At 45.6% G+C, this 143,109-nt stretch overlaps 5 protein-coding genes, 5 long non-coding RNA genes and 5 other non-coding genes across 17 annotated transcripts in view; 9 read left to right on the forward strand and 6 right to left on the reverse strand.

Moving 5' to 3' along the window:
- The window catches only part of LOC126544699 (uncharacterized), a 12,241-nt gene extending 7,382 nt beyond the window's left edge, over positions 1-4,859 (forward strand). Inside the window, exon 3 of the long non-coding RNA XR_011890636.1 lies at positions 2,011-4,859. This is a non-coding gene — a long non-coding RNA (uncharacterized lncRNA). The remainder of the gene's footprint in view (positions 1-2,010) is intronic.
- A 4,275-nt stretch (positions 4,860-9,134) lies between these two features.
- Positions 9,135-18,152, forward strand: LOC126543641 (uncharacterized). Its single transcript, XM_055077813.1, has 3 exons — positions 9,135-9,259; positions 14,673-14,997; positions 16,053-18,152. Exons 1-3 carry the CDS (start codon positions 9,190-9,192, stop codon positions 17,848-17,850), a joined length of 2,193 nt encoding a protein of 730 aa, XP_054933788.1. The 5' UTR covers positions 9,135-9,189; the 3' UTR covers positions 17,851-18,152.
- A 19,987-nt stretch (positions 18,153-38,139) lies between these two features.
- Positions 38,140-45,868, forward strand: LOC126544703 (uncharacterized). The gene is made up of 3 exons (XM_050192158.3): positions 38,140-38,508; positions 39,805-40,132; positions 44,593-45,868. Exons 1-3 carry the CDS (start codon positions 38,439-38,441, stop codon positions 45,569-45,571), a joined length of 1,377 nt encoding a protein of 458 aa, XP_050048115.1. The 5' UTR covers positions 38,140-38,438; the 3' UTR covers positions 45,572-45,868.
- A 4,134-nt stretch (positions 45,869-50,002) lies between these two features.
- LOC126544698 (uncharacterized) lies at positions 50,003-59,485 on the forward strand. The gene is made up of 3 exons (XR_011890635.1): positions 50,003-50,086; positions 56,022-56,349; positions 57,224-59,485. It is a non-coding gene; the product is annotated as an uncharacterized lncRNA (long non-coding RNA).
- Positions 59,486-64,007: 4,522 nt separating this feature from the next.
- On the forward strand, positions 64,008-65,489 carry LOC126544722 (uncharacterized). Its single transcript, XR_007602214.3, has 2 exons — positions 64,008-64,164; positions 65,357-65,489. It is a non-coding gene; the product is annotated as an uncharacterized lncRNA (long non-coding RNA).
- Positions 65,490-66,786: 1,297 nt separating this feature from the next.
- LOC126544696 (uncharacterized) lies at positions 66,787-76,196 on the forward strand. Its single transcript, XM_050192149.3, has 3 exons — positions 66,787-66,894; positions 69,335-69,650; positions 73,129-76,196. Exons 1-3 carry the CDS (start codon positions 66,825-66,827, stop codon positions 75,845-75,847), a joined length of 3,105 nt encoding a protein of 1,034 aa, XP_050048106.1. The 5' UTR covers positions 66,787-66,824; the 3' UTR covers positions 75,848-76,196.
- A 3,627-nt stretch (positions 76,197-79,823) lies between these two features.
- LOC129387949 (uncharacterized) lies at positions 79,824-80,258 on the reverse strand. The gene is made up of 2 exons (XR_008615093.1): positions 80,090-80,258; positions 79,824-79,992 (listed from the first exon to the last, which is right to left on the reverse strand). It is a non-coding gene; the product is annotated as an uncharacterized lncRNA (long non-coding RNA).
- A 239-nt stretch (positions 80,259-80,497) lies between these two features.
- LOC129388087 (uncharacterized) lies at positions 80,498-86,283 on the forward strand. The gene is made up of 4 exons (XR_011890637.1): positions 80,498-80,594; positions 81,309-81,375; positions 85,176-85,485; positions 86,046-86,283. It is a non-coding gene; the product is annotated as an uncharacterized lncRNA (long non-coding RNA).
- A 14,937-nt stretch (positions 86,284-101,220) lies between these two features.
- On the reverse strand, positions 101,221-101,294 carry TRNAT-AGU (transfer RNA threonine (anticodon AGU)). The gene has a single exon. It is a non-coding gene; the product is annotated as a tRNA-Thr (tRNA).
- Positions 101,295-102,993: 1,699 nt separating this feature from the next.
- On the reverse strand, positions 102,994-103,067 carry TRNAT-AGU (transfer RNA threonine (anticodon AGU)). Its single transcript has one exon. It is a non-coding gene; the product is annotated as a tRNA-Thr (tRNA).
- Positions 103,068-107,018: 3,951 nt separating this feature from the next.
- On the forward strand, positions 107,019-113,351 carry LOC140212817 (uncharacterized). The gene is made up of 3 exons (XM_072284996.1): positions 107,019-107,100; positions 111,901-112,213; positions 113,046-113,351. The coding sequence occupies exons 1-3, from the start codon at positions 107,037-107,039 to the stop codon at positions 113,287-113,289; spliced, it is 621 nt and encodes a 206-aa protein (XP_072141097.1). The 5' UTR covers positions 107,019-107,036; the 3' UTR covers positions 113,290-113,351.
- Positions 113,352-117,172: 3,821 nt separating this feature from the next.
- LOC129387950 (uncharacterized) lies at positions 117,173-136,247 on the forward strand. 3 transcript variants are annotated; one of them, XM_055077816.2, is made up of 6 exons: positions 117,173-117,284; positions 119,435-119,747; positions 122,156-122,360; positions 130,191-130,259; positions 130,358-130,447; positions 136,068-136,247. In XM_055077816.2, the coding sequence occupies exons 1-6, from the start codon at positions 117,221-117,223 to the stop codon at positions 136,134-136,136; spliced, it is 810 nt and encodes a 269-aa protein (XP_054933791.1). In that variant the 5' UTR covers positions 117,173-117,220; the 3' UTR covers positions 136,137-136,247. The 3 variants fall into 3 exon arrangements, with proteins under 3 accessions (XP_054933791.1, XP_054933790.1, XP_054933792.1); XM_055077815.2 differs by lacking the exon at positions 136,068-136,247 and adding an exon at positions 131,527-131,696; XM_055077817.2 differs by lacking the exons at positions 130,191-130,259; positions 136,068-136,247 and adding an exon at positions 131,527-131,695 and having other exon boundaries at positions 117,174-117,284.
- On the reverse strand, positions 133,430-133,503 carry TRNAT-AGU (transfer RNA threonine (anticodon AGU)). Its single transcript has one exon. It is a non-coding gene; the product is annotated as a tRNA-Thr (tRNA).
- Positions 136,248-137,976: 1,729 nt separating the features above from the next.
- On the reverse strand, positions 137,977-138,050 carry TRNAT-AGU (transfer RNA threonine (anticodon AGU)). Its single transcript has one exon. It is a non-coding gene; the product is annotated as a tRNA-Thr (tRNA).
- Positions 138,051-139,159: 1,109 nt separating this feature from the next.
- On the reverse strand, positions 139,160-139,233 carry TRNAT-AGU (transfer RNA threonine (anticodon AGU)). The gene has a single exon. It is a non-coding gene; the product is annotated as a tRNA-Thr (tRNA).
- Positions 139,234-143,109: the final 3,876 nt, after the last annotated feature.

The following is a 143,109-nucleotide window of genomic DNA, read 5'->3' on the forward strand; positions in this document are numbered from 1 at the left end:
AAAGACAACCTTCACGCAGGGCTCCTCTGATATCTTTAGATGCGACATTCTCTGCGTCAAGAAAGCAGGCGCTTAACGAATGCGCACATGCAGGAGACGGGAGTGCGCGGAGAATCACGACGTGGCCAGTATAGAATCAAATTAGACCTTTGCTCTTCCTAAATCTCTGAATATGCAGACAGCTGGAATCACCTCATGGCACAGATGTGCACAAGCAGTTCGAAGTACGGAACAAATGTAGTGTTCTGATTCTACGGAGCCATACCTTTTCCTAATGTCGAACACAAAAAAAGACAGCAAACTTTTCCAAGCTGTCAGAATGACAGCTCTATTTCCCGAACTGTTTCCTCCGCGCAGTAAATTACTCATTTCTGCTGCCTGTAATTATTCCACACAGTTGAAAACACGCACGTCGTATAATAATTTCTAATGTATTAGTTGAATATCTTTACAAAAGCCCTTAATTCAACCGTGTATTTGACATTGTGCTCAACCATATGTTGCCTTCACTTTCCAAACTTCGACCTAAGAGGCTCTTCCGGTTCTGCGGCTCTTATTTAGTTCATTGGGGACCCCGGGGAAGCCTACTACAAATCTCGTGCAACGCATGAAATTAGAATTAAGATTAGCGTTCAGTAAATATTTACAGCGCCCGCAGCTAGGCCAGAAACATTAAACTTTCTCTTGGCATTCCACATCAGGTCACCCCCATTTCTGTCACACTCGAACTGGATGCCATGTGCAGTTCACAAAAGGCAGGTGGCGTGAAACGGACAACATGGCCGATAACGACCACGCAGACTTTTCAATCTTAAGGAGCGTTTGCAAAGACCACAATAAACTGATTGTCTTGAAACTTCGCACAAGTATCACTCATAATTCTCCCCTTCTATAACTAACTGTCAACATTATGGCCGTTTTCTTCATTCATGACATCTGGCAATTTTCTACCTTGTTCGCTAAATACGCTTGTAAAGCATTGGAACGAATCAATAGATGTTTTATGCAAAAGGAGCCCCCCCCACCCCCCACTTCACCTACACAGTTTAAAAATTTATTGAACACCAGGTGCAACGTGCTTCCCATTATGACAAAATATATAGTCTTGCTTAGTTCACAGGGAAGACCCTCACCAAAAAAAAAAAAAAAACACAAATACGCGCCTCGTATAACCCCTAAAAAAAGCTGGGAAAGGAGTGCTCAGAAAACGTTTCCAGTGGAAGTGGTAACCCTCTGACTTTGAGGTTGTGGTTCCCGTCATGCATAACGTGGTCCCACTTCTTTCCAGCTATAATTTTGCCAGCTGTGGGTCTTTTAGGAGAGCAGCAAAACTTAGTCACCATTTCATATAACAAGTGTAATCAGGCAGAAAACGAGCTTTGCCAATTATCCTTTGACCAATAGTTAACCCTCGCATCTGAAAATTTGCGTGCACAACACCCTCAGGATACCCTCCATTTCATGTAAATATAAACTAGGTGACTGATCTGTTTTGCCACAACACCATGAATATATGCATCTAACATTTTAGAGCATCTTTAATTGCACTAAAGCTTTCTCTAGTAAATATGACGCGACACCCGGTGGAGTAGACAAGACACAGTTTTCATAAATCCAATAAGAAAGTGTGCACACTCGCTAAGCTTCACTGCGCACTCCGCGAAGAATGCACTCTGCCTGCTTCGCTGTTAGTACCTTCTAATGGCAATATTCGTCAATGTTTCATTTCAAGAGTAACTTTGTTGTTAGGCATGGCACAAGTGGACACATGCCTGAAAACATCATGCATTAAATTCTTGTCTTGAAAATAATCCAGTTTGTGTGATCTTGTCACGTCTGATCTTCAAATTTTTTCCAACACACCAGTCGAACGGCTGAGTTATCATGACAAGGCATTTCTTAGCTTCCTGTTTCTTTCTTGCTCAAATTACCTAAAAAGCCCTTTATTGTCCATTGGAGATTGCAAACGGATGCTTTAGTTTGCAATGCATTTGTGTCAATTGTACGCAGGCACCCGAAGAGGTCAACGATGTGCATTAAGGCCTACAAATGCCTTCCGAAATGCCCGGCAAACTCAAGCTTCCATGCATGCGTGCCCAGTTGCCTCCCTAAGTGCGGCGAAAATCGACCAAAGAAGTGTGCCGTCACCTGCGACGCTGGGGCCTGCGTCTGTAATGAGGGTTACGTAGAACTGCAACAAGGTGGAAAAAAGACGTGCGTGCCCCAATCCAAGTGTTCCTGGTATGCTCCCACGACTCCTTCATTTAGGCCTAACGCTACGCAATATACCGGCAGCAGGGAGGGGTCACACAGCGCTATAAGTTCACTCGGTGGCGTCGTACGAATCCCAACGAATATGAACTTACCCACTACGATGGACCAGCCAAATGATGCACGAAGATACCGGGTGGGCGCGCCATCGAACGGTGTTGCAGGGCATAGGGAGGGCACTTTGACGGTAGGTACGGAATCAGGAGTGCCAAGTGTTACAGAGGAAACAGGCGGTGTGGGATTCGGCACCAATGTTCCACACTCGCATGGCGCCGGAAGAGATATCTCCAGTGGTAGCTCAAGAAATACTGCGGGTACACTATCAACTGGTAGCTCAGGAATTGTTAATCTTACTGTTGGGGTACCCTCAAGCGGAAGCATATCGCGTGTTTCCGCAGTGAAAGAAGAAATGCCCGCTGTATTCGGCATATTAGGAACGCGCTCTCCTGAAACAGAAAAACCTATTTCAGCTGGCGCCATACCAAACTCAGGCGTTACACATTCAGATATTACTCCAAGCGTTCTCGGAATCCCTTCCGGACTTGCAGCCGCAGCAGAAGCGCCACCTGTTGCAACTCTGGTTGAAACGAGTGCTTCCAGTAGTAGCAAACTAGGTAATCGGATATCTATTAGAGGAAGGAAACCTTCGGGCGAGCGAGGTTTAGGCTCAGTATCAAGTGGTACTATAGGAAATGTTGGGGCTGTTGTTGGTCTAGATAAAAAAGGCTCTTTAGCAGGCTTTACCGTTCCTGAAGGCAGCATGGGATTTAGCACTGATGTCACTCACCCATTAGGCACTGGATGGAATATTAATGCAACCACAACAAAGAAAATCAGTGCATTCTCAAGTGTTAGCTCTGTAATAGACAGTGCCACTGCTAGGCTACACTCAGGAGGCCAGCACATGCCTCTTGGAGCATCAACTGGAGTAGCGGTAGTTAAATCCGGCACAGAAGGCTCGCATTCACGCGGTACCACAGAGTCTCTCTCTATTGGAGCAAAAAACTCGAGCAGTGCAGTACGAAGCGGTGTTACTCCAGGCCTCGGAGCAACTGCCGGTGTAGGTGCTCTAAGTTCACCAAAAGCAGTTTCACCAGGTGTTGAAAGTGCCTCAGGTTCATCCACGTCTGTTGCCGTAGTGGCTGGTGGTGGAAGTGCAGTATCCGGCGCAGCAGCTACGTCAGTACCTGTTACCACACGGACTGTTTCTGTGGGCGCTCAAAGCGTGGGAGGTTTCGTCCCACCTGTTGTCGCAAACCGACCCGGGTCCACAGGTGGTAGAAGTGCCATGGGTACAGCCATGCCTGGCAGCGCCGCAACAAATGCAGGCGGTGAAGTGGCCAGCACTGTAGGTAGCCGCATACATAGTGTCGCAGGACCTCCATCTACTGGCACCACAAGCTCGAAAGGAGTTCCCCCAAAAGCTGCTGGAAACATTTCCGACGTTGCAGGCACAGTGCCTACCTTAAGTGCAATTACGTCTGCTGGCGGAGGAACTGGAAGAGAACGCCTTGTATCCGGTACAGAAAGTAATCTCTCGCGTAGTGCCAAACAACCTATTTAGGCTAACACCGGCACAATCCGCTTTTCCGGTTCCGCAGTGGTGAGCTTAACTTAAATGCACACAGTAATTTGCCGTAGGAGCAGGCAGGCGAGGCATTACCACCACCGGAGAAGGTACGAGCGCTTAAAGAGTTCTCCATAACCTCTATCGATTGACGCTGCAACAACAACCATCCGAAAACTCCCTCTAAAGAATAAACACAGGTCACCCCAGCGACACTGGCCGCATACTTACGGGAAGCTTTAACGGAGCTGTTCCAGCTGTCAGGCGTAATTGGTGTTTAAACAAGAAATTCATGCGATGTTGAAAACCCAATAAGCCTTTAAGCACAATAAACTGAAATTGAGTCATTTAGGATGACGCGTCTACTTCCCTGCACTTTTCTAGCTTTTTGGAAAATCGCCCTTTGCATATCGAACCAGTACCACTATTTCTCGTCGCTGTACCGCCAATAGTGTTATCAATAAATTTTCGCACACGTTTGGAGCACTTGGTTTGAAGTTCAGCGCCTACACCCTATCTATTCGAAACACTTTCTGTGCTGCAAAAAAAAGTTGAGTACTCAGCAAGGTCAACAAGGAATCTCGGCTTCCGGTCTACACAATCCTGAGAACGTTATGACAGCCGTCTACAAGTCCCGCAAATTTCATTCTACGGTAACATACGTTAGCCGCAATAAACAAAATTGAGAAAACAACTGACAACTTTTCCGTAAGAGTGCAGCCGACTGCGTGGGTTTGCAACAAATGTTCACCTTTTTTTTTTTTTTGGACGAAGAGAGAATAGGCCACAATGTCTGGAGCAAGCGCGCATAGAGAATTGTGTTAAAGGAAGCCGTTATGGAAGTCGTACATGTAATTTCGGGGGCAGCCATGGTGGCGGATCACAGGTGCAACTGTTCAAGCAGATTCAATAATAGGACATCTTGCAAAGGTTTGCTAACAGGTTCGCCACGGTCCGTGGTGTCATGTCGTGTTCGCAACGAGGGCAATAAAAATTGTCAAAACGGTGGCACAGCTTCGTACCGATGCTACAAGGGCACTTTCTTGGATTTTACGACGAGCGTCACCTGCCGGAGGCGGCTCTCTTCAATCACACTATAAGATGTTTACACATACGATGATTGCTTAGCTTTGGCTGCGTGGGGCAGGTGTAGTAGATAGCTAGAATTGTATAACAGTTAGTCAAGTCTAGAAGTCCTCACGACGGCATATATGTGCCGGCTGTTTTTTTTTTAATTCATACAATTTTCTTTGTGTAAAAAGGGTACAAGCACAGCGAACGTAGCATTTTAGCAGACAAGTTCCTAGGCGAGGAGGGCCTACGTTGCTGCTATTAAAGTGAGCTTCAGATGAATGATTAAGATAAATTTCATAATTAGCTTTCCTATAAGCTACACATTTTTTTGCTCATTTTTTTCCCAAGGAATCTTGAAAATCTCATTTAATTGAAGATATGTCGAGCGCACTTCATACAAGTGCGCTGGGAGCACAGTAAAGACAGCGCGCTATCATATCGCACCGAAACTCCCTGTGCCGACAAGCGCGACAAAGTTTGAAACTGAATGTCGGGCCCACTCGCCGCTGCTATTGACAGGGCACGCTTTGCGCGGCACGCATGCGTGGCTTTGTGCCCAGTCACGATTTGCCTTCGGGTGTGGTTGTGGGTCCCTTTGGGTTGGACCCGTGAGGCGCTAGGCTAACCAGCGCCGCAGTACAGCTTAACGCCAGTACTGAATGTTGCTGACCATACCTCGCAGCCTTTGCATGACTAAATTTAGCGAATTGCCAGATTTCATCACAATGTAGTCTGTTTGCGTATATATCAGAAAAAAAAAAAGCCGGTGCGAAAACCACCATTGCCTGCTAGACAAAGGAAAGCAATAGACGCAAGCGTTTCGAAGACGGTTAAAATTCTGCTTCTAAGGAAGAGAAGAAAAGAATTCAAACCGGCACGTTATTATGTGCGCCGAAGTCCGATTGTGTTATAGAATAGCACCAGGCTTTTGTAGCGTTTCTTCAGCGAATACCAAAGTACACGGGCAAGAACGGGAAAAATAGGGCAGGAAAGTTGCTTAAGCAATGCTGTTCAAAGTGCGCCTAGGCTCCAGTGCTCAGGCATAACAAAATTTTTGAAACACAAACTTAAAAAAAGAAGCATCGCAGTCTCGCGAACGCGAAGCATTGAGCGGGATAAGACAGCTTAGCACTGCACTCCACCACCTGTCGCGGCGTTGTAATATTACACGGAGGCGACTTGGTGGGACTCAGCATGCAAAACAGCTTCTGATGCGCAGCAGGAACAGACCCCTTGTCAGATACCAGGGCATTTCAGAACGCTGGAACAACGACGAATGCCAGGAGGGACGTTGCCGGCATCGCACCTAGACTGTTTACGAGATGAGACCGACACACAACCGCCGGCGTCTGTCAACAGGCACAGAAAGGTTTCAATAGATATACCTTGATCTTTACTGCCCGTTCAGTGCAGACCACTGCTTCCACCATGACGTGGTATGCACACATCGTTTCAGCAGGAACGCTAATCTGTGTGCCCACAATGCTCGCGGCCGCAGCGAAAGCCACAACACTGCGCTGGCACAGGCGCCGCCTGTTCAACGCAGCGGAGGGGGCCGTCCACTTGGCTATGTCGCTTCTGCAGCCACACGAACTCCCCTTCTCTGGCAACCTTTTAAGCCTTCACGTGCTGATGGCGCAGACGGCTCAATACACTGACAGCCCGACGACAGTGGTGCTGCAAACGTAACCTGAGTGCCCGTATTGAGGCGATATCAATAAACGCTCGGGCAAGCAACCGTTATAGCTTTCTAGGTTCACCTGTCATCTACTAGTGGACTAGCGAAGCTAGCAAACAATCTTGACGACGGCTCGTGCAAGAGCGGTATTTGAAATACCCTAATGTTAGCATTCGGCCCATATAGAAACTAAGTTTGTAGAACATAAATGAATCCGACAACGGACATATGCAGGCCCGACAAGATAGAAAGACTGCATTGACAGGGGCGTGTGGGTCTGTTCATCAGCCATGCCACGTGGCCCCGCTAGCCCATTCACATGGCGCACCATTCACTCTCACATCACACTCCCTTTAAAATTTGAGAATCTGAAACAACGCTCTCCTAAATGCTTGGTTTTGTCATGGAAACGCAATGACACTTGGCGCTTGCCTAAGGGGACCAGTTTACTCTTTGCACTGTAGTAATACTTGCCTCTCGCAATAAAGACATTGCACGTTAACGAATAGTTACGCAGATCCTATGCAGATGGTAAAATAATTGTGGAGCGGACCTTTGTGAAGCTTTTACTATAAGTTTGCTACTTTCATTCCTGCGTGTTTGGCGGAAAGCGATATGTTTGGCGGAAAAGAATGTGTTTTCGTGCAACAGCGCTGTGCAACGAGACAACGTTTGTATTTCTTCATTTCTTCTTTTCTATTTTAATTGAACCGACCTCTTCTGGGCTGATCCCCCGTTGTAGGTATGTGCTATAGCATGAAAACCATGATCACCATCAACACACGGCGATCGTTTCGCAAAGCCCGTTGGCGTTGGCATCGTTGGCGAACGAAGGAATAAGAACTGGAGACCAATTACAAAGTGTATTTAGAAAGGATGAGGCAGCGCTAGCCAGTTCAGCCGACAGCTCGAGAGCCAGAGAGCGTTCCTCGTCTCCGTCGGGGCGCCTGGGTGCATCGGCCACAAGAAAGAGGCAATATGCCTGTGTCAACACGCCGGCAAATTTTTCTGGCGATGGCCAGGTTCTCGGTGCGGAAATCACTGTCATATACACGTGGGGATGATATAAAAGAAATAGTTGGTGTGGGCACGTCGTGTGTATTCCGTGTCTTGACATTTCCTTCCTTGTGGCTGTGCGCCACATCATGAAGATCATCATCATGCTCAACACGTAGCGACCATCTGGAAGCGCTAGTTTGCGTGGGCGCCATAGAAGTATACGTGCGATTATGTCCCAATGTTTGGAGCATCTGCCTGCTTTGCTGGCGGGTCGAGGTTCGAGCCCAGCCAAAAAAAGCGTTTTTTTTAACGTGACGAGGCATCTACTCGGCGAGAACCCGACCAGCGACCGACCGACCGACCGACCGACCGACCGACCCAGACGAAGCCACGGAATGGTAGGCAAGGAAAACTTTGCACGCGATGTTGACACATTAGGTTTTGTAAACATTAGTATCAGCTGATTCTGGGCATCTGAGAAATTGCACGATGGAACTCCAGATTTAGCAAATTTTAGTTAATGTGCTCCGCCCTCAGTCTATCCGAAGGTCCTTGTCTAAGCTGGATAGCAGATAATTTTAGAATTTCGAAAACTAAGTGTCATATACTCTATGGGAATAGTTGTATTTGTAGGAGTAATCCAAAATCGATACTTCCCTATTGATCTAGCTGCTTCGCTGAACGCTAGAAAATGCCGCACTCATCATGCTAAACATTAATTTCATCACTTACGTCTTTTGCTATGGTTTGTGTCTGTTCAGGGAAGGTATGTCTCAACATAACATGTCGTGAACACTCCAGTCATGATAACATGGTTTTACACTTTGGTACTTGTCTTGCTTCAGGTTATTCTACAGTAAATCTTTTACTTACGTAGTAAACATGCTAGACAACATAGGTAACAGGTCATCACAGTATTTGAACACTTACGTAATGCGCAAAAGAAGGTAGTCAAAAACCATCAATTCGGTAGGGCAATGGTTACGTTTAGCCTCACTCATAGCACCGCTGAAGTTTATGTACTCTCTTTTTGGGATTTCTTCATTTAACTTGCTAGCTGAACCAATACGTATTTCGTTTTTGAACAACCAGAGCTTTTTCTTAGTTCACGGCGTGTTCAGTTAAACGTGTTTTGTTTCTCGTCACTTGAGCTTTTTTCAGCTTGCACAAGTACAGACGGTAGGAAAATACGTGGTGGTGACTACCCGAATTAGTTTCATCTAGATGAATTTGTATATAGAGGGTCCCTCTGGTTTTCAGGTGTAATCCTCGGCCGCAAATAATTGTGTTACGGGAGAAGACGTGAAAACAGCGACAGAGTCACTAACTATAGGTTTCAAACCGTCTTTTGTGTTTCTGCTAACGTACCCGACTCGTGCGGACCTCACTGCGGCAAAATAAGTAGAATAAGTTTTTTTGGAAAACAACGCTGCAGATCTATGCTTCAGTGCAGCAGACGCCAGTGACACTTTACTGTAGGAACAATGGGCAGGCGCACTACGGCACACCTGCATACAAAATGATAACGGCTGGAAGGTTTCTAGCAAACCCTAGCCACATGTAATCCCGCGCTTTCTCCACGTGCATTCTGAGAAACAAGATGCAGTGCACTGCAGTGGCCTTGGCCATGATTTGTATTGTGGTGGTGAGAGCAGACCGCAAATGTACCAGTAAGTAGAGCTTTTTTTTTGTGTACTGCTTGTGAAACACATGAAATTTTTATGAATCATATAACGAGAAGCCAGCAAACAAAAACACCAAAGAAAACACAGGGGAAATTACTTGTACTTACTAAATGAATGAGGGAAATGATGAATGAATGGCAATAAAAGTAGATGAAAAGACCACTTGCCGATGCCAAGTGGCTCATGCCACAAGGAGATAAAAACGCTCTGCATAGAATACGTTGAGAGTATTAAAAACTAGCATATTTAACAAAACCTATTTAGAGTCATTCCCTGCAAATTAAATCAATGAGTTTAACAGCTGGTAGCCTCACGTTTCTCTATATGTGTGGCGACGGTCTGCGTCAGTATTCATGGTTTTTTTTTTTTTGTTGTTGTTGCCCTACGTTATCGCTACGGCAGTGGCTTCATCTTCGGGCATGTTAACATCGTACATAATACCCTTCGGTTGTGTGCGGCGGTGTGCAAGAACCACGATTCAGGAACCTTGCTGAATGTGTTGAAAAATGTGCTCATGTGCGTACGCGTGAACTCCAGATTGCGCATTGTCAATGCGGGCGCACCAAACATGCGTATAGGTAACTTCTAGAGCATCAAAATGATGCATGTCCTCATCCGCCACGTGGGGATGAAGTCTATAGCTCTGACGCCACCTGCGTTCCGAAACAATTCCATAAAGTGCGCTGGGTAATTAATGCTCTGGAAGCATATATCACCTTTTTTAAAGCTAGTAGGGATCCTCTGTCTAAAGTGCGATTTCACTGTCAACGCGTGACATTTGTGATCTCTCGGGCTGGAAAATGATATACCACGAGGTACCTTTGTCAGGGTATTGGTGTCCTTGCGTAGTATACAATTATTTGCAGTAAATTCGATTTGCGTTTTTAAAGCGAAGATGTTAAGGGCTACTTTTCCCAGGATCGTGTCCATGTCTGGACACAAAACTGTCATCATCAAGGAGGTTTAAAAAATAATAGCACAGCTGGCTCGTTGGCGACGCTCAGTGCTACCGTGCGAACGCGCTCGTGCCACTGCTCCCGCGTTCGTCGTGGTCATTAATTAATGAAAAAACACAAAGACGTAACCAATTTGAAAACGATACAGGTAAGGGCTAGTTCCCTCAGGATAGTGTCCGTGTGTAGACATGAAACTCCCCGTTCGTGGGCCCATCCCGAAGACAATGTAATGCCGGGCCGACCTGCGGCGGAAGTGAAGCAGTGGTTAAGCACTCCCCATACCTCGGCCGATCCCGAAGGTAGTACAATGCCGGGCTGGCCTGCGGCGGAGGTGCAATCAGCCATTAAGGGGCCCGAAAACACACGTTCGATGGTGATCCTTCCGCGCTGTGTGGAAGGGCACTGAGTCTTTTTGTCTAGTCTTTTCCTTCCATAAAATCGATTTTGAGTAACAAGAACTTAATTTTTTGGAATAGTAGTAAGTGTGGTCAGTCGAAATATTCTTTAAAATATAGCGGTGCATGGTTGTTCATGAAACAGACGTTGTCACTCTTATTGAATTCACTTTCAGGTGCAGCATAAGCAAGCTGATTGGAATTACGTCCCAGTAGCTTTAGTTCCCGTTGGGAAAGCGCTTATGTGAAGTTCAGGGTGTCTGTAAAAGCATGTTTTTTCTACTTATTGTAAATATGCCGCGGTGTCTTAGCAGTACAATTATCCCACGATTCTGGCTGTAAAAAAGTAAGTGGAACACTGGTTTGTGCTACAAGTACAGGCCAAAACGAAGTAGCCACTGACGATACCTCGACGTTAGTCAGTTGGTTAAATACGAAGAAAATTCGTTGTGTTCAAACGGCGCGATGAACGTCTGAAAAGCAGGAACATACAGAGAACAACGATCGTTACACAAAACGTATGCAAGCGTGCGCCTGGTTAAGTATGCGTGTTTTTCTGTCTGTCTCAACTACATCCAGAGCTGTACCTCTCACTGGAACGTCGTATTCTTACATGATATCGCCAATGTGAGCATTATCTGAAACTTACAATGTTTTGACACAGAGCTGCAGAAATACAACGCATAATCCATGAAAGACCTAATAAGTTCGAGAAAATACCCATGGTAACATATATACATAAAATGTTTATGGTCGGCGAAGTATAACAGGATGATCCCGTTTCATAGGCTAACGATGTTGTATACTGCTGGAACACAGTACAGAAAATGCAGCTGAGGAACGCTCAGCATGCGAAAACTTGCAGGGTTCGCTCTTGAGTAGGTTCTGTAAAAGCAAACACGCAACAGTAAACTGGTAGCTATTTCTGATTTAGCTGCGTCCTTTTGCAGCAGAACAAGTACTCACGCCTTTCCTAACCTCCACGAAATACATTCGTCCACCAAATGTCTTTACCTCCAATACTGGCAATCAAGACAAAAACGTAATCGGAGCGCCGCTTTACGAAGTGTTCTTATGTCTCTTTTATTCACTTCTATGGGTCCAAAGGGCGTATAATTATTATAATTATAACGATAAGATAAAGCACATCCAACGAGTTGGAATATACAGCGAGTCTTCGTGTGAGTGCATATCTTCACGGATTAGTTGGCGGCTATTCAAGAACTCAAGAAGGTTTACAAGGCGATGGAAATCTGCCAGACGATAAACACTATGAAGGAAAAACAGCTGCTTGCGTCAACATACACTGGATTCAAGGCCATGCTGTGAACCCTCCCAACATTGCTGTTGACCAGTGGTCACACTGCCCTCCCAATCCACACCTTCCGTTTATTCCCCTCCCACCTCCACCTCTTAATTGACTCTGAGCCCTTAAAAATGTTCTCCGGCCGGACACACGCGCTCTTATCGTACCGTGTGACTGCTCATTCCCCCTTCACCTTACTAAGGCGGAGGAAGTTCTGCTTAAGAGGCTTGGAGCCGGGGTGGCCCTTACACCAGCTGTGATATCAACGTGGAACTGTTCGCATTTACCACTGGGTGCTACGTGTCCATACTGATCAGTCCCGGTGATGGAGGCCGACGCGTACCACGCAATATGGCTTACAATCGGAACGCTCGCGTCTCCTGCAGCCCGGCCTCCGCTACAGTGTCATAACCAACTATGACCGCTGGATAAGGGATAACAGATTCCACAAAAACACTGGTGGAATTCATAAATAACAGGCCTCACAGCACATATATAATACACATATACTCATGAAGAATCATGCCTTAAGGGCAAGTCTTTATTGCCCCAAAAAATTAAATAGTCAGAACACGATTCGACACACACACAAACAGGTGCGGCAGCGGGCGCACGCAAGTTATACCGAGCCTTTGGTTAAGCGGAGTTGCTGACTGCTAGTGAGTATGACAGATGCCTTGAATGCATTATGGTTTCAGAGGCAGCATTCATATACGTAGGTAGCGCAATTCGCATCCATCCTATCTGCAAGATGCCTTTACTTCTGCATCACCGTGCAGCCGCGGATGAGCGAGCGCGAGTTTTCTAGCCATTTTTTTTTCCTTTCCTCCGCACGGCCACTGCAGCGGATGAGCGAAGGAGAGCGCCATCTGGGGCTGGTGCAAGCAACCCCATAGCGCGCGTTCTCCGCTGTGATTTGTTGCTCTACGGCGTATTCGGAACAACCACGCTGCAGCCACCATCACGAAACCTGGCGAGGCTTGCAAAGAAAAGATTCACTTGTAATAACATAGTTGTCCAGCTCGATAACTCTCTAGGAAGTTCTATGCAGCCTAAGAAGTACCCACCCACCCTATGTACGGTAGTAAAGCAACCACTCTTCTTGAGTGCTATACCGTAAAGCTAACCCAAAATATTACTATATCATTTCAGCAATCAACGCTCCATGATTGGCCAAACATTTTTCTTAGCACCCACCCTTCACGGTTTTACACGTGACGTCACAAAAACCGCGAATGCTCCGCAAATAAAATGACGCGTGCACACTTATTATACGTGATAAAACCAAGCACACGAAACAGTTATTTCAGATTCTGCGAATTTTGTCCCAGTGGTCCTCCTCTAATGATCAAAATCTTTCGGGCTGCGTCCATTTTGTCTGTCTGGCCCACCAAGAAACCAAACCACGAGAACTCATCACGTCAAAGTTACGTCTGCACATGAAACATACATAACTATGACGAACAAATTTAATTTTTTAGTAATCTGAGACTACCGGATTTGAAAGGAACCAATGATGCCTGTCCGTCGACCACTCTGGCACTGGCTTCTCTGAGCTTCGAAGGAAAATGGATTTATTTACGTTTAATGGAAATTTTTGCAGGTCAGTGTAGCGTTTTGTAGCCCTTTCGGCATGTATACGACATCGCTCTGTGAGCTTTTCTTTGCTGATGATCCGTTTTAGCGCCATTTTGTAACTCCCGTCGCATGCCGTCACGATTTTCGACCAGCTATCGCAAGCTAAGCAAGGGGAAGCGGACCAAATACAGGCGCAGTCAGCACCCCCTTCATCTATTTTTTATACATTCGCTGCGCTAGCTCGACAATACCGAGTGCTTTTCCACTGCCAAGAAGAAAAGAAAAAGCTGTCAAGGTAGGCAGCGCTATTCCCTTGGGAGGTCAACAAGTGTGAAAAAACGGGGCGTTTGAGCGGGTGGTTCATACAACGCTGGAGGTCACCGCCCGGTGCTTGCGTCAGCGTTTACGTAAATTTGACTCAGAAATCGTTTCTATGCATAAGCGCAGATGGCCCGTCTGTAAAGTCGGCGGGATTATGTTTGAAGTCGCGAGAGAATCGAGCACCTGAGGAGGAAGGCGCCTAGAGGTGGAGAAGGGAATTGCTGCGTTCACACCCTCTCTTTTTTTTTTGTTTCGACGCTGCGGTGCTCGCTGTGCATTTTGGCGGCGCCTCTTTGCATGTGACGATGATGATAGTGATCTAAAGAAAGGAATGAAGCTTGATGCATGTGTAACTGTAGGCACGTGGAGCGCTGTGGAGAATCGAAGCATTCGCGGCCTTTCCATGGGTACTTTCACGCCGCAGGGCTCGCTGTGCATGTTTGAGGCGTCTATTCTTTGGATATGTAGCACCCTCGCTTTTGTCGTAGCACACCAGGCGTCGCACCGTCGAGATCAATGTGGCGTCCATGGCGTCGTTCGCGCCCTTTCCGTTCGTGCTTCGACGCCCACGTGATCGCTGTGCATGTTCCCGGCGTTCGTACACTTGCGCGGAACCCGCGTTCACGAAGTGAAACGTCACTCTAACTGATTTTTTGCATCAAGCATGAATTACCTGGTTAGTGTCCATGCATTCTCTCTCTCTCTCTCTCTCTCTCTCTCTATATATATATATATATATATATATATATATATATATATATATATATATATATATATATATTTCTTTTTTTGCTTGCGGACTTGAGCGTTCAATCTACATCTCTGCCGCATTCCATTTCCAGAGTCTGGAAACTGCGGGCCTTCTACGTGCGGACCACTAGAAGTTCCCGTACGGGGCAAGCCTCAGCGGGACAGCTTCTGCAGGCCTCTATTCACTCCCACTTGGGAGCTGCAAAAACTGCGTACCTGCGTTTGCAAGCGAGGCTACCTGCGTAACTCCTGGGGCGAGTGCATCCCACGGAAGAAGTGCATCCCTTGCAAGTTTCGTTGGCAAAGGGATTATCGCACCTGCGCGCCAGGATGTCCTGCCACCTGCAATGTGCCATTCAGCGAGTCATGCAATAAGCCGTGCAGCGAAGGATGTGATTGCCCGCCTGGCTATGTGGTGTAAGTATTCGCTATCGTCTTTAGATTCAACTTAAATTTCCCTTCAGCAATGCTCATCAAGACGTATTATCGACAGAGTAAACTAGTTTTGCTCCAAAATCCACACACACAAAAGGAGGCAACCCGGGCGCTTTGTTGTCTCCTTTCTTGAGTGTGTGGTTTTGGTGCAAAACTTGTTTACTATGTCGGATAACCAACAAGCCCAGCAGTTCACTCTTCTAACGTATTACCAAATTCAATCCCACATTCATGCGTCTGAAAAACTAAAGAAAAGCTATGCTTAGTGAAACGGGATTACAAAGTCGGGTTGAACGTTAAGTGAACGGGAGACCTCAAAGAGGGCCGTTACTGAGTTCGTGGAATGTGCGAAAAGGAGTTGCAGTGTAATAAGGGAGCATTTATAAATGTTCAGAACGAGCACACAAATCACTGTACAAAATAAAATTACGCTTCCTAGTCACTTATTTATAGATGTGGATTGAGCTGAAAGCATTCTTTCACGCCTCAATTACACCTCTCCTCCACGCGATATAAGAGGGGACTCGTGATGGAACCGATGGGTATATCACGCTTGATCTATGAATTCATTGTAAATATGAGGCCTCAAGTTGTTATTCACGTTTTTCTTAAATATGATATAAGAGCCTTACCTATTACTCATTCATATTACTCTCATATTTCCTGTACTCTGCATGTCTTCATTTATTATACTCATAAGGTAAGTTAACATTTACTTTTCTTCTATAAATGCCCTGGTAACTTACACCATATAGACTGATGTTCTTCAGGTTTGAAGAGTTGTGGCGATTCCACAACTCAGCTAATGCTTATGCTTTTTATGATTCTGAGTGTCAAATTTTTAAGCAAGCACCGCAGCTGTCTCCAGTGCACTTGCTTCCTTCCAACATGAACCCATGTGTGGTTTGGGCTTCTCGTAAAGCCTGTGACTCACTGAGCATTAAACAATATATGTTTTTGTCTAAACAACCCGTTGTTTGTATCACCTAATCCACTCTGACTTATGTAATTTATGCAAGTACATTGCTTTTACGCAGGCACCCAAAACTCTCGAAGATGTGCATCAAAGCCGACAAGTGTCTTCCAAAATGTCCGGCCAACTCAAGTTTCCAGGCATGCGTGTCGAGTTGTCGACCTAAGTGCGGTCGAAATCCACCTAAGAATTGCGACACTAACTGCGACACGGGCGCCTGCATCTGTAATAAGGGCTACGCTGAATTGGAGCAAGGCGGCAAGAAGACGTGCGTTCTCCAGGGAATGTGTTCCCGATATTCTCGTACGAAACCTTTATTGCAATCTAATGCGACACGGTATACGGCCGGGGGAGCGCCGTCACCTGTCCCAACAAATCTCACGTCGAACACCTCAAGACGCCCGGAGAACGTTGGTTTACCTGTCCGGCAAGGACAGGCCCCAACAAACGCTGGAACGACTCTCGGGGGCAAACTGCCAAGTGGTTCTGGAGCAATGAGTTCGACAGCCATCACCATAGGTACAGGGGGAACACTATCGCCTGTTGCCACAGGAACGGACGGGAACGTTGTCCACACGGGTAGTGAAGGTACGCGTTCATCCGTTGCTACAGTGGAGCCCTCGACTGCTGCCGGTACGGCCTCAGTAGGCACAGACTCAAGTGGAACCACGGACCTTACCACTGCTGTTAGAGAAAATGCACTGCCAACTGTTTCTCTTGCTTCGGCAGGCAGTGCTGTCGTTCCTATCACGGAAGGTGCTACTTCACAGAAGCCCGGAGGGCATTTGTCCCTTACTAACAAAACAAGCACATTGGTTGCGGGTACGCTTTCACTTGGTACTGCAAGCCTTGTCGGAGCTGCCGCCGGCAGTTTGGCAACAGGTACACACTCGGCTGTGCGCGCAGGTACTGGAGCAGCCGCAGTAGGATTTCCTACAGGAGTACCAGCAGCACCTGCTACCGAAGGTACGCTAAGAGGTGGTCTTGAGACAGCCACAGAAGGTACTAGTTCACGTTATGCTCCTGGGCTTCACACCCAAGTAGCACCAAACACAAGGGGTACAGTCACTGATGGCGCTCCAGGAGGTGCACAGCCATCTGTTCATGCTGGAGGGTCTATTTCTGTCAACGGTGCAGGAAATGAAGCCAATAATTTATCAAGTGGTGCCACAGGCCTGGAAGAGGCAGCAATAACGGAAAATACACACCCAAGTATTACCTTACTTCATCGCGGAGGTGTTGTTGAAGCCGGAATTGTCGGTACGCGCCCAAATTTTACTACGGAACTTCCCGTCGCTGGTACCGCCACTTCACCAGTTCTTGGTCCCGTACCAATTTCCACTGGGAACGGACGAAACAGTTTGGTTATGAATGCACAGGGAGAACCTTTAGGTACTGCTGCGTGGTATGGCTTGACAGGTGTCAGACCATACAGACAGGGCCGACACGCACACGTAAACCCACCTGTTCATGGGACCGGCTTCTGGTTCAACCCATGGCGTACACTCTCTCCGGCAAGAGTAGTGTACCCACCTTTGCAACCGCGGGATTTTGAGTACTACCCATGGCGCGCGCCATTTATTAGTCCTCTTGGACACGAATCAACTAGTTTTAGATTTTACCCTTGGTGTACACCATCGCTTTTTCCTACGGGGTTACGAACGATCGGGTTGAAGTTTTATCCATGGGGTACACCATTGGGTGGTAACGTAGGGCATGGTTTGGCTGGTTTCGAAGTCTATCCATGGGGTTCATCATTAGGGTTCAGCACAGGGCCTCATGAGACTTCCTTTGGATTTGATCCTTGGGGAACTCTCTCGCGTTTTATCGCGCCGAATGTTGCAGCTGTTTCCCGTTTTTAACGCCGAGTTTTATACTCACCTGATGCCACAGGTTACGGCACGCCCTATTTCAACAGACGACCAAAACGTACACACTCAGATGGTGTCACTCCATATAGCAGCGCCCATGTCAGCGCATAACTGCAAACATATACTCTGGTGTGGTGGTGCCGTGCATTGCCTGGGTGTTTTCCTTTCACCTAAGCAACGCGGTGTCCACTACAACGTATCATCGAAGAGTACACAAATGAATGTCAATTAAAAATATTTCTGCCTCTGTGACATTGCACGTGAACATAAAAAACCGGAATTGCTACGTCTCATGGCCTTACCATATTTACCGTACTGGACGAAGAAACAGCGTGTTTAGTTGACATTCAACGAACATATTTTCACAAGTTTCTATCAGGAGGCTTAGACCAAAGCGCAATTCACTACGTTATTTCACAAACTTATGCGTGGGTCACGAAAAGTACACAGTGCGCGGACGAGCCGCACTGACAAATTACAGTTCGATAAATCTTAAAGCATTGTATACAACACCAAGAGGAAGGCATTAGACTTGTTTTCTATGCAGGTTTTGAAACAGTAAACATAGTCACCAGCGTAGTCGTCTCTTCTGCATGCTAATTTCTTGTCTTCAACGATATCTTTGCCAAAATGTAGCGCAAATATGTACAAAAGCATGAGAGAACAAGAGCCTCGTTTTCTGTACTTTTCTGTGCTCAAGAAATATCATAGTGCAACAAACGGGCTTCCTGAAGTATTCTTATGTTATTATTATGAGGGAAACATAGAAGCTAATCTCCGGCACCTTTTCATATATTTTAGGCATCTTCCGCAAGTTAGAATAAGACTGGTTTCTCTCCTTTTCCATCTAGAAGGTACTTTCATTTCCGTTGTTTGTTTCGTTTTATTTGAAGTTGTTTGCACTAATGTTGGCAAAATTTTTTTCTGCATGCAGGAATGCTTCAGAAATTCGATTTATATAATTATAACTATGATATTGTATCCTTCATTGGGGTAGCGTGTTTAGTTTCTTCATGTAGTTCCACCTTAGTCTTGGCGGGGCGGCACATGCACTATGTTACCCTTGCCATGCTTGCACCGCGCGCAAGTCTAGATGAACCATGTAACGATGTGATCGTTAAGGAGGAATAAAAACGATTGTTAGGTAAGATTGTACCGATAAAATATAGTCCTCATGTAAGAAATAACCCTGTTTTTGAGACGCTCAAGCTTAGCGCATCTGCTATATGATGACGATGACTGAAGTTTTGCAGTTTATTTGTAACCTACAGTGATTTATTATGCTTACTGTGTAATAGCACACTCAAAATTTAAAAAAAAATATGCAGCGAAGAAAGTGTGTCCGAAGAGTTCATTTCTCGCAGATAAAGAAGTTACTTCATAGCTACTTGAGCGCTGCTGCTGAATATTACTGCAGGCAAAGATTCTGTCTCGTAGTTCCATTTTTCGAGACAGCAGGTCGTCCTTTTTATCTGTCGGCCATGGATTTTTTAAGAGTAGATGATTATGCATTAGCGTTTATATCATTAGAGTTTGTACTTAGTCTTCTTCTGAGGAATGCTGTTGAAAAGAAATTAAAGCAAAAATTAAAGAACCAGCAAATTCCACCTATTTATGACAGGGTGATGCGTATTCCCATGCTAAGTAGATTTATATTCTTAGATAGCAGACTCGCTAATATACAAACAAGGAATTCATCCTATCGAGGTCTACCTATACAGAATCCTCCAGTAGAACGCTGCAGCATTTATATTCTGTTTCAAAGAACACTAAAGTAGCGTGGCTTTCTGTCGACTTCTATCTATTTCGCTGAGGAATATAAGCCAAATGTGACTTCCACTGCACAAATGTATAGTTCCAGTAGCCGTTGCAGTAGTAGTAGTAGTAGTAGTAGTAGTAGTAGTAGTAGTAGTAGTAGTAGTAGTAGTAGTAGTAGTAATAGGAAAGGAGAGGAGCAGCAGTAGCTCCAGTATTGCTAGTAGGAGTAGTAGTAGTCCCAAGTTTTCATGTAGCGAATAGCCGCCCTGGAAAGGGTTGGTTGGACTAATCTGCTAGCACAATTGCAAGAAATTACGGCATGCGTGAACGTAAGAGCGAAGGAAGTCATGAATGTCTGCAGTAACGTTCCTGATACCGTGTCCGTCGAGAATGAAGTTTCTCTCATGTATTTTTTTCTTTCATCTCCCTTTTTCCTCTATCTTACGCTCATGAAAGAAAGAAGCGCAACATATGCATTCTTCTGTTTTTTATTTTTTTATAACGACGGGTCACTCAGTGTCGCTTTTGTGGCCATCCTCGACGATTCACTAATATGTCTACTAAGGCCTCACTAAAAAGGTTAACATGAAGGTTCTTGAAAGTCCACTACAGTATGGACACCTACGCTCTATGCCACCGTATCGAAACTCTGACTCATTACAATGAAATGTGGGTTTTATCGTCCACAAACTGCTCAGTCGGTCGTGGCTGACACGACAGTAGAGGGCTCCTAATGAATTTCGACCAACTGCGTTTCCTTGACGTGCACCTTATACTAAGTACACAAGCGTTACTGTCATTCAACTCTCCTAAGGTGTGGCCGCCGCGCTGAGAATTAAGTCCATGAATTCGTGCTCAGCAACAGAAAGCTATAGCCATTGAGCCATTGTGACCGGTATCCGATCCACTCGGCAGTCCTTTTGTGGAACAACGGAAGAGCCCCCGCATGCCTATACACATATGTCTGCTTGGTTCTCCTAGGCTAACGGTAAAATTTTCATCAATATCGACTGAGCCTTAAGAAAGAGGGGGATCATAAATAAGAAAATGGCGATATCTTAAAGTTAGATATGGAGGCTGTAGAACTTCTAGACTAAATAAAAAGACACCAGCTTCATGCGGCCAACTCCACATCGAAGCTTCCTTTCCCCCACGGCTTCCACGGCGTCAAAGCAGACTAGATAAAGATAACTTCTATGGAGAGGTGGCATCGCGTTTATACTAAAATTTATTCATCCGAATCTACAGTTTGACAAAACTCGGACAAAATTTTGACAAAACTTGGATGCTGTGTGAAAAATTTCATTGCAAATGGACAGCCTATTTCTGTTAGGATGGTTTGCTGGTTTAGTTGGCGTTCCGTTCTTAAGGTGAGCAGCGCTAAAATAAGGCATGATGCAAAGGCAAGGAAGACGAACACAGTGCTGGCTATGAACTGAAGTTTATTGAAATCATATATATATATATATATATATATATATATACTTTACACATACAAACGGTCGGAGAAAAATGGTACAAGCAAATGTACGAGACAAGGCAACACTGGTAACCCTATAATGCGCATCAAGATATTTTATATATATCACGATAATTAAGCATCAAGATTTAGTTTTCCTATTTTATATTATACCTGTGGCTACATGCCCCTTGTGTAACCTCGGCCTGACCATTCTGAGGGATCGACCAAGAATCGGCACATTGCAGTATAATATACTCAGCGGCCACTGCAGTATAATATACTCAATACCAAATTGCTCTTACCCAGCGACCCAAGGTATTCTCCTAGCGATTGCAAGGGCTTCGAGCGTTACCGGCGGCCTTTCAGCACTACGTTCATACGCGGGAGCTAAGGCGGTCTGACATAGATTTTCAATGTATGCGGTCCGACCTCTACTACGGTCCCTACTGCTCCCCCGGAAACATTTGTGATGTTATTTCCAAGGTACATCGCCGTAAGGAGCGAGAAAGCAATTGTCCGGCCCGACTGACTTAGCCCGAGCGCTGCAGGTGCGAGACACTCTGTCCGACACAATGGTCGCCAAACGGGGAGAGTCAGTGCCCGCCGCTTCACCTGTCTCACCGCGCCAGCAGCAAGCGTCCGAGGGTAAACAAACTCGACCCCACACTGCAATGCCGCCACGCCTAGGGACAAACACCTAGAACGCGCGCTGAGAAACCTCCACCGTAGTGCCTAGGCAGAGTCATATTCCAGGAGCAAAAGCCCCCAGATTTTCTCTCCTGGTGCCCGCTCTTACTCGAGCCGGCGCACAAACGTCGGGCGATCCCTCAAATGAACGTCTCGTATTGATCGTGTCGTCTCTGGAGATTAGGCAGAGGGGAGAGGGTGACAGACCAGCTGTCCTACGGTAAATAGTTTAAGTCAGGTATCCGACAACATAATAGGGCAAGAACGCAATTTACAGACACATCGTTACCGCTTTTTATATCGCTTTCTTTCGCAGTTACCCTAACCTCTGAGCAACATAGCCAGCTATGGGAATGCTATAATACGAAATGCTGTCTATTTTTACGACATTAGTCTTGTTTTCTGACCCAGTCTTTATTAAGCGCTAAGTTTAACCAACACCACATAGATAGCACAAGGCATTTTCACTCGGATCCTTGGCGTGTACCTACTGCCATAGTGGACCAACTGCCATAGAATCTAATGGCGATGCTCCGGGGAAGGCAACAGTGATTTTGGCGTCCCCACTTTCGTCACGCCGGCCTTGGCAATAAAAATTCTGGGCCAGTAGCGTGACGTAGTGCACAGGCCTTGTGTTATCTAGGTGGTTTTGGTTTAACACGCCAACAGTAAAATCGGCACTACATCAGAAAGCTGCAAATAGCATTTTCATGCCTGGACTTCGAGGTTGTAGCACCGCTGCGACATCTGCTGGAAACAGCGTAATACACATCTAAGAAAGGGTGGGCCTCAGAGATATCTATATTGAATAAGGAGGCCATGAGCGATCTGGGCTATTGTTTTAAACACTTGTATCACGCTCTGACGTCATCTTGCAGATGGCTGCCGACGTATTTCTCTACAGCTGCCTGCGTTTTCGCACGCAGCGGTTAGGCGATTTGTGCGAAGCGTATGGAATCGCGAGGGCAGCTCCAAAACGCCCCGTCTCCGACGTCAGCGCCCAGTTAAACTAGTCTTTGTGACTGCATTTTACTATGACGGCAGTCAGAACCCGACAGTGCGTTTTTTTGTTGCCATTACATGGCCGCTATCATGCCGCCGGCTTCAGAAGGCCTTCTCTTCAATGCCGTCCTCACTATAATGAGAACGAAATCGATCCACACTGGCATATTTCACTACCAATGATGGCTGAACTGAAACCTCCGTGAGAATTTGTATTTATGATCTAGTCATGCGAACTAAGCTGCCACCAAGCACTTCGCGAGGAATTTAGTGTGGAGGTTAGAGTGCCACGCAGACCCTGACGGTCGGGATGTCTACAAGTGTTTGAAGATGCAACGCAAGCAAAATACTATCAAGCATGAAAACAGGTGTTGCGCCCGTTTCTCAAGACCAAGTTGTCTTACAGAAGCTAGCACCATTATTTTGACCAATAAGCAAGTTAGCAGGGTGACAGTATCTGCTACGAAAACCTGCTGCTGCCTTAGCAATCCAATTCAGAACTGCATGATGGGGCGCAGCCAAAATGGCGAACGCAATATGTGTACTAGTTACTTTGGCACAAGCACCTGTTTGCAGTAAAACGTCTGTGTGTGCGTGCTTGCGTGTGTGTACGTGTGCGCATGTGTATGTGTGCGTGTGCGTGTGTGCGTGCGTATATGTGTGTGTCTGTAATTAGTAATGGTGCGTTTGTCATGAACCGCCATGAAAGCGTAGTGGCTTTGACGTTGCGCTGCTAAGCACGAAGATGCGCGATCAAATTGCGGCCACCGTGACCATATTTTGATGGGGACAAAATTCAAAAAGACGCCGATGTGCAGTCCATTGGGTGCACGTTCAGGAATCCCAGGTGCTCAGAATTCTTCTGCAGTGCCTCACTACGGCCTGCCTCAGTATATTATAGTGGTTTTGGCACGTGCAACAACAGAATTCAATTTGTCATCAGCATGTCTTGATATTACGCGGCCTCGAATGCCCTTCATGCCTGAGATGCGTGGACAGCATTACGTGATTTATAGCAGCTTCACTATGTTGTATTCGAGAAAGAGCTTTTTAAGTTTTTAGTGAAAGCTTTGTTCTAAAGAAGACAAAATATTTTCTATCTGCCATTATTTTGCGCAATCATTATCCCTTCTTGTTGTAATAGCATTTAGGGGGTAAGCTGATGTGTCGATGTCCTTCAGATTTTTGGCCATAGTCATATGGGATAAATAAGATGTCCCAAAACTTTGATGCACCTCTGTTATACAACAGATGAATAAAATTTGGTTCTAAAACAAAGGTCTGTGTTTTTCAAAAAAATGGATAGGAAGGAGTTCAGTCCTTAATCAAAATTTCCGTATTTCACTCCGACAAATTCATATATTTTCCAAAGATGTGCCACCTAATTACTATATATTTAATGTGGATTCCTTTAAATTCCGTTTAATTTCAATATGACTTAAACGGAAAACATATGGCATGGTAGGAGTACATCCAGAACCATTCAGTAGGGATATACAGCGTGTGTCGGCTAAAACGCACTAAGCTAATTAAGAAGCAATCACTGAGACATGAGGTTTTGGAAGAATAGCCTTTTATGAGCCTTCCGCAAACAGGAACATTTTGGAGATATACTTAAGTAGATGCTTTTCATAATTATTTAGACTTTTCTTACTTTCCAGTGGCGTAACTGCAAAAGAGAACGTTTACTTCGTGTAGAAAAAAAACATCACATACAATAGTTTACAGCCAGCTATATTTTTCTAGAGCGCTACCTTGCGAAAGTGACAACATGTCATTCTAACTGTCGACAGCTGCCAATGGCATCGTGTATCTTATTGCTGCTCTAAAGCCTAAGCCTGTGACCACTGCTCACGCTGTAAATTTCACGTGACTGCATTTCTTAGCCAAAACCTATACCTACTCCTACTTAGGTTTACGGTGGTAACAAGTCAGCCGTGGAGACAAGTCAGTCTATCTCCTATGAGAACGCTGCTGTTGCTTAGGCGAGGAGTCTGGGTGCGCACTTGCTCTTTATTTTAGTTCGTGTTTCTTGCCATGACATTCAAACGTAGGGAATGCAAGCATGAAAAACAAAGCAGGCTGAAACCTTTATTGTATCACATTCTTGCGTAAGGAAAAGATTGGGTCTCTAAACCTGCCCGTTGAGGCCAACATATATAGTTTTCATATGTATAGCTTTTTTGTATTTTATCATGAAAATATATTTTTGAATATCACCCATGACATATAGCACAATTCTACTTCTTTAGCTAGATTACTCCCAGAGGCAGGCACTTGCACAAAATGTGGAAGGGAATACCGTAATCAATAAAGTGTTGCTAATTACCTCACAGACTAGTTACTTTAGCTTAGATATCGCAATTTAGAGATAGCAGCCGTTAAATTTTATAGACATATCCACTTGGAAAAAGCCACAGGCCTCAAACCCTCCGTACGGCCTCAGTCGAGGAAGCATCGGCAAAGCCAGTGGAATACTTAGATATCAAATAAGCTGCACATCATAAAGCCAAATTAGGGAACTCGATAACCGAAACGACACAAAGACACAAGGAAGTGTCCTAAGGTCACCATCTGGAGGCCAAATCCGTGTGCTGCAGTTAATTTAAAAGAAGGCGAGAAGCCTCCTTCCTATCTAACTGGTTCCCGTGCGGGAAAACAATGTCCTGAAGAGAACTGTGGGGAATTCCTGTCTTCTTCTTCAGTGCCCTTAGATAGAAGCAGACAGGAAAAGGAACTTCCCATCCCTCTATTGTGAGCACATACCTCTCCGCCCAGCATTCTTTCACGGCAATGAACCGTTTCTCGATTACAAGAAGGTTTTCTTTTTTTTTTTTTTACGAGAACAGACCCCTTGAAAATTATTTCGCCGGATTATTTGTAGCATTAGCTCCCCCTTGAAGGTTGTAGCTGCAATGTAAGCATACCCGCAGAGCACGTACCTGGCCTCGGGCCTTTTCGTCCAAGGGCTCATTGAGCCACCAGTGCTAATGTATCCCATATGCCTCGTTTAATCACACTTCATTGCACAGATTTTATGATCATGGCAGACATAACTGATCATTGCCAATATTTTAGTACATTTGTACTTTAAACAATTCACAGACCTATTTTAGGCCCCTTTACAGCCATGTTTCATTCTTTGTTACCATTAATTCATCTTGCATTTGGCCCTCTTTGTGCAGATGTGGCCCTCAATTGTGCCATTAAAATCCATTAATCAATCAAATCAATCCACTTGGAGAACATTGTCATGATTACAACAATGTCGAGAAGTACGTTCAGAAAGTTTACTACAAGATGCATTGGTATTCCACTCACTGTTGGGCTTCAGGGCGTTTTGTTGAACATGGTGGCTTATCGGCTGTAGCGTTGTGCTGCTAAGCACGAGGTCGCGGGTTCAAATCCCGGCCGCGACGGCTGCATTTCGATGGGGGCGGAATGCAAGAATGCCCGCGTCCCGTTCAGTGGGGCTACTTTAATGTTCCCCAGGTAGTCAAAAAGAATCCAGAGTCCCTTACTACGGCGTTCCCCATAATCGAACCGTAGTTTTAGCCCGTAAAACTCCAAAATTCGATTGATATTGTGGAAAAAGTAAGTGAAACAACTGTGCATTTTACGGCAAGTTTTACACTGTTTATCTGAAATCAGTGCTGGTTAAAGATTTCTGGAAAGCGGACGTGAATTCTGAAATCATTTCCTTCGCTTCGTCTATTGCAATATATGCGCTAGAGTAAGTAATTGCAATTTTAAGTAGTGAACCTTTTTTTGCAGCTAGCCAAACATGTGTATTATTCACAGTGTAAGCAATATATATATATATATATATATATATATATATATATATAATATATATATATATATATATATATATATATATATATATATATATATATATGTATATATATATATATATGTATTTATTTATTTATTCATTTATTTATTGAACATACCATACAGGCGCCTTGACAGGGCATTGAGTACGACGGTGTAATAAAAAGTGCAAAGTAACTTGACAGTGTACAAACATACGGCTCAAGTTTGCAATTTAACACAACGAAAAGCAGCGAAATCGATGATAATGTGGTATGACGGCAAATATAAGGTTGCACGGGAAAAAGAATAACACGAAAAAGAAAATTATTGGCTGCCATTATACATATGGCAAAACAGCACACAAGAACTATAAAGTATGCCAATCACAATGACAACAGTAAAAAGAAAAGAAACTACAATAAAAGATAGACTGCCAAATATGCGGATTCTAGGCGCAGGAACAGTTGGCAGGGTTTCAAAGACGCACAACGGTAGGGAATAATATAAACGCAGGAACTAATTGCGCGCACAGTAAAAATATTTATCAATATAATATATGCAGTCGAGCACAAAGTGGGATACTGAAAAAAAAACATAAAAACACGTGCAGTGGTACAAAAAATGACGGATTTCTTTGGTCTCAAAGCTGTCAAAATAACAAATAAATAAATAAATGGGTGGTATACAGAACTTGGCACCGGAAGCAAAACAAAATTCGAAGAATAGTGGCAAGTTTTTATTGCGAAAAGAAAGAGGGCGGAAGTTGACGGAAACTATCGTGGTCCGGTTCGGATGCGATGTTGTCTGGAAGACCATTCCACATCGTATGGCGCGAGGAACAGCAGATGAGTTGAAGGCGTGAGTTGACCCATATAATCGCGTGAAACCTAAGTGATTATGTAACTGACATAATGTAATGGAAGGAGCATCAAGGTGAAGTGGGAATGGTCTCTCGCTGTATGCGTATTTGTGAAAAAGGTATAAAAGGGCAATGTCGCGACGAGCACTAAGGGGTTCAAGTGAAGGATTGAGCTTAATTTGCGTTATGCTGTTATGGTTGTCATAATTGCGTGAAATGAAACGTGCGGCCCTATTCTGAACCGCTTCAAGCATGTTAATTAAATTATTGTAGTACTTGAACCAGATAGATGCGGCGAATTCAAGCTATGGGTGAACGAAGGTCTGATAAGCTAGTTGACGAACGTTAGTGGGGCAGTTATGTAAATTTCGACGTAAATATCCTAAAGATTTTGAAGCTTTTGCGCATATCGTGGTAATATGGTGAGAACATATATATGTGTGTGTGTGTGCGTGTGTGCACGCACATGGGTTATCTTATTCCAGTGCTGACAGACTACTGTGTGTTTCTAAATTCCACGTTATTAAGTAATCAGGTTCGTTAAGGCTAACAAAGTCTGCAGTGCCAGTTAATATAGCCAGATAGGTTTCCCAAAATTCAGTCGTGCAATACGCAAATATAGGAATGACAACCTCAGGATTTATTATGCTATTTAACCTAATCATTTCATGTACCCACTTTGTACTACGTCGTTCACTCGTACAAAGTAGCAGTCCTATTCAGGTTGTTCATAGTCATAACGTTTGAGCACAGCTCCTGCTGGTCTTAAATTATTCGCAATAAATATATATATATATAATATGTCTCTTGGTGTGGTATTTTCTTACTACATGGTAAGAGTTGCACATTGTAATCATGTTGCTAACAAAGGTGTTCGTGCATGGTGATTTGTATATCGTCATTTTCACTTATCACTGAGGACAACCAGGCTTCGGGTTCATCGTTGTTGATTTTTTCTTACATTTAATACTGTTTTCTGGTATAACAAATCACCACTTGCACAAACATATAGAAACTTGGATTACACAGAAAACTTAGAAAATGATGAAGTGTTGGCAACATCGCTACTGTTTACATGGCTTTGTGAGTGCTTCAAAATTTGGCTTAATCAATGTAGGTCATCTTTACATACTCCTGGTTAGCTGAGCGGGTAAAGCGACCGCTCCAGAACGGCGTTAGTTAGATTTAATGCCAAGACAATGGCTTATACTTATTCAACAGCAAAGCCACCTTTTGTGAGCAACGCGTTTCCGTTTTCGTGGTGGGGTTAAAGAGTTAATTTCGGAATGGTTAATGTGGCAGTCGCAAATGAATCACCGAAACTGAGCTCCATTTACCATCTCGTGCCTAGCGCTGGTGATGGTCATTTGGACACACTCGTCACCTGCAGTAAAATTATCCCAGGAACGAAGACAGAGCCGTCCTTGGAACCTAGGAGCTTGCAGTGATGAGCGGTTCACATTAGGCCTTCAGATGCTCAATATGGACACTGTCACCGCCAGCGACGCAGAAGCCAAATCGGCGCGGTGGGTTAGATGACGTTCACTAGAGAGGTTGGCTTCACGTAAACACCTTCATACTTGGGTAGAGCTTTCGGAGAGAGGTCAGGTGCGTTCGCGGGGACTGGCAGCCACACAAGAGCGTCGGCATGAAACGTAATGGACGCACTGCTCTCTTCGGCGCGGCTGTAATTTTGGCCCGCGTGGTCTGTTGAAGTGAAGCCGCTTGCAAGTTGGTGGTAGTCCTCGGAAGGCATCGTTACGGCAGAGACGGACGTATGCTCAGATGTATACGGGCTTTAAGCAAGAGTGGCCTCGGTGGTATGCGACAAGTGGTTGCCATACAGCAGGAAATAGTGTGAAAGAAACCGGTGGGTGGTCTGTGTAACGGCGTGGCTGGCGAAATGCTGAATGAGGTCCCAATTTGCGTGACCACAAACTGCATATATTGCCAGCCGGTGTTACGTTTCGCCTACAACGCGCGGTAATGCCGGCGCGGATGCAACGGACGCCGGGGCTTTGTTCAAAGCGGCGGACATTTTGGCCCGTCCGACGCCGCCGCAACGCCTACCCGCCAAGCGTGCCCAGGCGTGTTTCAGTGCCACGTGTCTTCGTGTGTGCGTGTGTGTGTGTGTGCCCTCGCTTGTCAAAGCGCGGCAGCCGGGGAGCGGAGTTCCCCGAATGAGGAGCCTGGAGGTCTCTCGGCTCAACAGTTCGCGCCGTCGTGTGGGCGGTTGGCGATGCGTCACTACACTCGGTTCAGCAGGTCTCTCGGCCCGACAGTTCGCGCCGTCGTGGGCTCTTGCTGCGCCGTCCCGTGACCTTCATCCCGTGACCTTCCCTCCTTCCCTTTTGGACCGCGACGCCGGGAGTATAAGAGCAGCTGCCCCCGGACGCCAAGAGGGAGGCTCCGATTTGTACTGTTGAGTTACGTGCTCTCCCGTCTCTCCACTTCGGTCGACCTGACCGGCCGCTCTTTTGCTATGTTAGAATAAACAAGTTGTTCTGTTACCAGTCTTCTCATGCTTTGCCGGGACCTTCGGATGCTTCCAGTGCCCCAGGCCGCCAGACCAACGCTACCCTTGGGGCTTGCGACCCATTGGCAATAACGGGCGTCAGCACCGAGACCCCATCAACTCGTGCCAGCGGTGCGATTCCAACATCTGGTTGCCAGCGGTGAGATCGCGACAACGGAGGCCAGCAGCGAAGAGATGCGGTTGACTGTATGCTGAGCAGCACAACGACCATCCGGGAGCAGCGCAACGAGCCCTGTGTGACGACTGGTTGCCTGCAGCGGAACGACTGCGCGGAATTCTTGGCTGCGAGGTTTGGTGAGTGCGGGACTTTCTTCTTCTGAGTTTTGCCAGGCTTTTGTTAGTGTTAGAAACAGAGCTGGTAATTGTGGTTGTCGTTGCTACCGGGTTAGTTTGCGGCAAGACAATAGTAGACAGTAGAGAAAGCAGCATTCAGAGCAGCCATGGATTTGAAGTCGTTGCGCAAACCGATATTGCTGGAGCTTGCAAGAGAGTTGGGTCTGGATGTCTCAGACAAACTCAGAAAACCAGAACTGCTAAGGGCTATTCTTGACTTAGAAGCTGAGGATGACGAGCTGTCGGAATGCCTTGAGACCATTGAGGAGAGGGAGCGTGAACTTAAAGAACAGAAAGAGAAAGATGAGCGTGAACTTAAAGAACAGAAAGAGAAAAATGAGCGTGAACGAAAAGAACAGAAAGAAAAAGAAGAGCGCGAACACGCTTTGGAAATGAAGCGTCTCGAGGTAGAGATGGAACGCGCTCGTAATGGAAGTCAGGCACACGGTGCAGGAGAACGAGTATTGTTCAAAATGACTGACCTGATGCGGCCGTTTAAGCTTGGAGAGGACATTGGTTTGTTCCTGGTTAACTTTGAGCGAACGTGCGAGAAGCAGGGGTTCTCTCGGGAAACGTGGCCACAGCGCTTGCTCACTTTGCTACCCGGCGAGGCGGCCGACGTAGTCGCTCGCTTGGAGAGAGAGGAGGCAGAGGATTTCGACAAAGTGAAATCGAGTCTGCTAAAAAAGTACCGGCTGTCAGCGGAGGCGTTCCGTCGGAAGTTTCGGGAAAATGAGAAAGGCAAAAGTGAGTCATATACAGAGTTTGCGTACAGGCTTATGTCAAACATGCAGGAGTGGCTCAAAGAAGAGAAAGCGTTTGGTGACCATGAGAAAGTTCTGCAGTGTTTCGGGCTAGAACAGTTTTATAGTCGGTTACCTGAGAACGTGCGGTACTGGGTCTTGGATAGGCCAGACGTTAGTACGGTGGCTAGAGCCGCTGAGCTAGCCGAGGAGTTTGTGACGCGTCGGGCTCGCGGAGCTAAGGACGGTCAAAAGGGTGAATTTGGCTCCAAGTTGGAGAGGCCGAAGTTCACACCCATGAGAGCAAAGGGGGATACACGTAGTTCGGATGCGAGTGAAAGCAGTCCGACCGAACGTAAGGAGACGGCGGCAACCGAAGCCGAACGCAGAAAGCGGTTCGAGATGAGGCAAGCGCGCGTTTGTTATACGTGCCAGAAGCCGGGTCACTTTTCGGCGCAGTGCCCAGAAACAAAACCAAAAGTCGTGTCTTTTTCATTAGGCAGCACTGACGAGAACATCAAGCTTCTCGAGCCTTACATGCGAGACCTCCTCGTGAACGGGAAAGAGTGCCGAGTGCTTCGCGATACCGCAGCTACGATGGATGTCGTTCACCCCTCTTACGTAGAACCCGATATGTTCACGGGCGAGTGCGCATGGATCAAGCAAGCAGTGGAAGCTCATAGCGTGTGTCTGCCGGTAGCAAAAGTGCTTATTGAAGGACCTTTCGGAGCACTTGAGACGGAGGCCGCAGTGTCATCTATGCTGCCCCCCCAGTACCCGTACCTATTTTCGAACAGGTCCGATCACCTCCTGCGCGAGAAGGGGCTTTTGTTTGGTGAGGCTAGCGTTCAGGCCTTAACCAGATCGAAGGTTCGGGAGCTCGCTGCAAAGGCGGTAGTTGCGGGGCCGACGTTGTTGAACGATGAAAAAGGGTCAGAGGCGCAGCAAGCTAGTATTCAGAGCACGCCCGAACGGGATAAAATTGAGCCTGTAGCGTTAAAGGCACCAGATACTGGAGAGGAAATTCCCGATGCGGGAAAGTTAGAAGAGCTTCCGGTCGAGCTTCCGGGACTAGGCTCAGTGACAAACAGGAAAGACACCGATCAAGTCATTAGTGACTTAATAAGTAAAGCATCGCTGTCGCCTGAGCAGAAAACCGAACTACACCAGCTCTTACAAGAGTTTCAAGGTCTGTTCTCTGAGAGGCCTGGTAGGACTTCTGTCCTTACTCATGACATAGAACTTACCTCCCCAGAGCCAGTACGATCCAAGGCGTACCGGGTGTCACCCCGCCAGAGCGATATTATGGAGGCTGAGGTAAAGAATATGCTACAGCTCGGTGTTATTGAAGCGGGTGAGAGTGATTATACCTCCCCTTTGATTTTAGTTGAGGTACCGGGCAAGGAACCTCGTCCTTGCGTCGACTACCGCAGGCTTAATTCCATCACTAAGGATCAAATTTATCCGATCCCTAACATCGAGGAGCGCCTTGAGAGAGTGAGTAGCGCTCAGTTTATTTCCACCCTAGATCTTGTCAGGGGTTATTGGCAGGTTCCACTTACAGAAGAGGCTAGTAGGTATGCGGCGTTCATTTCACCAATGGGGACATTCCGTCCTAAAGTTTTGAGTTTTGGTTTGAAGAACGCGCCATACTGCTTTTCAAGCCTCATGGATAAAGTGTTGCGGGGACAGCAAGAATTCGCTTTACCGTATCTAGACGACGTAGCGATATTCTCCGCATCCTGGCCTGAGCATATGGCGCACTTGCGGGCAGTGCTAACCCGCCTGCGCGATGCGGGCTTGACAGTCAAGGCTCCCAAGTGCCAGTTAGCACAGGCCGAGGTTGTCTACCTCGGACACGTGATTGGTCGGGGTCGTCGCCGCCCCTCTGAAATAAAGGTGGCCGCTGTGCGAGACTTCCCGCAACCGCGCACGAAGACCGATATTCGGTCGTTCTTAGGTGTCGCCGGCTATTATCAGAGGTACATCCCCAGGTACTCTGATATCGCGGCTCCCTTGACGGATGCTCTAAGAAAGACAGAGCCGCAAACAGTCGTCTGGGATGAGACAAAGGAAAGAGCTTTTAGCGCCCTAAAGAGCACCCTAACAAGCCAGCCTGTGCTACGATCGCCCGACTACACAAAAGGGTTCGTTGTTCAGTGTGATGCTAGTGAGCGAGGCATGGGCGTTGTACTGTGCCAACGGGAAAATGGAGAAGTAGAACACCCCGTCCTGTATGCTAGTCGTAAGCTGACGAGTCGTGAGCAGGCGTATAGCGCCACCGAGAAAGAGTGTGCGTGTATCGTGTGGGCCGTTCAGAAATTGTCATGTTACCTAGCTGGCTCGAGGTTTATCATTGAAACGGATCACTGCCCTCTCCAATGGCTGCAGACCATCTCTCCCAAAAATGGCCGCCTCCTGCGCTGGAGCCTCGCTTTGCAACAATATTCCTTTGAGGTGCGTTACAAAAAGGGGAGTCTCAACGGTAACGCCGATGGCTTAAGTCGAAGCCCCTAACGTGGGAATCAGCCTCAAAATTGCTTGTTACTGATGTTTTTCTTCCTGAGGCAGGATTTTTTTTAACTTATTGCTTTTGTGTAGTGTTTCAAAGTGATGATGTGCTTTTTAGTGCAATTTTTCCGATTTGTGGACGCGTTCTGAGTGCTGCTAAATTACTGTAAGGAACTAGGCAGCAGTATAAAAGGGGAAAGAGCCTGGCAGGGCTTAGTGAGGGTTGTGCCGTGCTTGCTGACTGAGCGGTTGACTTTTGGCGTGGTTCTAACGCTTGCCGGAAACGAGAACAAAAATGTCAACTCTCCCGAAGTCACTTTGCAGTGTCCTGTGTGCACCTGAACGTGAGAACGAGGCCTTCTCTGTGCGCTGCGCTCAAGAAACGCCCAAGGACGCCCAACTTCGGTTATGAGCATCATCGAGCGACATCCCTCCGGACAGCGGATGCAGTCCCCTGACCATCGGGATCTCCTTCCCCCGGCGGGGCGGTCTGTTACGTTTCGCCTACGACGCGCGGTAATGCCGGCGCGGATGCAACGGACGCCGGGGCTTTGTTCAAAGCGGCGGACATTTTGGCCCGTCCGACGCCGCCGCAACGCCTACCCGCCAAGCGTGCCCAGGCGTGTTTCAGTGCCACGTGTCTTCGTGTGTGCGTGTGTGTGTGTGTGCCCTCGCTTGTCAAAGCGCGGCAGCCGGGGAGCGGAGTTCCCCGAATGAGGAGCCTGGAGGTCTCTCGGCTCAACAGTTCGCGCCGTCGTGTGGGCGGTTGGCGATGCGTCACTACACTCGGTTCAGCAGGTCTCTCGGCCCGACAGTTCGCGCCGTCGTGGGCTCTTGCTGCGCCGTCCCGTGACCTTCATCCCGTGACCTTCCCTCCTTCCCTTTTGGACCGCGACGCCGGGAGTATAAGAGCAGCTGCCCCCGGACGCCAAGAGGGAGGCTCCGATTTGTACTGTTGAGTTACGTGCTCTCCCGTCTCTCCACTTCGGTCGACCTGACCGGCCGCTCTTTTGCTATGTTAGAATAAACAAGTTGTTCTGTTACCAGTCTTCTCATGCTTTGCCGGGACCTTCGGATGCTTCCAGTGCCCCAGGCCGCCAGGCCAACGCTACCCTTGGGGCTTGCGACCCATTGGCAATAACGGGCGTCAGCACCGAGACCCCATCAACTCGTGCCAGCGGTGCGATTCCAACACCGGTAACCAACGGAACAGTTTAAACGGTCAGTAAGCTCGTGAGTTCGAAGGTGCTAGGAAGGGGTACAAGGGAAAAGTTTAAACGGTGACTACGCTCATGAGTATCAGGGTGCTACGCAGTGGTACACTGCGTAGCACCCTCGAACTCACGAGCTTACTCACCGTTGAAGCTATTCCCTTGGTGACCGGCTTGCAGTATATGCAGGTTCTGCTCACGCAAATCGGGACCTCATCGATGGGCAACGTCAGACTGAGCGATGATGGCTCAAACTACTTTGCCTAAGTAAAGGCGTCTGCGATCGCTGCGAAATGCCGGAAGCGGGTCATTCCACAGAATGAACCAGTGTAGGAGGAAGTAGGCAACAAGGCATGCGGGGATGCGGGGAGGGTAGCGATTTAGGTGTATCACGTGCTTCGGTCGTCGTGCACAGTCACCTGGCGCTGGACCACGCCTAACAAGCCGGGATGCAGGTTGACGACCCGCCTTCGGCACAGTCACCAGCTATTCATGCGACACCCGTTACTCGCGTTTCCAATTATCCACGTCACCCCTTACCCTCGCCGATGCTACCTCGTTTTGTGGCTCGGGAAGCGTAACACGGACTGTCGCTGTCTACTAGGCAAGGACTGCAGCTCCGTCGTGATGCAAACGATGTCGTTGTCCATTGTCAAATATGATCGATGTTTTTGTTGAGGCTGTTCGCGCATAATCTCTAGTCGACATTGAAGCCGCCGCCTTTGTTATGGAGACAAAGTTTTGTCCCTCACTTCTGACAGTCACGACACCACTTTCTGAACTATCCCCTCCTCCGCATGGCATGCCAACATCACGTTCACCCTTTATGGACGTGTATGACTTGTGTCGTAAGTGAGGACGCTGTATGCACGATTGAGTTTGTTGTCTCTTTCTTATGCTCTCATGACCTTAGCCTCAGTTAGCATTTCTTCTTGAGCCACAATGTCATCGTTCATGATCATGTTACTATCATGTCATCGCACGTGCTGAGCGGAACTCTCGCCGACGTTCGACAAGACCATTAACCACATTACTCCAATTTTCATTAAACTGCGGAAGCGATTGGATGCAGTGGAAACCACTGATGACATGCGAGTGCTACAATCTATGGGAGGATGATTTTCCTTTTCCCGTGTAAGCTAATACACATTAAAACACTGCGGCAGACCACTATTATGCGACGTTCTACTACTACTAGTTTTGCAGAAAAACTACGCATATTTGCCTCATTTATGGGCATGGGAGGCGCTGAGCATAGCAGATAACGGCGGACACAATCTATCCGTTCAGTCGAGAATGTTGCATTACTATTGAGAAGAGATGCCAATCGAACCTTTTAACGATTGTAACCGTCAAGGTAAGGCTGCATGTTGTTGTAAAGTTAGTAAATCCGTCTGTCAGCGAGTACCTGCTAGGATATGGTAAAAAAAAATTTGCTACATAGCTGAGAACTCACAGGGAATAACTGGCCGTTGAAAACGTGTTTGTTGAACGTAATAATATATTCAATAAAGGCATATAACTGGTACATATAATATTGGCTCTTAGTGGTCTGCCCAGAGCACGGATCTGACATTGCAAGAGCGCATGATATTCAACGGCTTCATTGACTGTCCAACAGTTCTTATATTTGGTTTTGCACAAGTTTGTCAATAAAATATTTTCTGCGACTAAATGCAAATACTATAATTTGACCATTTAACTACCTAACAAAATCATCAAGGGCGTACGCTAATGTTTAGTATTTTCCACTGCCACCAAGTTTACCTTTTTGACATCCAGAATCAGCACGAAGCAAGATGATAAGCTTTATTTTGCCTTCACGTTCTTCGTATATCAAACCTATTCAATCTTAAAAGGAACATTTACATGTTAGCACTGGTGATACATTAAAATTTCACCGACCTACCTTTTCTCACCGCCTTCTTGATAATGACGCTTTTCTCAGACATTCATTCATCCAGCGCCTTACGTATTTGGTCGCATAGAGCGCGCAAAAAACATTCAGCCAATATTTGCGTGAACAGATACATAAGCTCGCCTCTAGTAGTTTTGCAACGCTAGTGCAAGGTCGTGTTGTCAGGGATTGTCAATAGTACAAAACCATTCGCCTCATTCTCAGCCCTTCTAACACGACTTCAACATGGTTTTTGTTAAGAGGTGCACATGTTAAACTATCCGCGTTGCTCTTTAACTTTCTTAATTTATTCTATTCGTGTTTCTTAATGCTTTCTATTCCTATTTTGTGGAATCGTAAAATAGTCTTATTATTATATTATTATAACGTATTATTGTCTAAGAATGTATATATTATCTTTGTACTATTCGTCCCATAATACTAGACGCATTGTACGTTTATTTTTTCATTTCTGTGCTTTTTATTTACCACCCTGTTTCTGTCTACACATCTTGATGTGAGTGCTGGTTCCATTAACCTACAATATAGTTGTCCCCCGCATGCTGCTCATGTATTACTCTTGTTCTGTACCTTTGGGTCAAATAAATGAAATAAACTGTAGAAAAATTCTTGCGGGGTGCGTTCGTCACTAGAGAAATACGGAAAGAGAGAAACACGATGGCTTTGCGACCCCTGAAATATTTACATGCTGGCGTCGATCGCTATAGGGAAGGACAGCTTTTCTTTTTTCTCGCGTCACCCTCTCCTCATTTGGCGGATGCGGTAGAACGGCAGCCGCGTTCTATTCCAGCGCTCGCGTCACTGGAGTCAGCACATTTATGACGAATCGGCTTATATGTATAGCCACATATGCTACCGTCAAAGTTGCGCTGCTTACCTGCCCTGTTCTCTACAGAATTACTCAGTGAAACAACACATGCTACCTAAATATTTCCAGTTGAACCGACATTCTATGTTCTAGCGCCTCATCGATTCACTAAAGGAAATAGCTTTCATGAAGTGTTTAATTATTTTAATACAATAGCGATCATCATCGATGATTTCTGCACATTTCTTTATGCGCGCTAAAGACCTTGACGCGCAAATGTGCTGCTCCCAGACATTGTTTAACAGTATTTTCTTATGCTACGTGAGGTGTGACGACTGATCGGCCGTTTACGCCTTCCCATTCCCCCCCCCCCCCCCCTTATGTCGTCTCTATAAATAATTTAGTTGCAGTTTTGCGTCTTTTGCATATATGCGTAATTCTTGATATGCATTCTTCTTTTGTTCACTCTCGATTGTAGAGTTCCCAAATACTTTGTCCTCTCTTAGTGTAAGAGCGGTGGGAACGATAACGCCGACTATTTATTAAATTTCATTGCCGCAATACATGAGGGAATTGAAAATACCTTTGGAGCGTTCCTGTTGCCTTGAACATCCCTTTACAATGTGTCCCCAGCAAACCATCTTAAAGTCAACTGCTGAGCATAGCACACCAAATGACTAACTCATTCTAGCATATGCAAGACTTCTACGTGTACAGGTTGCTCGTACACATTGTGTTAAGGTATTAACGCATCAAGTACAATATAACTTTAAAAGTAAGGATGCCCGCTTCGCACCGAAGGCTCAACTGACAATTGGTAGGTATGACAATGGCTTCTACGGGTTGGAGCACAATGCTTGGTCTTGCAAGCTTTTCCCACAAATTTCTGCAGCAGGTGAACGCAGGTTTTTTTAAGCGACATCGCAAACACGGGCATGCAGTACATTGCAGTGGCTGTAGCCACAGTTTGCGTTGTGGTGGTAAGCGGATATCGTAACTGTACAGGTAAGTACTGCTTTCAATAAGGCATACAAGCTCTTCGTTACGGGTTCCTTGCCGCATCGGAAGATGGAGGTGGTATGCAGGCTGTTCTGAACACACTGTACCAATATAGCTGCAAAGATTACTCGCCGCGTTGGATCTTTATTTTTTTTTTTAAGCAGAGAACAATTTTCAAGCACAGCCGCGTGAAAGCTGTCATGCGCGATATGCTTAGGCGCTCGGTTGATGATTCAAACGTCACGTCCAGGTCACTTAGTTCTCATACTCAGCCGCTGACACAGTTACCATCATATTACCTGTCAGCTTTAAGGACGCAGGAACGCATAGATAATTTTTGACTGCACGCTAAGTTAGACAGCGACGTTCACAGATCAACCCCTGATTGAATTCCGGATTGCCCTAATTGCAAACGCCATATGAGTGAGGGCTGACATTGTATACTTGCGTTGAAATAGTTTTGATGCAATCACTAAGCCGCTGTAAGCCACAATTAGCAGTCAGGAATAACCATCAATGTCGCGTCAGCAAGAAGGCCCTGACCGTCTTCTAAGTGACCCCTTGTGGTAACAATTACAAAGCCGTCACTAGAAAGTGTCCTGATCGTGTCGTAATCTGGTATAAATTTACGTTTGTTTCGTAGTGCTTTGTGCTGGCTGCAGCAAGGATGTCATCCAGTTAGAGTTATTAGCCAAGGTTGACGACTGGGCGTGTTGGTATAGCATATTAGAGGTTGGATTGCGCAACATTTTGACGAGACACACAGAAGAGACAAGCGCTCTGTGGTGTGTTCTGTGTGTCTCGTCAAAATGTTGCGCAATCCAACCTCTAATAGAGTTATTACTTTACAACACTTGGGATTATAGCGAAACAGTTTGCAGCCCGAACCCGCTGTAGCGCCAATTTCAAAAGAGGCAGACCATGACGTCGAGTAATATAAGGGATGACATTACGTTTAATGTCATTATGTAATTCATACGAATGCTCTTCATAAAGAAAGAACACTGAGTGCAGAAGGTGGTACCCAGAAAACTTCATGTGTCTCTTCTTCTCTAGCAGGGACAGGTAGCAGATCCTGCATACAAGGTATGAATGGCACTGCGAAGCGTAACAAAGAGAGGCGAAGCCTAGTTTTGCTTAATCTTTAAGCATAATTTCAATCGCCTGTATTAAGCGCATTTTGTATTATCCGACATCGGTCGAAGAATTGTACGCATTCGCCCTTTTAGCAATTCATACCATGGTGCAGCGACATTTGCCATTTTTGTCTTGGCCTACTGACTCCACGCACCGCCATTTCAGAATCGGGGGGCTGCGACTCTCAGCCAGAATGCAGCGAACTGGAGGAACCCGTGTTCGGAAGCCCTCGGTTAGACTCGTTCTGCCGACCTTTGTTTACTCCCCATTCTGAGCGGGAGAAACTCCGGACCTGCGTTTGCAAGCACGGTTACGTCCGCAACTCCTGGGATGAGTGCGTGCCAAGGAAGGATTGCATGCGCTGCAAATTTCGCTGGCAAACGGACTTTCGAACCTGTGCGTCCGGCTGCCCGGCGACATGCAATAGGGCAGATGACATCGTGTGCCAGATTCCCTGCGCCCCCGGATGTGAGTGCCCACCTGGCTGGAAACAGTAAGTTGAGTCGCAGTAGGATTTGTGATGGTTCATCTTGAAAGAAATAACACAATCGAAGACGACACATATGACTAGACGAGGCAAGGGCTGTTAAAGAGAAAGGTGTCATTGGCGCCTGTCGCGTCGCGTAATCTTATGTGTAGTGTGCTTTTGTGTAAGTTCTCACGGCATGACAACTGGCGATGACAATAATCGGTAGTCACACGAGTCCGGTGATCTAGTCTTATGGGTCTTCTTTTGTACCATTTCTTCCAAGGTAAAGTTGCCTTTGGGTTTACGCTGACCTAGAGTGTTACTATGTGAACTAATAAATTGCGCATTGTTGTCAACTTCTGGTCTGTTGGAGCTATGAGCCAATCACATATAGGCGAAAGCAGCCTCTTGAGCCTACGCCAGCTCGCAACCTTGCCGAAAAGTAACCCATATGTGCCGTAACTCCCGCATTCAATAATCACACATAAAACCTGCTAGATTATACATGAAAAATTGGCCATGCGTCCATTTTTACAGATGATTGCGCAGTTATTTTTTAGCAATCTCGTTTATGTTCGCTTATGCAATTGTTGATAACTTATTCGATATGCAATCTAGGTCATGTTGGTTGTGAAAATGGTGATAATGTGTATTATACGTTACGATGATAATTATGAAGAGCAGCTCAGACCCAGTGACGCATACATACGCGACCCAAGTTGGCGTCAAGAAGGTTCACTGAAGAGAGACACATAAAAAGTGTAACATACTCAGTCATGCAAGTTGGCATAAAAGAGGTTCATTGGAAACCAGCTTATAGCAGCAACACCTCCTTCGTAACTTTTTCAAGGACCCCCAAACACTAATGTGACGTCACTCATTTGAGATTGCGCACGATCCGCGCTTCGCTGGTCGGACTCTGCAAAGAACACATTTCATGGTTTCTTCGCTCGCTCAATTATTTTAAGGCGATAGGGCATTTACAGTTACGTCACGTTGCAGTTAGATCGGCGAAACCGGCAAATTCACGAGAAGATTAAGAGAGAACCAAAGGGACCTCTCGAACAAGAAAAAAGCCTCGAACGCCCTTGCCGAGCACGCCGATAATTGCTATCACCGCATCGATTGTGAAAACGCTGCTATAATAGCTAAGGAAAAGAATCCGATCCCGCGACTCTTGTGAGCATCTTTATTTATTCAATATACGGACAACAGTATCAACAGGACTGATGGAAATCTGCCTGCCAACTACACCCGTTCTCTGCGTCATATTTTGGCATAAAAATGACTTGCGCCTCTTGCACGCTCCTAGTGGGATCAAGGAACCCGTACGGGTCCCGAGACGTCTCTGTTATTTTCACCTTGACTTGGTCAGTTACAAAAGCAGCACATTTTCCGTCACATACCCCAGCGGCCGACCGTTACCTAAGGCCACCAATCCGACGCTCTACCCATTGGACCTTGCCTAACCCAACTTGATGTAAAAGAGATTAGCCGAGGACATACATACATGCAGACAGAGAGACAGAGGTACCACAAACTGGCTGATGTTTCGAAAGAAGACGTAGTCACAAGTTATTACTGTGACCACTGTGGTTTGAAATTGTCAGTCTTGTTGCATGTGATTAGAAATAACGCTAATCACAAAAAAACCATATGTAGTCGCCTATCAATCACATAGGATCAGCGGAATGAAAAATATAGAACATATGTTTTTTAGGCAATCTTCGACAATTCGACAATATGGCGGAATGCTAATAATAATAGAACCAATTTTGTAGACGTGGGTCTACTGATTGACCGGAATATGATTGAGTCATATTGAGCTCGTAATAATTGAATGGATGCATGCGCATCAGCAAAATTAGTGAAGCACAATTTACGCCTAAGCAAAATATTTGCGCGTCGCCCAAACTACATCTATTATGAAGTACTAAAATAGCGATTACCCACTGACTGTCAAAGCATCAGTAATGTTGTATTGATATTTATATTTTTCTGCAAAAAAAACGAAGCAAACAAATGGTTAGGATCTAAAAGAGCTTACCCACAAATTACGGGGGTCATTAAGTAAGTACTATATTTACTCGAAACAGCGTCACCGACATACTGATACAACTGGTTGTTCCTAAGTACACAGGCTTAAGAGACCGTTTATAGGGTGCGTGTGCATCCTCCCACACGCACTCAGTGCTCTCTCTTTCGCTCTTTTCCTTTTACTATTCCCCTTTCCCCTACCCACAGTGTAGGTCTGGTTGACCTCCCTGCCTTTCCTGTTCTTGCTCTCTCTCTCTCTGGTTGGTCCCTGAAGTCCGTGCAGTAATTTAAACAATTTCATTTCCCAAGCTTTCCGATATATCAATGTAATTCCTTTCAAAACAGCCTCCATTAGACAGAATGCACAGCCTCATTATTTTTTTTGTCATTTACGAAAGCACTTTATAAACTGAACTTGTGTTATGTGCCTCTGCACTGATGTCGTTTCCTTTTGAATTGTCATCACACTCCAGTAATTCAATATCCAGAGCACAACTTTGCTTCAGGGTAACAAAAAAAGTAGCAGGGGTCTAAATCTGGTGAGTAGGAAGGGTATTCAAATACAGTGATAAAAATGCGTGCCCAAGGCTCGCGCACTATCAAAGCAGATGGCGTACAGGCATTGACGCCGTGGAGAATACGGTGTCCCCCTTCAGACAAACTTAGTGTACGAGTCACTTCACGATTTACACGTAGGAAGCGGCACAGAGTTTGAAGGTACATACGTAGAGGGCAAAATTCAATGGCAATCAGAAGACACAATTCAGGCGAACTTGTCTCGCCCTATTCTTCCGCTTTCTTCTTTTTTTTTTGCCTCAGCTTTCTTTCTTTAACTCCTTGTTCTGTAACTTAAGCTCGATGTCACATTTGTTTATCCAAGACGACCCCTTCCAGCAAATGTCCGCGGCTGTTTAAAATTTGCCAATTAATGCAACATTATTTTCCTCCCAACTTCTTTCCCAGGAGTCAGCAGTTTCGGCACCATCTTCGCATAACTAACATTTTTTTTTTACTGCGATAGCAATTATTTGAGAAGCCATCACCGCGATGTTCCGCATAAAGTCGAAGGGCGTTAACACCGTCGCCGCGCGACACATGCTGTATGTCCGAGTGAAAGTACGTGAGGGAATCCGAAGATCGCGGCTCAGTCTGGCGCGCACGAGGAAGGAAAGTGGAGAGCAAACGCGCCGTCTTCTGTCGCACGAAACGCCTAGAAGGGATGGGAGGGAAAGAGGGAGCGAGAGGGGGGCGGTGTTGTGCTCCGGCAGCAACTGCGGCAACAACTGCAAGGGAAACTGACGATCGCGGCTCAATATCGCACGCCAGATATATAAGAAAGTGGGAAGGCAGCGCGGGAGCTAGGAGGGCGGCTTTGACTCCGCCAAAAAATTGCGCACTTTGCACGATTATTTATATTTGCATTGTCATTTTCATATTTGAACAATATTGAGGTGCCCAAATACGCAGGACCTACTTGAACACAGGGTTTTTCGTTGTTTTTCTTTGTGACATCCTTTTCATGGGACATAAGCAGCATTTTAATAACCTCTACATCATTCTAGTCCAATGTTAAATAAAATATAATACTGATCTTTTTATTTCGTCTATTCATCTATATCTATGCCGACGAAGACTAAAATTATGTTTCCTGAATAACTGCATTAATAAAATTCTGCCTTGTCATGCAGCCATCTGGTTTCCACAAAGGTCGATGGGTGCTTTTCAGTAAAGACAGAGAGTGGGCGAGCTGCTACACCCACGTTCACTTTTTTGTTGTCTCACTGCAAAACATTTGAGGCAGACGTCATACCTTGTTGTAATAGAGAATGCCGGATGGTATAGTCGAAAGCACTGAAGAAAGCATACTTCTTCATAATTATGCAAATGAATTTGCATAATTATCAAATTATGAATTTGCAGCATTTGCTGCGAAGTCGCCCACGGAAATTGCCCACTGGCAGCCGGGGCGGTGACTTCGGTCTCCAATTCTTTGCCTCAATATATCACGAAACGAAAACACGCATACATGTGCGCTCAAATTTTGGGAGTGGAAGTTACGTAATGGCCGGACCATTTTTATTACTTAACTTGGCCCACCCTGTATACTTATGTGATAAATACTGCAGACGAAGGGACGTGCGTGCCACACTTGGCAAGGAATTGTAAGGCGCTCCTTTTTGAAACAAAACAAATACAAGTTTTATGGTGAACATAGCTTCAAAGCAAATCTATGGCCGAAATAGCATGGAATACCTTGTATTAGAGAGCTCTGGTAACTACCACCATCCTTAACAAGCAAGTCTGTGGAGCACCATAGCAAGCCACGCTGGACTATGGTATCTCTAAGGTTACGCCATTTTATGTCATATCGTGATACATGTTTGCTGCTCTCACCCAACGCTGCCTTTTTGTTTTCTCGTTAAGAGACTTTCATTTTCTCTATGCAGACACCCGGTCTTCGTGAGGATGTGCATCAGGGATGACAAGTGTCCTCGAAAATGTCGACGTCATTCGTCGCTTCAGCAATGCGTATCGAGCTGTGCTCCGCAGTGCGGTAAACCTCGGCCCCTAAAGTGCGTTACCAGCTGCGGCACGCCCTCCTGTGTATGTGATAAAGGGTACGCCGAACTTCTGCGAGCAGGGGTGAAGTCCTGCGTGCGGCAAGAAAGATGTCCCAAGCTCATCAGCTTGACTCGATTGTTTACACCTATGCGGAGAGATCATGCCATAGACCGAGAAACATCATTTGGTACCGGTGGGTATCTGGCAACCAGTGCAGGCGCGCGCAGAGAGCCTTCGCCATGGTTTAGTGCAGCAGGCCTCGTCGGGCCCGGAGAGGCTGTAGGAAGAAGACCTAGATCCTCATCTATTAGCGAACTACCTGGTGAAGGTGCTTACGATACCGGCACACCAGAACTATCACCCCTTTTTGAAGAATCACGTGTTTCAGTATCGTATAATGAGGCACCTGTCGAACACTACCGAAGGGTCCCGCCCAATTCAGGCGCTTTCGCATGGCGTGAGACTGCAAGATATGGTGGAGTTGGTGTAGGCTTTTACCCATGGTCTGCTCTGTTACGGAATCCCACAGGACTTGGTCGGATCGCCATTAGAGTTTACCCATGGACTACTACACCACGTGTGACTGCGGGATATGTATTGAACGGTTACGGAGTTGACCCATTGGTTACACCTTTAGGTTTTGCTGAGGGATATGGTAAGGCCAGTTCTGTTTATTACCCATGGGGTACTCCGTTACGCGGGACTATCGGGTACGGCTGGGCTGGTTACGGAATCTATCCATGGGGAACGCCACTATTGGTTACCCCCATATATGGAGGATCTGCATTGGGATTCCATCCATGGCGTAGACTGTCATCTGGTGTAACTAGGTATGATGGATCCGGTGTTCGACTTCTCGGGTAGTATTCATAGATATGGCGCAGAATACATAAAAGTAGGTTTTAGTAAGCGACCAGAGAGTACAAATAGAATTCGTTCCGATAGGTATAGCATAAGTAAGCACGACGATAATTATATTCCCATAAACGCGTACTTGGAGGCCATATCGCAAGACATCTCCATGTCCATCTCGCATACTGATCAGAGGTCACCACAACGCACTGCGAATACGCAGACATAGGACTAAAACGAAACTGTCATTGAAAGGGCTCGTAGGATCTTTCCTAAGAGAAAGTAATAAAAACCTATTTTTTACAGAAACGCTGCAAGCACTTGTAGTGCATTTCTAAAAAGAATGTCGCACTCTCAAGTTTTACTACAAGACATACATAATAGCAAAGTTCAATATTTACAGATATGCTGCAACATTACAAGCTAGACTCAGGCAACAGGTGCGGCTAGCAAAAACCAGTGAATTTAAGCACTATACATTGCAAAATGTGTTGAGACCAATTATGTCAAACATTTTTGGAAAACATTACAACCATCACCACAGCCGGCAACGTAAATATTAATGGGCGAATTGTGAATAATTTTTGAAGAATAATAGCTTGTTACGAATAGCGACATGGGCGAGGTGGTTTAAGTTCTTGGTGTAACTTCTGCATAGCGAAGCACTAAAGAATGAAGCGCGAAGCACTGACAAACACGCAGACAGTGATCGTGCTTGTCCTTCTTTTTCTATTCGTTCTAACATTTTACCTTTTTCTCGGCACTTTGGTGTTGCGTGCTGCATAAGTTTCACCATGATTTCTTTGTTACATGTTACACCCAAATTCCTGATTAATCATTGTAAAACAAAGCTAGGAACTCAAAGATGTACAATGACCGGTGCAATGTGTCAAATAATATGCGTGCTTGACATCGTTTGTCACTCTTTGCCGAAAACCTACGGCTAACGTATTTTTGAACTCATGCTTCAGTACAACTTCTTAAACAACAAAAATAAAGGGAACCAGCTGCCAAGTCAAGACTTTTCTACAAGCTACAAGGGGAAATCGAGTTGCATATACGTGAAGACGGCATTGGAGGTGGTTGTCAAAACAAGCGGGTAGCTTTAGGAATCCGCTGATTTTATTGTGAAAGTCGTTTGCATACCGCATCGTTTTTTAAAACTTTTCTGCGGTCTTGAAGTCCGAAACTTTTTGTCGAGCCTCTTGTCATAGTCGCAAGCTTTCGCCTCGGTCTTCTGCGGCCAAAGCCTCTTCAAGTTCATGCCAAGCCTCGGGTAGCTTTTCCAGTTCATCTTTGTGTCCTGTCACAGCCATCACAGCAGCGCGCAGAGCGCCCGATTCGCGAACCCACGAGGCTCGCCAGCCCCTGGCATGACGTCAGCGCCTCTGCGGCCAACCAGCGGGGTTCAGAGACACCAGCGCCCTTCACTTTGCGTCTCTGCGTTGTAGTGGATGTTCACTCGCTCTGCCTCCGTGACAATCTTCCTCTTCGCTCTGAGGCATAACTTCATCGCCGCTGTATCAGCTGCGAAATTTAGGCCTCTCACTCCGAAAGCCCTGAAAAGAGCCTGGATCTTGAAAGATCTTTCGTTGACTTTTGCAAACACTCAAAACATGCGAACGGCAGGCTCTCTGGAAGTACGGTGGGTCGACATCTATTGGCGCTAATCTCAGCCCCATGTGCACTGTGGTAGCGTTTATAGTACATACAGTTTTCATTAATCTTGTTACGCAACGACGGAATCGGGGCTGAACTTTAGAGAAACTCAAAGATGGAGCGTATTTCACTGACACAAGCACACAGACTTACACATCGCCGTGCTTATCGCACAACCAACCAAGGTTCACGTTCATAACTGCTTGTGTTTTGCTTCGTGTGTGACCCAAGTAGAGCTTATTACATGATTCTATGGCTGTGAACGAAAGCGACATTAAATAGAAATGGAGAGTCAAGGGAGACTTGCAAGTCACACTTCTGGACCGCAAGAAACATAATATGACAAGGAGCGGAGCCGTCGAGACCTCTAAAACTTCTATAGTTTTTCGGGGTGTAATTAGGTTTGGTAGTTTCCGCTTAAGACCGGTCAGTAGTTTATTGAAGAAAGAGAATTAGGCGGCATTCTAGAGCTCAGAAAAGCTAATTAGACTTTAGAATCTTTTAGATCCAAGAATTGCTCGGATATTAGAAACTACTTTAAAATATCTGATGTCATACAAATTTACTAGAACTGAGGTTCTACTGCAAGTATCTGCTGATACGCAACCATCGTGCACCAGTTTGCAGCTGCAAACTAAATAAAAAAAAAAAAGATGAGAATGTGTTACATATCTTTTCACCATGCAACAACAACAAAAGGCAGAAAGTTGTGTCTGGGTTTCTACGCTGGCTGGTTGCTCTGCACATGGCTAAGAAATGGAATGAAAAAGTACGATTAGGGATGATCACGATGAAGACATAGAAAGTGCATGGCTGCAGAAAATGAGCGCTTCACAGCGTGGTTACCTTAAGGCCCCGAGTCCAGTACGGTGCTCCAGTGGTTCAGGTTATAGAATGCTCTTTTGAGGAGTCCGGCGATATTCATAAAGAACGAGCAAAGGGGCAAAGTTCTTTCCACAGCTAGGCAAAAGAAATGAGAAAACAAGGAAAATATGCATGATTCCGACAATAAGCTCGCACCTGTTGTATCGCTTTCACTCATAGCTTTATAAGCAATGGCATTAGTCAATAGAAAACGCAACAAGTACAGGTGAACAAGTTGCAGCTCACGCATGCGTACTTTTCCTTGTCACTGTTGTGCGAGAGGAGTTACTGAGCACACTGTACTCCTTCCAGATTTTTTTCAAAAAAGCGCAACTCTTCACCTACGGGCAAACATACCTTTCTCTGATTTAATTATGTAGTATACTTTAAATCGAAATGACAGCTGGAACTGAAAATTCAAGCAGCTCTGCGAATCACCACTTTTCATGATCTATGGCTGATTCATTTTAAGGGCAGGGAGTCACACAGCACCGCTGAACGTCGCAAGGACGCTATAGTAAAGGTGAAGCCACCCATTTGTTTATACATCTTCTGCTAAGCGCTACTAAAAAAAACACGCATCAGCGATCAGCTATTTTCCAGTTTTCTTAAATGGCAAAAAACTAGACTGTTTACAAGTCCCAATCCCCGCCACTGATTTTTTCTTTGCTACTGTGGTTTCCGCGAGAAGACGACAGAAGGGAAAGTAAACGTTTCAATTTATGCACATTTTATATTTTGTAATCGCCATTCATGACACTTTTCGGCGTACAGTCCTTTAAAATCTGCATTCAGAGCATATGTCAGTTTCTGAGAACAAATAGAACAAGCTGAAGTCTTTCTCCAATCTGGCTGCACTAATTGCTACAGTTGGTAGTACAGGCTAGACGAAGCACGAATACGCACGAGCTTGAACACATACAACTAGACTTCTCATTTAAAACAACCATATTTTTTTCTTATATTAAACTACAAGAACACAATATCATTAAGGAGCAGGGCGTAGCAGAGAACTCCGGTATAATTCTCTCCAACTGGAGTTTCCTAACATGTACTCAAAATACGGAACACGAGGGCTCTTGCATTCCACCTCCGTCGATGTGCGGCCGCCGCGGCATGAATCGAACTCTGGACCTTGCGCTCAGCCGTGCAGCGCCAGAGTCACCGAGCTACCATGGTGTATGGTTTTGTGTTGATTAGCACATGCTTCATGAAAGCGTGAACGGAGCAAGAAATTAAACAATAAGCAATAAACGTGCCCCTCTTCCTTCACAGAAACATCACAATTCTATTGGGAAACTAAGTCGTTGAATATGTCACAGCGCTGATTTAAAACATGCTTTGTGAAAGAAATGACACCGTTCAGGAGAGCTGACGGCGACTACATCAGTGGACCACGTCCACACAGTCTTGCGTGCCTCTGACTTCATATCCGTGAAGAATATTTGGTTTAATTACCTCCTAGTTAATTTGGAAGATGATGAAACGGGGGCTACGTGCAAATGTAGCATTCAAGGGGTCCGCCGAGGCCCTGACATATCTGTTAGTACTGGCCTCCAGTATTGTGTGTGCTTGTACGCGATGTGAATAAAGTTTATTTTCTCTCCTGTCTTAACATTTTAGCCCTATACTTATAGTCAAGGTCTGAGACAGGCCGATTCCTTCTGAAGGCGTCTATTCTCTGAGCAGTTTGCTTGATGAAACCACACAACCAGCTAAAAAATATCCATTCCGGTTGACATGTCTCTTTTCTTCTTTAATTATGCGCGCACAAGAAGTTTCAACGGACTTGGAGAATAGAAATGACACTGCCACGTTAGAACAATGGGTAGCACGAACATCAATTCTAGCAGACAATGGTGACGACGGGAGCGTTTTGTACGATTCGGAGGAATATGCCAACTCTTTGTCCTTCTTCATCGCGGTCAAGCGGGATGCACTGTATCGTCATCGCTCTAGCCACCGTCTGCGTCGTGGTGGTAAGCGGAGAGCCTCACTGCACGAGTGAGTACCGTTCTTATATAGCGCCATTTTAAACTTTGAACTTCAGCATTAGCATCCAAATTTTTTATCACCTCCAACATTTTTCATCTTCCCACGGGCAGCGCGGTGATGTGAAGGAGCCGCGCGTTCTTGACAGGGAGTCACTTTGGCTGACCGCTAACGGTGCTGTATTTTTTTCAGTTTGCGTGCTACAAATGGGTATATTCAGTAAGCTGTTCGTCACGCTTCCACTAGTATTTCAGACATCAGATACTGTATGAAAGCTTCTCTATATCTATACTATATTAAACTAGGCTACTTATGTTGTCCTAAGTGCCGTTCCAGTTTGCATTTCATGCATAGTGTAAGCAACGCATTGAAAGTTCAACATCCCAGCAGCCTGGCGTCTTTTTTAGAACTCTTGTCACAGCTGAATCACCTTTCGTGAAGGCAACGCCCAACCGGAACCGACACAGAAGAGACGCTGCGCGTTGGTGCAGTCCCGCCGTAGGTCTGAGTTGCAGTGAAGGGTTTAGTCTGTGCAGTCTGGTGTACCTTGTATGTCCGGTATCCTACTCTGCTAAGGAAAGCGTGCGTGCTAGAACGCGTAGTTGTCTCGCAGCGTCGGTCGTACAGAGAGGATGGAGACGCGGAGGTCTTATTTGTTTGACGTCCGAGCTGCCCTATCTGCGTCATCATTTCCAATGATGCCGCAATGGCCTGGTATCGATTGCAGTTAGATATCATGGCGTTTTTTTTTTATCAAGTGATGGACAAGTTCCACGATTTTGTGCGTCAATTGATTGTGAGTTCATGTCGGAGAAACGACTGCACAAATGGCAAGTACGGCCTTGAATCACACGATACTGCAAATTTTCAAGTACTTTCAGCATATATAACATTTCATTTATTTATTTATTTATTTATCTATTTATTTATTTATTTATTTATGCAATACTGTCAATCCCGTCAAGGATCGTAGCAGAAAGGGCATTAAAAAAAAATACACTGACATACAAACATGACATTGAAAAACGGTTTTCAAACGCCAGGTTTCCGTAATGGCTCGAAACCCACTAGTAATGATTCAAGGTGACCGAGCATGTTGACAATGACACGCGCATTTATGTTCATGAAAGTCATTTGCGACGTTGCTGGCGGCGCGGGCGTAGGGTTCGTGCTTCCGTGTCCTAGTTTTTTGTTTGGTTTGAAGCACGTGTAACAGGGCACACGTCCTTTTTTTTACATCGTACCAAAAATATAGCTCCCCGTGTAGCTTTAGTTTGTCATAAACCAGAGAGACTTTATCGCCGGAATCTTCTTTTTGGTTTGCCGCATTTCCATAAGTTTCTTCTGATGTCGCCAACGCGGGGTGAAAAACCTTCACTGATGGTAAACGCAGTCCCCTTAAGTTTGTGACAACCTCGCGAAATTTTCGCTTTGTTCCTGAAATTTAGAAGCTTCAGTATTATTGGCCTTGTTTTGTTTTCTTCCGGTCTGCCTAATCTGTAGATGCGTTCGATCGCAACTTCGCCCAATTTCAAGGAATCTTTGACAACCTTTTCATTTACAGAGCGCCTCCAACGACTCGTTATTTTCATCTTCTTCTGACATGCCTTAGACTATGAGATTCGACCTTCTGGAGCAATTATCGAGGTCGTCTAGGCTTACTTCCGAGGATGACACCACCTGCTGTAAATTAGTGACCTGTTCCGTACACGAGGAAAGCTTGTCTTCAAGGAAAGTTAAGCGCCCTAATTTGTTGTCGACTACTGGTAAACGTTCTTCTTTTAATAATTTTATGTCATCTGCAATCTGTTGTAGCTGTAGTGAAAGTTCCGCCCTATCGGGTCCGGGGCTAGTTTCAACAGCGCCGGCAAACGACAGCAACTTCGTTACGTACACTATGTCAGACACTGTATCGAGAAGTACCGCAGGGCACACGACAGACACAGACAACGCGACAAGACAACGAAAGCATTTTCCAAAACGCTTTCTTACCTGCACGAGGAAGACAAGCGGATTATTTATCTGTGCGTGAGCCCAGCTGCCGTGCCCTTTGGTTTGTGATGTCTCGTCGACAGTCCAGGTGGCCCACAGCGCCGCTACGCACGACTGGAAGACTGCAGTGTTGCTGCCGGTAGGAGTTGACGATGGTACTTCACGGAACCCATCCGAAGATTGCAGTATCGGAGGCGCCATAGAACTGTCATTCTGGCGCCGAAACACATAGGCGGCTCGGAAGTGCTGACACGGTTGTTGGTTTCCCGCCGGTATCACCAGCAGGCTGGCGATGAACTGCACGAGGAAGAGAAGCGGATGATTCATCTGTGCGCAAGCCCAGCGTCGCGGAAAGCCGCGAGCTCTGCAGCTGTAGACGTAGTGATATGGGAAGTCTTAAACCGCTGGGTCATTTCCATTTCTGGTGTAACTACAGCGCCATCGGAACTGGTTGATGTAGTTGAGCCACCAGTATAGACGTGCGTTTAGTCGCTCTATTTCTTGTGCGGGACGAGTAACCTAAGTTGCATCAGTGTAGATGGAGGTAAGTCCAAACTTTTTGTGAAGTACTGGTATGGTTAGGTTAACTTGAGTACGGCTCACAAATTACTGAGACATCGAAGCCCTTGGGCGCACTAATTGGAATGACTGATTGTCCGTTATGCAATGTTTACGGATGCGAGGAGAACATAGGCCACTTATTGTGCCACTGTCCTCAATTTCAAGCACAAACACAATCTTTGTCCTACACATTGAGGAAACTAGATGATCGTCCTCTGAGTGAACAGGCAGTACTAGAACTCCGTGCCCACCGATCATCGACTCAGAAGGCAGTGCAGGCAATTTTGCGTTTTCTGAGAGTGACTGGTTTGCACGAGCGGCTTTCACTGAAGTACTGTCCCGTGTACGTCTCTGTACCCTCTTCTCTCCCTTCTCTCTTTTTCGCTTCTCCCTTCCACAGCGTAGGGCAGCCAACCGAACTCTTTACTGGTTAACATTCCTGCCTTCCTTATACCCTCGCTCTCTTGTCACAGCAACATCGCGTTTTGACCTATGATGTATTTTCTTTCCTGAATTTTTTTCGGATTAGGAGAGCCTGCTTAACCTACAGTGTTTTACCCGACGGAGTAAGATGTTTTACTCGCAATTCGGTGAGATTAACTGTGCCGCCGCGAGGGAAGCGATCACTGGAGGAGGATGGTGCATAGAGGTGGAGAAGGGGATCGCACGCTCAGAAAAGTGCCAAGGAGTGCGCGGAAAAGCAAAGCCACTTAGAGGAAAGCCTAGGTATGTGGAGCTAAGCGGGAGCAAGAACAAAAGGGGAAGCGTCGCGGAGGAGGAGGATAGGTGGAAGCGCGCTGGGTTGATCTTTTCTGGCAGTTACTACGGGTTATTTGCGCGGTATGAACGTACCCGGTTTGCCTCGTGATCTAGAGGCCGAGCTCCAAGCGAGAAGGATGGTGCAGCGACGCAAGCAGTGGCACGCCGAGCGTGAGTTGACGGGCTCGGTAGTCGTCGCCGAGCGTGGGGCATCAACTGAACGAGTCCAGCAAAATGCGTGAGCTTGGTGGGCCCACGAGACTCCCCAAGAGGACGAAGAGGAACGTGAATAGTGTGAATCGTGCATTACGAAATTGCATGAAATAATAAAAACTGGGCCTTTCCTTACAGAGCCTTGTTATCTTTCTTAAAGGCTTTTTACACTTTTCAAATAATACATCATCCTTAACCGCCACACCTACACACAATCAAACCATTTTTAAAACATTACACGCGCAATGCACAAGAATGGCATTGCACACATGCTTGCTCGTAACCCACTTTCGCGAAGTGAAACAGTAATGTAATTTTTTTGAGGCGAGCAGTTCTGTGTGTGCTGAGAGCCCTTGTGTTACAACAACAAGGCGACAACGATAGTTTGATGGCAATGGTATGATTACTCACTTATTGTATGCCGGCGAAAAAATGATACCTGTTTCGTTGCCGCTTGGGCACTCTCGCTTTATTACGCATCTCGTTGCTATGTGATGGGTCGCATATGGAGGTCAGTGCTAAGGTTGAAACTCTGCCGCGCTGTAGTACTGCGCCTAGTATGGCATTTGTAGTCACGCTGTCATCATTATACAATCGTGATCGCTTCAGATCGTGATCTCATTGGTGTCGTGCATTCATGGGCGTTCCACTGACGTCATTTCGTAATCGTCACTGCGTCGACGCGTCATACAGTAGGCGTCTTGCCGCCATGGGCGCGAGCAACCATTGCGAGCACTATAATGGCGAGCGCCTGACATTATAGTGAAGCGGGCTGATACCGAAGGCACTGTATGTAGAATGTAGCAGAAGCAGTGTAAATTACTGAATAGCTATAAAAATTAAAAAAAAAATTGTCTTTAGCAATGCGGTCTCTCGCTACATTGTGTGAATACTAATCGCTATTATATCTGCAGTCATTGTGAAAGTGGTTCTGCTTAGAGTTTTGTGCCGTCTGACCCTGGTTCAATGCACTCATTATTAACGTGTCTTGTTTTTTCGACAGGCCCAAAAATTAAAATGTGATACGTAAGCCGACTTTCGTACATACAAATGTGCCCGGTGTGACTGAATAAAGGCTTCGCATAAAAAGTATTATAGGCGCCTTCGTGGCAAGCAATATTAGCATCTTATAGCAATATTAGCATCTTATAGCAGTGAGACATACGCGTTTGCTTTTTTCGGTGTGACACTCCTCGTTTTGCACACTCGTTGAGGAGTTTCTTAGCCGCCATTGAAGCGTTGCTATTAGGCGAGTACTGGAGACGGAGGTCGGTACTATCTAAGGGAAATATTGCGTTGCGGATGCTTACCGGCAAGTGATCCGTCAAAGCGTCTCCTTTTAGAGCGCGGATTTAAATTTGCCACCGAGTTAATCGCAGCGTAAGGAGGTCTAATGCAACCAAAAGACGTGCCACTCCACCAAGTGCATCCTGTGTCTAATGAAAGTGTCTCCGGCTCAAAATGGTTGAGCGAGGGGACTTACAAAGGGGTGGTAGTCTTCAGGATTTACATGCGCCGGCAGTACCATTCAAAAGTTGATTTCTGAAGGAACAAAGAGAATAAAGCAAAACTTTATCAGACTTCACAAGTTGTTCCTACTCTGAACTTATTTATTGAGAGACCACAGGCTCCCTCCGGTGACAGAAATGTAATCTCGCCACGACTGCTATACTGCGATGTAAATAATGTTCGTTTTGCCCGGTACAGCATCATCTGCTGTGCGCTCAGAAATACGCATGCCGGCACCGCATCTTTCTAAGCCTTACGTCATGCACAAAGCCACGCGCAAATTGCAGCCTGCCGAGTTGCGCGATCGTACAAGCGTAAGGTCACCTGGATCCAAATTGTACAAACTCGCAGGAGGACGTCAATTAAAATCTCATTGCCTTCAGCAAGCTCCTAATTTTTCTTCGAGAACAGGTCCAGCCTAAAGCTGATGATTAAGATGTGCCTTGGCGACAGTGTAAACCACAGAACGAGCGGGTGGACATCGCGAACCCAGTTTTGTGCTGGGACGTGCTGTCGCACCAAAATTTTTGTAACTATGGCTATCTAATAAGGTCCGCATAAATACTGGAAGCGGAGAAGATTGCCGCTATTCACTCTTTCCACACAGTCAAAGGCATGGAATGGTCTACCCAAATCAATCACTTCTATGCACGACATTATTCGTTTTCGTAAATTATTGGCTAATATTCTATTACGAAGGATTTTCTCTTGCGACTCTACTTCTGGATTGCACCACTACCATCCCCTGAATAGCCGTCGGGCCTCGAAGGTACCAAGTAAAATGAAACGAAGTGCAAAATCCAAATGTGATGTGTGTACAATCCCTGGATCGACAACGTTAGTGGCTTCATTTTTTTTTATTGGAACCTTCTCTGCATCGATCTCTAAAAAATATATTTTACACACTTTGCAGAGCCCGGAGGTTGTGAGTCTTCTCCAGCATGTGGTCCCTTGGAAGATCCTGTGGTCGGAGAGCCTCGGCGGGACAGGTACTGCCGGCCTTTATTCACGCCGGTTTGGGAGCTGACGCAGCTCCGCAAATGCCTTTGCAAGCGAGGCTACGTGCGCAACTCATGGGGTGAATGCATTCCGCGTTTAAAGTGCATACCTTGCAAGTTCCAATGGCAGAGAGACTACCGCACGTGCGCATCCGGGTGCCCCGCTACATGCAACCAACCGTTGGAGCCGCCGTGCCAGAAGCCGTGCTATGCGGGATGCGCCTGCCCTCCGGGCTGGGTGGAGTGAGTGAAACTGCAGCTTCCACTTTCAAACTTACGTGCTCATGACGCGAGCAGACGGCATTACAAAACGAGCAGAGCCCTTGTGCTAGGTGCCTTCGCGAAGCGTGCACTGCGTGATGAACGAATATGTTTAATCAATCCTGCAGCAAGGTCGACAAGAATCACCTGACCACCTAAGCCTGCCCAAACAAGCACAACATGCGGTTTGTGACCGTGCGCATAGAAATTTGTAGACGAAAGGCTGTTCGTATGGTCGTTTTCTGCCGATATGTACTTCTGTCAATCTACGAGATTGCAACATGCTAGAAAACATAGACGAATGAAGATAACATGTCTGCATTTCTGATGTTCACTCTCTCTATCAAGGCTGCAAGAAGCTGACTATGCTCTCTAGTTTAATAGAAGGCCACTCAAAAAAACGCGAGATTTTGAAATCTTGAACTACATTCTGCTGCACTAAAAACTGGCTCTGCAGAAGGGTTTAGATGTATATTTGTGCTGCTTTCTGGGTCTTGTGTCCTCCAATGAAAAGCCCCATAAGGATCCGAAATGAAACGACTCCTGTCCTACAGCATAGGTAACGCAGGCCACTCAGAGGAATTTCTGTAACATAGTCAGCCACGTGCTAACCTTGGCAATGTTTTGCTCCTACTATTTACCGAGAATGGTATTTTTCATTTTGGTGCGCATGTCAGCACCATATTATTTACTTGTTTCTGCCAGTTGGCGTATCGTTCCACACAAGTAACAAGCCTATTATTTGAAATGTTCAATATGTACTGATTGGCCTGATCACTTGTAGTAGCATCCGCATCGTGAAATCACACTACCCTTCTTCGTGGTTTCAGTATGATTCGTTTTTTTTCTCACACAGGCACCCTAACAAGTTGCGTATATGCGTCCGGGCCAGGAGATGTCCTCCCGCATGTCCAGCTCACTCGACGTACGCGCCATGCGTGTCCAACTGTTCGCCCAAGTGTGGCAAAACTCCTCCCAGCAAGTGCGTCACCGACTGCAAAGAGGGCGCCTGCGTCTGCAATAAGGGCTTTGCCGAATTTGAACGTCGCGGCGTAAAGATGTGCGTGCTCCAAGAAATGTGTTCCTGGTACACTCGCCAGTCGTCGATGTTCCCGCGCAAAGGCATCGCGCCTAGCGTCTCGCCTAGCTTCACGCACCAACCGGTCAGCGTTACCTTACACAATAGCAACGTGCACTTGCAGGCTAGCGGAAGACCTGATGGCATCGCTGCTCACTCTGGCACGGAAACGAGTCATTCAACTGTTACCAGAATGCATTTCTCAAATGGCACCGAAATGACATCAGAAAGTCGAATTATGAATGTTCCCGCAGGCCATGTTAGCACACGTGTCACTGTACACACTGCAAGTTTGCAGTCATCTCCTAACGTAGTATCAGCCGTGAATGTTGTCCCGAAAGCCACACAGAATACACCGTCAGTTCACGGCGGAGGTAATCTGTCAGTCAGCACCACCGTAAACAAGGAAGTTACACTCTCAACTAATACTGCGGCTCTTCTCCGCAACGTTCTCGGCCTACGTACGAAAGGTGCACACTCCCCCGCTATCTCGATAACTCGCGGTGGTGGTGTAAAAACGAACACTGCAGGTGCATTTATGCCTCACGTCACAGAGAACTCCTTGAGAACTACCAGAACAAGTTCTGAAAACTCCCGGTCAGTTCCGACGGCTGCCAGTACTCGTGAAACTTCACGTACAGCAGCCACCCGCTTACCTAGTAGAATACTACCTTGGGGAAGCGGGGCAAGAAGTGGTACAGAAGGCAAGCCCTCATCAGGTGCACAAGGGCGTCTGCAGGCTTTGATCAGATCAACATCAGAAGTTACGTATCCGCGTTTTACCGTTCTTCCTGTCGGGGCCGGTGTAGACGCACGTTTGCAAATTATACGCTCACATGGCAGCATTTCGCCTGGTGAAGGCGGTAAGGGTCGAAGTACAGAACATACGCAGTACCCTGGTGCCATTACGCCTATGCCACCTATTGCAGGAACCTTACGAGAGCCTAGACCCGCTTTTCGCGCAGTACAAAATGGTACATTCGCTGCCCATATACAATCGGTAACTACGTCCTCACCTACTAGGGGAGGTAATGGGTCTGATTTCGACGTTGATCCATGGTTATCACTTGGCTTAGGGTTTGCCCCTTGGCACTTGCCCTTACATAATGACGTTCTATTCGGTGCACCCCGTAGAAGGTATTATCTATGGCCTGCATATTTACAGTGTCCGGAAACATACAGTTGGATTGATAAAATGTTGTTACATTGGGCCTTGTCTTCGAGTACGCCTGCGGGATATGATGAGACCTATTATAAGTTTTACCCCTGGGGAACCCCGTTCCACGGCTCAGGTAGAAATTCTAGGGATAGTTTGGGGCTCTCCTTATGGAATAGAGCTCTACGTGCTTCCACTGGATATGATGGTGCTGGCTTCTTGCTCTACCGATGGGGCGCCCCTTTGTATGGTCGCGTAGGATATGGCTGGCCTGTTTACAGGAGTTACCCTTGGAATACACCCTTACGACCTACTTCAAGGTATGGCTGGATTGATTTTATGCGTTATCCTTGGGGCACACCGTTATCTGCTGCAGCCGGACGTAGCTGGATCGGCTACAGAACCCCTTGGCGCACGCTCTTTCCGCTTCTCCCAGTAAATGCTTGGGGTATGTACAGATTTTACCGATGGTGCGCTTTCTGAAATTGTGCCGGTGAATGGTAGATCTTGATGCCACAAAGGAGAAGGCTGTAAGCCAGAGGGGCAATTATTAAAGTACGCCTGTGGCAAGCGACCCTGCATTTTCTGGTGCCTTTATCTCGTCATTAGTGTACTTCAATGACAAATGTAGCTCGATACCGTACAGTACTTGTAACAAAAACAGCAGCCATTGCCAAGTGTCACACTTCTAAGCATTCCTAAAATGGTGTAAGAGTGTAAAAACCTCCAAAATTATGAGCATCGAACCTAGATGTTGAAATATATATGAAACGAAGCTTTACAGGGGTAATTGAATTCTTCACATTTGACGATAACGCGTACAAGTTTCTTTCCTTTCGTCTTATGGAAAATGTAATTTAGTAAAATGTGTATGCTTATCCACAGCAACACTTAGTACTTCATTGTCAAAGAATTTTACTTATGCACTGCACTTTTCACAAGTTATGCCAAATGCCAACTCAAACTAAGGCGAATGCACTGGGCGAGACTTATATGCAGCAATATCGAACTATGAAAGACTATGTGTGGTGTTTGTCGAGGGAAGAATGGAATGACAAGCTCATGAACAGAAAAGCGCCACACATGTCAAGCAAAGGTTAGGAATTTCTGTAGCTCTTGTGTTTGAACCGGTCACATCCTTCCTCGAGGACTGGCCAAGAACAGACAGGCCCCTAGTTCATTCAAGTAGCAGGTCGACGTATTTGGGACATACATTCGAGCAGACATGATATATTCAGGTTTTATGAAGGAAGATCTTTCCGTTCCTAGAAAAAAGGTACGCAAACTTGGTAAGGATACAATGATTATAGACGCCAGTTCACTGGAACATTTCTTCGGTGAACATTACCTGTGTACATATGTCGACAAAATTATCTGCCTAGATAGCGATCGGCCTAACTCCACCGAGCAACTAGGCCACCTCGCTGAACCAGGACAAGCAGGCAAAAAGCATTCGAAAGGGATTTCGTGTCCACTTCAAGGACGTTTTAAAGTGGTTACATAAAGTGAATCAACGACGTTAAGGTATATAGCAGGGAATTCTTACAAATATGCTCTTGACCTTTTGGGCAGCGTTAAGGACAACAAAAATTTATACAGAGAATAAGGCAGGAAGCGGCAGCAAGAAGTTAGGAAGTATAGAGCCACTGAGCCAATAGCTGGTCCTCTTTCTTTGTGTTCCACCTGAATGCGAAAACAAAAACGCCAATGGAATGCCGTGCTTAAAATTCCCCTTGCGCAATCTTCCTCGTAATCGTATCGCGGCTCAAGCAGTTATCTCTTCGGAACATTTGCGTTGAGCCGGCTCTTGGAACAACGATGCAAACCAAGAAGAACATGTCCCAGATCACGTCTGCAAGCAAGCCGCAGGGAATTGCACCACAAGTAGCTTCTCTATTCAGACACTTGGCTGCGGTGTGATTGGGCGGTGCTTAGAAACGCAGCTTATTTCTGGCGAAATTGTTCTGTTGGGCGAAATCAGCGTTACTTAGTTCTTCTTTTGACCAACATGTTGAAGTTTAAAAGACCTGATTAAGCAGTACAGTACAACGTAGAACTGCAAAATGCAGAGCGAATTTTTTTTACTTGTTCCGTGCGGCAAATCCTTCATATAGAAAAGTTGTAACAAATAAAAACAGCGATAGTGTATATCATCCTTGTGCGGGCTTCAGGTTATTTAGGCTGGCGCTAACAGAAAAGAAACTCACTATAAAATTACTAGAACATGCGAAAAATCTGAAAGACAAACAAGTCTTTAAGGATTCCGTCGGCTTTTCGCTCCTTAACAGCGACAGCAGCAGGCTATAACAACAGATATAGTCACCTTCTCAGGAACAACTCCTCTGTGATGCGCCAAACGTTACCTGAAACAGCTACAGTATGTTCAGCCGTAGCCTAGTATATAGGTACGCGGATGCCACTGCTCTTTCATTCGGCGGACCGCAGAAAACACCTCCAAAATCGACACACGTGAATATTGCATGACAGCCCAATGATTAGGGTCTTCACGTCAAGCTGGGAACCGCTGCTGGCGCATGAGAGAGTTACCCTATAGCAATGTGGTGCCCGCACTGATGGCACTTAACAGCTATGGCGTTGCGCTGCTGAGCCCGAGGTCGCGGAATCGAATCCCGTCCAGTGCGGCCCTATTACGATGTGGGCGAAATGCAAGAACGCCCTTGTACCATGCATTTGGTGACCATTAAAGGAACCCCAGGCGCCGAAAATTGATGTGAAGTCTCCCGCTACGGCGTCCCTCCTAATCCGATCGTGGTTTCGGCACACCAAGCTGCAGAATGTAATATTTAGTAGTGTGGGAGCCAACGCTGCGATACGAAAATGAATGTTCCCTGGTAACGAGCGTAATGACAAAGATAAGACGGGAGAAACGGATACATAGAAATCACTGATCTCCACATACGCGGCTCGTTAGCAGATTGAGTGACCTCGACTGAAGCTATCCGAAGGAAGCTGCCTTGCCCTAGAACTCGGCTCTTTGCGCTGCAGCGACACTTCGCTTGCACGGGAGCTCGGCTTCTTTTTTGATTGCAGTTATATGGACGTTCCAAGCGCCTTCTGCCGTCGCCATCGCCGTGATGTTCCCGATAATGTTCAAACACGATAACGCTTTCAGCGCGCGCCGCACGCTGTATGTGCGACTGAAAGATTGCGAGGGTCAGCCGACGATCGCGTCTCAAGCTCTCTCGCGCACGAAGGAGTAAGGCGGAACGGAAGCGCGCCGTCTTCTGTCACGCGCAAGGCACGGGGGGGCGGGGGGGGGGGGGGGGGCGAGCCAGGGATTGGGGCGTTATACTCAGGCAGCATCTGCACTTTATCTTGCACTCAGGCAGCAAGGCACTTTATCTTGCAACCGCTCGGCGAGGCAGAAGAAGGGTCACACGCGCGTGCTTCATCCTCAAAGCTATATGCGAGTACGTGTTGTACTGCTAGCTTCGTAGGCGCTGTGTTTTCGAAGTTTAGTTCGCGCTGTAGCCCCGAGAGGCCGCACGAAGGCCAATTCGCTCTCTGCTGCTGCCGTGCTTGCTCAGCCCAGCGTTTTTACAGCGAGTTTCCGCGGTCATTGAGCGACGTGTGTTCATGTCGACCTGTGCGCTCGTGACAGTGTGCTTGTTAATATAATTTCTAATCGAATCTTTGAAAGCTTATACGCCCGATAAGACAAATATGCTTATTTCGTCTACCTGCCTACTATTTAGGTATGACAATGGATGCTTTGCCTTGCCGGCGAAACCGCGTCATTTGTCCCCTCTAAAAATACCTGCCTGTTCTGCAGAAAGCTATGCCAGTAGGCCTAAGGAGAACTTGAATTGGCCATCACCGCGCCGACAGCTTCGCTAACATGAGTGGCGCTGGAAACACTGGCGATTCAGAAAAGACGTTATCTCAGAAAAAAGTTATCACCTACCAAATCAGATTATCGAAAAAGCCCTTATCGGACATTGAAAGACAGCACCACCGCCTAAAGCACCGGAAACGACAAATAAAAATGGTTGCGATCGTAATATTATCCGTCCAAGCACCCTATTAAGTTAAGCGAATACGCCCTGCCCTCGGAACAAAAGCTCGATAACTTGGACAAGCCGCTGATACGATGACGCGTTTCCGCTGACTTCACCTGCGGCTGGCTCGGTGAGTGGTCAAGCGGCATCCACAAAAACAAGTACAGACCTGTCATAGAAATCCCCCTTTAACCAACAAATCTATTCTAGATGGGTACGCGAATGTTTACTATAGTTTAACAAAATACGCACGCGCAAGCTCTTTGCAAGTTTGCGAAATGTGTTAAAACAGTAGTTAAAAGTCGTGCTCATAACAATGCACAAGCCTGCCGAGTCATCGTGGGCGGTTGTACAATACAGCTGAGCTTAGAACACACGCTCAGCACCGACTACAGTTAGACTTAGTTACACGTGCGAAATAGAGTAGGGCACTGAAGAGGAACGATGTCAGGGCCACAGTACACAGCACAAAGCAACATTCGCGGCGCAGGTTACGAGATAAGGCTGTAAAAAAAACAAGAAATATTGCTGCCGGAGGCCATTACACGAACTCTGACAACAAGTATTTAATGAACAACTCAATGGCCGTGAGATTACGAAAAAAGAAAATTAAATGAATAACTATGCAATTTTACATAGTTCGCAAAGCAATGGTACCGATCGCAGTGCATTAACCTACTACAAGTAAGATTTGTACCTTACGGATGGTAAACTTGGCCGTAAATGTACCAATTTTACCAAAATACAAGTGGTGTTTTGGTCCCAAACATATAACTACACAGTTCACTCGATGACCGGAAGCACTCACTGTCACAAGGATGACCTGGCAATAAGCACTTGCAGCTGGAAGTACGCTTGCTTTTCCCAAACTGCGCTACCGGACCCGCCACAATTTCAATTGCGTAACTCTTCCAAACCGACCATGACAGATTTCCTATACCACAGTGCATGGAAAGATGGCGCGCGGAAAGACGGCGCGCCATCAATCACGAACCCTCTTGGCTCGCCCCTATGTACAGATTTTCCGTGGACGCTGGCGACAAGGCAAATAAATGCCTGACAAAGCGCCAGTATGAAATGCCTAACAAAGTTACACTTGTATCATGGAGAAAGAAATTCAACGAGAGGGCACACTCGGTGAAAACTGGCAACAAAAAACACGTCACGCGTAGTGTCAGCAACATCGGTTAGTTGACGCGAGCATGGGAAAAAAATAATGGGAAATGAACTTACAGACAATGTTTTATTTTTTTTTATTCTTTGCCGGTGAAACTAAAATGTTTTTCGCGTAAATGAACTTATACGTCGCGACTTATTTTTCTTGCGTCTCCTGGCAACAAGCTAGCGGCACGCCAGACGCGCCATATGCATGCGTCATTCTCCCGACATACCACCGAAGCGAGCGAAGCCGGCTGCGCATGTGAAGCTCGCCTGCTCGGCGACTCGTCTCTTTTGGATGTAGCCCGTTTGTCGGGCTCCCGGCGTTTTCTTGCCTTCCGTCTGCATTTGGACGCGGCACTGCTGCACTAGTGGACTACAGCAAGGTGAGGAATTCTGTTTGACAGTATCTGCGACGCACTTCAAGCCCATTTAGCCTTACTGCACAAAACTGAGCTTGTACTGTGACGCAGTTATGGAAAAACAGCTCCGCCGCCCAGGCCTAGTAAATTGTAGTTAATTACTCGTACTGGGACATGTTTGCGACGTTTTCTAGGAGCCCAAGCATTATTATAACTTATTTCGGTAGTTTTTGGGCACGCCTGCAGCACCTGGCTTTGTGACAAAAAGCACCTTGGTGGTGTGACGCAGTTTCGCGTGTACTGAATCTTACTGGGACAAGTTTTGGCGCTTTCTCTGACCCCAGAAATTATTGTAAATAATTTCGTTACTTTTTGAGGTACTTTTCAAGCACAGTGGCCGCGCTCGGCGTAGGGACGCAGTCAGTATCGCTTGTACTGAATCTTACTGGGAAAAGCTTGTGACGCATTCTCTGACCCGAAAAGTTATTATAATTCATTTCGGAACATTTTTGGATAATTTTGAGGCATGCATGCCGCGCCTGGGGTCGTGAAGCTGTTAGCAAAAGAGCAAGCCGGCCGTGGTGAGTTAGGTTTGAGTGCACTAAATTTTAGTGGGACAAATTCGTGACGCTTTTTATGACCCTGCAATAACTTATACCTTATTTCGGTACTCACGCTTGTCGAAAACGCGAACAGCGATTGCCAAGATTGACAACACGGGAGTGTGTTGCTTGCGCGGGCAGGACGCGTAAAAGATAACACCAAGAAGCTCAAGACCTTGACATTTCTGTCTTCTGAGCGACTGAAAACCGGCTTTGGACCCACGAATTTGTCTTGAGCCCGACTAGAAGGCATTCTGCGAGAGTTTAACATGGTCTGGCTGAGAGCCTGTGTTGTAGCCACCTCTGCGTACTTGGCATACCAACGCGTCGACTGAGGCAAAGTTCTTTTGGAAACGCGCAGTCACCGGTGTATTTGTGCTCTAAAAGTGCAGGAAATAATGCCCGGCAAAGTGGGGATGCTTGAAAATCAGACATTTTCTTCAGATTATATGGCATTGTTTGGGAAGTCTATTCGCTACGAAATGTATGTAAAAGTGAATTTATTTGTAATGCCGCTCATTCACCACTTACGCGCGTTTCACGTCTACACGCAATATACCTGTTAGGTCAATATAGCAATATGATACGTGCTTGTAATTTAATTTCTTTTCCAGCTGATGGCATCCGGTGGAGCTTCGTACGGCAACGACTGCTACTTACCTGGTGCCACAACTTTGGTTGAATGCACCAGAAGCCCGGAACGAGCATTTATATAGAGCAAAATAAACATTTCATCATTTCAGAAGACGTCTTGCGTTTTATTGATGAAATCGCACGTGACACAGATTCGATGGATGCTTGTAAAGATCGTTCGCAATCATTTTTACTAAATAATAAAACGATTCCGCGCCAAGGCTACGCGTGGTTCAGCAGTAGAAGCGAAAAAAAAAATGGCCAGGCTTAGCTTGGTTAAGCCAAGAATGCGTTGCATATTGTGTTGGGGCCCAGCTTTTCCTCCGGCTGTCGTGACGTCACGTCACGTGGTTGCGCTAAAGGTCAATGGTGGCTGCCCGGCCGCGCCCAAGGGCTGAACTGAGTGATTGCAATATGCAACGTATAAAAATAAATGCCGCGTCATCAGCGTAGCCGGCCTGGCATGTACCAGCTGGCGTTCAAACCGCACGCGCCCAAAACGGGAACGTGTTAATACCATCCCATTGGTGTGCTACAGTCAATTCGGCCGCTGGGCTCTATGGGAGTGTCCACTGTAGTTGAATCTCTTTCTCTATGCTTGTATCCTAGAACTCTTGGTCTACGAAACGTGGCGCTGTGGTCGTGTATGATCGAAGCTGCGCTGGCTCGACAGGATGGGCCACGCGGTCCGCGCGTGCGCCACCGTGCTGACCTGTGTGCGACTCTCCGCAATCGGCGTTACGGAAATCACACACAAGCACTGCGCATGCGCGGGCGCATTCAAGGCAGTGCGACAGCGTCGACCGCGTAACGCTTCCCCGAGTGTCTGCAATTTCTATCTCAATAAAGTAAAGCTGGCAATTTTCATTTCCGAACAATACCTGCGCGATGTCATCAAGTTTTCAAGGTTTGTTGTCACTGTTGATCTGCTGATCACTGAGTTTGATCTTCGCTTCCTGAAAACCCAAATATACAAAAGTCCGAAATTGTCATTTTTCCTAATGGCGCACAGGCAATCGCTGCGTTCCCTATCCACCACACGCAAGCAAAGACATCGAAGGCTATGCGATCTTGAAACAGCATTTGCTTGTCTTCGGAAAACACTAGCTCCCTCATTCTCTTATCATCAGAATTACCGCGTGCTTGCGCTGGTTTTTCAAGAAGCATTCTCGACAACAAAACTGCACAGTCCGGTTCGAACTCAGGCTAAGCGTCCTACGCGTCTACTTTGTTTGCCTCAGATACATCCGCCTATTGTTTTTCAAACAAATAACATTTCTATTTTATGTATGCCTATGCAGAAGGCGTACGCACAGCAAGGACAGAAGGTACCCTTCGCTTTAGAAACAATGGACAGATTGACACGCAGTGTTGACTACCGAGCGGTTTTGACCAAGCCTGAAGGACACGTGAGCAGACATTTTCTTCTGCTGCATCGTCTAAAGCGCAATGCACTGCATTGCGATTTTGCTTGCCACCGCCTGCTTTGGGTTGATAAACGGAAACCGCAATTGTACAAGTAAGTACACTTTCCTGAAGTGGAGTATCTGAAGTGTTGAACATGCATTATACGGCCCATATACCGCATGTAATCGAAACCTCAACTTAATATACTAAAGAGAGATGGTCATGCGGAAGAAGAACTAATTTCATCATAATATACCATTATAAGAAGATATTAGATGCTTTTGGCGTCGCCTATAAACACTGTTGACTGGCGAAGCACCGAAACTACCACTGGGAAAAGTTCATTCCGATCAGATACTTTCATTGTATCGCAGACCCTTTTTTTCTCTCTCTAGCATAATAAAATCATGAATATTTGGTAAACACTGCCTTGAGAAGGAATGCTTTTCGTACAGCCATCTGCATTCTAACAATGCACTTCGCTTCGGCCACAGCGATCTACTTGAGGGATACTTGCTAACAAGGCTAAATCCACGCAGAGGGGCGCTGTTGTCCACATGCGTGCTCACGTGGCTCCTAGAAGATGGGCATCGATATGCTGGCCCATTGGTTAATGCTATTGGTGTCCTGGATGGCGTGTTTTGGAAAGAACATTTGTAGCACTGTTGCTTGTGCTCCCATTTCGTTGCGTGGGTTCCTGTGAATGACGTCACGGCTTACAGTAGGTATAGGCTACTTGTAGAGGCCACCAGCACTACTAAATGACCACACGCACTCTAGTAAGTTCATCAATCTTCGAATGTTTCAGAGCGGCTGACCACTGAGAAGACAGAAAGTACACCACCATCCTGCTGTCGTTGAGGCGTTTGCAGTGCCTGTAATGGTTACTTTGTGGTATAGAGAAATTAGCCGTAAACTTTGCGTATGCGGCCAGACCTTATTCTGTACGAATGCAGGAGTGACAAGGGTGTTTTGTGGCCGCAATATTTATTAGGTGGGGATCGAATATTGCACATGTCGGACGATTCTTGTTGGACTGATTTCCGAAGCCCGATAGTTGGCAATCTTAATCTTCTCTCTCTTCTGGTGGTGATAGCAAAAGCAGGATAACCGGCAGGTAACTTTCCCTTCTTCGATTGTACACGAAGATGTATCATACAGGCAGACGCTTTAGCTCAAGGCCTAACTGGGAGGCCGCCTATTGAAGTGCTTGTAAAGCGCAGAAATTATTTTATGAGACAAGCGCTTAACGTATTTAGAATAATTTTTTGAATTTGAGAGAGAAAGCTAAATTTCTTGAACTGTAGCAAGTGGAGCTTAGATTTAACACCCGGAATGTTTTGCAAATATTGCAGGAATTGGTAATTTTAATAAACGAGAAGAAGTACCAAGTTTGTAACTCGGTAATTCCATGCCAAAAACTGATATCGCTCTTCTGTAAAGTTAATTCAATTGACAATCAAAAGCAGACACATTGAAGGCATTATTTTTCAGCTTACGTCAAATTTTTATGGTACTTACGCTGGTTGCGCAAGAGTACTACCCACAAATTAGTGGTAAAATTCTGAGCTGGGTATATTACTTGAACTTTATACACCATAGATGTGTTCTTATGTGTGGTTTATAGAACTGCTCTATCATTTTTCACTGCTGAGTTGACATTTTACTTCATAGTTTTCCTTAGAGATTTTGCAATGTTTAGCTATTTTTATAGAACGAATAAAGCGGCGCATTTTTGAATTCAGCTTCATAAGGTCACAAGATCGCAACTTTTTATTGCAAGAAAATTAATCCAGTTTTGGTGCAGTGGTGGCCGAAAAAAACACGCGATCTCTTCATCGTCTTGCATTAGATAGAAACCTCTCAGCTAAATCTTACTCTTAAAGCTTAACGATAAGATAAAAATCACCCACAGCAGGAAATACAAAACTACTACTTGATTCGGAATTTTTTATTTGGCGGGCACTACTCACAAGAAAAGCGAAGGGTTTTTCTTTTAAATTACAAAAGTTTTAAGAATCGTTGCTTTAATGATCGCTTCATGGGAAATGGTAGTACTCAAAATTTCAGCTCAAACGAAAGGACACAATGAAGCGCTTGGAATTCTGAAGATAGTATTATGGTTCGACCATAAGCATTCCCATAGTACGAGATGAAATGTACGGGTGTTTCAACAAACTGGACTCGAACTACTTAGGAGTTTCCAAATAGAACAGTGCTTTTCATTGCGTTTGGTCTTAACGAAATGTATAGTGTGATTTCCCAGAGAACTATTTTCGTCTTCCTACAGCAACCTACCTAAAACAACAAACTTGTGCTTTTTGCAGCAGGTAAATTTCTTTAGTTTGGTCACTCAGTTTAAAGAGAAAAAGAACACCCTTGTACATTTTACTAAAGCACGCGCAAATGGGAGCCAATACAAGACCCTCTTTTCCTACTACGATTCTCGGTGCAGCACTGCAGGGACCCGCGACACGGGCTCGCGGTGTTGCTTTCATCGCGGCCTTCACATAACCGACTTTCAATTTAACCGCCATTGTGACGATTCGCAGACTGTGGGCCCGAAAAATGCGGCGACTTGGAAGAACCAGCGGTCGAAAAGGACCAGAAGGACCACTTCTGCAGGCCTTCCCTCACGCCCTCCTGGGAGCTGCAGAAGTCTCGTAGATGTGTTTGCAAGAAAGGCTTCGTCCGGAACTCCTGGGGAGAGTGCATTTCCAAGGCACACTGCTGGCGATGTAAGCTGCGCCAGTACAAGGACTGGCACACGTGCGCGTCTGGTTGCCCGGCGAGATGCGGCGAGCCGTTGGAGAGGTCCTGCCGCAAAAAATGTAAACCGAGATGCGACTGCCCCCCGGGCTTTGTGGTGTAAGTGCGATTTGAAATACAGTGCCATTTGTACGCATCCACGATATGCACTTGATGTGAGGATTGTGGGCCGGTAAACTTCCCGAATAAGCCCCCAGCATCCTGCATGTATACTCATGCGGGCGTGTACGTACGTCATGGAATTGTGAGACATGCATGAAACGCCGTTCTTGTCTTGTGTTGTACCTGCAGTACGCTGATGCGAATTGACTAGATGCATGGACATTTGATCCGCACGCCCAACTGAAAACCGCTTTCAAGAATTTACAACTTGATCCCGTTATTAATGCGTATGTATGGCCTCACATTGCTTGAGATGCACAAATTCCCTCCAAACTTGGTGGCGTAAAGCAATTTTAGTTACAGTGTACTTTGTACTAATCTACAATATTTGCTGGCTAGGGTTCTCTCCTAAATGATAACCCTCTTGAAGATCGCAAAACACCGTCAATGTGCTAGCTTAACACCTAGTGTCTGGTATTCCTTCTGACTCACAGGATTTTAGGAAAAGAAATTTTCTCCTGGGTTTGTCCAGTCGATTGATTTCACTTACAGTATATTGTAGAGATCTACAATGTACGTATTTCATGCGCGTAGTGAGTTTAATACTACCTTGAAGAAGCCCGATCCTGTTCAAGGTACGTATGTAGTTAGTACTGCCTGAGATTAAATGTTTATGTACGTCTGCGAAGACTGAATTCCAAGACAAATCAATAAATACAACTCTATATGTCTTTCCGCTTCCTAATTATGTGTGAGGTGCATCTTGGTTGAGCAAATGTTCAACAGGGAGCAGCGATGTGAAGCACCATTACACGAAAGCCTAATGTGTTCCATGTAGTGATGAAAAACGAAACTTCTAGGCATGCTGTTTAAACATAAAGAGACGGTGGCATAAATTACGATGCGAATCGGTACATTTACCAAGTTACTAGAGATATAGAACCAGTCAAGGTGGGCAGGTCATGTAATGTATGGAGCTGATAACCATTAGTCTATCAGGAAAAGGAGCGGGTGCCAAGGGATACAGTCGTTACAAGCAAATTTGATGGTGAAATGTCGACGTTTATTATTATTATTATTATTTTTATTATACGCCGACAGCTGTACGGCTGTATATTTTTTTTCGTCACATCATTTTTGTGTGTGTTGTGTATGGGTAAAACGGGTACAAATGAAGTTGTAGTTTTACTGAGGTTGTTAGGAATAACAGCGAAGGCATTTCCCAACACGCGTCCTAATTTGTGCACCAATAAAAAACATGCAGCCGAATAAAGATGCAGCAGAAGTAAAATAGCAGTCGCTGTGTAATATTATTCCGTGCTCACGGAAATTTATGCCTAGTTGCGGAGATGTACTTGTGGGAAGCGGGAACTTCTTTCTGAATTGCAGCCTTCGAAAAGTCGGCTGTGGTCCAAGGCACGTAAAACTCAAGATGCTCATGGACTATGCATGTCTATGCAGATTTGATTGTTAATGTGACCATACTTCATAAAATTTCCCTTCTTTTATTGCATAGTTAGTTCCTATGTTTCTACCTTTTTTTTTGTTCTGTATCAAAACAAACTCACCTCTTAGCTCTTGTGAAATTAACAGTACTGTTAACATTGAAAAATATGCGAAGAGTGTTCGAGCAGCTTGATCGTGTAACACTCGCAGATATTTAAAATACTTCTTTACAATTCCCTGCCCTCTGACAAATAGTTATACGTTCCTAAAACCATCTTTAGACTCTCACACTGCAACATTTGTCTAGGCTGAATATTATGATATCATTCACATCGCAGCGGAAAATGAAATCTACATCATGCCTGATTGCACTGCCTTTGGTTCCTCGTTTCAAAGTCATCTGGCACGAAAAATATCCTTGACGCGCCTACTTGTTTACTTTTTGGAGCAGACGGTTGATCACCCACTAGCAACGCATGTATCATGAACGCTTTCTTGGTTAAATTTTTGATTTGTGGAAACGTGCCCGTATGAGAGTAAGTATAGCGACATTAGCACGTATCCAGCCTTCCATAAATTGGTACTTCTTCTGCTGGTATGTAAGTTTCTGCAAGCGGATTGCGAATAATCAATTTGCGTATGCTATTTTATACGACAGACGCGTGAATGTGACCCTGCAGGAAACGTTAAAAGAAGCGTAACATGTGCAGTAGAGCTTCAGCAGTTTTTAAGGAAGGCAGACCACGAGGGACTTGTCAGGCGAACTACTAAAACTTGTCACTGAGCACAGCGAAGACAACAGAAGTAGACTAGCTCGCATTCTTTCCTGCGTGTCTCGCTTTGTAACGCTTCAATGCATAGTTAAAGGAAACCAATAAATGTACAAGAAAGTTAGGTTGTCATTACAAGCGCACGAACGAGACGAAAGCTAAGTGTGAGACACACTCGAAATGGCTTTATTTCTTCATTCTTTACCACAGAACATCACGAGCATTTGTCGCACTCATTGGTTCACCTGGAACTCCTTTCGTTCTGCGTGGTGCAGAAGCGTTCAGCTTCGAGTGCGAATGGTGTAATTGTAAAAATTTGAAAATATTTGTTGTTCGGAATTTACACTCATTCCCTGTTTAAATGCTATGCCATACAAACAAATGTAACATGTTGAAGCTGCAGACCATTCGTGATGCATGGCTGTTCTATGGCACTGTCCACGTGTCTTAGGCCTTCTTAGCCTTCTTTCAAGCTGAACTGTACCTGTTTCGTGACTTCTAGATGAAGCGGTGGCGTGTAATGCCAGTGCGTAAAGCTTCTGTCTCTGCAATATACGTTGCCAAGCTTTTTTTGGCTTTCTTGCGACACATACATCAACGAAGCTTTGAAATCTACATGGTGGATGTGGATATCTCGCAGAGTGTGAATGCATCCATGCCTGCGTGTGCGCTCCTGCTTTTTTTCAGCGAATCTGTATATGGCTAGCTAATTAGTCCGTCCGTCTGTCGCCTGTGTGCTGAAAACACCTCCGGCGCAGCCGCATGCGCATGCGCCAAGAAAAGAGAAAGAGAGGCGCGTGATTGGCTGCGCCAGTATTGACGTCATTGCTCTTCGTTGCAGCAGAGCGCGCGCGCAACAGTTTAGTACCAGAGTATGCAGCAGAGTGCGGGTGCTGCAGCTCGGGCACAAGAACAGGCTCGCGCAGCCGAGCGAAAGCAGCAACGGCGTACTGAGGATCCTGCAGCCTACCAAGTCATCGTTTAATCAACCATCGGGATTCATCAACCGGGGCCGCACGTTTCAGCGTTGCTAGTTATTCATCCGTACGGAGTGCTTGGGCGGTGATTTTTATTTTGTTATCAACGCTGCTAGCAGCAGCAATACACCTGGCGGTCAACGACACGCGACTATCAAAAGCCCGTTGCCTATGCACTCAGTTTTTCTACATCACTTAATAAACATTTGCTCCCCGACCGACGAGAAACTTCCGCCAATTAATTGCTCGCATTTATTCTTGCTTTTTCCTCTTTCTGCGCAGACACCCAAAGTTCCGCAGCAAGTGTGTCAAGGCGGATACGTGTCCGCCGAGATGTCCACTCAACTCGTCATTCAAGCCCTGCGTCTCAAACTGCGAGCCAAAGTGCAACGGAAAGCCACCCGAGAGATGTGTCAACCGTTGCGACACGGGCGGCTGCGTCTGCAACAGAGGATACGCCTATTTCATTAGAAACCACCAAAAGATATGTGTGCTTGAGTCGGCGTGTGCCTTGTACGCTCCCCCACCACTGTCTTTCACGTCGAAAGAAATCGAGTCCGCGGGTCAAGAAGGCTTTCGTGGCCCCGCGAACCGCCCGGGTGGTGCAGGAAGACGCAGAGGAGGAACGCGTTCGCGCGGTGATGCAACAGGTCCAGACGAAAATCTTTCGTTAGGTATCCCACGGCCTGGCCCCACAGCTGTCGGTTTGCGCTTAGGCAGTGCTCACCCAGGTGGTATGCCAGGATTAGGCGGGGCTGCTCACGGTGAAAGTGAAGAAGCCGGACATCTGCCTTTCCCCAGAGAGCCTGTAGCGGCGCCTCCACATATATTCCGAGCACACACACAGCCGCCACGTCCCGGTGGTCTTCTTCCAGCTGGTACCAACCGACAGCCAATACGCAATTTCTCAGTTCCAAGGAATGGCGCTAATACAAACTCACTTGGTACAGCCTCACGCGCTGGTTTAGGATCTGTCGGAGCTGGTCTCGGTGTATTAGGAGCCGGGGGCTCGCTTTCACGTGGTACAGAAAGACATGGTGGGGCAGGCATTGGAATTCATCCATTAGGTATGCCTTCAAATGATGCATCAAGACATGGCGGGACTAGTGGTCATGAACGTTCAGAAAGTGCACGCCCACCTGTTCATACAGGACCTGGCGGCCTAGGTGTCGGTATAGAGGGGGAGGGCTTATTGTCATCTAGTGCTGAAAATCCAGAGGAAACTCTCGGATTAGGTACGACACCACGTGGTCCCGCTGGTATAAATTTGCGCTCAGAGGATGGTCACCCAAACGGTAGGCTGGGACTAGGCGGTGCCGGTGTTGAGGAAAGCGAAGAAAGTGCACCTTTTGCTGGTGGGCCTGGGGCGGTTCTTCCAGATGTCTTCAGAACGCATGCGCAGCCACGAGGTACCGGGGGCCACTTCCCAAGTTTAACAGGCGTAAACCCGTCCCATGGTGCCTCATTTGGTGCCATAGGACCACGTGGTAGTGATGTAGATATTGAAGTATTCGGTACACCACCGGGTAGGGGTTTAGGACATGTGGAAAATGACATAGAAAGATTAGCAGAAGTAGGCAGGCGGTCAGGTGCTTTCGGACGAGGGGGTGACGGCATTGGATTTCCGCCATCGGGCACGCCATCACCCGTTTCCCGAAGCTTTAGGAGGAGCAGTGAAGAGAGCGACGAGCGCGCACAGCCATCTGTTTCAAATGTACCTGACGGATCTAGTGTCGGTTTAGAAAGGGTGGGTACATCCTCAAATAGTAGCGAAAGCCACCGTTGGGGCAGCACAGAATCAAATTTAGCGGGAAATCATTCATTAGATATCTCAAGAAACGAAACGGGTGGTGCCGGTGCGGGCAGTGAGGGTTCGACCCTGGGTGGTCCGGAAGAACTTGGCGGGCCAAATAGTGGAGAAAGCGAAGAAACTGCAAGTATACGTAGCAGCGTTAGGCTAGGAGGGGCCACTGTAGGCATTGGTACAGGGTATGACAGAGTGCGTGGTTTCAACTGGGATCACCCGTATGGCACAGGAACAGATTCATTTGGTACTCCAGTACTTGGTAGGGAGCGATATGGCATTGGCGCTGTGGGTAGAGGCTCCATTGGTGCTGGTTCACACGGCATTCTGCGGTATCGTGGCGCCGGTGTTGGAATGCATGAAGCGGGTACACCATCAGAATATGCAGCTGAATATGGTCGACCTGGATTCCCATTTTATCCACCTGGGACAATTACGCCCGACTCAGCAGATCTTGACGAAATCAGACTTGATGATAGCGGGGAATATATACGCCCATCTCTTTCTATGGAGTCTCGCATGGGTCGCATGCTCGTGGGACATGGAAGTAGACGATTGACTCCTATTGAAGGACATTTCCCCGCTGGTCTGGGATTGCATATGGCAGCTAGACTCCCATATGAGAGTGCGTCATTTGGTCGGGATGGAGTTGGTATAAATTCAGAGGTTTCTTCAAGAATCCATAGACAGTCGGTTAATGCTGGGAGCAGTGTCGGAATACATCGAGAAGATGGTTCCTCGAGCCCTATCGCGCGATACGGTGGCAGTAGTTTGGAAATCAACCCATTTGGTTTTGCCACACCAGGTCGCGCAACATATGGTGGGGAAGAGTTTGAGTTCAGCCAAGGGGATGCAGTCTCCCGTGCTACGACAGGATATGATCGGGAGAGGCTACTGCCTACAGGAACCCCTGCTCTAGCAAGACATATACATTCTGGTTTTCGATTTCTGCCAAGGACTGACACCTCAGGCATTAGAGCGAGGATGAATGTGCCTCAGTTAATGCCTGACCCCCGCGATTCACCGTTACGCGCTACAGCAACACTAAGTGATAACCGCCCGGGCCTTTACCATAGTAGGACGCTCCCGCGTGGTGCCTCTGGATACCATGGAGCACTGCCACACTTTCAGACAGGGGGTGCCTACATACCTCGAAACGCCGAATATGAGCTGGCCAGTGTGAGCGTGGCTGCATAATGTACGCACTCGGCTAAGCGAGCAGCAATTTCTCCACTCGTTAGTAAATATTATCGAGGTGTCGCCAGATTCGCTACCACTCAGAGCTGACTGGTAGCCATCCTGACTAGGGTGCGCTTGCCGCACTTCTGAATACAGGCGCTAGAAGTATTCACATCACGTATTATGCCAGCTTACCAATAAATTTGAATCGCTGCTTGTATTTGAATTGCAAACCTTTTCTCTGCTTTGCTGGCAACATATAATCTGTGCTGACTCTCTCAATAAGAAGAACTTGCAAACAGTTGAAGACAAGATGTGCCTTGGAGTGGAAAAATATTAAATAAACGTAACTGTGGGATGACCTCAAGTTGAACAGGTCCAAAGTGCATAGTAAAAATTTAAGCCGTAATGAACGCATACATAAAATATCAACATCGAAACAATTGTGCGATGGTTGTCAATTGGACCAGTCCAGCGCTATATGTGTAACGAATTTTGATTTGTAAAAGAAACTACAGACAACCTTCAGACACTACAAAGGCTGGGGGCTCTTTTTCGTGAATGGAAATAAAACGTCACACTAGGCGTAATGGATAGTCAGTGAACAGTGGTTAAATAACTAATATGTAGGCCGCCTACAGCCCTGCCCGGGCCTGACTTTCCGCGCCGGGCCCGCTTTATAAAGCCCGCACCCGGCCCCGGCCCGTGGTTTCAAGACCGGGCCAGCTCAGGGGCCGTGTTACTAAGCCCGGGCCCAGTCAGGGCAGGGGTGTTCAGTACTAAGCTTAGCAAGGGCCCGCGTGTACATGACCAGACCCGGCATGTAAGTAGAAAAATATATATAATTTTTTACTTACAGATTGTACCGTATGTGTCAGCCTCATCTTCTCGGGGTATAGTCAGCTGGAGTGTGTGAGCACTAAATGACTGAACGTTTTGTTTCTCTCACAGAAGCATCAGTAATTTATGTGGCCCATTGCCCATGCTCGTATTTTTCCGCCGGTGCACGCGCATTTACCTTCACCGTACGATGTGATCCTATGAGGTCCGTCAGTATACCAATATATATATATATATATATATATATATATATATATATATATATATATATATATATATATATATAAATAAACGCTCAATTAGAAAGAGACACCCGTTGGGTTAGCGCTACAATATTATGATTGTACCGAGAGTTGTACAAGTGCACAAGGCCTTGGTCCGTGGCCTTCGTTGTCCTGTGTTGTTTGTTCGCGTTGTTGTGGCAAAGTGCATCTGGCATGCTGCTGAAATAAGACAACTTTACCATACCACATCAGCATTATGCATATTAGATATGGAATTCGAAGATATTGTTTAGTTTTAAGGTAGTATAGCATGTACTTTTTATAATATGCACGCCTAACCTACAGAACTGTTGTAGATACGTGGCGAAAAATAATATTCTAACGTGTACACATCTTTTTCTGTAATAACATCTTCTCTTCTTAGGCCATATTGTTTCCGGAAGGAGAAATGAAGAAATGAGCATAGAATAAATAACATTGGCAGCAATTTTTTGAATAATAACAAATTCCGCACATATCTAGGTATCTAGCCTAATGGGAGTAGATGTCTTTCTAGCCACATTAGGTAGCTTGGTGTAGTTGCTTACCAATCACGTTATTTTCTACATTAGAAGAAAGTGTTTATTGACGAAGCTGAATTATTCCTTCCGCCTATGTGCAGAAAGAAGTAAGGTACATGTATATAACGCCAGCAGGTGTCCTACCTTATTTCCAGAAAACTCAACCTTTGGGATCTGCAAAGCTGACTGCTCACCTATCTATTCTCGACGCTCGGAAAGAAATTGCGTCTCAATAAGTGGATACCCTGGACGTGTGTGTGAAAGCGGCTACGGTATGGGTGATTAAAAGAGCGTCTGCGTCCCTTGGGTCAAGTATCCCAACTCCGCTGTAGAACAAACGCCTTTTACCCCTCTCTCAACGTGGCGTTTCAAGTGGGGTAACTGTTTCTTGCATATACGAACTTTTTTTATTTTTTTTAGTTGTCATTCATTCGGGGTAGGGTACACTAGTTCTCTCTCCTCCCGAGGGAGTAGAAGCAGTAGAGTAATTTAAATATGTGGCAAGAGAGTAACTGTTGTAAACGCAGCTGTGACAGGGTTGTTTCACCATGTCGCCATTGGCTCAAATTCAGTAGTGTAGCTTTATTATTGTCTAGAGGGTCCCCTAATGTTTTTGTTCAGGCGTACTGAATTTTGTGGGCGAAAATAAATAACTAAAACAAGAATACATCACCTCATTGAGTCGCTTTCACCGCTGCTTTTTTGTTAGGATAGGGCCATTGAAAGCAACGTTCGAGATCAGTGATGTGGAATTTTAAAGGAATATAATTATACCTGCTATTTAACAAATACGCTGTTATTCTATACTGGCCATTTTCCAGGCAACATTGACTGCTACGCCCCCAGGCTTTATCCAACTTTATCCGTAAATTTCATTTCCCAATGTTGCAATGAGAGGCCGTCAAATTTACAGATATTTCCTGTAAATTACAGACGTCGCTGAATTCATTTCATGGTGCTGCAATAACAGGCCGTACCATTCCGTGCAATGCCTGTGAAAAATACTGCGTTCTGTGATTTAATTTCACGGCACCACACTATGAAGCCGGCACATTTTACAAAAAATTTTGTTCGTTCTTTAAGTTCTCGAGCATTGCTATTAAATAAAGCACCTTGCTTGAATTGTTATTCATCATTATTAGAGCATTCTGGTTACTGAAGAAGAGTTCTTTAATAGCCTTTCTGATTACTACTTAATTTGCAGCTTAATAACCATATATGCTATCTGATGGAAGAAAATTTCACAGCAGCTTGAAAAAGATTTCAGTCTATAAGACCAAGAGCAACTTCTGATGCCCACACAAAAGTATATTAGCCATGATTTGAAGTATACCAGAAATTATTGTAGTCAAGAAGTAGGAGAAGCAGCAGTCTAGCACATAGCTAGAACACATATTGAGCAAGTACAATTATCAGGTGTGTGTCTCAAGTACACGAAAAGGACCAAAATTGATTGGCAAACTAAGTCCGCAAATAAGTTTAGAACAAAATGTGATGTGCATATTTATACACTGGAACTACTTAGCACAAAAAGCTCGCGCCTATTGGTCTTTCATGACCACAATTAAGATTTTCAGGGCACCTTAATACACAAAAAATTGCGCAGGCACTTTAGCAGGTAGGCGCTAGGTACCAGCTTCAATGATAACCACGAACTATCAAATTATTCTGGAAAGCTGGCAAAACACATTAGTATCCGCAAAAATGATCCTGGCATATAATGTGCTGAATAAACAACAAGGTAGAAAGTGAATGGTTCCTTGCACAAGACGATTCGCTAGTAACGCTAAAGAAGTACATTCGAGGTTATATTTGGAACATTGATAAAGTCCATGCTGGGCAAGTCGAGGAACATTGAGCTGTGGGGTAAAATTTAGGAGAGCACAAGTTCTAGAGGATAAAAAATTTTAGCACAATGTGCTCTAACTAGCCCACAGTTCACTTTGATACTGACCTTCAACAAAAGGTGTTTTTGGTTCAAAAATATATCACAGCAAAGTATCCCAGACTGCTCCCATGATCCGATGGGCAAGGCTTACGAACTTTTTCGTTCACGGTGTAATTCTCGCTGATTTCGTGACATAACCAGCATTAATTCTGATAAATGCTTTCGAAGGAGGCAAACCAAATGTAGGAACGAAATTACAAGACATAGTTTTCAATCTTGTGAGTTCTCATGCAATAACGCAAAATATAATCTTTCGCATAGCAAGCACAATGAAAGAGAACAATGTGCATGCAGCGTGTAAAACGCTTCATTGCTAAGGGACAGACAGTTGATGCTATGAAAATTTCACTGACCTTGTTGTTGATAGACATCATTACGCTGAAATGTTGCTAAAAGCATAAGGAATGATCTAGTTTACTTACCAATGCAGTGTTTGGATTTCTCATAGCAGGAGCAAAATTAGTAGTTTCCTTCAGGTAAATAAAATTTCAAATCGTTTTGGGTTGTCGAGGTCTAGCCAATTTACCAGTATTGTACAAACCTCATCGAACATGTTCAATTCCAAGCAAATGAATTCTTGAATTTACATTTCTGTAGATGCAAAAGATATGACAAATCAATGCAGCATAGGTTCGCGAAAGCAGGGAGCAAAGTGCGAGACATTTTTTTATAGAACTGCTCTCGTTACCGAAATGACGTTAATATCCCCCAACTGTGTCTGCCTGAAACCTGCAAATTTTCATGATGGTCCTTCCGCGTGACATGACCGACTTATAACGAAGTGAACCCAATGCATTTATGGCATCTGTGTACGTGGTTAAAAGTCAAACGAGACATTGTTTAACGAAATTATTGCGCAACCAGTGAAAACATTCTGCACAGGCTTGAAACAAATAAACCGTTCTTCTTTAGCTTACTCGCAGACACTCACGTAATTATTGTGCACGTGCGAACAGCGAGAGTTCCAGTCGACGTTTGCGCGATATGCACAGCTGTCGAAGGGTGACGGAGGGCCAAATGGATTCATAGAAACAATGAATTGTTGGCCGTTGTATAAGACTGCGAACCATAAGAAGGAAATCAAAGGTGCGTTACTTTCCCACAAAGCGTGCCTGATCTCTGGAGCAGACATGATGTGTGGTGCCTTCATTTTGTTTGTGATCACTAGCGTAGTCTTCATAACTATTCACCAGGTCTGTAATTCACACGTTTCCTAAGCATACTTTGCGGCCTCTGGCAGTATTTCTGTTCGGCACAACATACGCGTGTGGTTCGTCTGTCACTCTTTATGTTGCATCTGTACTTCAGCCGCAGATGTTTGGGCATCTTGGCTTGCATCATGCAAGACCCCATATTTCTGACTGTGCTTACCGCATGGTGCAACGTAATGATTAGGAAATAAAACCATCCTCCTTAACTTCCCCGCTTTGCTGCCAGCAGATATGTGCACCACCGTATCAAATTTTAAAAATTGTTGGCTGCACATCAGGCCCAACATAGCGTTTGTTTGTTATTTATCTTCGTAAGAAAAATGGCTGTTGAAGTATTGTTTGTCAAAGCTCGTTGTAACTATGCGAGCGCCCTACAGATACCTTTCCCGTGTGCGCTTCTTTTTGTAATGTGAGGACGGTATTTCCTGGTTTTTGCTTCTTTTTAACCAAAGTGGTGCAAATGGAAAGTGAAAGGCGTGTTTGTTGGCCTTGGTACTAAGAATTTAATGCTGTAAACACACTTCAACGACACATTTTGTCTTTTCTACCAGTGTAATTGTGCATACGGCACCCTTTGTCTTTCCTGCAGAAGCCACCATCTCAATAATTGAAAACAAATGGCCAGCAGGCGTCCAGAACAATATCTGTAAACCTATAACTATAAGATATGCTAAGTACATCACGTTGTTTTCACAGTCACACTGCACAGAAGACTTACCAGATTACTTGGAAGGAGATACTAATGTTTCAGACTACATGAAAGGTAACACCATACTCTCTTGTAAATTACTGTCCTATCTCATTAACTAGTTCTGCCTGCAAAATTTTTGAAATATTTATGCTCTGTTAATATTATTGCGATGTAGAAAAAGACATGCAGACAAGAGACGCTGACAAAGAAGTGTTGTTGTGGCTGGGACACCTTGCTAGCCATCTTTTAGTGTCAGCTGGTATCATCAGCTTTCGCCTTGCATAAGCTACATTCGTGCTGGTCCCAACATTTTGGTGGATGTGTGGGGTACCAACACGGAGCTCCGCAGCGGTCACCGCGTGAGCCCTGACACAATGATCGACGGCCGAAGCGCCTCGCAACAATATAAACGTAAACTGTGCCAGCTTTTGTATTTCTATCACACACACATCCTTTTATCAGCACATTTATGTAACCTCAGGCTTACCACAGAGGTTCTGGCTGCATCCATTTCTTTTATTGGGATAGTGAATGTATGCATACTCCAGGAGACTTATCACTGGCGCCCTTATGCTCTGGTAATGGACACACACACACACACACACACACACACACACACACACACACACACACACACACACACACACACATATATATATATATATATATACGATATTTATGTGTTTTCAGCCAAGTTCTTGGTGGGTGCGAGCCCGATCATTATGCTCCCGAGTAGAGGAGGAGGAGGAGGCACTTTATTATTACAGAAGTCGTTGCGCGGGTTATTCCTGGGTGGTTCCCTCTGACAGGGCTCCGCTGGCGATCGCGGCTCGCCGGGCCTGGTCGAGGGTCGCCAGTTGGCTTCCCGAGTAGAGCAGGCGTTTCGTACCTACCAGGACGCTGTTCATTCCACTCAGGAGTTGCCTTGCATTGGGCGTGGCGCCAGTATGTGGCAGCCGCGTGTAGTTTGCACACCCTTCGAGGAGTCGTTCCTGTTGTTCCTAATACCTATTATTGGTGATTGGCCAGAAAACTGGTAATCGGTGTATTCGTTGCTGTTGCCCATACAATTCATGGCTCGTGCCCACTGTGGGAGATTGAGCAAGAAATTGTTCAATTGTTCCTATTCGCAATCACAAATTAACTTTCAGGAATGCTGTCAAGTACTGCTGAGAGTTGAAACTTCAAGTTAAACTAACCTATACTCGGATAATCAATATTGGTTAATTGAAAACCACACACAAATTAAATGAAGGAATATTAATCTGGCCATTCCGTTCGACAGAACAATGAATTGCAGGACAGCAGAGCAAACATCTCTTAGCTCGATCCCAGAGTAGACGGCCCAATTGATAGGGTCCACGCGAAACGTTAATTTTTGATATTGCTCTCAGTACATCGTCATTCGGCAGGTAGTGCTGCTTTCTAATTTATATGAACAATTTACCTATAAAAATACTGCGTATATTCGCATGTGGGCCAATTCTTCTCTCATGTGCTGCACAATTAATCATGCGTTCTCCACGACAATAAAACAATTTGCAAGAATGATGTAACGGGAGATTAAGGAGCCTGAATGACGATAAAGACAGTCTTGAGTCATTGTCCCACAGCCGTTGCCCGCTAAATTTTACTTGTTCAGTCGCAAATGTTGCATTGTAATCGGATCAGTCATATATCACCATGACATTATCGCATGCCGACCTCCGTGTAGAAATGCTTTAGGAGCAGAGGCGTTTGTCTGGCGGTGTAGCCTTTAGCTTCTGCTCCCGCTCCTGTAACTAAGCAGGTCAAATATGCCAAAACTGAACCTGTTGCTGCAGCTTGTGGAGGTCTAACGGTCTAATTTTGTGATGGTGCTTTCTCCCTATTTGTAGTGGGCCAGTTTGTTTTGCAGAGGACTTTTTGAGGCTAGCGTTAAGAAATTACTCCCTGCGGGTGATTCCTGAGGCTTCCTGGCTGTGCTCGAGGCCACCGTGCTCCTAAATTCTTGGGACTACTACGCTCGCCTCAATTTACTGCGCTTGCGTTCCCTAAGGAAACGGACAAGTTCCGCGGTGGTCGAAGGGGCTGGGTATACCTCCGCCTCGCTCCGCGAATCTCTTCAAGCAGTTTCGGGACCCTACGTGTCATACGCTGGGGTCCCATAGCCGAGGAGAGCGTGAAATTTTCGGCAACATTTGCAAGCTTGTTGATCTTGTGGCTTCTGCTTAGTACATGTTTGACTTTTATTCATTTAATCTACTATGTCACAGCGACCTTTCTCAAAAGCGATTCTGGCCGCTCGGATCACAAAGGTACTACCGAGCTATGCCTCTCTATACGCCGAGCAAGAAGCTAAATAGCGCACGTCTTGTTCTTCCTTGAACGCTTCACCGAAGCTTTATGATCTCTATTAATTTGACTCCCATCGCGCCATTGTTGGCGCGACGCATGCATGATCGTGTAGTGCCACATTTATGTACACAATAATACCCAAGTAAGGCACGAGGCCACTGTGGTTGCAAAGATATAGACCATAATAGTATAACATGTCTTCATTACATGCATTTCTAGCAAGGGACCTCCTCAGATGGAACTGAAAGACGGTTCACGTAAGAAAACGCTGGCGTGGATATCATTTGTCTGACAAAAGCTCTCGGTTCCATAAATTTTTTTGAAGACAATGCCTTCCTCAGTGAGTTACCACCGCTTTTACTTACTGGGTATCTGCGTTTCTGGCCTTGTTCGTGGGTCGATGCGCAAGGTAGTACGGTTGAAAAATGTAGGCAATTCCTGTGTGTTTGCGCATTGTAGAAATGTGGGCCGTTTCCGTGCGTAGGTAAAGCCTAAAAATGTTGGCCGATCCCGAAGAGAGTAAAGTAAAAAAATTTTGCCATTCCAATGCTCCTTATATATTCCTTACGAGATGTGTGGTGTGCAGTGACTCTGCTGCATCCTCATCGTCAACTCTCTGAGGAAGCCAATGGACTGATGGACTTCAACTAGAGGTTTAATTGCCTTCTCTGTCTTTCTTTTTCACGTTTGATTTCATCATTTGCAGGACATCGCACTGCTTTCAAACATATTTCTACGCACCGGTCACTAGTCTGCACGACTCGCCCAAACTACCACCCTTTAAGCTTCATGCTTCCTTCAAGCAGCAGCATACTCGAACGGCCTTCTATCTAAAACTGCTGTTTTCCCAAGCCCATTTGCCGCTGCTGAAGTCGTTTTGATGGACATTTTATAAAAAACATTCACAAGCAGCACCTGTTCCTATTATTTTATTTTATTGTCAGTCTTCTGTATTATATCTGTTCAAATGTGAGCTTGGAAACATAATGTGAATTAGCTATGTCAGAAAGCTTCTGTGTTCGCAGTCTGTCTTGTGTTTTTTTTTTTTCAAGTACTAGTCCACACCCACATTTATTTATTTACCAAGCTATTCCACGAGTCACATTCTGTTTTGTTCCAATAATACAGAAAATTATTTTTGCCATTGATAGGAAAATATTTCACGTCCTATTTTGTCATATATGTTTTCATTATGCATCCAGTACCAATCCAACCAAATGAGTGCTTCCGTAACTTTGCCGCAAGAATAGAAGAATGCAGGTCTTCCTGAAGCGAACACCTAGTAACGGCCTTGTGTGGTATACATTAACCAGGATTCCCTGGTCATCTATTTGCCATTAGCCGGGATAAAGTTCATACAATACATTCGCAGTCGTACAAGTTCTGATCTTGTAGAAAACACATTAAAAAGTTTATAAGTGTTCACAATATAATGCATTTATTGCGTGCTAAACCCTAGGTGGAACGTCGCGTATGATTTACATTCTGCCCACGAGCTGCACCAGGAAAAAGTGTCAAGTAAACCCTTTGCGCAGATCTTCCGGTAACCTGCTCTGCGAGAGAAATACTTGTGGAGAAAGCTCAACGAGAGAGCAAGCTTTGCCGGCCAGAACTCACACACCCAATAAAGGTCCAAGAGCTGAGGCTCTGCATCTGTAAGCCAGGTTATGTGCGGAATGCCTGGGACAAATGCATCTACGAGCACGAATGTCAAAGGTGTAAAGCTTTGCGCAACGAGGACTACAACGACTTTTGCGTTTGCGCCTACAAATGCGACAAGCCGGTGAATATCCGGTGCCAGGGTGGATGCAAGAGTGGTTGCGACTGCGCTCCGGGATTCTCAAGGTGCGTGAAATATTTTGTGGCAAAATATCAGCACATTTTCGCGTTTAGTCCGCGAATTACCTTCGTGACGGTCGCATGAGTAGATCTAAATTTGGGCAATGATCTACTTCGGCTGTCACCGCCCTTTTTATTCGTAAAAGAATACAAAAGCATACTCACAGACAGCAGAATTACAATCTAGAGCAAAAGCATTAAACCAGAGTAGGTAACATTGAAAGGCACCTTGCACATTCTTCGTACATATCTAAAATAAAACAAAAATAGATATATTTTGTCGATACAATTCATGCTTCGGAGATAGGTGATTCTATTGAAGACCTGCTAGCCTTGAGTATGGTTATAAATATCGTGTGCAGTCAGAATCACAGACTAAATATCTCACTTTTATGTGTAGAAGTTGAGTTGACAGCATTGCCAATGCGTCCTATAAGGTGGCGGGCACCTATCTTTTGGAAAGCGCCTGCAATTTTCTTTTTCCCCAATACGCTAGCCAGTTGATCTGTGACTTCACTTTCTTGGTGGCGCGTCATGGCTATAACCTTTTCACCCATCATTTACAGGGACAACAACGACAAGTGCGTGCCAATCAGCGAGTGCCCTCCAATATGTCCAGCAAACTCAACATTTGAGCTCTGCAAATCCGGCTGCGAGCCTTTGTGCCGCCTTCCTCCCCCGAAAAAAGATTGCGTGCCCTCGTGCAACAAAGGAAACTGCATCTGCGAAGACGGCCATGCAATGGAAGCTGGTGTGTGCTTTCCTTGGAAGCACTGTCCCAAACAATAAATACGTTCACATTAAGCCATGCAACATAAAAGTAAACCGCTGAGCCTCGGTAAATTCATAACCAGGCAGAAAAATGACGCTTACTCGTGTGCTAAAAATTTTAAGGGACGATATCTGTGTGAACCTATGATGACATCAAAGGACCAACGGCAAACATTCATCTTGCCTGTAACTGATACTTATGTTTCATTTTGTGACAACCACTGAAATATAGGCGAAAACACCACAGATGTTAGGTCCCACCGCTCAGTTTGCATACAGCTCATCCACTTGTTGACATGGGGATATAATGGCCACCGCATCCCATAACATGATACTCACCACTCTGCAACGTATACCTTGCCGCGGGCTGTATTCTTTTACTCGCACAACATCGGTACCAGGTGGCTGCGGCGTTACTATCACCTGAGGGCCTCACGCTGTTATCCAAATTTGGCAGTGCGGGTCGTGGCTGTCCGTAATGTCACGTTGTATATCACGGGTGCTCCAAACAATCTAGAGTTAGCTCGAGCCAGCTCCAGTTTTCTTATACAAACACATGCAAACCACAAGACAGCTCTTACCCTCCAACCACCCAATAGTTTTAAATGAAGTTTGTTGCATATTGGAGTGGAACCGAATTTCTACCTACTAACAACGTTTAGTTAGAGCTAAATATTTTTTCGAAGTTTGAGCAAATTGATATGAAAAGATGTCGAACACTACAGTGTCCAAATGAGCAACTGTTCACCAGAAATAGTCACCATTTTGTCAAACACGGGTGTTTGAACAAACTAAGCGAAGAAATTTAGTATACGAATTGTTAAAATTAGTACAATAATTATGAACCTTATGCACTTCGCCCACTTACAAAGTTTTAGCATATCTCTTAACAATTTACATTACATCAATTTGTGACTCAGAGAAATTGTAATATATGCTGTTAATTGAGATAAATTTTTATGGTTAGGTAACGATACATCTAGTTTATGTCTCTGCCTACTTGAACTTTGTGATTATCAGAAATTATAGCAAATAAATTTACAACCTAAACAAACATCTATTTCTTGTGGATCTTATATTGTTATGTATTCATTTAAACACCACAAAAGGCACCAAAATCGGTGCTGTGGATATTGACAAGTACTCTTTCTCTCTGCTTATCTATTTAGACAGAACATCCCTGGGTAACGCTTCCTTTAGGTTACGGTGAAAGGATACAATGGCGATAAAGGAGGGTGAGGTGTGGATGACATTGCGGGAAAACACACGGCCACTGAAGAACTTCTGTAGAGTACTAGTGCCTGAAAATACAATACCAGAAGCAGTTTATTGTGTGTGGCCAAAATGCCGAAGCTCCACGTTCGCATAAATGAAGTTCTGGCATTGGTCCAGCGTTTCCCTTATTAATACCCCCCCCCCCCCCCCCCCCGTCATGATGATAACAGTTGCGAGCTGTTCTGATATGATCAGTGTTGGCTCAACATTTTTTCTCTAACTGTGGACTCTGTTTAGAGAGCAGGTCTCCTAGCACGCAATCTACAATATATTCAACCTTGCTTATCACTCTTGACGTTGGCACTTTGACGGAACAAAGACACCGAGCACAACCATGGGCCGGAGACATGGTGTCAACCAGCCCACAATACTAAACACAGGGACGCCTACAAGGACTGACAATCTGGCCATCAGGCCTGAAAGTCTCCACACCTCATTTGCAGTACTGCTCGTCAAGAGAGCCTGCAGACCTGGGGAGACCGGTAGGGTAACAGAAACAATGCACTGGATCCCTGATCACTAGGGCATTGATGGAAATGAAAAGGTGCACGAGGCACCTCACGAGCTTCTTTCCTACCAGACTTTCTCCCGGGTTCCTCCGCCATCCTTCAGCGCCAGTGCGAGCCGCAGTACAAATGGGCCGCCGTACAACTCAGACAGGGCTCTCACAGTGATAGCCTATCGGCGAGAGAGTAGGCCCTATGCGAGCGTTCTTGGATATCCCGACCCAATTCACGCGGCTCTCAGCCAGTCGGGGCCGACGCTGCTTGGTTGTATTATTTGCGGCTGGATTGTTACACCGCACATGTTCCAGTGGGGGCGGTGGTGCAAACCAGGACGGGGCGACTACTATTCCACGGTCCTGACTTTTTTGCGTAGCAGAAACGTGGCGCCTCATCAGCCTCCGCAGATTTGGACGTGCCTCTGGGGCCACGAAGGTGCGCAGACTGTAGTCTTACCGCAAAACCCGCCACGAGCATCCTCTGTTGGACGCGCCAGCGCAGTCCTTAGTGCCGGCACAGCCACTTGTGTGTGCTACGCGCATTGCCATCTGAGGAGCGTGCATGAAAGCTCGCGCTTATATGCGGGCTCCTTGCGGCACGCATTAGGCTTCTGACGAATATGGTGGACTTTGACATGGTCATCCTCGATACAGTCTCGGCTTGCGCCATGTGAGCCCAAGTCGTATAATGACTATACAGAGTATCCTGGCTTTCATAATTCACCTAATACGCTTTCTAATGTACCTTAAACTAACATTTTTATTCATCATCAAAGGGCAAAACTTGTGCACAGAAAGCAATAAATTACTATACTAAAAAGATAAGCGTAATGTAAGGTACGTAATCCAATCAAATTCATTATCGCTGTAGTCCGTGCTGTTATACGGGCGTCACAAGGCGATCGCACGCACTCACTACATATCAAGTATTTTCGAGTTCTTGCAACGTAATTGGAGCTGTGCGTGAATTACAATTCGACAAAATTTTGTCGCTATCTCAATAGCGGCAAGATTGACCAGCGGGCGAACACAGCAAATGCGTCTTGTTTGGACACAACATACTATAGACCATAATAAATTTGGCTGATATATTAATACAAAGGTAATAAATACAACTAAGCTGAGGAAATGCGATCCGAGTTAGTAGGCAAGGCGGACTCCTTTAGCCCCAACGAGACAGCGGTGTCCTTTTGACCGGATGAAACTTCCGTAGACATTCTTCACACCGAAGTTTTATACCTAATGACAAGCTTTTTGTCTTTTAGCACCATGAAGCTTCCGGTCACGCACTTTTCGCAAAGAAGTTTCATAGAAAACCTAAGCCTTTTTGTCCTTTGGCCCCATGAAACTTCTGCTCATCCGTCTTTCCAACCGAAGTTTAATACATATTGCCAAGCTTTTTGTCCTTTGAACCATGAAACTTCCACTCATGCATTTTTCACACCGAAGTTTCATACAAAATTTGTAACTTTTTGTCCGTCGACCCCATAAAACTTCCCGTCATGGGCTTTCGCACCGGTTTCAAACAAAATCTCAAGCTTCTTACCTTTGGCCACATGAAACTTCTGGTCCAACTTTGTTCGCACCGAAGTTTAACACAATATTTCAAGCTTGTTGTCCTTTGACTCCGTGAAACTTCCCGTCACGCATTTTCCGCACCGAAGATTCATAAAAAATGTCAAGCTTTTTGTCATTTGATCCAATGAAACTTCCGGTCAAACGTTTTGCGCACCAAAATTTCTCGCAAAATATCAAGGTTTCTGGCCTTTGGCCCTACGGAACTTCTGGAAAATGTATCTCACTCCGAACTTTCACACAAAATGTCAAGCTTTTTGTCCTTTGATTGCATAAAACTTCCTGTCACGCGCTTTTCGCACCGATTTCGTACAAAATGTCAAGTTTTTTGTCATTTGACCTTATGAAACTACAGCTCACGCGTTTTTCGCGCCGAAGTTTCATATAAAATATGAAGCTTTTTGTCCTTTGGCCCTTGAAACATTTAGTGGGATTTTCTTGAACCCGAGTTTAACACAAAATGTTCAACTATTTGTCCTTTGACACCATGAAAGTTCCGGTCATGCGTTTTCACAGGTAAATTTCATGCAAAACGTCAAGGTTTCGTTTCCTTTGACCCTATAAATCTTCTGGTCATGCGCTTTTTGCACGGAAGTTCGAAACAAAATGTCAATTTTTAGTCCGTTGACCCCATGAAGCTTCTGGTCACGGGTTTTTCGCACCGAAGTTTCACACAAATTGTCAAGCTTTTTGTCGGTTGACCTATAAAACATTTGGTCGTGGGCTTTCGCATCGAAGTTTGACACAAAATATCAGCCTTTTCGTCCATGCTCAAGCATACGTGCTGATTCTTATACGTTTAAGATCTACTAAGTAACCTGAAACGTTTATTCAGCTCAGGTATTCAGCAGTTCTATGAAAATTGCAGTAAAACTTACTGATCTGATTGCACTTCAACTGAGCAGAAAACTGATGCCACCTGGAAGGTCCAGTATATTTGCAGCACACTGCAATAGTTGTTCTCCTATTCTCTATTTCAGTAGTTGCTCGCCACCTTGATGAAAGCTATCGGACAATTTATCCAATATGAATCGCCCCTCAAAATATGTTCATCCACGCAACCTCATATGCTCAGAGTCGGCGCTATCATCGTCTGAGGTCGCCGGGTTGATAAATCAAATGTTTTGGCGCTCTCCCCTTAGACTGCACTTACTTGATTGCCGTAGCGGAGCTCTGCTTCACCTGTACGCCTTTCAAAATAGTTCCGTGCCCAATGCTTGGCCGGAAGTAATGGGGAATTGCCGTATAAATGTTTACCCGCGCCATGTCATATGCTCCACGTATATATGGCATTTACTCTCTACCGTCATTACGTACCCTGCTAGACGAAGCAGTAAAGTAATAATGCAGTGAAACGTAGACTTTAATAGCACTCAGCTTCGTCAACATATAACTAGTGCTGATGTTTCGGCGCCGTCTACTAGCTGGGAGCAAAGCCACCTTTAGGGCTCATCACCACCTCTGTTTTCCAGTCTGTGCCAAAACAAACCTATATCTCATTAATAACGGCAACATACCTGATGCATTGCCCTAAGCGCGCGATCACTCTAAGCGATGACTGTTTTTACCATTTATTTCTTGCTGCCAAGAAAAAGGTGCAGTAACAACCGCAAATTAGGGGCAGAGCGGACGGTCTGTGCTGTATGGGTGCTTCCATGTTGCTACGTAATCATGGTTAGGGTGGCTATTACTCTTTTCAGGGCGGTAAACGCCAGTTATTTCGCCGTATACAATGTGCATGCTCAAAGGGCTGAACATGTTACATATCGATGAAATTCATCATGTAACAAGCAAATTTACAGCTCCATAATTTCTCAAATAATCGAACACTTACGCCTAGAGCGATACTACGCTGCGAAAGATGTTGCCTGTACATACATCGTACCTTCCACTGTTCATAAAGTTAATCATGAGATAGAATGTAGGTACCTGATAAACGTAGTGGCGTGTTGAACAAGTAAGGCCAAATCAATGGAACTGTGTGTTAAAATTTTGTAGGCTGTATACATTTTCTACAACAGAAGATTTGCCAGACATTCTGCACACCTTTTAACGGGACGTCGTGCCATTTGTATACGCTAAGTTCACGTCACTTTGTGTCGATGGGTAGGCATTCGGGTAGGATTGATGTGAAAGGCCATTAATTCAGTCTGCTATTTACTACATCCCATTTCCCGAGACCACATTGGTTTTCCAAGTGTATTTCTAGTGCGAACCCAAAAAATTTCTCGGAATATGTAACGTCAATATAAAATATCTAGGATTTACGAAGCACAGCATCTCGCACACAAGCTTTCTTTCTTAATAAAGAGAAGCTTAAACCAGGAACTAGCTTGGGATCCGTAACGGAGAAAAACGAAACCTCTGGTGATTGAGCGGCCAATGCGAGTGGTGGTGGTGAAAACATTTTTTTTTCTTAAATATCAAGTACTGGCTGGCCACCGTGCCTAGGTGAGTTTAGCATCTCCTCTTTTTGGGAATCAAGGCCGGAATCCATGATGTAGCAGAGGAGTGAAAAAAATGTAGTCTTATTCCCTGATATAAACGCTTTACAAGAAACGATATATATATATATATATATATATATATATATATATATATTGTGAGACGAGGTTTAGGCAGCCAGTCTCTTCTTTATTCGCTCGAGTGAGAGCCCCACCACCAGGCCCCAAAACGGTGATGATGAGTATGTACAGGTGAGAATATGAAGCGTATGAATAATGCTCACACTAATTTCCCGGCACGCGCAAGCGGCCAGCCAGGCCGCGACTTAGCCAGGAGGGGAACGCCGAACGAAGCGTTTTAGGCGCGAAACGTGAACGATCTCCGAACCACGACAACGATGGTCGGAAGAAACGTCTACGGGAGTAACGCGATAGTTCACGGGGGATGTTTGTTCGTTAATAATATAGGGTCCAAGAAAGCGGGATTCAAACTTCTCGCACAAACCGGGTGTACGAATGGGCGTCCAAAGGAGCACTTCCTCTCCAGGACGAAAGGAGACGTCGCGACGAGAGATGTCGTAACGTTGCTTGCGATCTAGCTGACTGACTTCTGTGTTGAAGCGAGCACGTTGACGGCATTCCTCAAGTCTCGAGACCAACTGTTCGGGTATACTGGCCGAGGTGTTAGTTGGGGCATTGAAGAAAGCGGCGTCGATGGTGAATGTCGGTGAACGGCCGTAAACTAGGTAGAAAGGTGAGTATCCCGTAGTTCGTTGGATAGCGGTGTTGTGAGCAAAAGTCACGAAAGGTAAAAGTTTGTCCCAATTGTCGTGGTTTGGCCCGATATACATTGATATCATATCTATTAGTGTGCGATGAAATCGCTCGGTTAAGCCATTTGTTTGTGGGTGATATGCGGATGTTGTCTTATGAACTGTGCCACAAGCTCCGAGTACTTCTGCTAGCATTGTTGACATGAAAGTCTTGCCGCGGTCGCTTAACAGTACGCGAGGTGCACCATGGCGCAGCACAATGGCATCTAGAAAGAATGTGGCAACGTCGGAGGCCGAACTAGAGCGTAGAGGAGCGGTCTCTGCGTAACGTGTGAGCTGGTCAACAGCTGTCACGACCCATCGATGACCCGCTGGCGTTATGGGCAGAGGGCCGACTAGGTCTATCCCAACGATGGCAAACGGTGTCTCGGGACATGGAATGGGCTGTAAAAGCCCAGCAGGAGGCGAAGTCGGTCGTTTCCGCCGTTGACACTGAACGCAAGAAGCGACGTACTTGGCCACAAAGGTAGACATGCCTGGCCAAAAGAAACGGCTCCTAACGCGGTGGTATGTTTTGTGGAATCCCAAATGGCCAGCAGATGGGTCGTCGTGCAAGGCTTCAAGGACTTGTGTGCGCATCGAACGGGGAAGAATAGGTACCCAGCGGTGTCCGTCGGAGTTGTATATGTAGCGGTACAGCACATCGTTGTCAAGCTTAAATAGTCGCAGTTGTCGACGTAATCTGGCATTTGGTGCAGATGTAGTTCCGCACAGGCGTTGGATGATGCTGTTGCAGTAGGGGTCAGAACGTTGACACGAGGCGAGGTGAGTGACGCGATTGGAAGATAACGTGTCAGTAACCGATAGAGGTAATAACGGTAATAACGGGAGTGACGACTTAGTCTCATCATCAAGAGGCGAGCAATGGGGAGGTGTACTCGAAGCTAATAGTGGCAGCGGGCAGCGAGAGAGAGCGTCGGCATCTTGGTGCTTTTGCCCAGACTTGTAGACAACGTCAAAATCGTACTCTTGTAAGCGTACCACCCAGCGACCAAGTCGTCCGGACAAATTTTTGATGGACGACAACCAGCATAAGGCGTGGTGGTCACTTATGACCGTGAAATGGCGTCCGTAAAGATATGGTCGAAATTTTTGGATCGCCCAAACTACTGCGAGACATTCCTGTTCTGTGATCGAGTAATTCTTTTCGGCAGGTGTTAGTGCGCGACTGGCATAGGCAACAACTCTCTCTCGTGAGGTGGTATCACGCTGTAAAAGTACAGCACCGATCCCATGGCCACTAGCGTCGGTGTGCAAGCAAGTTGGTGCGTTCTCATCGAAGTGACAGAGGACAGGGTCGGTGGTTAATGCCTGCTTGAGGGCTTGAAAAGAAAGTTCGCATTCATCTGTCCAAGGGAAAGCAGTGCCCGACGTGAGCAACTTGTGGAGCGGCGACGCCACGGCCGCAAAACGACTGATGAAGCGGCGGAAGTAGGATGCCAGGCCCAAGAAACTTCTTAACTGCTTTTGATTTTCAGGGCGAGGGAAGCGAAGCACGGCAGCAACCTTTTCGGGATCTGGTCGAACGCCATCTTTGCTGATAAGATGGCCCAACACTTTGATGTTCTTTCTGGCAAAATGGCATTTCTTTGTGTTGAGTTGGAGTCCAGCGTTGGAAATGCATGTGAAAACTTCGTCCAAGCGCTGAAGGTGCTGACGAAAAGTTGTAGAAAAAATAACGATGTCATCTAAATAGCACAGACAGGTCTTCCACTTAAGGCCACGTAAAACTGTGTCGATCATGCGTTCAAATGTTGCAGGGGCATTACATAAACCAAATGGCATGACGTTGAACTCATAAAGTCCGTCTGGTGTGGCAAAGGCTGTCTTGTCCTTGTCCGCTTCGTGCATGGGGATTTGCCAGTATCCGGATCGGAGGTCTAGACTAGAGAAATATTCTGCACCTTGGAGGGAGTCAATGGCATCGTCAATTCTTGGCATCGGATATACGTCTTTGCGCGTTATCTTATTAAGGGCTCGATAATCGACGCAGAATCGTACAGAGCCGTCTTTCTTGCGAACCAGCACGACAGGAGACGACCAAGAACTGGAGGATGGCCGAATGATGTCTCTTTTTAGCATGTCATCAACGTTATCCGCAATGATTTTCCGTTCTGCGGAAGACACGCGATACGGGCGGCGGCGTACAACCGAACTGCCTTCGGTTTCGATGCGATGTACTGCGACGGAAGTGCGCCCCAGAAGCTTGGAGTGGACGTCAAATAAGGCTCTGTGTTTGTGCAGGAGTGCCAGAAGGTCTTTTTTCTGCGCAGCGGTCAAATCGGGATTTATCGCGGCCGTTAAAGCAGCGGCAGCAGTGTGATAATCAGTTGTGGTAGACAAAGGTGGTGATTCGGTGTGAAGCGGTACCAGCGAAAGAGGTTCGGTGTCAGTAAAGCACGTCACAGTAGAGCCCTGGGAGAGCACAACTGGCGAAGAAGTAGGGTTATGAACAGCGACTAACGCTCTACCGCCCTGAAACCGAACTAGGCTAGGCGTAAGGCTAAGCCCACCAGAAATGCAGTAACCGCTCGGTGCAAGGAACACATCACCATTAATAATAGTGTCGGAAGTCAGCGTCAGAATATGCTCATTGCCCGCGGGAATGAAACAGTCGGTAGACGTGATAAAACGCAGGCTATGATCATTGACAGCGGATGAAGATTCAGTGTCTGTCATATGAATAGTTCGCTGACGGCAAGAGATGAAAGCTGAGGCGGAGGACAGGAAGTCCCATCCCAAAATCATCGCGTAAGTGCACGAAGATAGCACGACGAACTGAATGTGGTGGAGGATGCCATCAATGAAAACGCGCGCAGTGCAAACACTGGAGGGCTGAACAAGAACGGCATTTAGCACAACGAAGGGGAGGGCCATTATACGGTGTCTTCACTTTTCGCAATCGAGAACACAAGTCAGCACTAATAACGGAAAGCGATGCACCTGTGTCAACCAAGGCTTCGATTCGGACACCTTCAACACACACCAGAAGTACATTTGACGGGCGCTCCGGAGGAGTTTCACGTTGTCCAAAAGATGCAGCTTTCCCTCCTGAAGCTGCACCATTTAGTTTTCCGGGCGGTGATCGGGGGACGAAGTAGCCGGTCGTAGAGGGGAAAAAGAGCGCCGCATCGGTGATGGAGAGCGACGACGCGGGAAACGCAATGAACCGGCAGTGTTGAAGTCCTGTGGAGATGGGGAACGTCGTGGATAATAATCGTAGTCAGAACGCCGACGTCGTGGTACAGGGCCAGAAAACTGATCCCTTTCAAAGCCGTCATAGCCACGTCTTTCATCTTGCTGACGGCGTCGGCAAAACCTGGAAATGTGGCCACGGATGCCGCAGTAGTAACAAACCGGTCGAGGTGGGCTCCATGCGTTATAAGACGGAACAGGCGATGGTCTTGCAGTGATAGGATTCAGGGACATGTGCGGTGCAGGTGCCTGTTGTGGTGGCTGTTGGGAGGGTGGCGCTATAGAGGCAACCTGAGCGTACGTGGGCGTATGGATAGGGTGCGGGCTAGTGATTTGCGGGCAGGTCACGGCAGCTATCTCTTCCCTCACGATATGGCGTAGGCCGCCACCAGGGGGCATCAGATGGACCTCAGGACGGTTTGACGAAGCTTGGGCGTGCAGTTCCTCACGGACGATGGAGCGAATCAAAGCACGTAGCTCGCTGTCGTTGGACGCCTGGAAATCAGATGTGTCAGGGCGTAAGCGGAGCATATGAAGGTCATCGAGACGCTGACACGTAGTGATGATGTCGGCGACGGTAGTGGGATTCAGCACTACAAGAGCATTGAATGCCGCAGTCCCAATACCCTTGAGCAGGTGGCGTACACGGTCACTCTCTGCCATCGAGGTGTTCACGCGGCGGCAGAGGGCGAGGACGTCCTCTATGTACGAAGTGTAGGACTCGCCGGAGTGCTGAACACGCTCAGCAAGCTTCTTCTTAGCGATATCGGAGCGGACAGACGAGTTCGCGAAAATCTGGCGTAGATGGTGTTTAAAGATGCTCCAGTTGACCAAATCGAGCTCATGATTGGAAAACCACGTTTTCGCAACTCCGGTTAGGTAGAAGGCGACGTGAGCAAGTTTTGCTGATTCGTTCCAGTGGTTAAAGTCACTCACGCGCTCGTATAGCTCCAACCAGTCTTCAACGTCGTCGCCTGGAAGCCCAGCAAATACCGGTGGATCCTTCTGAGGGGTGGTGACCGTCCAAGAAGGAGTTCCCGCAGGAGTAGGCAAGGTGGATGTCGTGGTACTGGTCTGCTGGTCTTGCGACATGGTTGAGTGCAGTTGGTAGAGGCGGCGACCCGAGCGGAGCTCCAGGGATGTAGCGTAGGTGAGTCTGGAGAGAGACCTGGAGCGAGAGGGCGAAGGAACCGGACAGCACACTCCACCACTTGTGAGACGAGGTTTAGGCAGCCAGTCTCTTCTTTATTCGCTCGAGTGAGAGCCCCACCACCAGGCCCCAAAACGGTGATGATGAGTATGTACAGGTGAGAATATGAAGCGTATGAATAATGCTCACACTAAATATATATATATATATATATATATATATATATATATATATGTTATTATTAAAACGTCATGTCGTTTATGGGTAATAGCTAGAGCTGAAGCCTTCCCAAATAGTGATGTCAGCGAAGCCACAGGAGCACTTGGAAACTTACTTTATTATTTACTTTTCAAACGTGAACGCTGTCGCATTTCTACAGATGAGTTTTTTCGGCCGTTCCCGAACATTTTGACAAATGGCAGGACGAACGAGGAGGCCTCCATGTACGATATTGTGAGTCGCACATACGCCGTTCCGTTTAAATCCCTAATCAATATTTTGCCATGCAATATTCATGAGGCAATACATTACCTCGACTACGCTGCTGCTTTTCAAACCATAATTTCTTCTGCTTTGATGAGAGTAGTCACAATGTATGTCAAATATTGGGCTTTACGCTTTGCTGACAAGAATGTTTCAAGAGCGGAAAGTTTCTTCAAGCACTTGCATAGCTGCAAACTTTTAGCCGCTATTGTTTAGTTTTTCAATCACCTTTGTCCAACCGACCTGGAAATTGAAAGCTAGAACGTAAACTGCTTTTTTTTCAAGAATACTGCATGTCAGTGAACTGTCAAGTTGGAGTCACCCGCCAGGATCACGGACTCAAACATTCCAGAATACACCATCATTTTCCGGATTGGCCGCACTTTTGGGCAACCCAAAATAAATTTTCTCGTCACAGTGTTCTCGCTTAGCTGCGCAGACACCATAGCGCGAAAAACAAGCTTTGTTAAGTTCAAGTAAATTTGATTAGGGTAACTGAAAGCAAGCTCGACCAAAAGAGCCCACTTGTGGATGCTCAGAGCCTTGCAGCCAAGTGACAGAGGTAATTTAAAGGCGCTTGAGGAGGTCTTCTACTTTCACTGGGTAAAAATTAGGTTGATAATAACCATGAAGAAGCTGATGATACAAATGTTAATAATGATGACGATAATGATGAAGCGGCCTTTCAAGTTTGACACACGCAAAAGAACCGGCGTATGATATAGGTACACTTTTAGATGACCATCGTAGCGCTTCCTTTCACTTCTTCTTTAAACAAGAGGTTGCAGCGGAGGATGTAAACAGTGTGCAAGGTAAAAAATATCTTCGTTTCTACCAGCTCGAAAAGAGGTGATACTTGTAAATACTTTTGGAAAAATGAAACTCCATAGTTGTTAACGGAACGTGCTGTCGTTATTTTCTGACTATTCCTGCAGCAATGAAATTCTGGTAGAAAGCTTTACTTCTCTAATTTCTTAACATAACCTATTAGAAACGTTTTTGTAATGTGTGTCCTGTGGAACGTGCGTCTCCACATCTGCCATTATTCATAGAGGAGATCGCTACATGGCCTTGCTTCCAGCCTCTATTTCGTATGGGTTCATACATTCCCGCACTTCTAGGAAAACAGATGCTTCGTGGAAAGCTTCAAGGGCTATTGATTTCCTATAAACCTTTATGCTGCGTACCTGAGACTAGGAAATGAATAGTCAGTTTCGGTAGGTGTGAGTAAGGCAAATTTTGATTCCGAACTTCACCGAAATTATAAAAGCTCACACAGCTGCTACATGTCGTCAGTGAAATTTTCAGCGAACAAAGATACGGGGAAAATGAGCTTGCGCTTTCCCTGTGGGCTTATTTTATTGCATGAATGAATTTGCAATAGTGCAAGAGGCAGTCGTACGTTTAAGAGGAACGAAGACTGCCGTTGGCATTATCTAGGAAATGGGGCAGCCAGTTTTTCATTTTTCTTTTTTTTGCTGATACCCAGAACAAATCGAGTTCGGCTTGCCTTGTAATGTGTTGGGCAGATGAACAGTGGTGTATTAGACGGGACGTGCGTTTGCCGAGGGAAAGGAGACGTGGAGGAAGGGGACAGGAAAATAAGTAGTGCTGTGCGACCGGGAAATTTGCGAGCACAAGATGAAGTAAGTGGACGCAAGACAGTAGTAAAAAGAGTGGGGGGATGCGGCGTTCATTTTGCTGGAATTAGGCTGATGATAACGGTTGTGGTTTACTAAAGGCTTCATTCGTTTAGAAGTACATCTTCTAAAGTTAATGAATTTCGATAATGCTTGCCACCACCCCATGTATACGTGGAAAAAATTTGCCGTCAAACCCAGCAGCGAATTAAACGATACTATAGTGAAGTAGAATAATGAAATATTCGAATGGGGTAGTTCGTTTAATATGCAAGTATAGAAAGGAGAACGGCCAAAGCTGGACGTGAAGCTATAATGCATCGACGGCTGCAATCTGGTTTTTCTTCCGCCTCTAGTGACTCGGGAGCCTCATCTCCGAGAGATTCCTGTTATATCGTGCCTGTTTATTGGTATTTCTTCTATAGCTAAAATATGTAGCCCGTTAAGTTTACGCGTCGCTTCTGTGTCCCTAATTTGGCGGGCTGCCCTGTCAGCAAATACAATAAAAGCTTGAGCGCGGAGTGAATTGGAATTGACAGCATCTGAAGATGAGTTCAACCTCGGTTGTCAGTTTACTACGATTTCTATTATTTTAATTATTTGACTGAGTTATATAGCTACGCACTATTTAGTGACACTTGTCTTAAATCTAGTACACTATCGTCGGTGCATATGGTATAATATAACGCTGAATAATCTTCGAGCACTGATGCCATTTTCTGAACGCCTGCGAAAGCAGGGTTTCTTTGTGTATTCGGGACAGGGCTTATGTGCCCAAGGTGTTTAATAAAAATTACTTTACCAAAACCTGGTTCTGGTGTTTCTGCATGTCGCCCTTATCATGAAATTGTGGGCGGTGAGTAATTTCGTCGAAACCATGCTCTTTTCTTTCTGAACAAGTTTCATGTTTCTTACTTCACCGTAATCATCGCACCTTTCTCTGTGAAAATGATCGCCTTCTTTTAGCCTTTGAACTTCACGTATACTTAGACTGTTTTCTGAGACGAAAGGACTGCTTCGGTCATTCGAAGCGAAGCTCACCGGATGCCATAGGACAAACTTTTACGAAAGCCCGTACGATACTTAATTAACGCCAACCTGGAACCAGTTTATTAGGGAGTGGTACCCAACCTCCACCAAAGTTCGAGTACTGCAGCGGACACAACACAGCAAGCATTTAATCGGAAAATGGACCACCCCTCCTCCGAGCTTCATGACTCCCCTCCAAAAACCCAACTCATCTTCCCGCCGGTCGAGTGGATAAGTGAAACAACATACACCTGCGACCAACAGTACATGGCCACTTACATCAAATGGCCAATAATACTAGCTACCAGGGAGATTCTGGACCAAAGGGATATGTCATTACTGTAACCTCGATGTGTCATTGGTATAACCTTGAAAATGAATAATTTAATGTTTGTGTTTCTGTTTTAATCTTTTTCTTGTTTTTGAATATTAAGGTAAAAACATGCTCTTAAAATATCAAATCGTTGTGTATAGAGTATATTGTGACCGAAATTAATTATTGAGCTGTAGGAATGTTTATGAAAGTTTTAAAAATTTTTTTGCTCGTTAAAAAAAAACAAGACACATTATGGTTAACATAAGCACATAACATTGCACTTCGCTAGCGGAAAGTTGCGCAGCTATCAATCCACGAAGCTGTACCGAAAGCAGCACTAAAAAAATGTCATCCTCTGCCTCCTCAGTGATGTCAAGCCAAATATTAAAGTAAACCACCTACTACCAACTGATATCGTGCCATCTCAACAACTGAGCACTAAAATTACCTCTATTAATGATTCAATGAAGATACACACACATTATACATTATACATTATATTGCAAAGTAGAAAAAGAGGAGGCAAAAAGGCACCGGTGAGATTCGAACTCACGATCTCCTGTTTACTAGACAGGCGCTTTAACCAACTAAGCCACGGCGCCGGTGGGCGCTCAGGAAATTGGCTTCATTCCCATCCACCGATGACGCCACAACTCAAGGCCGCCTTTCTACTTTTTACCACGCTTTCGCTACGCAATACCTTTAACCTACTTAGCGATTCCGAGCTGCTCGACAACTCAGTCGAGGCGTGTCGCGTCGTTCATTAAGCTACGAATGGACAAGCCTGCAGAATAGCTTTGAAGGGAAAAGCACCAATGACGGTACAAGAGACTTGCAGAAAAACACATTTACACACACACGCAGACGCACACAGGTACCAAGACAGACACACACAAACACATGCAAGTGCCCGCGTACACACACAGAGAGACTCACAAACAGGCAAGCACACAGGCAGGCATGCAGTTACGCACACGCACACAAACAGCCGCACGCACACGCACATAGAGCGGTGCCTTCCAATTGACAATTGTCAGCTCACGTGTTCTGTTCTCGTCCAGGAGTCTTCGTCCCTTCTCGCGCTGAATTTTTGGACGTCACGTTCATGAGCTGGTAGACAGCGATGTCTCGTTGTGTGTTTACCACTCGCTTGTCCTGTATTTTGCGCTGTTCCCTTCAAAGATATCTTAGCAGATAGCTCATGTCCAGACATCACACTTCGGATGCAGGTCATTGTCCAGAGTGAATGACGCTGCAAATAAGCCTTCGCCAAATTGGACGTCATCTGTAATTATGAATTAAAGACACCGAGAGTGTCATGCGTGCCGTTTCTTTCTGCGTGCCCGTCATATACGCTGGACTCCTAAAGCAGGAATAACCACCAAAACTGTTAATTTATCCAACTCTGTAGGGACACAGGAGACCTCGTTGCCTAAATAGGAACGTTGACATGATCCATCAGTGGACACCGAGGATGCTGACCCGAGCTTGTGTGCTATGCAATTTTTTTACCTAGTTGAACTGCAATGAAAAAGCTTATAAACAATTACGTGGGATAAAATTAGGAAAGACGTAGAGCGTTCTTTTAGACAGCGCCTAATTGTTATCTGGTGATGGCTGATACATCATTCTTATTTCTTTAGCTCAATAACTTGAGGACGCAGACATTGCCTGCAAGAGAAATTAAAATGCATAAACGACTAATAATTAACATTCTGCGCATTAATGTTGAGCTAAGTAACTGGAGGCACACGTTGGAAGTTACGAAGTGTAACCGGTGAGCTTCCAAGGCGTATTTATTTGGAATGAATTATGGGTTCACTGTACATTTGAGAAGTAGATTTCGAAAGGACGTGACAAAACACAACGGTGCCTTCGTTATTGTAGCTCTTCAGTGCAGGAAATGACTCTTTGTTAGGAATGCAAGTGATACAAGCTTGCATTTATGCTGTAAAATTTGATGGTCCATGTGTCGAAACTAGTGTCATTCGCAGAGTTCCTTACAAACGGATATTCCTTGCTAACCCCTGACTTGCAGTTCTTAAAGAGCGGTATGTGTTTGTAAATTGTTACAAAGCTATTCTCTAAAATTTTCGTAATTAACCAATTCCCCACTTAGATTTCTGACACATGTAATGTTCGCTTTTCGGTGCAATGCAGCTTAAAAAACCTCAATTGTGTTGCAATAAGCATTCATGGAAACTCGGTACGTTCTAACAAAATACTCGGATGCTTTATGCACACTATCTGTCAAACTTTACGTTGCATTTTTTCTAGCCTAAATAGACGAGGACAAAAGAAAGGCACCGGTGAGATTCGAACTCACGATCTCCTGTTTACTAGACAGGCGCTTTAACCAACTAAGCCACGGCGCCTTCTGACGTTCTGCACGTTAAATTAGTTCCTCAATTTTTTCTTCATCAGTGGTCTGCAACCGCGTTCCACTAATTTCCGATTCCATCCTTGTACGAGCCTGAGCCACGCGAATTGCGATAGATTGCTCATTTAAAAACGGCCGAGGACTACCTTACCCCTTCACGGTTGCGTCATACATCTCGATCTCATGGATTATATTCTCTTGAGCGTTTTTCTTGACTCACGCTCTGGCATTAGATTCAAGGTTCACAATAAGATGCCGAGATGAGGGTGATAGTGTTGTCAAATTCGTATAAATCTCCAGAAAGCCTTTCACCCTCCACATTCGCTTACTTCTGCACATCTGGTTCCAATTTTATTCCAGACCGCAATAGATTGAAGCAACTTGCCAGTCCATGCCGTGAACGGTAGCACACTTGATAAATTAGGAGCAGTCTTGGAGCGCAGTATTAAATCGCAAAAATTCTGAACTAGTGAAAATTGCTGGTTGTTTCCAGGTTGTAACATGGTACTTTGAAATTTCTTTATCTCTATGTCAAGTCGACTAACTTCTTTTAGTGTGTACTACAATTTGTATTTTTTAGGTTATCGTCGCTGCCACCCTTTTGGTGAAATAAGACGTTGTTGGGATGGTCGGTTCATAGTTGGATCGTAGAGTCGGATCCAGTGCCATTCGAAATCACCAAATTTTCCTGTTGCTCCAGATTTCATAATTAACGTATCGATAAGTTTTCAAATATTGCGACAACCAAAAGCGAAGTAAATGTAATAATATGTAGTGTGTGTGACATTAACATCAGTTTTAGTGATTTAATCACTAACCACAAGGAATCCATGCCATGTAAGGCGCAGAGGACGGCGGGGGCCCCCTGTCGGTGGGCGTTCGCTGGGCACTGCATGACTAAGCCGTGCACTGTATTTCAAAAATCAAATCACTCTATTCTTTTAGTTATCAGTTACAATTTAACTGCCATTTTGAAAAGACCAATTGGAAGCACCTTTTGAATATCATAGCTAAGTGCTGGCAAAGCTCAAAGTTACTGAGCACTTTCATTACTTCCACGGGGTCTGTCTTAAGTTATCAAGCTCCTCCGGAAGCTAGAGCTTTAGTGTCACAGTGCTCGAACTTTCCTCGCATGCTTCTAAATGGCCATTTCTAAAGCCTGATTGAACTCCCAATGTATAGCTGCGTTTTAGGCGGTTAACTTTTCTAACTGCGGTGTCCATGCACCTACGGAGCACTGTGCGGACGTCATCCAAAGCAGGGAACTAAATGGCTGACGTACCTTACGCACGCTATTTCTCGCCCACCACAGGCTAAGTTAAAATACACGTTGACCTCTGGTCGCAGATTCAACCGTCAAACGCGGTGACTACGAAAATTCCTTAGTAGGAACGCCAAAGAAAAACTAATTCGGCCAGCGTCACCTCACACGGGCTTTCCTGTTGAACGAGCTTAATAAGTGAATCAGCATGTCAAGACACGTGCGCAACGCATGAGACGTTTGCATCAAAGTGCGGGAGTGTCATACCGGCAAGAACAGACCTAACCATGTCTACCACAATTACAAAGCAGGGTGCCCTTAGGCTTGTGGAACACCGGTTCATGGTTCGTGCATAAGCCTGGGCTCTGCAGGATGTGCATAGTTTCGCTGTAAAGACGAAACATCGATTGTGATGGCAAATTAGTCGACAGTCGTAATAAGCCAGGATATTAGTTTTTATAGGCCATATAAACTTGTAAACACTCACTCACTAAATAAATTAACAAGCAGGGTGTCAGCGCGTGAGGGACACATGCACACATCACACTCGATGACCACGCACACTCGCTGCCTAAGCGCTGGCGTGAGAAAAAGTGGCTGCAGCTGCCAAGTAAGTGACTTTCTTGCTGTCCATCGATTCATCGCCAACTGGGTGCCCAGAACACAGCACACGTAAAACTGCGAGCCGTCGGCCAACCTATGCTCACCCCCAAAGCAGACCGCCTTCACGATAAAACCCGCGCGACCGCGCCATGCGCACTTGCTGCCGCAGTGCGGCATGTCCCCCTCCCTTCCCTCCCCCCACTGCCGTGGGCGCGACGTAAGACAGCGCACTACCTCCACGCTTACCTCCCTTGCGCGCGCGAGAGTGAGCCGCGATCTTGGGCTTACCCTCGCAAGCTTTCACCCACGCATGCAGCATACGGCGCGTGGTGACGGTGTTATCGTCCTCGGACTTTATGCGGAACGTCAAGATGACGGCGATGACAAATAAGTGCTTGGAGTGCCATACTATTGCTATCGCAATCTTATAATTTGATTCTTAAAAAGCTCGTCTGTGCTCACTGCAGATAGACTTGGCATTCGTAAGATGTTGGCATCTGGCCGCTTACGTTCATTAGATAGTTTGGGGCATTGTGGTGCACGTGGTACAACAAAGGCGTCAAAATGAAGCTTCGAACGAGGAAGACGCCAACAAGCTAGCACACAGCTATGACGGTGCGGAATTAATGCGTAATTAGCGCAAAAAGTTCGTAATGGGTTCAAGATGCCCTGATGTAACCGGCGTGCGTCTAAAGCCGGTACCCAAAATGTGGCTTTATTCGACGAAAATATGGGCTGACTCCGGAGAAAGCGCCCCTTGAAAATGTAGGCCGATCACGAATGTAGTGCTATCCAAAGATCAGAGCACATGGTACACTAACATGCCCAAAAAGACCTTGTCTTGTTGAGCTGCTGCTTCTTAACTCTGGAGCGCTTCAGGAAACTGCGTGCGGACCGCTATTGATTTTCATTTATGATAATGACTTGACAACTTTCATTTATGATTGTGTTTTCGTTCAGTTGTTCGCGGTAAATTGTGTTGTTCTTAAGAAAATCGATATTCCGAATTTTCATATAATGTTTGAAGAAAGCCTACAGCCCATTAGAACGTGGTCTACCCGATTGGGCGTGAAAATAAATACCGAGAAAACTGTACCTTCGCATGTTACGAAAGAAAATTCCTGGCTCGTTTACATGCTCAATAACCAGCGTGACACACTGGAAGTAGATTGGGATCGCGCTTATAGCAACAAACTTAAGTGGTCGTCACAAATAATGGCTATTTGCACTTATGTGCTACAGTAGTTATGGTTTCTCAAAAGCAAGCTTATAACTGCACCTCTTAGCGTGAAGCTTGTCGCTTGCATTACTTGCGTAAGGGCTAAGCTCTAGTATGCTGAAATTGTATGAAACCCCTACTGCGAAAGAGATATTGAAGAACTTGAACTTTTACAAAGAAAAGTAGTGCGCTTCATCTTAAATAAGTATAAACTTGACTCGCCATGCTTAAAAATAAGCCAGCGTAAGATCCAAGCTATAAAATCTCGTTTAAGAGTCAATCAGCTGGTCTTTGTACACAGCTGTCTTGCAGGGAATATAACGGCGAATATACAAAACTGCGTACGACCCCACAGTGTTCAGACATTTATAAAGCTTCCCATAGAAGAGCATTGCTCCAATTTCCGCTAGAACGAATGCATATAAAAATAGATTATTTCCTAAAGTTGTGTCAGATGGGAACGCTCTGCTCTCAAGCAAGAAATTTGGCACGCGAATTGAAATGTGTCTATTCCGATGGTAATTAATGCCTTATGTATGACGTGCTTTTACTAAATCTTTCTGTCCAGATATCTTGTTTGTGTTGTTGTTACTTACTTTTTTATGACTGTGTATTGTTAGTTGTATGGCCCCTCCTGCATGAACCACAAGGTCATAATCAATATTGAGAAATAAGCCGGTAACGCAAAACATCTGAAGCATGCGGAATAGTTGTGTTCAGCTGTGAAGCCAGCTTGAAAAGAACAGCTTTTCCGTGATAATGAGCGCTCTTTCTTTCTCTACCCTAAATAGGATATAGGTACAGCTCGTTAAATGCGCCGTAATTTTTTTTAATTACCAAAGACAGCACTCACCGCACAATATTTCACTCAAGCACTCACGATGCGCATCGCCATCCTCTCGAGCTTGATCATCTGTTGCTCCTCACAAACTACGCAGAACTATGGTAAATAAATTGCTTTATTGTACTCACATGCTATATCATTAAAAACAAGTTTGCCTTGTATGTAAGACAACATGGACGTTTCTACGTAACTTATGAAATATGTGCTTAACCAGCGGCATGCATACAGTATAAGGAAAATGAAGTATAAAGAATACACGGCAAGCCCGTAACACGAGTATAGAAGATGTAAGCCATACTTGGGGACCGTGGTGTATTTTGAGCCATATATATTCATCAGGCGGGCACCGAAAGCTCGGCACGTGAGCGTTTTCACAGCCGGCTCCCGGTGGGTAGGAAGCTGCCACAGCCGGAATATTAATTCATGGCCTCCCGCTCAAAAGCACAAAGCCTTGCGCCACCGCCACTGTGTCACCGAGGAGGGTTTGCGATCGGTGACATACCTGCTAGTCTATGGACGTTAAAATTCGTAATAATACTAGCTGCCGTCACAGGAGGCGGGAGGAGGAGGAGAGGGAGGGAGGGTGCGGAGTGGGGAGAGGAATTTTATAAAACTTCACTCTGAACGCGCACCTTTCGTGAGAAACATTAGTATTCTATTTAGCAGTGAGCTAGGAGCAGCAGCCACAGAAAAGAAACGCATTGTACTTAAACGACAGTGACCCTTCCACAGACTTGGCTTTTGCTGATTTCGTCAATAAGCTTGCTCTAAGCATTACTTGATGAAAAAAACACAGTCCGCGGATAGCATACGGTGCTAACGTCTCAGCCAAATTTCGTACTTGTACACGCTGCGCCTGGAGTTCGCATAGTAGCCGCATGCAACTTTTTGCATGTGGCTACTATCCGTCGGTCAGCTTGTTCACGATAAATCCGGAACGCGCAACGTAGCACGGCCAGACTGGAGCACGTGACCGCGAGCGCGCACTCGAGTCCGGTCGTGCACAATGCAAATGCTGCGCATATGCGCAATACAGTTCCATGTAGCTGCGGTCTGCTAAGTAGCCTCGATAACGCGGCCACCGCCGGGTGCCGTGACGAATCCGCTGTCTAAGCGCACTGGGGCTCGCTGAGGACAACCACGTTTTGCACGTCGTAGGCGCCAAAATCACCAAATAGTGGTGTCTACGTGAACATCCAAAATCATATTTGAACTGCGCCCCTTGATGACGTTCAGTAGGCGGAGCGTTGTGGGCAGGTATCGGCACGCCGTAGCCTTCGCAGTGCAAATCATTGAAAAAGGAGCCGAAAACCCCGTAGGGGGTGGTTCATTGTGAATAGCTCTTCTGCTGGACGCGTTGAAGCGCTCTTCGCGCAACAGTATTTCTGAAATTGTCTACTTTAGCTTTAAATGCATTTCTACACTTCGATAAAAGAGGTTCAGTGCCGCTTTAAATGTCGGGCAGCACGCGCAGCCCGATCACAGAGGCCATAAGAGTGGCACAGATATTGTCACACCTGGTTAAGTTATGTGCATATTTAGCAACCGGCGCCGCGACATCCATCAACAACTTGAATGCGTTTGAACCAACAGAATATATTTTTCGTAAAATTTCACGAAATATTCCTAACATCGTAGAACGAGCCGAAATCCGTCCACCTTATGTGAAATTCAGAAGATTTGGCAGGTACGAGCCATAAGCACAGTCTAAGATACTCCTGCTGATCTTCGAAGTTTAGGGTCGAACAGGTTTCGCTAAGGTTAATCTGGACACAGCGAAAGCTCCCAAACTTAGCGCTACTGCGCAAATTTTCTGCGATTGTTTTTTTTTTTCTTTTTGTCCCAAATCCAAGAGATAAGAAACTTGTCCGCGCAATCCTACGTTCGAAGGCGGTATCCGAAAACCAAGCGCCTCTGTACAGAGAAGTTGTCTGACTCGGCTATGAGCCACCAACACTAAGGAGCTTCCTATGTCGACAACTACAGGGACACTTGGCCCTGTAGGAATGCGGCTATATTAGAAATTATTGTTATTTCATTGCTTAGCCTATCAGTTTGCTCGAAGAATGCGGTGGCGACCCTCTGCTAAATTATTTATTCGGCTTGCAACATTCAGTAATGTGTTTAACTTTCGTTAGTCCCTCGTAGCGGCTTCATTGCATGGATGATGCAGTAATTACACCCGGTCGGGCGAGAACACAACGAACGTGGTTCATTGCATCACTTCGTATTGTGCGTTTGTGCGCAGTGTTGCCAGACGACAAGCGGACTTCTCCCAACAACTACAGCAACCCCACCCCCTACTTCCGAAACATACACTTGGTTTTAAAAGTCATCATTACACAGACCCGCAGTTCTCACAAGCACAAACTGTTCGAAGGTCGTCGCGCACGAACTGGTCGCCTGGGCAAGTCTTGCGATGAGGATGCTCAGCTAGGCAGAGTGTCACATTGGTTCCACCACATTCCTTTCTCTCTAGGTTCTATCGTGTGTTTTTCACAAATATGGTCGAAGTGCCGGGTGATGGTTCCATCTGGTGTCAGAATAGTTGCCATTCTGTTCCAAAGGTGCGGCTAATCCACCACGGTCCCATGCCAAATTACGAGTAATGATCACTTGGCCTGACATCTAGCTCTTTTTTGTCGTCTTTTCCATTGTCGATATTCTATCTTGTGAAGTAGGTACAGACGTCCTCTGAGACTGTAGGTCAAAAGTGTTTCGGCTGGGTCCTTGTCCCTCTTACCAGATGGCGTGCGCCTGTCGGGGGGGGGGGGGGGGGAGGTAGCATCCAACGGTTTAGTCGTTTAGCTAGAGTTCCACCTGTTTGTTTCTCTTGAGGCCCTCTTTAACTGCTCTTACTGGCCTTTTGTCAAGGTCATTTGACTGCGCGTGAATTGGTGCTCCAGAGAAATTGCGTATTCCATTTTGGCTTACAATGTATCTGAACACTACATTGCAGAATGTTGTACCGTTGTCCAACGCCATGCAGGTGGACATCCACCGTAACTATCCACCACAACTAAGGTAATTTTGTCGTCGAGTGGGCCTGCATATGCGATGTGTATGTGAGTCAGCGGCTGAGTTGTCGCCTACCATGCAATGAGCTTCTCTGCCGGTGGCATGGGTGCCATCTGTTGACGCACCGAGCAGCTGCGCAGGAGCTCTTGAATGTCTCGGTCAATCCCTGGCCATGACACGAGCATTCTAGCCAGTGCATTATTTTTGCTCCCTTCTGTTTGTCCCTTGTGCAGCTAAAGAAAGAAAGCCTTCCTAGTTGCTTCCGGAATCATCACTCACTCCCCCATTAGAACCTCTCCTCCATCCAATTTGAGAGAGCGTCTATGCTTCCAGAATAGCTGAAGAGCTTCCTGGGGCTGCGGAAATGATCCTTTGAAGTTCAAAAGAATAGACTGGTGCGGTAGTTGGTACTGCATTAATTGAGGCAAAGCGCAAGATAGCACGTAGCGCTATGTCTTCGTTCTCTTCTGTTGTCCTATGTGCTATTTCGCGTTTTGCCTCAATTTAGGGTCCTTTGAGCCAACCCTGCTTGATAGTCTGGATGATGTTGCATGAACTTGTCTTTCATCATCAGCTCTTCAAAGTGCTTTCTACAAAGCAGTAAAGATCTGAGTCAATAGGAAGAATCTCTCTGGTCAGGCTACTGTTTTTCCTGCTTCACTTGCCTTCATGGCATTGTAAGGTGGCTAAGGACATCAGTATCCTGTATCCAGAGCCCGAATTGTACCGTAAAGTGTATTTGCAAGCGCCGAGAGTCATTGTCCATCTTTGAATGCCTGCAGCAGCAGTACTTGGAACTGGCTTATTTTCTTCTAACAGACCCACCAAGGGGTCGTGGTCAGTTTTTACTGTTAACTTAAACCTCAGAAGTTAGTCACAAAACTTCACATCACCGAATACCGAAACGAGCGCATCCATCTCTTGTTGAGAATAACTTTCCTGAGCCTTTGTCACTGTACTAGCGGAACAGAACTCATACCGAGTGACACAAACTAGCATAATAAAAATTGATTGAAGGCCAGCTTAGGCCAAGTGGCATATACCCAGTGCTCGAAATCGGCGTCAAAGGGTTTCTTCGAACAGTGGCGCCTACTCAGTCCGGCTGCCGCAGTAACCCATATCGGCGTGAAAGAGGTTCCTTGAAGAGAGGCACATTTGTGCACCGTCACTTGCTCAGTCACCCAGGCTGGTCCCATGGTCGGTTTTCAACATTATGCGCTCAGCGCAGCAGTCCGATGCGCTAACCTTTCGACCGTGGTCTACCCAGTGACCAAGGTAGGCTACAAAATGATTAGATACGAACGCAAACACAGACAGACAGACAGACAGACAGACAGACAGACAGACAGACAGACAGACAGACAGACAGACAGACAGACAGACAGACAGACAGACAGACAGACAGATAGATAGATAGATAGATAGATAGATAGATAGATAGATAGATAGATAGATAGATAGATAGATAGATAGATAGATAGATAGATAGATAGATAGATAGATAGATAGATAGATAGATAGATAGATAGATAGATAGATAGATAGATAGATAGATAGATAGATAGATAGATAGATAGATAGATAGATAGACACACACACAGACAGACAGACAGCTAGATAGATAGATAGATAGATAGATAGATAGATAGATAGATAGATAGATAGATAGATAGATAGATAGATAGATAGATAGATAGATAGATAGATAGATAGATAGATAGATAGATAGATAGATAGATAGATAGATAGATAGATAGATAGATAGATAGATAGATAGATAGCACCCAGAAAGCTGGTGAAGTTCCCAAAGAATGCTAACGCACTTAAAACAGAAATGAATACTACTGCTAAGAAAACCGCCCGGCTGTATACTACTTTTGCAGGTGATTCCACCTCGTGCAGAAGCAAAGAGAAACCCGCAGGAGAAACGCCGCTTGTGGACACGTTCTGCAATCCCGAACTCACGCATCCGTCCGAGCTTAACAAGTTGAGGCACTGCCTATGCGAAGCCGGTTACGTGCGCAACGCTTGGGGCAACTGCATCACTTCTAAGGAGTGCGAGATGTGCAAGGCAGTGCCAAACCAGGAATTCAGCGACTGCGGGTCTGCGTGCCCCTTGACTTGCGCCGAACTGGTTCCCAAGTCCTGTACGCGTCAGTGCGTTGTCGGGTGTGCCTGCCCACCGGGATACCTGCGGTATTTATTTATATTTCGGCAAGAGTGATATAGAAATGCCAAAATAATAATTAAGGCTAATAGGCGATACGACTACGTAGCTGGAGTCTACTTCTAGGTGAAGTGTGTAATGCTATTAGTGATAGTTACAGCACTAACAAAATCAAACCAGAATCCAGGCAAGCACAGGCTTTGAGAAGAAAGAGACCATTTGTAATTCTCTTTGGGATAGTGATAGCTGTTTCACATTGTATTCAATTTCCATTTCCAAGAGTTATCTCAGTCCCAGTGGCCAGCCTATTAATTTTCTTTGCTTCTACGCGCACTCTGACAAATGCCAATTGCATTTACCCTACACCTGCATTTTGCACGTGGCAATCGTATTTCAGTATTTTCTATCGCGTGGTGTGTTCATGTGGTCGTTTTAAAGCACTTTGATAGTGGGGTGACAGTTAGGGCTAGTTGGTATTACATAGTCTAATAAGTGTAAAGCGCGAACGAAGACGTGATGATAATAAACACAGACAAGCGCTTGTCTGTGTTTCTTGTCCTCTGGTCTTCGTTTGCGCTTTACGCTTATTAGTTTACTTGTGGATATGTAACATTTATTTTTCTTAACCGTGTATTTGATGTTGCGTCAATTTCTTTTAGGTTATGGTCAGAAAAATGCATATTAGTGTCATCGGCATGTAGCACATCACCGGATTTCGGAATACTTACAATCTGATGATATTGATCGTTGTGGTTTTGGCGTTGTATGTGGTCGACTGTCTTACTTGCATGCTAAAGTGTATGTATCTTTATGCCTTATAAAACTCCACCTTTGTTATGAGCCCACGTTCGACATTTGCAGTGCTTCCAACAACACGGATGAATGTATGCCCGTGAGCAAGTGTGCGCCGATATGTCCACCAAACTCAAGTTTCGAACTGTGCCAGCACGGCTGCGAGCCACGGTGTGGCGAGCCTCCCCCGCCTGACACCTGCGTGCCGCAATGCTCCAGTGGCGATTGCGTATGCAAGCAGGGTTACGCGATGGCCTTCGTGTCCCAACAGACAATGTGCGTCCGGTGGAACCACTGCCCACGGGACTCCTAGCTCGAATATGACTTTAAAAAAAAGCTTGTTTTGAGTAGATAAATAAATGACCTTAGCAAGCACATACCATGTTCCTTTAAATAACTCTGCAGGCGAACATGCGTTTGCTCCAGGTGACCATCGTTTATACGCTTTATCCGGAATACAGGTATACAGGCACTCAAGGTGGCTTTGCACCATGCCCATTGTCGTCGTCGTCGTCATCGTCGTTTCCTGGAATGAATGCTGAGTGCACTTCCCGTGCATGAAGCATGAGTGGGCCTCCAGGGGAGCGCACTGCCGTTTCGCTTCAAGAATGGCGCGGACAAAAAGAGGCACCGTCACACACCATCTGCTGGATCGCTTTCTGTCAGAGCCAGAGAGGGTTCTGGCTTCCTCTACTGACATGAGTGTTCGCGTACACGCATCAGTGTTTACGGCTGTGGAACCCTGTGCACATCTCACTGTGATGCATACGCTGGCATGAGCCGAAGAGAGAGTATAACCCCCGTATTCAGGAATGCATCTGTACTTGAAGGCTATGCTCGACTTGATTTAAATGACGCCTGTCGTGAACTCGCAGAAGGAAACGCCATGAGCATTGCGGGCACATTCACGCCAAGCGTCATTTAGATCAAGTCAAGCGTGGGCTTCAGGTTAAGATGCAGTTCTGAACACCGGGTTACTATCTTAGACTATGACTGACCACTGATGAAAGCTGGCGGCTTCGCCGTCGCTCTCATCTTGCGCATCACAAAGGCGCCATGCCTGCAACCGTGGTGGCGGAGCCTTTGATCTCGTCAGCGTTGGCTGCCATTGGGGCAGCCCAAGTAGCGGTACTGTGGAGGTACTCTACTCAAGCGTTATAGGACGACTAGTAGCTCCGAGGGCTCGTTTCTTGCTTCGCAGCGACTGTTGACTCACGTAGCGTGTCAATCTACCTTAACCTAACCCAGCTTCCTGCTCCTTCGTGGTTTTAGACGAACCTATGAGGAATCTTAGCGCACCTAATGCTGAACCCTCATTGGGGCGCAAAGTATCTGATAGCGCGTACGGTTGAGAAGAGTTCGGAAGTGGTGAAGCTTACTTTCTAGCTTGGTTACTTCTAGAAAGCTACGCCGGCTTATTTTCGTCTCAACCGAGTGGGACGACCGTGGAGCGTGGGGGGGGGGGGGTGAGTCGATTGCCACCTCTCCTTGATGACATTATCATCATCATCACCATCATCATCATCAACCTGCTTACGCCCACTGCAGGGCAAAGGCCTCTCCCATACTTCTCCAACTAACCCCGGTCATGTACTAACTGTGGCCATGTTGTCCCTGCAAACTTCTTAATCTCATCCGCCCACCTAACTTTCTGCCGCCCGCTGCTATGCTTCCCTTCGCTTGGAATCCAGTCCGTAAACCTTAATGACAATCGGTTATCTTCCCTCCTCATTACATGCCCTGCGCATGCCCATTTCGTTTTCTTGATTTCAACTAAGATGTCATTAACTCGCGTTTGTCCACTCACCCAATCTGCTCTTTTCTTATCCCTTAACGTTACACCCATCATTCTTGTTTTTATAGCTCGTTGCATCGTCCTCAATTTAAGCAGAACCCCTTTCGTAAGCCTCCAGGTTTCTGCCCCGTACGTGAGTACTGGTAAGACACATCTGTTATGCACTTTTCTCTTGAGGGATAATGGCAACCTGCTGTTCACGATCTCAGAATGCCTGCCAAACGCACCCCATTACATTCTTATCCTTCTGATTATTTCAGCCTCATGATCCGGATCCGCGGTCACTACCTGCCCTATGTAGATGTATTCCGCTACCAATTCCAGTGCCTCGCTACCTATCATAAACAGCTGTTCTCTTTCGAGACTGTTAAACATTACTTTAGTTTTCTGCAGATTAATTTTTAGACCCACTCTTCCGCTTTGCCTCTCCAGGTCAGTGAGCATGCATTGCAACTGGTTCCCTGAGTTACTAAGCAAGGCAATGTGATCAGCGAATCGCAAGTTGCTAAGGTATTCTCCGTTAACTCTTATCCCAAATTCTTCCCATTCTGGGTATCTGAATACATCCTGTAAACACGCTATGAATAGCGTTGGAGAGATCGTATCTCCCTGCCTGACGCCTTTCTTTATTGGGATTTTGTTGCTTTCTTTATGGAGGACTACGATGGCTGTAGAGCCGCTATAGATATCTTTCAGTATTTTTACATATGGCTCGTCTACACCCCGATTCCGTAAGGCCTGCATGACTGCTGAGGTTTCGACTGAATGAAATGCTTTATCGTAATCAATGAAAGCTATATATAAGGGTTGGTTATATTCAGCACATTTCTCTATCACCTCATTGTTAGAGTGAATATGGTCTGTTGTTGAGTAGCCTTTACGGAATCGTGCCTGGTCCTTTGGTTGACCGAAGTCTAAGGTGTTCCTGATTCTATTTGCGATTATCTTAGTAAATACTTTGTAGGCCGCGGGCAGTAAGCTGATCAGTCTATAATTTTTCAAGTCTTTGGCGTCCCCTTTCTTATGGATTAGGACTATGCTAGCGTTCTTCCAAGATTCCGGTACGCTCGAGGTCATGAGGCATTGCGTATACAGCATTGATGCAGCATGAGGCATCGCATGCATGCATTGATGATATAATACGTGTTGAAAGGTAGGATTCGCCACAGGCTACCCTGTGCCGCAGCTCGGTGCGATGGACGACAAACGCTCGCATAGCACAACAGGAAGTAACATTACTAGTTCTTTCACAGGAACAGCTCGTGCCAGCCGGCCTTCCGGATCAGTACCGGTCAGCGGCAGAAACGACAGGCCCGGTGTGACACATTGTGTGACACTAATATATGGCAAAAGCGATGCACACGCTTGCGACGAAGATACTGAGCAGTGGATCTCGTTGTCGCGTCAACGTAGACTTCAATGCTGAGGCATGCAGCTGCGGCGTAAAATGGCTACACTTGAGATAGACCACAAATTAACAGAGACAAGCTCTGCGAAGCATTAAGTAGCTTGGCCATCGCTTACTTTGACAAACTTCAATTCGGGTTTTGAAGTACACAATTTAGCGCTCTGCATCTTCTGACCATTCGGCGTTGGCACTGCGCTCGCCTGCGCATTGCCACCACCAAACGTTCGGCAGATGCCGACCGCGAAATTTCTGGAAAATCAATTTCTAGAAAGAATAAATCGCAAGAATAGCTAATACTAGAATCAAGGCACATCCAGAACACGAAAAATAACATAAACCGTTCAAAGCACAAACTCCCCTTCATTCATGGCCGGCGCACCACGAAAAAAAAAAGACTCTGGGAAACAATTATTACCGCTTTTCACCAGCTCCGAGGCAACAACCTCATCCACGCGTCTCTCGCTGGGCCCCTTCCCCTTTCGCGTCGGTCAAGGACACCGAGTAATGTTCCCTCTCACCCTGTAAACCCTGTGTACGGCCTTTCCATATGATGAACGACTTGTAAAAGCTGCGCCCCACCACCATCTCTCGTTTAAATCCCCAGAAAAGAGCTAAGTGGGCTCCAAAAAGTCCTATATATTAAATATACGTTTTGATAGGAGCCGCTCCTAAATTTCTAGGTAACAATTCGCACGTTCAAAGCGCGCGCATGTCTGTTCTTGTAACCTGATAATACTCGTATGTAAAGCCCTGGCACGCTGCATTTGAAAGTGAGAATTGGGGCACCCAATGGCAGAGTAACGTGCCCTTGCATTAAGGTTTAGTGCTTAAATTTTATGTGGCATAAATAGCTTCGAGTAAGTCATGCGCCTGAAACATTGTGCGCTCAGCTGCAAAGCCACCTTGAAAGGAACAGCTGCTGTTTGATAACGAAACGCTTTTTCTACAACCCTAGAGAAACTCGTAAATTTGGCGTGTGTTTTTAATTACCAAAAAACAACAGTCGTCGCACAATACTAAACGCAAACTGACTCACACACAATGTGCATAGCCGTTATTTGGGCCTTGATCACCTTTGCTTCTACGGTAACCACCTATGACTATGGTAAGCAAACTGCTCATGAGTGACGGCATGATGCATAATAGTCAAAAAAATTACTTTCTGCCTAAGAAAGCATGTACGCTTCTGCGCTTTTCTTAAACTATGTGATTGACAAGCATCAGGCAAATTGTATAAGGAAGATAAATTATGAAGAATACGTCTCCAACCCATATTACGAGTATTGCCAAGATAGAAGGCATACTCGGAGACTCCGGAATGTTTTTTGCTTTGTTTTTTTGTGCCAGTTCATTAGTGCGCTTCTAAAGCTGAGTACATGAGCGTCCTTACTTTCGGCTCCGCCAGCATGAAGCTACCGCAACCAGGATATGAACTCATGACCTCCTGCTCGATTGCACAAAGCCCTCGCCATTGTGCTACCGAGGTGGGTTTCCAACCCATGAGCAGAGTGTCCGTTTCTTGTCGTTTTCCCTGTGTATAATGTATTTGACAGTCACGCGGAACTCGTACTAGCTCGGTCTAAAACCCTGTTTGACGTAACAGGAGCTTCCAAACCTTAGTGCTACTGCGCGAATTTTCTGCAATTTCTTTCATTATCAAATCCAAGAGATTAGAGCAACTCGCGCGCTGCATTGCATGCTGAAAGATATCATCAAAAAGCCTAGCGCCTCCTCACCAAAGAGCACCCCGAGTAGGCTGTGAGACGCCAACACGAAGCAGCTTAATATTGCAAGTGCTATAGAGAAATACGGGGCTGCCTTCTTTCAGCTAGCAGGGAAATGATGAACAGAATTCATTATTTCATTTATGGCTTGGCATAGCTTTCTTAATTGACGAAGAAAAATTTGTAGGGACGACCTGCTATTTTATTTGTTGACCTATATATATATATATATATATATATATATAATGTCGGTGTGTGTGTGTGTGTAGGAAAACCAACATTGTCACTAATGAGCCTATCTATATAAAAGGGGAAGGCCAGTCGGGCCAACAGAGTTCGCGCACACAGGCATACGTAGTCACCGACACACACACACGCTGTCGCGATGCAGTCCGCAATGAGCAAGTGAACCGATCAACAGATGAGGAATACAAATAATGGACGCATATAGATATGACAGTCAAATGTGAGCTGCAACACAGAATGCAAAAGAAGCACGGCACGTAATGCTGAACTGCACAGATATGCAACTAATGGATGCAAGCTGTTGCTACATAGTGGTCACTTTTGAGCGTGGCAACTAGTATTCGTGAAGCATACCTGAGTATGCGAATGAGTAAATCATAACACTCTATTGAATGCGGAGCATAATTAGACACCCTGACAACCACTCTCAGCATAGAAGAATGGTTTTATCGCTGCTGTAAGTTTTCTCTGAGGCATAATGAAATCTGTACAGCTGTAGCCATTGCTGAAATAACAAATTTGCAATGGCTTATTGCGTTCGAAAGGGGAACTATAACGTGCTACATTCAGGTTTAAAGGCGAAATCGGGAAGTTGAGATAGATCCATGCAGTGCTAGTTATTGTAACGGTGCCTTAATCACACGCCGCCCGAAGACATCCGGGCTACTCAGACATTATACGGCAAAAAAACTAATGGGTGCAGCAGAGGTCGGACGACGCAATAAAGCAAAAGGCGCGCACCTGCATTAAAAACACGGGACAGCCGAGCATAGATATTGTATCGAATAAAAGAGAAAAAGACAGAAGAATAAATCTAAACAAAATATGAAATATATATATATATATATATATATATATATATATATATATATATATATATATATAAATCGCAGTGGCATTGCAGACAATAGACCACCAGAGGAGCGTGGCGTACAGGGTTGCTGTTTTTCAATAGTTGATTGACATACTACATGCACACTTACATGCAGATTCCGAAATTAAAAAGAGAAAGCTATGCAGCAATGTTTTTCGTACGTAATAAGGAAATAGAAGGGTTCCTGACACGCGTTCCTTTCCTACAGCAATAATCAATTGAAATCAGAGCAACGTGTGTCTTGTTTCTGCGGATGGTCGTCCCTTCTTCATAATGCGCTGTAATTTAGTTATATTTAAGCAAGAGCAGCTAGCCCGATCTTTCGCTTTAGACTCCTTATGACGAAATAAAAACAGAAAAGAATGAACTCGCTAAGAACAAAAACCGCACTTCTGCACCTAACTTACGCAGGTGATTCCACCTCCTGCGGCACGGCTGAGGTGCCAGCGGGAGAAAAAGGGCTTATGGACGCCTTCTGCAATCCCGAACTCACGCACCCTTCCAAGCTGAACCAGCTCAGGCACTGCGTCTGCGACGACGGTTACGTGCGCAACGCTTGGGGCCACTGCATCACTTACAAGGAGTGCGACATGTGCAACTCACTGCCCAACCACGACTTCCACAACTGCGAGTCCGCGTGCCCCCTGACCTGCGGCGAACCGGTCCCCACGAGGTGTACGCTCCAGTGCGTGTCAAGGTGCGCCTGCGCACCGGGATACGTGCGGTAAGAGCGATTCTCCCCGCGCACGGTGGAGGAGGATTCGGAAAGTTGTTGCACGTTCGGGAGTTGTGCTGCGGCGTGGTTTCAGGACAAAAAAAAAACAGAAAACACACAGTGTTCGCGTGTGCGCATGCCTTTTGGACATGCTTCAGCTTGCGATCGTAATGAGCTGTTGTATCATTTTATTGCGGCAAGCAATGTTTTGGATGATAATCCTGTTTGCGGTATGTTTGTATCTAACTGCGCTCGTGCCACCTTTGTTAACTGAATTTTTGCTCCTAGGTGTGTGCCGTTCTTTATTGACACGCACAAAAAAGAGATCTATTAGACGTACTACATTGCGGCGTGGAATGAAACCCGCGTCAGACATGTTGAGATAATCTTGTCTAAATATAATGCCACGACCTTGACACAACTGACAGCGACTCGATGCGATTCGGTGCAACATGCTCGGCATGCTGGGTTGCTCTCGAAAGAAGACAACGACGAAGGTGCCAGGACAGCTTCATCATAGATCTATGCACAATATATTCATACTCAACGTTTGCAAGGTCTTAGCGGTGCCGGCAGTAGATGGCGCAATGTGTTCAGAGGAAAGCGTGAGGGACACGTAAGGCTATTGTATATAGCTCATACATGGCACCTTTCGGCGGTGGCAATATGCTAATCCCATTAACATCGACAGTTCACCTCGATTCCGCAGCACTTTCTGAATTATCAGCGAAATACAATCAGGTAACAAGTGAGTAGCCGTGTGCATATGACTGCGGGAACGCCAATCTATATGAAAACAGAGATAGGATTTCTTATCTGAAATTGAGTAGTGCACATATCTTTGTCTGCCATATCATTTATAGATGAAGACATAGCTTTGTAGATGACGCATTGGGTGCCATAATTTGTCCCTGGTTTGTTTACCATTACCGATCTTCTGCACAAGGAATGACCAGTGTTTTTGTTGAGAGCAGCAGCAGTAAATTTAATGCACTTTTTTGTAATCTTCTCATATACATACACTGACAGCTTTGTCTTGTAAATGAATCCAAACGGGTCAATATTCTGGGTGTGTATGTATACGTTTTTGTCACCAGGCCAATGAAGTTATCAATTAGTGAAGGCAAGGCGCAGAAGACCAGGACTCAAGAAGTAAAACACAAACGACAGGACCGGCGTTCGTGTTCTTCTTCTTGAGTCCTGGTCTTCTGCGCCTTGCCTTTACTAATTCAAGCATGAACCAATTAGCACAAGCAAAAGTTTTACTTGAAGTTATAAATGCTCGTACGGCCCTCCTTTTTGAAGCGAGAGCCATGTTCCACTCAGTTTCATTTCCAGCGGCATATAATATTAAACAATATTGAAGGTATGATTGGACAACTCAGAAGTGTATTTGTCTTCTTATCTACGTAGGCAAGAAGCTGCACACAGGGTTTAATAAGCTCGCGGATTTAGCAGCATAATTCGAATTTGTTTGAAATGTCACATCCAGTGTAAATTAAAGTGAAACGTAACACCCGAGAGAAAATGCTGATCAGCTTGCTCTAGCGACAACTCTTCATAATATAGCTTAAGTTGCGGCCAACTTCATTATTTCTTGCATAGAAACGCATGAACTTTTTTCACCTTTATTCAACTTCATTTGCGGATATCGACCTATTTATTTCTCTTAACCGTGTATTTCATGTTGCTGCAACTTGATTATGAGCAAACGAAAGAACATCAATATCATCGGGCTATAATATTGCATAGACGGATTTCAGAATATTTACAAGTTAATAGTAGTGAGCTGTGTGGTTGAGCCGATGATTGCCGTCGTCCACTGTTATATTTGTGATGCCACATACGAGCTGTGCGCCATGCATCCCCCCGCCACGCATGTAAAATTGGGAGCCTGAACTCCCACGCGCCTGTCAGAGATAGACCTCGAGGCAGCTTCTAAACCACCGGCAGATGTAGCCAAGAAGGATTACTGAGGTAAAGCCTAACAGAATATGAGTGCGCCTAGCGTACAAACAGTAATAGTAGTAGGTGCTGAACAATTAAAGCTCAACTGCAAAGAACATTGATAGATCGGGCCCGCGCGAGGGAGCTCGCGATTAGACTTTCTCGTGCATTTTAATTTTCACACGAACCTCTGAGCACTACAGTGATCAAGACGATATTCGCAGCATCGGCGAAATATGCTATTTGGAAATTTTTCACTCGCTGTCAAGGGGTTCACATCGTCCTCACGCATTTCTTAATGCACGTATATACGCACAATTCTCGCTCATCTTCTAATCCCCATTTATGTTATTTTTTTACCTCACCAGCCGCAAGCCAATTATAGAATACGGTGGATTATTTTCTCGCAGCGCAAGTCACCTCCCCAGCCGCAAGCCAATTAAAGAATACGTTCTATTATTTTCTCGCAGTGCAAGTCACCAGGAGGACACGTGCGTGCCCGTCAGCCAATGCTCCCCGATTTGCCCCGTCAACTCCACCTTCGAGCTTTGCGTGCACGGTTGTACGCCACAGTGCCGCCAGAAGGCGCCCGCCGCGGACTGCATACCTTCGTGCCACAGGGGCGAATGCGTCTGCAAAGCGGGCTATGCTATGGACATTATAAACAGTGCACATGTATGTGTTCCGTGGGACAGGTGTACTACTATTAGTGCTGCCTTTTTTGCAGGACAAGTGTAGGAGCGCCAAGCAGTTGAATGTATGCCGAGTGTTACTCGGTGTACGGGCGAAAAAAGAAATGTGATCTATCCGATGTGTTACAGCATTTCCTCATTTCACGATGGCATGCCGGGGTACGAACGCTAAGGAGCCTGCACCAAACTTAGACGTAGGAAAATGATTCCCGCCTGCAGAAGAAGTGACAGAATTAGTCCAGTGGGTAATTTTTCTCAGGCTTCTAATCTCGTTGTTTCCAAATTTTACCTAGGGTTTCCGTGAATGAAATACTCTGTTTATTGAAATAAATGATTGAGTTGACATTCTGCGTAAAATAGGAATTGAAGTGATCGAGGATCTTTATTTTCAGCTTACTCTTACTGAAGGGGAAATGCGTTCCCTGTGTACGCAGCTTGCAATGCGTGGCCAAGCGCTCTCTGGTAATATTGCAATGAGTGCCCGATATTTTCTTTTTGAGCTTCCCTTCTGCATTTATGGCACTGTGAAAACTCCTACAGAGCTTGAAGACGTTTTTCTATCTTCTGTGAAATTCATTCCTAAACCCGTTTCATCTAAACCGTTTTTACAGAAGCGTTGCTACGCAGAGCAGGCCGAGGAACCGATAAGGTGTTGGCACGCCAACTATTTGGCTCTGCGTATTCATCTTTGATTACACTAAGCCGAGTCCTCGCTGAGCCACCTCTAGTGGCACTGCGTATGTCCCGCACCTACACCTACACTCTGACATACGTGCGCTAGAAAATGCTACAGAATGTGCTACAGTTGAACACTGTTTCCTCACACTCCACACGCTTGCACGCGCCAAACTCAGAAACATATGAAAATGTGGAAGCTTTTTGCACAATATAGCACATTATTTGTCTTTGAGATAGAGGTAAGTAGCAGTTAGTAAGCTGCGCAGCCTTTAGAACTCTTTCACCGGCTTCACTATTTTTGATGCGTTGGCATACATATATATAAATATATATATATATATATATATATATATATATATATATATATATATATATATATAGTTGCGCGATGCAGAGCAAGGCGTGCACACAAGAGAAGATGACGAAGAAGTGCTGTTGCTTGGGCGCTTGGACCTCGATCATCGTTTCAGGGCACACGCGGTGACCGCTTGGGAGCTCCACGTTGGTAGCCCGCATGTCCACAAAAATGAGCGCAATTATTCTATCACGGAACGAGAGTGCCTAGCGCTGGTTTGGGCAACAGCCAAAGTTCACCCGTACCTAATTGGTTGCGATTCCCGCGTAATTACGGACCACCACGCGCACTGCTGGCTCTCCTCGTTGAAGGATTTTACAGAGCGTCTTGGGCTTTGGGCATTGCACTTGCAAGAGTACACTTTCTCTGTAGTGTACAAATCTGGCCGTTTATATCAAGACGCGGACTGCTTGTCCTGCCACCCTGCTGACCGACCCACCAGAAGCCACAGACCTCGATCCCGACACCAGCGTTCTGTCTATCTCTTCTCTTCCGTAGTTCCGACGGAACCCTGTACAAACGCCACTTGTGTTCTGATGGTGCTGACATGCTGCTTGCCGTACCGGGGTACCTTCAACGCACCGTGCTTCAACAACTCCACGACACGCCAACCACTTGGCATCTCGGTGTTACTCGCACCTTTGCCTGAGTCCGGCGGCCCTTCTCCTGGCCCGACCTCCACCGCTCCTGTGCGCCGGTATGTGACTGCTTGCGACCTGTGCCAATGCCGGGAGCCCACTCCCATGGCTCCGGCTGGGATTTTACAACCCATTGATATTTCCACTGAGCCTTTCTTTCGCGTGCGACTCGACCTACTTGGCGCTTTCCCTTCCTCAACTAAGTGAAACAAATGAGTTTCGGTGGCAACCGATTACGCCACGCGCTTCGTCGTTACGGGAGTTCTGCTTACAAGTGGTGCCACGGACGTCGTGGATTTTCTTCTACACAACGTTATCCTGCGCCACGGTGCTCCACGTCTGCTCCTGACGGATCGCGTACGTTACTTCTTGTCAAAAGTCATTGATGACATCCTCCGCCTATGTCTTACTGGGCATCAACTAGCAACTGCTTACCATCCATAGACTAACGGTCTCACATAGCGACTGAACAGAACGTTTACCGACATGCTATAGCTGGTACGTTTCTCCAGGCCACCAGGACTGGGACGTCGCTGTATCATATGTCACCTTCACGTCCGTCCCGCCTAGACAGTGCAGGTGACTCACCGTTTGACCTACTGTTTGTCCATGTTCCCGTTTAGCCTTTGTACAGTGTACTTCCACGAGTCTCCGAGTTGCGCACCGCTTATCCCCACGAAGCGCTTTCTACCGCAGCACAGGCCCACGAATGCACGCACTCCCCTCTCCGATTCCAAGTCACCCAGGAATCCCGTTACAATACGCACCATGGGGACGTGCAGTATCTACCTGGCTCCCTCGTGCTCCAGTGATCACCATCTCGTCGTGTGGGCCTGTCGGAAAAACTTCTGTTGCGATATTGACGTCCCTACCAAATCCTACACCAGCTTTCAGATCTGATGTACGAGATTGCTGGCGAAGGGCCAGGTCCGTCGTCCGTGCAGCCAAGAAACGGTGTTGCTCATGTCTCCCGTTTAAAGCCCTACGTGTCTGCCTTTGCCGGGCCGTAATCGCTTACGCCGGGTCGGCGCGCCAGCCCCGGTGGTGTAGTGTGGCGATGCAGAACGGGACGTGTAGACAAGGGTCGATGACGAAGAAGTGTTGTTGCTGGGGCGCTTCGGCCGCCATGTTCCAGTGTAAGCCGGAGCCTTCAGCATTCTCCTTGTATAAGCAACATTTGTGCTTGTCTCCCCTCGCAACAATATATATATAGGGTGTCCCAGCTAACTTGGACCTGTATTTTAAGAATACCAAAGAGCTGTAGAGAAATCGTACCGACTGCATAGTAGCCGTAGTCAAATGTACTTACGGTCAGTATTTTTTTCATCACAACGTATTAATTAATTACTTTTAATTAGTGCACTATATAATTATTACTGGAATCGCAAACATATCAATTACAAAGTTGTGGGGTACCTCAAATAACCTCCGAATTAAACATTTCTTTAGTGCTCAGCTTTGCCTCGTTGGTTTTTCCGAGAAAAAACAAGAACGCGCGAAACATCCAAAATACGAAATAGATACCCGCTCGCGCGCCACTACTCAAGCGCTCCCAAGCGAATAGCCACGAATACACGGCTTTACTAGCGGCGGCAGCCCGATACAGGGCTTCACGCTATGTGATGGTCGCGGCATCAAGAGAACTCGCAGCCGACGCATTGATAAGCGTTGCGGAGCCTTGTACGACGAGGCGATAAGAGAATGCAGCCGCATATCTTTCGATGGTTGCTTGTAGACGCTTGAGTAGCGGCGTGCGAGTTCGCATCTATCCCGTATTTCGCGTATTTCGCAGGCTTTTGCTTTTTCTTGGAAAAAACCAGGGCCACTTCAGCACGAAATAAATGCTTGATTCGGAGGTTATATATATAAATATAGATGGTGGACCTGACTGTGGTCGGCTGCGACCACCAGCAGTTGAACTTTGGTCTTTGAAGAGACAGGACGTGTGTCGAGTGAGCTCCTGAACAACACTTTGCAATGTGGTGAATGCAGTTTAAATGATGGATCCGGAACATCAAGAGGGTGCTACGTAATGTTAACGCATTCTTCTCGCATTTAGCGCTAAATTGCCACTGATATTTCTTTCGTTGACCCCAGCAAGATTACCTAACCACGAATACTTGTAGCAACTGCTTTTTTACTACTCATGAATCAGTCACTGCGACCCCCCATCGAAAAACATAAAATAAGGTAAAACGTAGTATTATTTGCACACGTGCTTTCTTTTTTTTGTGTGTTTCTTCTCTTGTATTGAGTGTGATACAGCGCTGACTGGAATGAAGATACTTGTTTGTGCACAGTCTCTGTATGAGAAGCGTGAACATGTGCGAAAGAGCCAAAAAAATATTTCGTGACCACCATGGACCTGAAACCCGATTTTTCGTAATCTTCGTGTAATAACCTCAATCTGTGAAGACGTCACAGAAGTACTTCCGAGAGTGAATGGTGCGACTGCATCCTATATAATATAAGTAGACGGAACTTTCAAGATCAGCATATGCTAAGCACGGTGCAGTTAATATTTTGATCTGCATGTTTTTTTTTCTTTGAAGGATTATAGTCCAGTTCGTTTTAAGACAACAGATAAAAAGAGGTAAGAAGAATGCAGGATCTTGATGAAGAGTAAAATGAAGAACGGCCCCATTTTAGTTACTCGCAAGATGTCAATTGAAAAAAGAATAACAACTTAGATGGGTATTATGATATATAGCAGCATTTAGGTAAACGCTCACCAAACTGAGAATTCCATTTCATTACACTGAAAATATCGCGTAAGCGGTAATAAATAAACCTCGCGGCAGAGCTGAATCAATAAAAATTGTTATTTAATCAAATCGGCATCCCTGTTTTTTTCTTTACTTGTGTAACAATGCTGATTTATTATGGCGATCTCAGTGCGAAGATAATATATCAGGCTCCTTAAGGTACATATTTCATAACATACAGTCAGATGTGCCTACACTGTGAGCATTGCAATGTATTAGTGCTAATAAACTTAGGCAAAGAATACATCAAGCCTTCGAGCCTTCTTGTGTATGGGCAACCAAGAAAAAAAAAGCGCTTTGTCAGCCTTAGAGCATATGCGTGATGGATTTCACATTCTGTATTCGGAAGAAGGAGCATGGCACATGTTTTCAAAGGTGCTAGTGAAACTTTCCATTGATGTTTTGTGTATACAGCACGCAACCCAAGATTTCAATGCTCACGTTAGGCACGCCACCTTAGCAGCTGTCTCCAGCGTACGCCGAAGGTTCGAAAAAACAAAGGTCAATGAAATTATTATTCTAATTTGGCACCACAGTGTTATCTGCAATGCAAATATTTGCATTGATTCCTGCCTGCTATCTCCAATTCTAACCGAAGCTGTTCACAAGCACATTTACTCGGTCATCACGCTCTAATGAGACACGAAGTTTGACAGTAACATTGCGCAATCTAAATACCCTCAAAATTTATCATTTATTTTGGAAGTAAGCTCCTTCAAAGCTCTTCCCATTGTTCAGTCTAGAAAGTGAGTACGGGAGTACAGAAAGCTCCTCCATTTCTTAAGTGTGCTTGCGCTAGCTATACTTTGTGCATCAGTGCTTTGAACAGTAATATCCATATGGTACCGTAGAACTACGGCAGTCAGTTATCAGAAGGTTAACGTGCTATTGACCCCTGAAATATTCAGTAGCGTTCATATACGTTTATCCGCTGATAAAAGTCCTGGACATAAATTCTATCGTGAATTCGTTTAGCATTCTCTTTGGCTAACCGCTAGGCTAAAGTGAGCAGTGCGAAGCGCACTACAAACTTCCAGTGTTGCTGGGAAAGCAATACAATATTTATGTATTGAAGCAAAGTGTCCAACCATGAGCTTTCTCGAGAGGGAATTTGATATTACTACAAAGGTAAGCAGGCTTACTGGTCTTGTTTTAGTTGCTAAGGCACCAGACGGAGAAGGCTTACAGTTCGAGACCCACTGGAGATCACGGCATGGCGCCTACGGCATCATCTTGAACAGCGTTTGCATTGCATTCGAGGCCAGCGTTCTCCTTTCCATACTCTACGACGAGTTAACCAAAGGCGTCTTTTCGGTGGCCCTATTCAACATCATGCTCATCGTCATGTGCGTCAAAGGAGCCGCCGGCATGACGGTCTACGTGATCTTCAGCCGGAAGTTCGTGTCCATTCTCAACGAGATGGCCGCATTTGAAGAGTACATCCGTTACCAACCAGTCAGGTATGCCCACGGTTGGTTCACGGCCCGTAGGCTCTGGGAAGTGTCCAGATGGATGTCAATAATCGCGTACGTCATGAGTCGGTACGCCATGTACCAAGAGTTCTCTGCGGTTCATACAACGTCCATAGACGCTGTCGCATCCTCGCTCTGTTCCGTGGCGTCTGTGTTTGTCGTCTACATCGCCACGGCTGAGGCTCACTCCTTCGCCAGACTGATATATTACGTTCTCTCGGATTACATGCGTCACCTTTCTGCTTTAGCACTCCTTACGGCGAAAACTGAGAGTGCTGCTTCCCCTGGAAGATATGGTTATACCCTTCTTCAAGATATCCGGCTCAAGTATCTGAAGTTGAGATTCATCGCTGGAAGACTCAATGAAATACTTCAGTTCTCCACGCTTGCGTCCGTGACCTTGTCACTCGTGCTTCTTTGCACAAGTGCTTACATTTTCACACACCCCGGCGAGTTTTTCAGGAAGGTGTTTGCGGCATGCTACTGTGCGCACATACTGCTGGAGCTTGTGGAGCTTGTGCTTTCCTCGACCAACCTCAAGGACCAGGTAAGCCATGTCTCTGCTGAAGAGACAACGTGGCAGTTTCATTGAGAAGCTATGGTGTATAACGGAGTGTCATGGTGTCGCTCTCAGCTGTGACATTTCTACAATAACATTTGGCTAGTTTACATGGAAAACAGCAATAAAGAAATGTAACTGCAGAAGTACATCATGCGTATGTAGTTTCTACTGAAAGCTAATGTTAACAGAGTAACTGCAATAGTACGATGTTTCCATTTCCGTTTCCTGCCCTGTTTTGAAGAAAATATTTGTGAACAAGCACATAGCCTTTTATATAATTAAAGCTCTCAGCTATCCATATTTCCAGGTAAGTGCGCGAGATGATAATGGAGTCAGCGAGGCAATTTGGTACCTTGGTAATGAAAGAGCGGAATCTGTTTTTTTTTTCTTTGCATGCTTGCACAGCCTATTGAAAGCTATGTGCGTGTTTTTTCTTCAGTCCTCTGATTGGCTGAAAGGTGAGCTAATATTCGATAGCAATTAAGTGACACTGCAGACGCATTTCCGCCGTTGTCATCGGCGTCGCCGTGACGTTCCATATAAATCTAAGGCAATTAAGCCCAAGTCGTATGTCGTAGGTGCGAGTGAACGCGTGCGAAGGTGAGCCGAGGATTCTTCTCGCGCAAGCAAGGGAAGAAGAGGTCGAGAAAGCGCGCCGCCTTTCACTGCGCGCAAGGGACGAAAAGAGAGGGGGGTCGTTTTATTTGGGTAATGGCTTCGCATGGCACGGCTGAGCACGGCCACGTGAGGCCTGTTTTGAAAGCGATCTGCGATGAGTACACAGTCCACATGCGCCGAAGGCCTTTAGCTTCGTGCGCGCTGTGTCATCGCCGCTTAGCTGGCGTTGAAGCGAGAGGCAGCACGAAGGTGAATTCAATCGCTACTCCTGCTGCTTTAGATCCCATCAGCATTTTCAAAGCTAGCAACCGCGCTCATTGAGCGGGATGTGTTTTTGTCTTGCTGTGCGCGCGTGACACCATGATTGTTCATTTATTTAGTAAGCGAATATTTACGAGCTTATACGGCCGATGAAACGACTGTCCTTACATTGAACAGCTATCAACCTATTCGCTATCGCGATCAATACTTCGCCTTTCTGGTGAAACTGCTAGCTTTCTTTATATGGACGCCTAACGAGCATAGTATATGATGAAACGGAACTTCTAAGACGACCTAGGAAATTGTACCAGGTCCTTAAACCACCAATCCTTATTTAGAGGTATCTGCGCCTAATAAATGCGTACGCGTCCTATGACAAATGTTACTGGTAAATAGCATGCCATAGCTGAAAATAATACGAAACCGTATCATGTGTCAGCGAACACTTTGATGCAATATTTCAGTCCACGAAGCTACGCAACATGCTGGATGCAATGTCAACAACACACCTGCCGGCAGACTTTATCGCTCAGGTCAGTTATTGTCACTCGCGCTGTTGCTCCATCAACATACTTGTACGCCTTCTGTCAGCGTTCACTTTCTCACTCATTGGTATTTCTTTCCATTGAAGATCCAGCTCTTCAAGGCATCTTTGGACTCAAGTCAGATGTGCGCAAACGCTTTCGGTTTCTTCTCACTGGATAAAGGCCTGCTGGTATCCGTAAGTGTCATTTGTAGTTCTTCATGGCACCTCACAAAATATAAGCATGGTATAAAACCATATTTTTACTAACTTGAAACGTGCGGGTCAGCAAATAGATCAGAGAACGCAAATGCTCTTCACTGCGTCATTTATAGTGTGAAGGTACCCTAAGCATTACCAATAAGCTCGTCCCGGTATCTTCTCTTTCTAGCACTCTATTGCTTTGTGCGGCGTGTGACATTTTCGCCGTTGACTATCGTTCACTATTTTTTTCTGCTGGAAAGCGAAAACTAGACGGTTTTACGTTGCCTTGCAATAAAATATAAGAGCACATTAACGCAGAATTACGGCATTTTTGTAGTTTTAATTAAAAAGGCACCACTTAGGAAGATCAAAGGTAAAAAAAAAGCCGCTCCCTTCAGGTTAGTGCATTGCGAAATTTCTGCGATCGCTGCGCTGTTATAAATGATCATAATTCAGCCAGGACTGGTTGCAATGAAAATTGTGTAGCTGTGGCAGGAATAAACGTTCTCCTAATCCCAGCTTTCTGTGGTTTGTTATCTCTATTGCGCCTTCATGCTCCATGTAGCTCAATATGTTCACTTTGTTTATCATTATATTTTTGGATCACACACAAACACCAACACATGCGTAATGTATACATATAGCGCATATGTGTTTGAAGAAGTGATGCACTTCTACTTATAATGTTGTGGTAAACATAAATACAAATATTTTTCTGCCAATGCTTAAGTCATTCCGAAAAAGCTGTTAAGCGAACATTGTTTGTAATATCTTTGCGAGAATTCCGAATGTGTTTTCAAGTAGAAGGGAAAATTTTATCAGCGACGAATCACATATGAGAAGCTTCGCTCAGATTCAGTTTTCTTTATTAGCTAAATTTTGTTTACAGACTGAACGTGCAAACGAGTCAGTTGCTACAAATTCGCCCATGTGCGTTGCATGGATAATCAAATATGTTCCGGTTCTACGAGCACACATAAAACTTCTCCCAGCGTTCTTGGAACACTCACGCGCCAATGCCAATGTTTCGCAATTTCGCTCTCAATCAACTACACCGAATTTTCGCTTTGCAGACCGCAGCGAGCGTCCTGTCCTTCACAATACTCCTGGTGCAAACTGGACAGGAGTTCAAAACTGGCTGATGTCTCCAAACTCACCGGAAACGCGACATTTACGACTTCATCGCGAAGCATCGTAGCCCTCGTTGGAAGCGCACCATTCTCAACGCCCTAATAACAAGCACGGCAGCAGTTGTCTCCGTTTTCACTGCGTCAGATTCAGAAGTAATCTAGCAGTGCAATAATGCTTAGTGCGGCGTAAGCGATGCTAGTAGAAAATAAAAAGAAATTATGCTCATCCCATGGAACAGTGGGAGTCTATGTTACGCGATGCATTTTTCAAAGGTATTGCTATCTAACACCGGTTGAAGTTCTTTGAAGGGTTTCCAGATGGACCGGCTATTATCCGATGGGTGTTTGCGTAGAGCAGGCTGTTGTGTTGCCCGACGGCTTGTGTATAAGGAGAGAAGAAAAACGATGACTACGACTAAAATAGCACGACGGCGACGGCATTGCGGTAGTTTTTTTTCGTTTTTTCTTCTCTTTTTGCTCCGAGATTTAACGCTCAACCTGGTCCCTTATGAATTGGGCCGGTCTGGAAACTGGTACGATATCGTGCAGAGTCTTCCTAGCTTTACCCGCAATGAGGAAGAGACAGATTAAGATGGGGGCGATCCGGATGGTGGTGCTGTCTGACACAGCACCTGAAACAGTTAGCGCACACGGGGCAAGAACAGCAGAATATGGCGCGTGCCTGCTCGAGGCCCACGGAACAGGGGTAAATCTGTGGCTGTATAGAAACTAGCACTAGCACACGTGCTCCATTTCGTGATACGAGAAATGACGCTCGCACCAGTCGCCTCAAAAACCAAGTCGACGCTGGCACGAGAGAAAGATGCGTGTGATCGTGGCAATGTAGTATGCCAAGCAGCGGTATGCAAAATTTGCGGATTCCACCCACTGTGGCAAACCATACAAGAGAAACTTTGTGTGCTGTTTGTTTTGACTGACGACAATTAGCGGTGCTGGTGGCGGCGAATGTGTAATTTATTTAGGGTTTAGTCCCGTACGAGCGTAGCGAGTCGACGGTAAACGTTACCGTGCGTGTACCACTACTGTTTCGTCGCGTAGTCCGCAGAACGCCAGAGGGAGACGTGTTTCCTTGCGGCGTTGTTGTGCCTGATAATTCCTCATCTCTGAGAGGGTTGAGCATCATCATATCCTCCCATGGCACATCGGATCGTGGCAGAAGTGTACAGGACAGTTCCTCAACACGGCTAGTCAGCAAGGAAGCCACTTTTGCTCGTTCGGCTGCTGGAAAGGAGCGTTCGAACGTTTAAAATACGGGCGCGGCAACGCAGCGTACTTCTCCATCACGGCTACCGACAGAGGTGCCAGCTCCATGCGCTCTCTTCAGGCTACGTATCAGTGTAACCTTTAGACTGCCCCAGCTCAGCACGCGACCTCCACAGCCCAGCGCCTGCATTTGTTGTCGCATATTAAATCAAACAAAACACGTGCCATACGCACAAATTGTGGAACGATTCCTCGATGGCGCCGACACAGATGCCTGGAGGCGGGCGCCATCTTGGGGCTTTGCAAGAAGCCCAGTGGCTAGTGCGAGCTAGACTACAACAGCAGCGCCTGCAAAGTCAGAAGAGGCAAGAACAGGTTCGCTTTAAAAAAGTTAACGTAGCCAAACAGGTAGAGCGTCGGGCTGCTGTGCTCGGTGTCATGGGTTTCATGCCATCACCAGGTAGGAAAGTACGGTGGAGTACCACACTTACCTCTAGTAATGAGACCATGAAGATTTTTTTTCAATTGTTTCGACAACCTAAAGAAGGGCACGATTTATGTATTATATTTATTTGTTGCCCTTATTTGCACCCACACTAAAAAAAAAAGAACCTGCTGTACAAGGCACCGGTGAGATTCGAACTCACGATCTCCTGTTTACTAGACAGGCGCTTTAACCAACTAAGCCACGGCGCCGGCGGGGTCTCAGAAAATTGGCTTTCTTCCCACCCGCAATGGCGCGATAAATCAAAACCTTGTTTCTACTTTCTTTTTTCTCGTGCTTCCATTACGCAATATTTTTCGCCTACTTCGCAGCGCCAGGCTGGTCGGCAACGGAGGGGTGCGCCTTGCTTCGCGTCGCTTATTAAGGTGAAAGCCTTCGATGGCTCGTGCGTAGAAAAAGTGATCGTCCAGCGTTATGGCACCAAAATGCAATGGCACGAAAATATATGACGCCTAAATTTATGATGCCTCCACTGATGGTCGAAACCGCGAACTTCAGCGTTAAGAAAGGCAAGATTATTAAAAACAGAGTTAATATAAAGTTAATTAACGCACTTGAACCCACTCCCTTTGGTGGGATTCGTACCCTTGACCATTCTTGGGATTCGAATCCACGACCTTTGGTGTTAATTTCGACGAAGGTAATTAAGGCACAGTTAATTAAGGAGAACTTTGTTAAAGTAATCTTGAACAAAGTTCTCTTTCTAGCACTCAATTGCTTTGTGCGCCGTGTGTCATTTCCGCCGTTGACTATCGATCGCTATTTTTTTTCTGGTAAAAAGCGAACAATAGACGGTTTTACGTTACCTTGCGATAAGATAGCACAGCACATTACCACAGAATTATGGTATTTTTGTTGTCCTAATTACAAAGGCACCACTTAGGAATATCAAAGGTCAGAAAAGCATTTCTCTTGAGATTGGCGCATTGCAACATTCCTGCGCCCGTCGCGCTATAAAAAAAGCATCATAATTTGGTCAGGGCTGATTGCAATGAAAATTGTGTTGCTGGGACAGGAATAAACGTTCTCCCAATTTCCAGAGTTCTGTGCTTTTTGATCGCTATGGCGCCTTCATGCTACATGTAGCTCATTATATGCACTTTGTTTAACATTATATTTTGGGTTACACACACAAAGACACACCCATGTTTACATATATATATATATATATATATATATATATATATATATATATATATATATATATATATATATATATATATATATGTACACGCAGGAAAGAGACGACGAACTTTTTGGAAGACTTCTTTTACTTAACGTTTCCGGCTGATGGATCAGCCTTCGTCAGCCTTCGTATATATATATATATATATATATATATATATATATAATATATATATATATATATATATATATATATATATATATATATATATATATATATATATATATATATATATATATATATATATATATATATATATATATATATATATATATAATAAGAAGCCAACAAACATTGACACCAAGGACAACACTCCCAGGGTTCTACTAGGACACATTAATGCCCAAGAAAGTGGATGGGAAAACAGTACCGCGGTAGCTCAATTGGTAGAGCATCGCACGCGAAATGCGAAGGTTGTGGGTTCGGTTTCCACCTGCGGCAAGTTGTTTTTTCATCCACTTTAATTTTCATTAATTCTTCGTTTCTTTATTTCATTTATTAAGCACAAGTAATTTCCCCTATGTTGTCCTTGGTGTCAATGTTTGTTGGCTTCTTATGATATGACTAATAAAATCGGGACCCTCGGTTAACCCCTTTCTTCTCGTTTATTACTTAACGAGGGTCTCGAATCCGGCTACATTGATGCCTTCAGGTAGCATATGTGGGTTTATTGACCAGTTGCCTTCACCCAAAAAAGATCACGTTCTCGTGACGCCTGCGGCAAAAAGGACGTCCCACGTCCGCTGCCAAGGTCTGTGTGGGGTGGCGCTGGCTAACACTCCCAGGGTTCTACTAGGACACATAAATGCCCAAGAAAGTGGATGGGAAAACAGCGCCGCGGTAGCTCAATTGGTAGAGCATCGCACGCGAAATGCGAAGGTTGTGGGTTGGGTTCCCACCTGCGGCAAGTTGTTTTTTCATCCACTTTAATTTCCATTAATTCTTCGTTTCTTTATTTCATTTATTAAGCACAAGTAATTTCCCCTTGTTGTCAATGTTTGTTGGCTTCTTATGATATGACTAATAAGATCGGGACCCTCGGTTAACCCCCTTTCTTCTCGTTTATATATATATATATATATATATATATATATATATATATATATATATATATATATATATATATATATATATATATATTGTAAATATGCTCTTGCACTTCTACTTGTAATGTTGCGGCAAACATAAATACAACTATTTTTCTGGCAGTGCTTAAGTCATTCGGAAGAAGGTATATAGCGAACATTGTTTGTAATAGCATCACGAAAACCCCGAATTAGTTTTCAATTAGTTTTTAGAAGGTAAAACCTAATCATCGACATATCATACATGAGAAACTGCGCTCAGATTTAGCTTTTCTTTTGTTAGGTAAATCTAGCTTGCAGACCGAACGTGCAAATGAGTCAGCTGCTACAAATTCGCCCGTGCGCTTTACATGGGTAATCAAATATGTGACGGTTATACGAGCGTACAGGAAACTTCTCGAAGCTCTCATAGTGCACTCACGCACCGATGAAAATGTTTCGCAATTTCGCCCTCAATCAATTGCACCAAATTTTTGCTTTGCAGACCGCAGCGAGCGTCCTTTCTTTCACTATACTCCTGGTGCAAACTGGACAGGAGTTCAAAACTGGCTGATGCCTCCAAACCCATCGGAAACGCAACATTTGCGACTTCATCACGAAGCATCTTAGCCCCCGTTGGAAGCGCACTGTTCTCACGGCGCTAATAAATAGCATGGCAGCAGTTGTCTCCGTTGTCACTTTGTCTTATTCAGCAGTAATCTACCAGTGCAAGAATACTTAGTACCGCGTAAGCGATGCTAGTAGAAAATTAAAAAAAAATATGCGCATCCCATGGCACAGTGGGAGTCTATGTTACGCGAAGCAATTTTCAGGGGTCTGGCTATCCAACACCGGTTGAAGTTCTCTGAAGCCTTTCCAGATGGACCAGCTGTTACCAGATGGACGTTTGTCTAAACCAAGGTGTTGTGTTTCCCGATGCCTTGTGTATAAGGAGAGGAGGAAAACGACGACCACGACTACATTAGCATGACGGCAATGGCATTGCGGTAGTTCTTTTTTTTTCTTTTTTCTTCTCTTTTTGCTCGCAGATTGAATGCTCAAGCTGCTCCCTTATGAATTAGGCCGGTCTGGGAACTGGTACAATATCGTGCTGAGACTTTCTAGCGTTACCTGCAATGAGGAAGAGACAGATTAATATGGGGCGATCCGGATGGTGGTGCTGTCTGACACAGCGCCTGAAATCGTTAGCGCACACGGGGCCAGAACGGGAGAAAATGACGCGTGCCGGCTCGTGGCCCACGGGACAGCGGTAAATCTGTGGCTGTATAGAAACTAACACGGGTACACGTGCTCCATTTCGTGCTGTGAGAAATGAAGCTCGCGCCAGTCGCGTCAAAGACCTAGTTGACGATGGCACGAGAGAAAGACACGTGCGCTTGTGGCATTGTTGTGTGCCAAATAACGGTTTAAGAATTGTGCTGATCCCGCGCACTGTGGCAAACCATGTAAGAGAAGCTTTGTGTGCGGTTTGCTTTCACTGACGATAATTAGCGATGCATGTGGCGACCAATGTAATTTACTTAGGGTTTAGTAGTCCTATGCGAGCGTTGTGAGTTTACGTTATACGTTACCGTGCGTGTAGCACTGCCGTTTCGTCGCGTAGTCCGCAGAACACCACAGGGAGACGTGTTTCCTTGAGGCGTTATTGTGCGTCACAATTCCTCATCTCTGAGAGGGTTGAGCACTATCATATCCTCACATGGCACATCGGATCCTGGCAGAAGTGTACGGGACAGTTCCTCAACACGGCTAGTCAGCAAGGAAACCACTTTTGCTCGTTCGGCTGCTGGAAAGGAGCATTCGAACGCTTAACATACGGGCGCCGCAACGCAGCGTACTTCTCCATCACGGCTGCTGACAGAGGTGCCAGCTCCATGCGCTCTCTTCAGGCTACGGATCATTGTAACCTTTAGACTGTCACAGCCCAGCACGCGACCTCCACAGCCCAGCGCCTGCATTTTTTGTGGCATACTAAATCAAACAAAAGACGTGCCATACGCACAAATTGAGAAACGCTTCCGGGGTGGCGCCGACCTAGATGCGTGGAGGCGAGCGCCATCGTGGGGTTTTGCAAGAGGCCCAGTGGCTCGTGCGAGCTACACCACAACAGCAGCAGCAGCGCCCGGGAAGTCAGAAGAGTCAAGGAAAGGTTCGCTTTAGAAAAGGTACCGTGGCCTAACAGGGGGAGCGTCGGGCTGCTGTGCTCGGTGTCATAGGTTCCATCCCATCATCAGATGGGAAAGTACGCTGGAGTACCACACTTACCTCTAGTAATGAGACTATGAAGATGTGCAGTTGTTTTAACAACCTAAAGAAGGGCACGCTTTATGCATTATCTTGACATGGTACCCTTACTTGCACCCCCAGTAAAAAAAAAAAAAGTTTGTAGCACTAGGCACCGGTGAGATTCGAACTCACGATCTCCTGTTTACTAGACAGGCGCTTTAACCAACTAAGCCACGGCGCCGGCGGGGGTGCTTCAAATTGGCTTCGTTCCCACCCGCAATGGCGCCACAACTCAAAGCCGCCTTTCTACTTTCTTTTTTTTTTTTCGTGCTTCCGTTACGCAATATTTTTCACCTGCTTCGCGGCGCGAGGCTGGTCGGCAACGGAGGCGTGCGCCATGCTTCGCATCGCTTATTAAGGTGAAAGCCTTCGATGGCTCGTGCGTAGAAAAAGTGATCGTCCGGCGTTATGGCACCAAAATGCAATGGCACCAAAATATATGTCACCTACATTTATGATGCCACCGGTTTGGTGTTAAGCAGGCAAAATTAACACCACAAAACCGCAACTTAACGCCACAACTTTGGTGTTAAGCAAGGCAAAATTAACAAAAGCACAGTTAATTAATATACGTTTAAGGCACTCGAACCCAGGCCCTTTGGTGGTAGTCGTACCATCGACCATTCTTGGGAGCCCAACCCACGACCTTGGGTGTTAATTAGGACGAAGGTGATTCGGGCACAGTTAAGCTAAAGTTAATTTGGGCACTCGAACCCATGACCTTTTGCTAGACTTGATACTTCTTTTATAATTTTGATACATATGTTATGGAACAATAGCGTGTAGTACATGATTCTAGTTACATGTAAACACCTAGCCGATTTCGAAACGCACCGGCAAATTCCTTTCTAAATTATATATGGTAATGGACTCTTCTGCATAATACATAAGTTCGTAATGTTTATTGCACAGCACAATAATTTGCTTATTTATCGACTGCATTCCATAGCCTGTGCGACATATGGGACTAACAAATGTTAGAACACGTAGAATATGCAAAATATCCTGGTCAGGATCGCATTAAAAAAGAGTTCGAAATCACATTTAATGTTTTATTACTTGTGCAGCTAGTTGATGTGTGGAAGAATCCAAAAAACACATATATGCTCTTATAACCAAGGGCTCGTTGCCACGAACAGTGGTACATAGTTACGGACACAATCGGCAAAAGACGCAACGCAACCCTAAGACACACGGGGGGCTATTCTCTGTCAAAAAAATAAAGAAAAATCACTCATGCTTTCTAAAGTGTTATGCCCCCCAAAAATTCACCACGAAGGTAATAAAAAGAGGCACCGGCGAGATTCGAACTCACGATCTCCTGTTTACTAGACAGGCGCTTTAACCAACTAAGCCACGGCGCCGACGGTAGCCCTTCGGCTGTGGCCAGCATTGAAAGAAATCTAATCAGCGACACCGGTACATATGGCCAAAAGAAGTCGCTCGAATATTTATCAGCCGCTTCCCCTTGAACTCTCAGCACGCCCGAGCGACCGCCCTGCGGCCTACGACGCAGCCTCTCTCATTGAAAAACGAGAGCCTGCGCTTCACAGATGAATATGGATGTCCCGTATCTGGAGTGGTCGGCAAGCATGAAATTAATATGGGTTGCATTAACAAAGCTGAGATGGAATCCGCAATATCAAAGATAGAGTGGCCGATGTGAAGTGTGTGTATGTGTGTGCACTCCCCTGCGTGCATGCGTGGGTGCATTTATGTGCATGAATAAGCGCACTTACGTGAGGGGGTCTGTCTGCGCTTGTCCACGTGCCCGTGTTGCAACGATACTTCCTGATACCTCTCGCGAACGGTTTCTGCACGTGCTCGTTGATGTTCACAAATTATAGCTCCCCTAGAAACACGCAAACTTCTTGGCCGTGTCGTCCGACAGGCCTAAATATAATCAGTACGCTTGCCGCATAATCACGGTGCCCCTTGGAGAGGCTAAGTTGCTAAGTACATCTGGCTACGGTTAACGCATTCTAATCACCGCCGCAACAATATTTTATTAGGGCTTCACAATATAAGGCCCTTCTGAGCATTCTGAAGAAAAATGAAACATTTTTTTTTTTTAAATAATCCTGAGGTTTTAGCTACCTGAGGTTCTGTAGCTTGCAGCCAATGCTCGGTAAGGAGCGTTCTTGCATTTCGCGTCCATTACAATATGGCCGCCACCGCTTGAATCGAACCCGCCACCTCGTGCTCAGCAGCGCAACGTTATATTTACTAAGCTACCACGGCAGTTAACCGACATGTTAGCATCACTGATCCTGCTGTAATACACTCCTTGTAATGAAAACCAACTATGTACCTTCGTTATCGCGTGATGAAAATTTTGTCCTAGTGCGCTGTATTAAAATTCCTTATATCAAGGTTGTTTGGTTGTCAAAGCAGATATACCTGCTAAATATTTTGATTTTCCGTCAAACAAGGTTAAACTCTAAGTGATTAATATCAGCAAAGTTGGTGGCGTTACGTACTTGTTACCCATTGATAAATGTACGCAAGTGTCATGCCCTCTCTGCTTGGTACTTTCATTTAGAGCAGTCAAGTATAGATTCGTGCAAGTCAACATTGGTCACATTTGATTTTCCGCGTTAAAATAGTAAAAAATAAAGTACGCATAGTGATGCTGTCAACACACTGAATTATCGGCACCATTGGCGCTATTAGTGTTGGCGTTGCGACGCGTAGCAAGACGTCTTTGGTTCAGTTCTCATGCACAGCGGTGTAGTTAGACAGTAAAAATATCTTTGTTGTTGCATTTGCGCGCACTTTCAGTAGCCTCACGCGAAGAATAAAAAGAAGGTACATTTTAGGCCGCATAGGTTCTCAGAATCTTTTACACCGGATAGATTTTTTTTTTCTGCGATATCGGTCGTGCAGTGAGCCAATACCTATGCTCACAAAAGAAAGACACAAGAACACGAAGAAAACGCTCTGTGCCGTCCTCTCAAGTTTATCCTTGAGTGCTTGATACTCCGTAGAAATAACGCGCCTGCCGACTGGAGAATTCTTCGCCTTGCAGCAGCCGTAGCCTGACGCATGCATCAGAATTCAGTGCGAACACGATTTACATTGTCTATATGTAGCAGCCAGAATGCAATATCCGAAGAGTATTAATGAATGCTGTTTTCCACCCTTCAGTTGGAAGATGTATATTTCTAAAATAAAAGAAAGAAACGAAAGACAGCGGGCCATATTCTGGTGAAACCTACACCAGCTCATTATTTTTTCAATCTAAAAACACTAATCTAATTTATATGCAATTCTCCAACTTGCGCCTCCATTTCAATTGCTTAGTGTGGACTGGGGCATCGATGGTTACTGTATTATTATTTTTTTTGTCAGTGGATACACATTCAGTAGTATGCACTTTAATTCCTATTCAGCACGAGACGCCCACCCTGTGCATTTCAAGAGAGAGTGTGAGACACGCCGTTATTCCTTATGCAAAAAGATTCATTTTCGTATGGGAAACGGCCGCTTAATATCCTGGCGGTTGCATAATTATGCCTCATCATTCACATCAACGAAACGTCGATCGATACTGCGAATTCATACATTAGGCTTCACGAATCGTCGGCGGTAAAAGCGCAATATACCATTGCCAAAATGTCTCTGTATAGGCTACGTCGAATGTGTCTTTGAGTTTCTGGTGTTCTTATGGGTAGAAACGTTCATCGAGCCCCAAATTTTGCGCTCAACCGTCGCAAGAACTACGGTCGCAACTTTGATTCCAAAGTTTTTGCAATGAAGGTAAGTGGAGTAATTATTATGGATATTTTATGTGTGCGCCCTACATCATAGAGCCGAAATCCAGAGCCGCTATCCACAAACCGGCCGAGAAGTTGGGCCCGTAACCTCGCTAAGTTGCTCAACTTTAATCGACAATTGCGAAAGTTTGACCCATAGCCACCACGTAAGACCCGCAAGCCACGTTTCTAAACCTCGGTTTAAAGTTAAGGTTACCATTGTCGTATTAAGGGCAATGTTAGTGTCAGTTCTCATGGAACTGTTTTACGTGCTTCATCAGGGACTCTACCTATGGCAGTACATATGCCCTATAATAGACAGATAACTTACTTTGAAGAATTCTGCAAATAATAATTGTTAAACAACACTCAGTACATTGTGGACTGTGTCTTTTCATTTGCGGATGACGAAATTTCGCGAACTCGTTCAGAAATGATTCACTTCGGCTATCTTGTTTTAAGGCGTAGTAAGACTTATGCCTTGCACGTTTATTACGTAATTGTGTTTGTACACCTTGTCTACACGCACAATGGCTATTGTGCACTCACGTGTAGGAGAACTTTGGTAAACGAATCAATAAAATAAGGGTAAGGCATAAGGTGTGAGTACGCCAGCAGTAGTACAGATTCTTCACCTAGTTGATACCGGCTCTACTACAGCAAGTGCTCTCGTGCGACAGATTCTATACTAAATGAACGTGAGGTTTATGTAGAAATCCTCGAAGATAATTATTTAAGAAAGCTAGTTAGCCGGTCCTGCTGTCAGTGAGCTTTGACCCCATTCATTCGCTGTAAACCATGTCCTCTTTATAGCCATTCTGTGCAGCTAAGCTTTGACCTTCTAGCCTAGCGCATAGAAGACGGGGTTCCCCCAATTTTTCTTGGAGGTCGTTGACCTCATATTCAGGTCTTTCCCACTAGCCTCAGTTACACATATACGGCGAGGTATTCTTGGTGATTCAATTTCTGGGATACTGACAGCTTTACATTACACTTGGCTAGCACCGGACATGTGGGCATGCACGGATGACAGCATTCTCCTTCTAAAGTGTTAAAGGGACACTAGAGTCAAATACTAAGTCGACGTGGACTGTTTAAACACAATTTCTGAAACCTCGCGACTCTTGTCTCGTGCCAACAAAAGATTTGGTGTACGAGAAAATTGCTTCTGAAGGGTCCGTATACCTCTTTCAAAACAACTAAAACGTGAAAGCGTGGGCGGCGGGGATTCGAGCGAAAACGAAACCCTTCGACCGTCCGCGTCGTTGTCAAGGGTAATTTCAATCAGTTCTTTTTCCTAAGAATTCAATAGAACTGGACAAGTAGCATTTTATTCCGTCTTATAATACAGTACAAGGATGTTTTTTCTTTTGCAACAAGTGGTTCAGTACTTGTGACAGAATTTAACTGAGGAGTGATTTCATCATCAGGCAACTACTTGAATGTCCCGTAGTAGCCTCTAATCATGTCCGGCTTTCACCTCTA

Source organism: Dermacentor andersoni, chromosome 10 (genome assembly GCF_023375885.2).
Source record: "Dermacentor andersoni chromosome 10, qqDerAnde1_hic_scaffold, whole genome shotgun sequence".
Lineage (NCBI taxonomy): Eukaryota > Metazoa > Arthropoda > Arachnida > Ixodida > Ixodidae > Dermacentor > Dermacentor andersoni.

Excerpts from the sequence above, each read along its gene's own strand:
- LOC126543641 (XM_055077813.1), top strand. The coding sequence starts at position 9,190 with ATGCAGTGCACTGCAGTGGCCTTGGCCATGATTTGTATTGTGGTGGTG. Across the intron at positions 9,260-14,672 it reads AGCAGACCGCAAATGTACCA|AGTCTGGAAACTGCGGGCCT; the intron begins GTAAGTAGAGCT and ends TTCCATTTCCAG. Across the intron at positions 14,998-16,052 it reads TGCCCGCCTGGCTATGTGGT|GCACCCAAAACTCTCGAAGA; the intron begins GTAAGTATTCGC and ends GCTTTTACGCAG.
- LOC126544696 (XM_050192149.3), top strand. The coding sequence starts at position 66,825 with ATGCACTGCATTGCGATTTTGCTTGCCACCGCCTGCTTTGGGTTGATA. Across the intron at positions 66,895-69,334 it reads CGGAAACCGCAATTGTACAA|ACTGTGGGCCCGAAAAATGC; the intron begins GTAAGTACACTT and ends GACGATTCGCAG. Across the intron at positions 69,651-73,128 it reads TGCCCCCCGGGCTTTGTGGT|ACACCCAAAGTTCCGCAGCA; the intron begins GTAAGTGCGATT and ends CTTTCTGCGCAG.
- LOC126544703 (XM_050192158.3), top strand. The coding sequence starts at position 38,439 with ATGCAGTACATTGCAGTGGCTGTAGCCACAGTTTGCGTTGTGGTGGTA. Across the intron at positions 38,509-39,804 it reads CGGATATCGTAACTGTACAG|AATCGGGGGGCTGCGACTCT; the intron begins GTAAGTACTGCT and ends CCGCCATTTCAG. Across the intron at positions 40,133-44,592 it reads TGCCCACCTGGCTGGAAACA|ACACCCGGTCTTCGTGAGGA; the intron begins GTAAGTTGAGTC and ends TTCTCTATGCAG.
- LOC140212817 (XM_072284996.1), top strand. The coding sequence starts at position 107,037 with ATGCGCATCGCCATCCTCTCGAGCTTGATCATCTGTTGCTCCTCACAA. Across the intron at positions 107,101-111,900 it reads ACAAACTACGCAGAACTATG|GTGATTCCACCTCGTGCAGA; the intron begins GTAAATAAATTG and ends CTACTTTTGCAG. Across the intron at positions 112,214-113,045 it reads TGCCCACCGGGATACCTGCG|TGCTTCCAACAACACGGATG; the intron begins GTATTTATTTAT and ends CGACATTTGCAG.
- LOC129387950 (XM_055077816.2), top strand. The coding sequence starts at position 117,221 with ATGTGCATAGCCGTTATTTGGGCCTTGATCACCTTTGCTTCTACGGTA. Across the intron at positions 122,361-130,190 it reads ACATTATAAACAGTGCACAT|TCCACGAAGCTACGCAACAT; the intron begins GTATGTGTTCCG and ends GCAATATTTCAG. Across the intron at positions 130,448-136,067 it reads ATAAAGGCCTGCTGGTATCC|ACCGCAGCGAGCGTCCTTTC; the intron begins GTAAGTGTCATT and ends TTTGCTTTGCAG.